At 42.9% G+C, this 121,896-nt stretch overlaps 2 protein-coding genes across 9 annotated transcripts; one reads left to right on the forward strand and one right to left on the reverse strand.

Annotated features, from left to right (window-relative positions):
* Positions 1-13,651: 13,651 nt before the first annotated feature.
* On the forward strand, positions 13,652-22,551 carry LOC124118921 (transcriptional repressor p66-alpha-like). 2 transcript variants are annotated; one of them, XM_046481242.2, is made up of 4 exons: positions 13,652-13,934; positions 15,223-15,269; positions 16,006-16,137; positions 17,940-22,551. In XM_046481242.2, exons 2-4 carry the CDS (start codon positions 15,226-15,228, stop codon positions 19,903-19,905), a joined length of 2,142 nt encoding a protein of 713 aa, XP_046337198.1. In that variant the 5' UTR covers positions 13,652-13,934; positions 15,223-15,225; the 3' UTR covers positions 19,906-22,551. The 2 variants fall into 2 exon arrangements, with proteins under 2 accessions (XP_046337198.1, XP_048258967.1); XM_048403010.1 differs by lacking the exon at positions 13,652-13,934 and adding an exon at positions 14,585-14,604.
* Positions 22,552-28,629: 6,078 nt separating this feature from the next.
* LOC124118918 (E3 ubiquitin-protein ligase NEDD4-like) lies at positions 28,630-121,465 on the reverse strand. 7 transcript variants are annotated; one of them, XM_048403024.1, is made up of 24 exons: positions 120,224-121,465; positions 75,248-75,333; positions 61,701-61,785; positions 47,990-48,028; positions 47,249-47,302; positions 46,607-46,719; positions 46,010-46,115; positions 45,369-45,574; positions 44,416-44,541; positions 43,251-43,401; positions 42,742-42,765; positions 41,853-41,984; positions 40,744-40,854; positions 40,480-40,534; positions 39,367-39,419; positions 39,017-39,082; positions 38,276-38,505; positions 37,628-37,749; positions 36,618-36,688; positions 36,117-36,212; positions 35,600-35,673; positions 34,959-35,187; positions 32,527-32,696; positions 28,630-31,426 (listed from the first exon to the last, which is right to left on the reverse strand). In XM_048403024.1, the coding sequence occupies exons 1-24, from the start codon at positions 120,347-120,349 to the stop codon at positions 31,324-31,326; spliced, it is 2,628 nt and encodes an 875-aa protein (XP_048258981.1). In that variant the 5' UTR covers positions 120,350-121,465; the 3' UTR covers positions 28,630-31,323. The 7 variants fall into 7 exon arrangements, with proteins under 7 accessions (XP_048258981.1, XP_048258976.1, XP_048258983.1 ...); XM_048403019.1 differs by having other exon boundaries at positions 46,004-46,115; XM_048403026.1 differs by having other exon boundaries at positions 44,416-44,520; positions 46,004-46,115; positions 120,224-121,464.
* Between the last annotated feature and the right edge of the window lie 431 nt (positions 121,466-121,896).

The raw sequence follows: 121,896 nt of genomic DNA on the forward strand, positions 1-121,896 counted from the left end.
ATATTGTTTACAAATTAGTTACCGTTTTAAAACCAGTTGGTAGTGACAAATACTAAAATTTATCAAGTCATTGCTCTGAAGTTTAATTAAAAATTGGATTGCAAAACGAGCAAGGCATTTCAATATTTTACTGTATGCCATAGTTAAGCATGGCAACCAGCTGAATGCAGTACACATGCAGAATTTGCCTCAACTATGCAGAAAAAATATTCATAAAATCTTAAAACATCATTTTTAGAAGAAATGTCAAATTGAAAATGTATTTTTATAATTTAACGTAAAAACAAAATTTGGGTGTCGTGATCAATATCGTTCAGATTAGTTAAATTATGTTTTTTCTTAAATTTCTTCAAAAGACTGAAATTACATTTGTTATTGCAGCAAAAAAATGTCCCAATGTCATGAAGTCAGTTTACAAGCTAACTCGTCCAGCAATTTATGCTATTCTTGTATTCTGTTTCAGCAATGAATCCCTTGTCTCAAACAATGAGAATACATTACTATAACACCCTTCATAAAAGGATGTTTGATGTCGCCAAAATACGGTTGGGGTGCACTTTTTACTGAAGTTTCTTGTGCAGATTTGAACAACTATGACCTGTCTACATATTTACCAGATAAATCTACAGTAGTTTCAAAAGCATTGTATCACAGTGATGTCCTGCTTCATCTGACCCCAGTGAGGTGTTGGCCACTAGTTACTGGTCAATGAAACATGACAATTTGAACCAGACAAACTGAATAAGGTTACTGTATAATGTAATGACGTCATATAACAATAGGTGAAGTCAGGTCTCGGCAAGGGAGTTAAGTAAGACTCCTTACAGAATGTATTGTATCTTCAAATTAATGTGTTTAGGCTGAGAATGGGACCACCAACAATTTCTTTTTTCCTATAGAACACCATTTCGTCCAAGTTGTTTAATTATAGGAAGTGTTGCAGAACGTGGACCTGGCAGCTCATGATGTAAATTCCACTATTTGTGGCTTGCAAGACTCACCATTCTGCTACCAACCAAGAGGACATATAATCACAAGTGACTTCTCTATTTGGGGCAATAGCAAACGTCCTCAGTTATTCAAATATAGGCCAAAATATCGCGAGCAGTTTCCTACCTATTGGGATAACAACTTTAAAACCATTATGTATGCTGTCGAAGCATGTGTCAGTAATTGGGCCACAAGAGAAGACTACCCTGTTAAATGTCTTTCAGCGTGGGTTCAGGGCGTGGTGTTGTCATTTGTATAATCCACAAGCTGACAATAGGGAGCCATCAGACCCATTCTGTCCCACCATATTCCTGCAGTTCCTGCCCTTGGTGCCCACATTTCACAACTTTTGGGGTAAATTCGAGCATGCTCTTTCTACCAAGATTTCACAGAGCGTTATACGGCTCTGGCTCCGAGGCTGTTTGATCCAGGTAATAACATTCAAGGCCTCAGTAAGCTTTCAACTGTTTTATAGTAGGCATGTGGGGGACATTTCAAAATATGACGCATCAGTGACAAGAACGAAGGCCGAAGCGATTCCTTATTTTGACTTTACCATATGTTCCCGTGTTTTTCTTTAAGGTGAACAATTGCATTGCCTTTGCATGTGTTTGTGACGGGTGCCGCCGGTGGGGCAGGATACGCTTACGTTTTCGCGAACGCCTGGTATCATCACTATTTGATACCGATTCATAAACACATGCTCATGATATAGTCGGAATTGTACAATCGACTCTGCTTTTGGCAGAGATTTCTTATGAATATGGAAAGGGTTTTGTCTCTTTTCATCAAACACCAATCAAGCAAACAAGGATGTATCTCAGCTAAGCACATATCATCAGTATATAGAAAGGAATGTTGCTTTTACTCAAATATTTTTTTGTGTTCATCACCCACAGATTATTTAAGTTAGACGAAGAAAAAGTTGCATCACAAAAAAAAATTAATATTTCGATGGAAACTGTACGGACGAAGCTACTCGTGTATAAGGATCCGGTGATTCCAGACATTACGACATACCATGCTTGTTGTGTAGAAATCTAATTGCATGGTTAAAACGTGTATCACCGTGGTTTCACGTCATGGATCGTTGCAGATGGCTTCCGTCCCCATGAAACATTGACCGGTCAGATCTGCAGGTTAGATCCGAGTGTCTCAACTAATTTTCTGATGTTTATCTTAAGACAGTGTTCAGATCAATCGGGCTGTGTCTGTGACGGATTAGTCGGTCTGTGAGGGATGAGTCGGTCTGTGTCTGTGTCGGATCAGTCGGTCTGTGTCTGTGATGGATGAGTCGGACGTTGACTGTGACGGATCAATCGGTCTGTGTCTCTGAGGGATGAGTCGGTCTGTGTCTGTGCCGGATCAGTCGGTCTATGTCTTTGTTGGATCAGTCGGTCTGTGTCTGTGACGGATCAGTCGGTCTGTGTCTGTGACGGATCAATCGGTCTGTGTCTCTGAGGGATGAGTCGGTCTGTGTCTGTGCCGGATCAGTCGGTCTATGTCTTTGTTGGATCAATCGGTCTGTGTCTGTGACGGATCAGTCGGTCTGTGTCTGTGACGGATCAGTCGGTCTGTGTCTGTGACGTATCAGTCGGTCTGTGTCTGTGACGGATCAATCGGTCTGTGTCTGTGACGGATCAGTCGGTCTGTGTCTGTGATGGATCAGTCGGTCTGTGTCTTTGACGTATCAGTCGGTCTGTGTCTGTGACGGATCAGTCGGTCTGTGTCTGTGACGGATCAGTCGGTCTGTGTCTGTGACGGATTAGTCGGTCTGTGTCTGTGTCGGATCAATCGGTCTGTGTCTGTGAGGGATGAGTCGGTCTGTGTCTGTGAGGGATGAGTCGGTCTGTGTCTGTGACGGATCAGTCGGTCTGTGTCTGTGCCGGATGAGTCGGTCTGTGTCTGTGAGGGATGAGTCGGTCTGTGTCTGTGACGGATTAGTCGCACTGTGTCTATGACGGATTAGTCGCACAATGTCTGTGGTGGTTGAACGTAGGTCAAACCGTACTGGCCTTTGGCCCTTTGGGTCTCTTTCACACACACACACACACACACACACACACACACACACACACGCACGCACACGCGCCTTCTATCGTACACAATGGTGTAAACGCTTAAGATGGCGTGTTGCAAGCATCTTCGAGCCCCTCTCGAGTCAACAGAACACTCTACAGACATAACGCCCTTGTAACGTGGCGACTAAAACAGGGACAGGTTAAAAGGACTTGACGAAGTGGATCGTGAGAACAGGTTCTGTCATACTCTCGTGCATATTAGTGGGTATATTAATCTCCTCGGTCTGGGGCTGGTCGGCGGCGTGTGACGTCCATAATCTGTGTTACTGTGACTTACTATTTATGGAAGTAGATCATTCAGATAAAAAACATGCAAAAGTTTTAATTCTTAAAGTGTTTTCTTTAACATGTGGTAAGCAGAAAGGAGATCTAAGTGAACTGAATACAATCCTCTGGCGATATATATATATATGTTACAGTCAATGTTTATAATGGCTGAAATTTTCACTGAGGCAAATTACAAAAGTATACATTGACTTTCGTTTTCTTTCAATCCTATCATTTTCAGATCGGTCGATCAAAAAGAATTCGTTATAATAATACAATAAATGGAAAAACAATTCTACATGAATTAAATATTTTGGCGTTTGGTAAATTGCCTAAGTAAAAATCCCAGTCATTTTACACATTGACTGTAACATATATATACACCTGGTGGGACATACGGAGTCCAACTGCTATCAGCAAGTTTGTTTGTTGTTTAACGCCGCACTCGGCATTGTTCCAGCTATATGACCTCGGTCTTTAAATAATCGAGTCTGGACCAGACAAACCAGTGATTGACATCATGAGCAATTGGGATACGACGACATGCTTTAGCCAAGTCAGCGAGCCTGACCACCAGATCCCGTTAGTCGCCTCTTACAACAAGCATATTTTCAAAACAATGTTGTATCCTATACTGTCTGCACCTATATTTCGTTTAAACAGAAAGGCCCCTAGTCTACAAGTCCTAAATGAACGTTCGGGAAATAAAACTGCACTCAATGATTTAGTATTGTGTTCAGTGAGTGATTGAGTTTAGTTTTACGTACATTTTAGCAATATTCTAGTAAGGGGTGGATCATTTCATGGCGGGGGAAGGGGGAGGGGGTGCAGTTGGCACAGCTTATAATTGTGTGTAAATAAAAACTCAGCCTCAATCTGCTTGGGGGAAAAATCTTATCCTCAAAAAGTAAAGTCTCGACCGCAAAATGGCCATCCTCATCAATACATTTTATTTCGTGAGCATAGTCATAATCTTTGATATCGAGACATGGGCATGATAGAAAGTATGCCTGTTGTAACACTTGCATTGTATTTATTAATAATCATTTCAAATCTTCCATTTCAAGATGTCATATCATGCACGTCACTGTGTCGTATCCTTGGACAAGGTTATTGACTCCAATTGTCCCGCTGTGATGTGACTGAAACAGTTGTTGACAGTTGTTGGGGCTGAAAATAAATGTCGCCTAGTTATTGATGCTGATGTTGAAGTGCTTGCGTGAAGATTTCATATAGTGTATGAAGCATAGTTTCCAGGGACAGAGCAATGCCGGGCTACTACAGGGGTACCATCTCTCCCGGTCCTTGTTTAGCGGGAGGGGAACTAAGATCTAATTGTAATGAGATTGGCAGGGGCACCGCTTGTCTTCAACTAAACTGCCAGTCAAAAGAAAGTATACACCCACGCATGTTTGATGGTGGCTACAAACTGGTTACCATGGTGATGTATTTGATACGGCATCGTATGGTGTATCATTGCGATCGCTTTCATTTGAACCTTAAGCTTGCGGTATTTCGGCGACTTTTTTCAGCCTAGTAACGTTTTGATAACGTTTGTGATTTGTTGGTCAAATCTAATTTCCAAGTGTATGTATGCTCTCTTTGCCCTGCAGTTGGATTTACCTCGTACACAATTCACAACTTCATAAAGTGTTCAAAATGCACGACTATATCAGACGATGTCTATTTATGTCAACATTGTAAAATATCTGGTGACAATAGTTACAGCAACAAATATAAGTATTTTGCAATCCGAGCAAGATGTTATGATGTTTATAGATATTTTAACACAATAAAGTTATAAAGAACTTATTTTATGAAGAACTGTTTCAGACATCTGGTGTGTTTTGAACGAATTAGCGCCGGTGGGACATGTCCGGGGCACTGCCTGGTGCGGTCTCCTCTCATTACAATGGTCCCGTGAAGATCCGGGGTAGAATAGGTCTTCAGCAACCCATGCTTGCCGTACAAGGCGACTATGCTTGTCCTAAAAGGCGACTAACGGGATCGGGTGGTCAGGCTCGCTGACTTCGTTGATACATGTCATCGATCCCAAATGCGTGGATCGATGCTCATGATGTCAATCACTGGATTGTCTAGTCCAGATTATTTACCGACCGCCTTCATATAGCTGGAATATTGCTGAGTGCGGCGTAAAACAACAAACCAACCAACCAACCAATCTCATTACAAAGTAGACACAACTTCTGGATAACAGCTTCATTTACTGGAATACCGTTGTCACAAGGCTGAATAATGAACATGGTACAGAATATATGTAGTAGGTGGAGGATTAACAATTACAACAATTGCATACAAGAGGGAGATTAATTAGCATGAGTAGGTTAAATAATGACAACAGACGGATAACACTGTAACAACATGATGGACGAGAACACGTGATGAGGACTGTAACAACATGATGGACAGAGAACACGTGATGAGGACTGTAACAACATGATGGACAGAGAACACGTGATGAGGACTGTAACAACATGATGGACAGAGAACACGTGATGAGGACTGTAACAACATGATGGACAGAGAACACGTGATAAGCTGTGTAACAACATGATGGACAGGGAACACGTGATGAGGACTGTAACAACATGATGGACAGAGAACACGTGATGAGGACTGTAACAACATGATGGACAGAGAACACGTGATGAGGACTGTAACAACATGATGGACAGAGAACACGTGATGAGCTGTGTAACAACATGATGGACAGGGAACACGTGATGAGGACTGTAACAACATGATGGACAGAGAACACGTGATGAGGACTGTAACAACATGATGGACAGAGAACACGTGATGAGGACTGTAACAACATGATGGACAGAGAACACGTGATGAGGTGTGTAACAACATGATGGACAGAGAACACGTGATGAGGACTGTAACAACATGATGGACAGAGAACACGTGATGAGGACTGTAACAACATGATTGACAGAGAACACGTGATGAGGACTGTAACAACATGATGGACAGAGAACACGTGATGGGGACTGTAACAACATGATGGACAGAGAACACGTGATGAGGACTGTAACAACATGATGGACAGAGAACACGTGATGAGGACTGTAACAACATGATGGACAGAGAACACGTGATGAGAACTGTAACAACATGATGGACATGGAACACGTGATGGGGACTGTAACAACATGATGGACAGAGAACACGTGATGAGGACTGTAACAACATGATGGACAGGGAACACGTGATGAGGACTGTAACAACATGATGGACAGAGAACACGTGATGGGGACTGTAACAACATGATGGACAGAGAACACGTGATGAGAACTGTAACAACATGATGGACATGGAACACGTGATGGGGACTGTAACAACATGATGGACAGAGAACACGTGATGAGGACTGTAACAACATGATGGACAGAGAACACATGATGAGGACTGTAACAACATGATGGACAGAGAACACGTGATGAGGACTGTAACAACATGATGGACAGGGAACACGTGATGAGGACTGTAACAACATGATGGACAGGGAATACATGATGAGGACTGTAACAACATGATGGACAGGGAACACGTGATGAGGACTGTAAGAACATGATGGCCAGTGTACACGTGATGAGGACTGTAACAACATGATGGACAGGGAATACATGATGTACCATGTTCATGATTCAGTCTTGCTTGACAACAGTATAAGGATATATACCGAAACGTCGCCTTTCCAGTAAAATGATTAATTAAGGCGACAAAACCCTTTCCATATCCAATAGAAATCTTTACATAAAGCAGAGTCGATTGCACGATTCCAACTATATTTATTAATCACTATCAAATAGGAATGATACCATGTGTTCGCGAGAAGGTGGGCGTGTCCTGACCCACCTGTCGCACCCGTCACAAACACATGCAAAGAAGGTGTCATCAACAAATTGTGTCTTCCGTCAACTTCAAAGAAAGGCCTATCAAACAATTCGACCTCTCATTAGTCAGGTATCCCATCAGAAGGCTTATATCAAACAAACTATATGGCTTAATACAGAGATACCCCCCCCCCCCCCCCCCCCCTCCCCAACTGTCGCCTATATTAATACACCAGCTACAGACTGTTGTGATGAAGGTGTGAACGGAAGTGTCTATTGGAAATGAATAAGGAGTTATTATGTCTGAATTGCAAACGGTAATTTAACATAATGACGGCCAGGTACACATATCAGGATAAATAGCAAAATTAGAATTTACACTATAAATAATTTTGTATAGAAACTGTAAACAACGGAAACACTGTTCATCATAATAATTTTGCTTGAATCGATGAATACAACAAACGTACATAGAGAAATATAACAAGTGGGTTGTCAGTGTGCGAATACATATACTACACGAAGTTTGCCGAGGATCAAGTTTTGATCATCCAACAAATAAAGAGTGAAATAACCCGGAACAATAGTTGGGTAACCCCGACCTCAATTTCACGATGAACGGACAGAGTCATGCAATCATGGACACGAGGTCCTTCAAATCTGTGTTTGGGTGTATCGTGACAGAATAGTTTCACGTCCTTGTCAGAGAGTGTAACAACATTTGCTACTGGGGATTGCAACAACTGAATGCACATATGCCCCCTCAGCGTCAATGACGTCATTTGACGACCGAAGAATTAGGCGGATGCATAGGCATGCTTGAAAGTGGGTCTACTCAACGTCACGTTGTCAGCAGGACAATGGAATCGATGCCAGACGTTGGGATCGGCTACCCAGCGGTATGCAGGTGGTCGACAGCGTTCACGACACAGCGGGAAGACAGGTTTCTCCAGGCTGATAAGGAGAAAGATTCCTGGATTACAACGTAGCTGAACACCACCGGTATGGAGCTGACTCTGAAATGACATCCTGAATGTGTACGTGAGACCGCATACTGGTGCAAACGGGCCGGACTGGTGCCCATTTCCAGTATACAGCTGACTCTCTATTGGAAACTCTTATAAAGCAGGAGGGGCGGTCGGGTAGCCTAGTGGTTAAAGCGTTCGCTCGTCACGCCGAAGACCCGGGTTCGATTCCCGACATGGGTACAATGTGTGAAGCCCATTTCTGGTGTCCCCCGCCGTGATATTGCTGGAATATTGCTAAAAGCGGCGTAAAACCAAACTCACTCACTCACTCACTTATAAAGCAGGCAGATAAAGTATAGACGCGTCGCGTGTTCTTGTGTTCTTGGCATGACCTGATTCCAACTTGCTGTAGGGATGAGCCTGTGACCTCTCTCATTCATAGTTATGCATCTGCTTATAATGAACGCACGACACCTGTAAGCACATGATGAAGTCTAGAGTATGGTATATATACCAATATATATCGTTTGTACAAACAACAAACTGCGCGAGTGAAATGTTATTTAACATTCTTTAACTTCTTCACATAATGTGCACACGGAAAATCAGACTGGACACACTGATGAAGGTCATGTTCTGGTTACTTTAGACACATGAGGCTCAATCGTATACATTACTGTGTTGTGACATGTACCCAGTTGGAAAGGCAGGTAGGGGTAGCTACTTTGAAGGTTTGGGGTAGCGAGGACGTCATTCAAGGTCGCTACAAACGCCCTTCAAAGAGGTGGCACGGGACGAATGGCCATCCCGGCAAATTTGACTCGCTGCAATCGACGCTCACTTATTTGTCTCATTATATATACAATCTGCTGTGTAATGCAGATCGGGCAGATATTTATTATTCTGACAACACATACACACACTGTCCCACTTTCGCACATGCACTTATTTCAACATACAGTCGTAGGCTTGAAATAGACACCACACCGTGCTGTTTATAATCTCTCATTAAATGGATCAAGGCTCAGATTAATTAATAATACTTGCAAATTTGATGCACGGTCCTTCAACACTTCTTTGTTAGCATGCAAGCTCAAATATCATTATGTGTATCAAAATTGCGATTAATGGTCACCTTAACAGGGGCACTGTTTCAGTTTAACACTTGTCACAAATTACAACGTCTAGACTTTAATTGGACAAAGGAGACTCCCTTTAACGTCGTACACGCTATCGTGCTATCTAGTTTGTTCTAGTAACATATGTCATAACTTTTAAACAGATAGCAACATTCCAAAATACTTGCAATGGTTACAGATAAAATATTGCGGGGAGTAAAATTTAGGCTGTATCACACATGATAAGTTGATAAATATATACTGAACCGCAAAAGAAACGTCACCCCAAGTAACATTGCATGAAAAGTTGTCGTTTAAATGCGTGGGTAATATTTGTCAAAGTTTCTAAAATTTAACATTACCTTGTCCGGAAAGTGAAATTTGATGATAAAAAAAACAAAGCAAATAACTGTATGACCGACTGCCCAAAGGCATCACGGCAACGGCCATGGTAACCCGATGCACGTGCGTTCCGTGCAAATTGAAATGCACATGCGTTCCCCCATTCCTTCCCCTATAAAAATCCATCCACATCGGATAACATTCATTCGTTATTGAATTGCTACCAGATGCCAAGATTGACAAGAAATCAGCGACACCAAGCCCTTGGACGATTGCAAGCTGGACAAACCGCCCGGCAAGTAGCTAATGCATTTCAAGTCCATGTTAGGACCATATACAGGCTCCAGCAACGGTACCAGACCACCAACACTACAGATGACCGACCACGTAGTGGAAGACCAAGGGACGCCACCCGACGTCAGGATAGTCAGATTGCGCGACAGCATCTTCAAGATCGCTTTGTTACTGCTGCGGAAACTGCTCGACAGACCATAGGGACACACCAGCGACACATTGACGAGCAGACACCTCCACTGTCACAGGCCACACCGAGGACCCATTCTGACACCACGTCATCGCCTGGACCGTCTCCATTGGGTAACACAGCACCAGCATTTGCACCACCAGCAGTGGAGAAGAATCCTCTTCTCAGACAAGAGCCGTTACTGTATCTCAACAGCAGATGGCAGAGAGAGAGAGTCTGGCGGCGCCGTGGGGAACGTTATTCGAATGGTTGTGTTGTTGAGAGAGACTCGTGGGGTGGTCCGAGCATTGTGGTGGGATGGAATTGGTCTTGCACAGAGGGTCGGCCCTGTGGTCTTCCAGAACATCGGTCCAGGGAAAGTCAATGGTGTCACAGCAGCTCGGTACATTGATCAAGTCTTGAGACCACACGCCATACCTCATTTGGCACGTCGCCGCAACTACGAGTTTCAGCATGATAACGCCCGTGCCCACACTGCGAGAGCAACAAGAGACTTCCTCCAACAGAATGGCATCAGAATCATGCAATGGCCTGCCCTCAGTCCCGATTTAAATCCCATTGAGCACCTGTGGGACGAGATTCAAAGACGGCTGAATGACGTCCGACCAAGTCCGGCAACTGCAGCTGAGCTGTCAGGCGTTCCTCAGAGTGTGGGCGCAAGTGCCTATGGCCTTCATCAACCGCCTCATCCATTCCATGTATCGACGTTGCACGGCAGTCATCAATGCACATGGCGGACACACGAGACACTGACTTGTGATGCCATTTTCTCAGAGACTAGTGTTGTGTTTCACTTTAAGAACATTTGACACTTTAATTTCAACCTTGATGGTAAGTTTTGCCAAGTTTCATCTTTTTAATATGTCGCAAAGTATGTTTACAGTGTTTGGACAAATAAGTTTTCTCATATATCTATCCATGGTGACGTTTCTTTTGCGGTTCAGTATATATGTGAATACTTCGCGAGTTGACATAACCGTGTATACGTTGACTCGATTAGTCAGTCGGTTTCTCTGGGGTACGACATCTGTCTGTCTGCAATGCATCTGTTGGTTGTTACCAGGGGGTAAGAAGGAGGCGTGCATCAGATAGTAGCATGGGAGCACCATCATTGGATGTCCACCACGAAACGATTAAAGACATAACACGATCAACATAAAGGAAAAACATAAAGTTGACAAATAACAAATTTCCCTTTGAGCCTGCCCTATAAATGGCATGTTTCTATTAATCAATACCTTTCAACATAAAACTATACACATTTTGAAATGTCCACATGTATCTCGGCAAATCCCACCATGCCAGTGTAACAGTTAGATGAGCATAAATACGCATGATTCTGTGAACTGCAAACTTTAATTAAATTGTAATACACCATTTGCTAACGTTCAGAGGGGGGGGGGGGGGGGGGGGGGGGGGGGGGGGGTATGACATTTAGCTATACAAAATGTAGTCTTTGGTTACAGGTTAACAATATAGTGATCATGTTCCAGGAGTCTAAATTCCATGAATTATACATGCATGTATGGTGTGATGGTTATAGTATATTCCTTATATACATATACACACTGCATATATATGTGAACAATCTATATATGTCTTTTGCATGTTCACATGTTAAAAGGAAGATGAATATCTGAAACAAATTTCGCAATGTTCTCTTAATTTTGTTCTTAGTTTTAGAGTTAGTGATAGGGCCTTATAGAGCGGCCATGTAAGAGTGTTGGGGAGTGTCAGAGGGTTAGAGGGGCCATGTTAGAGCGTTGGGGAGCGTCAGAGTGTTAGAGGGGCCATGTTAGAGCGTTGGGGAGTGTCAGAGTGTTAGAATGGCCATGTTAGAGCGTTGGGGAGTGTCAGAGTGTTAGAGGGGCCATGTTAGAGCGTTGGGGAGTGTCAGAGTGTTAGAGGGGCCATGTTAGAGCGTTGGGGAGTGTCAGAGAGTTAGAGGGGCCATGTTAGAGCGTTGGGGAGTGTCAGAGTGTTAGAAAGGCCATGTTAAAGCACGTTAGTACAGTGCCGGGTTGAAGCGGGCGTGTTTGGGCGTTATAGTTCGTGTTAGGGTGGGTATAATGCAGCGTTTGAGTGTTATAGTTCGTGTTAGGGTGGGTATAATGCAGCGTTTGAGTGTTATAGTTCGTGTTAGGGTGGGTATAATGCAGCGTTTGAGTGTTATAGTTCGTGTTAGGGTGGGTATAATGCAGCGTTTGAGTGTTATTGTTCGTGTTAGGGTGGGTATAATGCAGCGTTTGAGTGACTGTTGGAGAGTAGTCATGTTAGGGCGTTACAGAGTATTAGAGAGTTAGCTAGAATGTTATACTCTGGCCATATATGTATAACCATGACGAGATTTAAACACACGGACCTGGAGTCGAAAGACAGATTATGAAACGTGCAGTTGCACTTGATACAGTTCTCGATTTCGTTTTGAGATCCTGTTTTCAGAATTATCTCATTTAATCTCTTGTGAACGCCACGCTTTTGAGGATAGAGTGGACTTGTAAACATACAGTGGCTTAAATTGGACTTAAACGGCATTTCTATTGAAGTTTGTACACAGTTGATAAACAGAAAACATCCGACCTAACTATATGCTTTATTTGTTTGTTGTTTAACGCTGCACTCAGCAATATTCCAGTTCACTCACTCACTCCAGTTATATGACGGTGGTCTGTAAATAATCCCGTCTGGACCAGACAATTCAGTGATTGAAATCATGAGCATCGATTCACGCAATTGGGATACGATGACTTGCATCACCCAAGTCAGCGAGCCAGACTACCCGATCCCGTTATATAGTCGCCTCTTACGACAAGCATGGGTTGCTAAAGACCTATTCTACCCCGGATCTTCATGGGTCATATTTATATGCATTCCATTTATTTGGGTTTATACTCTAACCCTGACAGCATGCATACCCCACAGGGCTATTCTTTAGTAAAACATGTGGTGAGATGAAGATTTGTTGGATATCACACGAGGCAAGGATTTGAACTGATGATATCGTGAATGGTACAGAGTGGAATGTTACAATTCCTTAAATGGTGGTCGCATTAAATTGTTAAATCGATCGGTTTATATCAGACAGCTCCTTAGAAAATAAAATTATGTCAGTACATATATCTACACTCAACATGACACGCAATATCATTTCGCCATGCATAAGACCCAAAGTGCTCAAAATCAATACTGTGATACAAGTGCTCAACATTATATAAGAAGATTTGTGTAAAACATGGCAGATAAGTGGCAGTAGACACACGATAAATTATTCAATATGGATTTGCCGGAAATAACGATTTTAGGAGAAAAGGAATCAATGTGCGAATTTTTCACAGATTTCCTTCCCGCGTATGTAATGTTACGCCAATGACTTGAGGTGCCGAGTTGTCAAGATGATGGAAAAATGGGATGCCTATTTTTGGAAACAAGGTCAACAGACGGTGGTCACATAATGCGCGGTAGCTTGTTTCCTTGAGGGTCACGTGACTTTTCAATCCAATCACTATTTATAGATTGTTTATCTGTAAACAATTTGTTTGTTTGCGCCGTGCCGAGCCAGGGGAGAACCCCATACATGAAGATGAACAGAAGGAAGCCATGTTGAAAGGAAAGATGGAGAGAAAAGAACAATGAGGTGAATTTGATTGCGGATTGACGCCGGAGGTACTCATTAACGCTCTCGGAGACATATTTGAGGCGTGCGAAACACGCCGTGCAGTGATTCGCGGGTCGATTGGAGACGGTCGGGCACGAGTGCTCCGTGGAAACTGAAACTTTACCCTGTCTACCCATCGTGAAGTGGATTGTTCTGATCGGTGACGGTGAGTAAGTGGCCCATACCAGTTTGGGGTATATTTGTAATCCACTCGACTTGTAGCTTATTTTCATGGTTGATATGTTTCACTGAAGTCCCAACATGCTTCCTTAACTGCAATATCGCCATTTTAGTTGAGCTATGCCAAGCTTGGCCTACTTTCCGATTTGAAGCAAGTGCCCGAAAGGTGGATTCCGCGCTATGAATAACGTGTGAAATCTAATCTTAGAACGGAGATTCCCCCGTGAAAATCGACGTATTTTTGCTATATTATCGACTTATTTTACTACTTATTAAGTCAGAATTGCACTCGAACAAGTTTAGATTTGAATCGCCCAGGATCGCGTCTTGCTCGAATGTTCCGGTCGTTTATCTGATTCATTGCACAACAAAAGATCAGCGCATGTTTGTGTTGATATGTGAAATATATGTCAATAACTACCGGTAAATATACAACTATTCGTTGTTTTTAGGTGGTAAAGACATCAAGGAATGGGTTGAGAATATGGAATAGGTCAATGATCGCACAGGACACCTCACCCAAATCAGTTAATTTTATTAATCTGTTAATTTTCCGGTGTTAGAAAAGGTCACGGTGTTAGTAGCCTCGTTCTGGATTTCTCTATTTTTAGCAATGACCGGCATATGAAGGGAAACACCACTAAATTCTTAGACCAGTAGGTTCATTTGTAATGGAATAATAATGTTATTTCAACATCAAGTGAAAGTTTTAACTGTAATATTCCCTAACTCGATGTTCATTCTTGTGATTTATGTATCTTATTTGTAGGATGCATTTATATTTTGAATGAAAGATGATAAAACGTTGGGAGGGGTTTTCCCTTTTCCCTACCAATGTATTTCTTTGTTTGATTTTGTTGGTGTTTACTAAATTTCAATATAATCAAGTTTATTTCTATATTTTCATTTTGTACACTGTTGTTTTAACATAGTAGATATTTTCTAATTACATACTGGTTAGTTGTAGGCTGCTGAGTTTATTAAATTTAGGAATAAGTGGGGTTGTCATGACTCAAGATTTTAGATTATCTTGGTGTTCTTGGATTAATATACTTCAAGAAACCTCAACATTCATGGGATGGTATTTAATCTCTAACAGTTGTTAATGCAGTACATGTATACTTTTCAATATCTTATAATCAAAATAGGAAAATACTTAAATTGTTGCAACATTTTAGAATGCATGCAGTTACCTGAGTTAGCCTTAGTGGCTGATATGTCCATTGCATGGTCATGATAATCAGTGTCTTATTGTGTTAATGTTATCCTTGCAGGCCATGGATGCAAGTACACCTGATGAAACTAAGAATGCTGATGAAACGTAAGTGCTATGTTTGGCTGTTATCTTCTTTCATGTATTGATGGAGACATACCAAATACAGAGTATACATCCTCACAGATGGTCTCTGAAATAATTCCACCTGCTGTCTTCTACTGCAGCATGCATGATAAGCTGCCCTGATTGGAATATGGAAAGACTTCCCGTATCCCCTCCAAATGTTATATATATTTACATATAACATGTTTCTTCCAACTATATGTATTTTTGAGGGAGGATACAGACAGAAGTCTTACCCATTTGAATTTGAAAACACTTTAGCTTTTTGTTAATTGTAATTTTGAATTGAATTTGAGATAGAGCAAAGAAATGATGAAGTATGAGATTTGTTGCTGTTATCGTGCCAAGATCACCTATGTCTAACATGCCTCTGAAAAGGGACATCTCTACACAGAAGCGCCTCATCCGAAGCCTGCATCTAGTTAACCTTTTAAGCTGTTATGCTTTGGTTATTCTACCCCATGTATTGACACTAAAATGTGCTGAAAATGATGCTGAAAAACAAACGTATGCTAATAGAATAAAAGTTTTTGGGCCAGATTTTACTCTTCATTTATCTCAATGATAATGTCAATGTTATGTCCATGCAGTGGTAGATGTAGGTCAGTCGTGCAAAGAAGTCTTTGACCATTCTACAAGATGTGACAATCATTGTGCAGTTCAGAGATGGGCACATGTTTGATCTATAGTCACACTGATGACATGTTTTCTGTGACAGTGGGGAGGCTGAGGCCTGCGTCCCTGATGATGATGTGAAAGAGGAGGACGTAGCCGTTGTGGAGACAAGTCGGAAGCGATCATCGCCGGACGATGAGGACGATGAGGATGAGGAAGAGATGCCAGAGAAGAGGTTTGTTCTCTCAGAATCTGTACATACATTTGTTATGTAGGTCCATGTCAGTAATCATGGTAATGATGCTGACACATTCAGTTGCAGTAAACATCAGAACAAGGATTTCACCAATAATGTCTGAACTGTAACAACTAGTGTTGTAGTAATAGAGAAAGTCAAGATATGATGCATGGTCGGCTGTGTTTGAAAGTAAATAGGGAAACTGAAGTCCTTGAGCTTTGATCAGCTGCTTTTGTGTTTTACATCTTGGGGCCCCTAAGCATGCCTAAAAATCCCAGGTAAAGATAAAATGCCCTTGGAACGTTAAAAAATGAGGAAATTGAAAAAATTGTACTAGCCCCAGGCTAGCAGGCTGGTGTTAATTTCTAATCCTGCCTAAACATGCCACATTTTGAACTTTTAACATTGGTGTTATGATGAGGACTCTTTGGTTTTCATGTTTAATTTTAACATCTGCTTATGATATTGTCTTTTCCAAAATGCAGTGCATATTGTAATTAACTAAGTTTCAGTGGTGTTGAATAGCTCAAAGTAAAAGAGATATTTTCTGTCATTCACTTATATATAGAGGGACCTGTATCAGCGGTATTCAAACTATATGACAGCAGTCTGTAAATAATCAAGTTTTGACCGGATAATCCAGTGATTGACATTATGAGCATTGATCTATGCAACTGGGATGGCATGCGTCAACAAAGTCACCAAGCCTGACCACCTGATCCCGATCTTAAGACAAGAATTCCGTGTAACATTCTGAGGAACAAGCATGGGTTGCTGAAGGCCTATTCTGTACCCAGATCTTGACGGGTAGATTGTCAAGTAGCTCATGGAACACACCAAAGGGTGATGGACAAAATTAGATTTTAGCTGCCAAATAAATATTTGTAAATATTGTTGCACATCACAAGACCCCATATATTTCTTCAGGTTTCTACAGTCGGTGAATTGTATCTGTTGTCAGCATCTCCCACCAGTACCACTGGGGAGATTCAGAGGCAGGGTAGCTCTTACGTGCCCACGCTGATTGAGAGAAATATGTAAGGGTGACCTGGCTGAGTCCATGGCATGGTCCCCCAAACATATGGATTGTTGCTCATGCCATCAGAGTCAACCAGACTTGATTTGTTACAGAGTGCAGTGATAGTATCCTACATGGAGGGAATATTGCTTTACTGATTCACCCACTCACTCCCATAACATGAGGCATGTGAGAGTTATGTTTCCAGCTTATGTTCTCTGTGTAGCCGGCTTCACAAAGGTCAGGTTTTCAGTTTCGGCAGCCAATATCAGTTTTCAAAACTTTTAGCGTTTATACAGAAGTCTTCTAAGAAGTTGTGAACACTAGTTTGATGCATACTTTTCTCCACTGCAACTATCTGAAATTAGGTATTTGAATACGTGAGAAATTGAATAAGGTTTTACACTTTACATGCTTGGTGTACCCTATGTGCCCTATACCACATTGTGTCAAGGTCTGTACTTAAGCAGTGACCTGGAAAAGCAGGCTTCTTACACCAATGATGTTATCAGTCTGTACCCAAAAACTTTTAAGGCTACTAGCCTGAACATTGTATATGCTTTCTTTTGAATGGGGTTTCTGTTCAGTTAAATTGTTTGTGGACTAATGCTGAAATCAGCAATACTCCATCTATATGATGTGAATAATCGAGTCTGGACCAAAACCCAAGTCACTGAACTTTACCCCCTGATCCAGTTGGTCTCCCCTTACGACAGGTTTATGTAACTGGGGATGTATATTCTTACCAGGAATTTATGTGGTTGTGTTTCTTGTTTTTCAGGGCCAGATTGGAGGATACAGATTCTACAGAGGCAGTAGGAAGTATTGGCGACCCCAAGAAGGAAGATATATCAGAAAATCCCGATGAAGAAGTGGTAACTCCTGCTGGAGAGACGTCAGTACCGCTTGATGAAGACACGGATGTTGCTACCAACGCAAAAGATGAAGCAGAACCTGCCAATGCTAACAAAGCTGTAAATCCCGATGAAGAATCATCAAAAGACAAAGATATTGTCAAAACTGAAAGTCCTCAATCAGTGTCTGATGATGACATGACTGGGCCAAAGAAAGAAGACGATGTGAAGGATGAAAAGACATCCACACATGACACACAGGAGAAAAGCAGTGCTACGAATGAAGATGATGGTGGGCCATCGAAGGAGGCGCCAAGTAAGGAAGTTGTGGAAGATTTAACAGTTAAAGTGACTAATTCTGTGAAACATTCGGAGGAACAAAGATACACTGATTCTCCAGCACAAAATGGGAATGATGATGCCTCCACGGTGAAATCAGATGATAGTGAGAAAGAAAATATTAGGATACCGGAGAACCCTGTAGATTTGACTGCACCAAAGAAAAGTGGGTCAGATATTATTACATTGTCTGATGATGAAGATGAGGATGCTAAAATGCCAAATGGAATAGTATTTAAAGAACCAACTGAAGAGGAACTAAGACACAGACGCAGGCTTATTAAAAGACTGCAGGGTGAACTTCGCAATGAAGAAGCTAAACTGGTCCTACTGAAGAAATTGAGACAAAGCCAACTGTCCCATCAGCTTCAAGATCATCCACCAGAACGTACAAAGCCTCCTAGCTCTAGCAGACAGAGCAATAGTGGACCACCACCTCTAGTCAGGGGCGGACAGCAGAGTTCTTCCTCCAAGATGGTACCACACAATGGTCATGGGCCACCAATGAGGGGACAACAAATTTCGCAGTCCTCTCGCTCCCAGATGCATGGACCACCACCTTTAGTCATGGCTCCAAGAATGGGCAACAGTCACAGTCACCTGATGACTCACGGCATGAGAGGAGGCATGGTGCCTGGAGGAACTCCTCCAAGTCTGATTTCTGGGTTCCGTAGCATGTCGCAGCAGCAGGCCCATAGACAGAGGGAGCAGCAGCAGCAACAACAACAACAGCAGCAGCAACAGCAACAACAGCAGGAGGAGGTGCAGACACCAGCTCAGAGACAGGCAGCAGCCAAACTGGCTCTACGCAAACAGCTAGAGAAGACATTGCTACAGATACCACCACCCAAACCACCACCACCAGAGATGAACTTCATTCCCAGCCTGTCCTGCCCTGATTTTGTTTTGTTGCTGGGTTTAGAAGAAGTGGTTAATTACATCATTGATTCTCAGCTGATTGCCCGGGGAGAGAAGAACCCTGATGAGAAATTTGTGTGTAACCCCTTCTCGTGTGTGCAGTGTAACTCCGACTTCACTCCAGTCTGGAAAAGAGAGAAGCCAGGTTCTAAAAACGTTATCTGTGAACACTGTGTTACATCAAACCAGAAGAAGGCGTTGAAGCAGGAACACACAAATCGTTTGAAGAGTGCCTTTGTTAAGGCTCTGCAACAGGAACAGGAGATCGAGCGGATGCAGGCTCAGAGTGTGAATGAGCCCCCGACACCGAGGTCAAGCACAACCACCACTGCCTCAACCCCCGTGTCTACAACACCTCTTGGTCTAGTGTCCAGTTCTGCCATGGGTCTCTCCACAAACTCACCAATGAACCTCACACCCTCCTACAAGCCTAGTCAGGAGCAGTTGCGACAACACCAAAATTTCATCCAGGCTCATCAAGCCCAGCTAAGAGCAGGACAACCTCTCGGACTACAACCCTTTGGACACCGCGGACCTTTCCCATACCAGATCCCATTCACCAAACCTTCGGACCTACAACGACAATATTTGCTGGACCTCATACCTCGAGGAGGAGCCATGTCATGGAAATCATGAAGATGATACGTTATTTATTGATAGAAGCTGTTCTCAGAACAAACAACAAGACAAATCAGTAACATCAATCATGAATCAGTGACAATAACTTCGAAGAAGTTTATGACTAAAGGCAGATTGTCTGCAATTTGTAGAAAAATTCCATTCAGATATAATTCTGTTGTGACGTAGCACTAATAATCATGGAAGTGTGTGTGTGTTGAAATTACTTGCTGCTTAAAACAGACATCGTCATTTGTAGTTATTCTCAAGATATATATATATCACTGACAGGGTACCACAGGATGACTGGAAACTCGGCTGATGAATATCATGTACCCTGCACCATCACTCATTGTCCTTTGTCAAATCATGCTTTCATAGTGAACTCACCGTAATAACTGTAGTGGACTTGGCCATACTCTGGGACAGTAACCGTCTGTAAATTCATTAATTTCTGATCACACGATTCCGTTGTTGTGTTCAGTTCACCTTGTGTCCTGGGACCGGAAGCAGGGAACCACCCTCTACAGTGACTCCTGTTGTACAAGCCTGTATATGACACTATCACAGTGAATATGTTATTTATGCTGTGTTTGTGGCCACTGTTCCTGCCGGCATTTGGTGATATGTTTAATAAGCAATGTTGGACTCCCAACTTATCGGGGCTACCGGTCCGGATTTCTTATGATTTGGAGCTGGGGCGATTCACTTGAATAATGGAAGTTTGTGATACATAAAGGATGACTTATATGTATCAGTAAAGGATTTAATTTTGCAAATTCACTCTGGTAATGAAAACTATTGATGGAAATAGATTCACTGATGATAGACTCATCCAGAAATCCTTTTTTTTTTTGGTTTCTTTCATTTTCGAGTTATGTATTTATTTCACTTATAATTCATGTAAGTTGAGACATTTTAGTTAAATGTCACGTTGTAGCAAGGTTTTTCCGGTGATATATGTGAGCTTATTCTGGTACTTCAAGGCATCACATCTTATCTATCGTATTCATACTGCTTATATTATTTTACAAAACAAAGACGTGTTTGTTAAGTTAAGAAAATGGTGATATTTGGTTTATGGTATCTTTGATTGATAGTACCATCTGATCAGTAATCTTGTTTTAGTTGATTACACTAGTGGCTCTTCAGGCACTGGCTTGATTTAGCACATTCAAACTGAGTGGAACCAATTTTGTATTGATGGTATTGCTAGGGTCATTGCTGGGTTTGACCTGGGCTGTGATGTAGCCATATGTGACCCTCACAAGGATTTGCAACATTCTCAGCAGTATATAGCAGAACTGCCTGGCCAGGCGTCATGCAATGTATAGCCCTCGTGACGACGACATTAGCTTTTAATGTATCATTATGCCATAGATTTGGGTGTCATAATCAATAAGTGCTTGCTCTTTAATACAAATATTCAATTTGATAATTTATGAGCTAACAAAGCCTTGAACTATGTACAGACATGTTGATGAGTATGCTGTAGAACTATATTCACAGGCACTTCTGTAAAAACCTCTTCATAAGAGCATTGTGTGACTGGAACGGTTGGACTTTCTGTGGTAACGTGGTGTTATCCTAAAAGAGTCACTGCAGCAATCATTTAAGTTTAGGTTGTCCAGCAATGGCTGCAGATAAGCCAGCCCAACCACATGGCCCATGATGAGAACTTAGAAGTCATGTAAATGGTCACCTTAGTGTTCTGGCAGTATAACAATTTCAACAGAGGACAGTTCCTTTTCTTACCAGTCTAAACCTCCCATCTGCGTCTCGGACTTGTCAGTATATGAATCACAGTCACGTTGTGCAGGAAGAAGCCAGTTTGTGTTGTTACCATGATTGCTGGGGGACAATTTTGCATGGTCCGTTTCCTCAAAACTGTAGGACTTAATTTGTTTGCAGCTTAGTGTTTTGTTATAACATGAGACATTTGCACTACAAGACATAGTTCATGGTGGTCAGGTGTTACCTAATTGCTCGATTTATCAATCATCTTATGACTCGTAACACTTGATCTTTCAATATTTATTAGCAAATCACACAAACTTGTGTGTCACTTAATGATATATTAAAATAAATACTCATCCGATGCATTGACATATATTTCCAACTGCTTCAATCTCAAGGGCACACGTCACTTTGTGTATCTGATGCGTCTACCGATCATGATGCTAGCAGTCATTTGTTGTAAATAGATTGTGAGAATAATGACTAATCCTCCTAGATTCACACCAAAACTGCTAATTTACAAACTCACTTAAGCAGACCTACAAATGAGTTCCATTGAACTGGGTGAACAGTATCGTTGAGCATTGACAAAGTATGCCATCTGTTTGAACCCTGACCTTCTTGACTACAATCAAATTCAAATCTCGATGCTGAATTTTGATAAATCAGTAGGTTAACCAGTGTTATGGTCCGTACTGTTTCATGACTAGAGTTTCATGGTGAATGGGTGAATCGTACCAGCTCTGTTGATTTTGTTCTGATGAGTCTTCCTGCCCCAGCAGTGCAGGGTCATCAGTTGATGAAGATGTGTGTATAAGTGGGCCACAGCGCCGTCACAGCAGGATGTTTGGTGCAGAATATCAGTATGCACTTGCAGTTCTGCACAATGTTCGTAGCTAAGATGGTGAATAAAACCTATTTCTTGCATATTTGTATTGATGTTTTTTGCTATTTGACAAGCTTAGATTGAGGTGTACTTGGTTAGAATAGGTCATTTGGATAAGTCAGACATGCTCTGACTTGGCTTATTATGCGATATAGCCTGATGACCTGGTATCTAACTCATAATAATATCAACCAATGGTTTCTCTGGTCCAGACTCAGTTATTTACAGGCTTGAATGGTGCTTGGTGAGGCATTAAGCAAACAAACAAGTTGACAGTTCTGCATATGTTGTTGACTTTGGGTCCATGTTGCAGCATGTACAACCTTTGTGGAGAAAGGCACGTCATGCAAGTGATATAATCTTGAAATTTGCGTTAAACCCCATAACACCTGGGGAAAAAAAGAGCTTTTTAATATGTGTGGCTGCATTCCATGGTGGCATTCTTGCTGTTTTTGCAACCTGGAATTAACTAAAAACTTCCTTAATGCAGCTCGTATGTATGTCGGGATGATTTTCGTTCAAGGTCATCTTATGTCACATGAACCATGCCGAGAACTTCAAGAATCTTTGTTTACATTTATAGGAAAAATCTATGAACATAAACTATGAACACTGGTTGAACAGGATAAACAGATTATGGATAATTGGCAACAAATTGGTAAATACCCTATCAAGAAAAACATGTTTGGCATAGAATTTTGTTTTAAAATTTAACAAGAGATAGCTGGGCGATGAGTTCTACGGTTGGCATGGAGGCTTGTCAAAATTAATTCTGGACCAGACAAACCAATAACTTGAAACCTTCAGGCAATCAACCAAGTCACAGCCTGGCCATCTCTTTAGACACAATGTATCACATGATGCCCAGTTTAATCAACAAGCATGGTAACACAGTTCAAGTGACATTGCTTCTTTGTTGATAATATGCTATGGCTGAGGTGATATTGGGTTTATTGACCTGTACATAACATTTTCACACAAATGTACGTGTGTGTCTGCTTGTACTTGACCGTTCTTAGGCCAATTTGAGCTAGACCACCATGCCACAGTCTATGGTTACACCACTCAGAGTGCATGAGTATGGTTTTACATTCTTTTAGCAATATTCCAGCAATATCATGGCGGGGGACCCCTGTAATGGGCTCTCACACATTGTACCCATGTGGGGAATCGAACCCGGGTCTTCTAGTTGATGAGCGAACACTTTAACCACTTGGCTACCCCACTGCCCTACCCCACTCGGGCACACAATACAGACTCCAAGCCTACCAGTCCTTGTTCTAATTCCTTAATACCGAGCGATCCCCACAACGAGTGCTAGACAGGGTAAACAAGTGCCATCTGTTGATGTCTTTTGGTAGGAACCACCAATGTTCTGCTCTCTGGGAGATGTTCTATTCACTACACAGGGAGGCAGTCCAATACCATCTGATGTGATGTCATCCATTGTTCATACACGTTTTCTTTATTGTCTTTCATAAAAAAGACAAGTTATATATAGAACAACCAACCTGCAACACACCAAAGGCTCGGGGCTTACACCATTGCATCACTTGGGGCAGATAATCAGTAACTATTCCTACCCAGTGGGCATTCCTGGTCCCCAGCATCCCGTGCTGGTGAGTGAGTGAGTGAGTTGGGTTTAACGCCGCTTTTAACAGTATTCCAGTTATATCACGGCGTGTCAGCTTAATGTGGGAGGAAAGCCCGAAGTGATGCAGGTCTCAGACGTTTACCACTTCGGTGAAACCCACGAGCACGGGTATGGTGCTGACAACCCGAGAAACATAAGCAGGTCGAACAGGGATTCGAACCCACAATCATAGGTTTCTTGAGTGCCCAAGAGACGCAACTCTGCACGGCGAACCACGGCACCTTAGACGACTGGGCCACCCGTGCCACCATGCTGGATGTGAAAAGGTGACCCAATGAATCGGGTGGTCAGGCACTACCTTGGATGATTGCCGTACCGTGATGCCATGCAGGGCTGGATCCAGCATTTTTAAAAGGGAGGGTCCAAAGTAACAAAATCCTCTGTCAATTTCACTGCCTAAAACATGCATTTGGTTTTCAAGAGGGAGGGGACCCCCTGAAACCCCCTTGATCTGCCTATACCATGGATCATTGATCATAATCACAGTATTATCTGGCCCATAATATACCGGCTGTTGTCAAATAGCTGGAACATTGCTGATTACAGTGTTAAACAACAAAGTGCACAGAGTGGTGTTTCAAAGTAGAAGATTTGATTTTGATAAGACTGGGTTTCCAAATGGTTTCTCTAAGGCCATTAACATCATTACATGTGTCTTTCCATGAGCACCGAATTCAAGTAACTTCCAATCTAATATATCTGTAGGACATTCACATTCACAAGTTCTACACACACCCCTGCTACAAAGTTGACTTGACAGCTTGAAATATTCAAAATGGCTGTCCCTATACACAGGTGTAGAGTCCAGACTTCACACAAATGTCTTCTCAGAAACCATGTCTCAATAGTTTAATGGGATGTTCATGCCCTCTCTCTTGGGACTGCCTCCGTGGTCTTGTGGATAGAGCGGAAGGTCCCATTATATAAAAACACTGTAAAAGATGGTACTTGTGACCCTGTCTGGTGCTCAGCATTAAGAGAATAAAACAAGGACAAGGTGGGCAAACCATGTTAAACTGCACCATATCTCAGTGGGCTCTCACACAACACGCACGCACGCACACACACACACACGAACACACACACACACGAACACACACACACACCTGCTAGATAAACCAGTGGTTGATAATATGAGCAATGCCCCATGCTGTCAATCAAGTAAGTCGCCAAGTACTAAAATACCCTGACATCTGGGGGTATTACTGCATTAAAAAGGCGTAGAGAACCCAAATTCTGATGTTTTAATTACTGATTGCTTCAATTAATCAAAACTAATTTTTTTGGTCCTTCATAAAAATGACTTCTTGAGTGCAATCACTTTCCAGTCCCAATTTAATACAAAATCATGAATGATCTAAATTACAAATAACTGGTGTAGGAGCAAAAGAAACCGATTCCTTATGAAGATTACATTGGATATCAACCTAACGGCTCTACTCCCATAGAGAGCTTCAGCAGACTACCAGCAATCCAGCAACTGTTTCTAGCAGTAGTAGATGTATAGTACTCAAAATAAGTCAAAGAACATCCGATCTTATCTTATCACTATAATTAATCTGTCATGGCTGGTGGTTATTGCAACACACAGCCGTCCATTTGTGGATGTTCTTTAATTGTTTCGAGTTGTATATAATGTACATTCTCTCCCCAGGGCTGGAGTCAATACTAGTACTTTGCACAGTTATTGCTATGCTAAAAAATATGTTTGACAGATTGATTTAGTTTCCATAATTTGTCATTGCAATATGGCAGAATCAATGCCAATGCAATGTTAAATTTTAACTGCCTCGCTCGCCTGTATTTCTCCATCCCTGCCCATCAACACATACTACTTAATAGAAGGTAAAACAAGTTACAGAACATCCCATTTTCACATATACTACTACAGTTTGTCATGTCGATGGGGTAGCCTCGTGGCTAAAGCATTTGCTCGTCATGCTGAAGACCCAGGTTCATTTCCCCACATGGGTACAATGTGTGAAGCCCATTCCTGGTGTTCCCCGCTGTGATATTGCTGGAATATTCTTAAAAGCGGCATAAAAGCATACTCACTCACTCACTCATGTCATATGAAAAACTACACACAACCCCCAAAAGTACCAGAATTTGTACTTTATCAAGGAAGAGTTATCCCAAATAAAACATTTGTTACATTTGACAACTTTCTAAAAGACATTGTGTATTCTTAGCTTTCAGCCATGGGAGTCATGCCAATTTACACTTATCAGAGGGTAAAACAAAGTATGTGATCTAGACTACCAGTTGTCAGATTTCCATTCTTGTGGAAGGGGCACAGGTGGCCCAGTCGTCTAAGGTTGAGAGTTGTGTCCCTTGTGCACGCCAGAAACCTTTGATTGTGGGTCGAATCCCTGTTCGCCCCGATTATGTTTCTAGGTTTGTCAGCACCAAACCTGTGCTCATGGGTTTCACCGAAGTGGTAAACGTCCGAGACCTGCATCACTTCGGGCTTTCCTCCCACATTAAGCTGACACGCCGTGATATATCTGGAATACTGTTAAAAGCGGCGTTAAACCCAACTCACTCACACACTCACTCCATTTTTGTGGAAGCCTCGGTGGCTGAGTAGGTTAGATCACTGACTTTGTGTGCTGGCGATTAGGTGCCTTGTTATGGCAGTGTGGTTTCGAATCCCGGATTTGTTGTACTTTACCAAGAAATTGTAATCCGAAATAGAACATTTGTTACATTTGACCATTTTTTAAAAGGCATTGTGTCTTCACATATGAATGTGATGTGTAACTGTGTGGCCAGCCAGGCAGGTGGAACATGTTGTATTAAGAGTGAGTGAGTATGGTTTTACGCCACTTTTAGCAATATTCCATCAATATCACAGCAATGGGCACCAGAAATGTTGTATTCAGAACTTCTCCAAATGGGACAGTACATTTAAGTTAACTTTCAGTAACTTCTATGTGTAGGTTACTTGACTAGTCATTAAGCATAACAGTGCTAGTCAGGACACAGTTAGGGTTATTCCCTATACCATGTGGAGTACTGCAGCAAATATTGAGGAATCTCTCAAACAAATTACACCCAGAAATGACTTAATAGTATCTCAAAGTTTTTCTCAAACTTTTATTCACTCATGGTGATATATTTGATATCAACAAACATGAGGGTTAGATTTTAATTTATCACCCAAAATCATTCTTCCAAATTGTTCAGTTTGTAAACAGTAAGCTCCTGTTGAAGCCATTTTTAATCATAAATAACCCTATTTCGTATGTGAAGATATTAAACTGTAGGGATGCAGGCTAGTTTCATCTCACATAGTCAAACACCTTCTGCTATTCAATGTTTCCCAATACACATACCATACTGGTACATACTCCTCACAACCAAGATGAAGTGAAGTTTCTGACTACAAGTGTGCCTACAAACTTCTCATATGACCATGCACATACATATTAAGAGATGTTACAATCAAATGTTGAGATGTGTTTCTGTGAATTTTTTCCAACACATATTTTGTAGACAGGGATGGGAACTTGTGATAGCATATCATTTTACTGTGTCTAAAACAAAGTGTTCCAATATATAAAATATAAGTGTGTGAGAGTAGTATAAAGAATAACCTTGAAACTTGAATTTAAGGACTATCTGTCTGAATGAAATCCCTGACAAAGTACCAGGCAAGGTACACGGGATGTCAGGATACAGGCATCACACGATACCATGCATATCTCCAGACAGAAGCCACAATACCATATGCATCTTGATACTGCATACAACATTTTGACAATTGATACTGGGTTAATGTGAATCGATGCCAAATTATGTGTATGGGGTATCGTATTGTCCAAAGTTTGCCAGCGGTGAGCCCGTCACTAGGGCTTACACAATTCATCTACAAGGAGCAAATAAAACATAATTCCAATTTTCAAGAATGTCATTCCTTAAATGTTAATTTCTTATGCTGTCTAACAGTGAGTGAGTGAGTGAGTGAGTGAGTGAGTGAGTGAGTGAGTGACGTTTTATGTCGCTTTTAGCAATATTCCATCAATATCACGATGGTAGAGACCAGAAATGGGCTTCACACATTGTGTACCCATGTCAGGAATCGAACCCAGGTCTTTGGCATGATGAGCGAACGCTTTGACCACTAGGCTACCCCGACCCCATGCTGTCTTACAACGTGCGACGACTTGTTCCTTAAAGCAATCGGAACGACAATGCAACTCCCATTCTGTACAACACATTTAGAGTGAGTGAGTGAATATGGTTTTACGCCGCTCTTAGCAATATTCCAGCAATATCACGGCGTGGGACACCAGATATGGGCTTCACACATTGTACCCATGTCAGGAATCAAACCTGGGTCTTCTGCATGACAAGTGAACACTTTAACCACTAGGCTACCCGACCGACCCTGACACATTTAGAGCAGCACTAGCGATACAATCATCTTTTGCAGGTCATAATTCATCAAAACAAAGACAAATTCACTGATCTCAAATTTATTGACAATTTTTAACCCTCCCTCCCAGTAAGAAACAAGTGAAAAAGTGCTCCTCTACTGATGCTATACACATGCATAAATAATGGTACAGGGTTGCATATGACTTGCACAATTAGAATTTATAAAATCCAAGTATGAAATATTTTTACATCAGATGGAGTAGAGCTTTTATGTACACTATAATAATAATCCAACTGTATAATATAGACACCAGTATGTTACACATATAAACACATATACACACAAGCATGGGCGTCAACTGTACACATGTATTGAAAATACAAGAAATGAATAGACGTCAAAAATTGGGGAAGAAATATTCAGTAATATGCAATATCTGATTACACTCAAAGTGACTTAAAGCACAACCTGTGAGCAGACAACGCGTGGAACGAGGATCACCTTACAGTCTGTCCAACCACCCTCCCTGGTCTGGTGCCCATTTTCTTCTGGGACTAAACATTGTCATTAATACCATTTGTGTGAGACTGAAACATTGTCTGTGTGTAACTGCTGTCATTAACAACTGTGCTGTAATAATAATTACAGTACCATAAACACTGAACTAGCAGTGGTGTTTGAGGGACTTGAACCAAATAGGCTGGGGCTGCCATATAAACTGATTCTAGTCTCCTTTTAAATTTGGAAAGCTATCTACTGCCATTCCATCTGTCCCAACCTGGTCTCCCTTCCAGCCCTACAAGGGACAAATATCCGTACATATCTTTTCCAAGGGTCATTTCTGTTAACTACTTGTGGGTTATTTGTTTCAAATTTATAGTTTCAATACCCATCTATGTTACATCTGGAACAGGCTGTATGGAAACAAACTTGCAAGATACAATGTCTAATCTCTATCTTATCTGTCTGTAATCTTACCATAAACTTGTTTTATTGAAATATTATAGTTTCACAGATCAACAGTTATTATGTTTGATTAATTGAAATTCCATTCCTTCTCTGATTCTTATTTAATATAAGAAATTTCATCAACTAATATCATCCAATCACATATGCAGAATGTGCAAGTGAGACTTACCTGGCAAGAACAAAGAAGCACTAGATTAATTTATCTCAAGACTAATTTTCACAAGCGGTGAAATTGGTCGTTATATTGTGTCTTCAAATGCATCTTTTCTAAGCAAAGCAACATAGCATGACGCCATTGTTCCTTCAGTTGGGACATTATGTACAGTAGGGCAAGAACATCATACAGTATATTAGCATGACAGACAAAGAAGGTCAAGCAATCATACTGTGTTTACTGCAGTCCTCATAGCTGTAGATATCTTATATGTCCATCAACATTATCCCTCAATACCACAAAGGAGTCATCATCCTTGTAATATATCATAGATACCTCCCTTGGTACTGTACTAGCATAGTTACTTCCCCTTACTTTGCATTTACCTCCCTTTGGTTATTACTATCTTGTTACTTCCCCTTGTTTTGTAGTATCACAGTTACCTCCCTTTGTTTAGTACTATCACAGTTACCTCCCTTTCAATTATTCCTCCGGACAAATCACAGTCCTCTGATTTCAGCAAACTGTTATCATAACCGTTGGTTTCCTTTGAACACATATTATTATATCAAGATAAGTTTACATCTTATAGTTTTTTTATTGCACAATAATATACGGTTGCCAGGTTTATAATTCTATTGTTGAACACCTAAGTACTTTTTTTTTAACCAACATTTCCATAGGTGATGTTCACATATTCAATGACAGGTACCAGTAATAGAAATATCCCGATACACTTTATTGATGGGAGCTTCAGGACTAACAAAATACAGAAACGCAACACTCCAGCCATTCTGTCTATGAGGACCCTGAAATTCCAAGACCAGTATTTGGTCTCTGTGCATTCAAGTGACACATCATTCCCAGGACCCCTAAAGTTGCTGATGCCAGGGGCATCCAGATTCCCCTGCGTACTTCTATCCCGTGGCTCGGTCCGACTACCTTCTTCTCCATCCGATTACAGTTGGGGAACGATAAAAAGGTGTATGTCTTAGAAACGTAAATCTGTTCATGTTAAACTTTTACAATATATTTCCATTCAATCTGGTTTGAAACACCTTACGGGCCATGATGAAACTGCAATGTTGAACTGACAAGAACTATCCATTTCATAGACATCATGACATTTATTGGACGGGTTTGACTTCCAAATCACACTGACATCCTCCGTGAATAGTCGCACATTGCCTCCTCCTGTTGATGGTGTTCCTGAATCTTCATCACACAACATATGATGTGGATTCAATAAGTACTTCACAGCACAGGTTATTAATATGTATCAATGACATTGCAAAAAAAAAAAGCAAGCAGACTGCCAGTACACCTAGATGTCATATACATTATTGGAATTAACGATGCGGCATACACATCATATGGTTAGATACATCTGTGTACATGGCCAACATACATCCCCAGACCATCGCACTTCCGGGGGATACACTACCATGACACTCTGACACCCATCTGAGGGGCGTTTGAGCTGGTTAGTATCACATTGTGCTTTGAAATATTTCGTCCAAAGACGACAACCCTTCATTTATTGAGACGTTCTCCACGTTAGCAGAATGTCATGGCTGACAAGGGAAGGTAACTCTTCCTGTGAGTGGAGACCCCTTTATGGTATATACAGTGTTGTGGGCGTAGAACCCATGTTAGTCCACACCCTCGAAGCCTTGGGTATTCTCGACCGCCGTGATTAGCTTTGTACGTAGTTCGGTATAAGACTCATAGGGAGGCAAGTCCAGACGGTTGAAACTGAAAAACAAAACAAAAGAAAATTAACGACTGAAAATAAAACTACCTTCATTGAAGTATACACAACAGATGTTTCAATAAGACAAAAAGGGTCATAACCACCAATTATTTCCATGGAAATGTAGAAAAAGAAATGAATTTGAAATTGTTTGAATACCAAATGGCACCACAATTCACTTGATCACTTCTGAATATCAGAAACAAAGCATGACTGTTGAAGCTATACACTGGTACTGCAGCTGTATAAACACCCTATAAATGTTCAAGTCAGGACCAGACAAACCAGAGTTTGTGGCGGCTTGAAACAGTACAAAACAGGTATGATGACCCACACTAAAGCTGACCAACTGACACACAAGGCCACGATCCTGCCTGGAAGCATTGCAGAGCGTGTTGGCATCAGACACACCAACCCCACCGAGGGCTAGCATTGCATATGACTATGACTCAAACGGTTCCAAATAGCATCACAATGGCAGGGCTACAAAAAAATATAAATTCTTTCTCCAACCTTATTAGAGTAGTTCTTTCATTCCTGTTTCTGAACAGGTACCATGTATGGAGACACAGCTGACTTTAATCTTTGAATGCAATGTTTCATTACAGGTGCTTGGACCTTTATCAAGCAAGAGACGTCTCATAACAGGTGCTTGTACCTCTATCAAGCAAGAGACGTTTCACAACAGGTGCTTGGACCTCTATCAAGCAAGACACCTTTCAGCAAAGGTGTTTGTACCTTTATCAAGCAAGTGACGTTTCGCTACAGGTGCTTTTACCTTTATTTAGCCAGTGACATTTCAGTACAGGCGCTTGGACCTTTATCAAGGAAGTGATGTTTCAGTAAAGGTGTTTGTACCTTTATCAAGCAAGTAACTTTTCAGTAAAGGTGCTTCTGCCTTTTTCAAGCAAGCAACTTTTCAGTACAGGTGCTTCTGCCTTTATAAAGCAAGAGACGTTTCAGTACAGGTGCTTGGACCTTTATAAAGCAAGTGACGTTTCACTACAGGTGCCTATATCACCTGGACCAAAAGAACAAACAAGTTGAACACCATTCGTCAGCCCTGAGATACTACAGCTTGTACACTGCCAAACTAATGTACCATGTGTGTGCTCTGGGCAGCTGTCCAGGATGACCCCACTTCTCGATGGTGAACAGCTGGGGCCCATTGCTTCCATACAGCTCGGCAAATCCATTCATTGGAACTCGAGATGTCCCGGTGACAAACTGCAGCAATCTTGATCTCATTTCATTGTTGCAAGAGTAGACAGCCTGAAGAGGAAATGGACACATTCAGAACAGGGAGTGGGGTTACAAGCACATTGATATGGTATAACGAGTGAGGCAAGCAGTAGCAATAATAAGTAGCAAATATGCAAACTTCAAGTTTCTGTTCTAAGTAAAACTGCTTGCATAATTCCATACATGTCGTTTTCACCTCAGTCAGCAATATTCCAGTTACAAGGTGCCTCTTCAATAATCAAGTCTGGCCTGGCAAACCAGTTGTTAATGGTATCAGCAATGAGCCCTTCACTCAGGGCGTGAAGACGCCATGAGCTGTGTCTCACAGTCACACCCGTTACCCAGGTCAGTCTCCCACCTGTTACTCAGGTCAGTCTCACTCTGTCACACCCGTTACCCAGGTCAGTCTCACACCTGTTACCCAGGTCAGTCTCACACCTGTTACCCAGGTCAGTCTCACAATGTCACACCCGTTACCCAGGTCAGTCTCACAGTCACACCCGTTACCCAGGTCAGTCTCACACCCTTTACCAAGGTCAGTCTCACAGTCACACCCGTTACCCAGGTCAGTCTCACACCCGTTACCCAGGTCAGTCTCACACCCGTTACCCAGGTCAGTCTCACACTGTCACACCCGTTACCCAGGTCAGTCTCACACCCATTACCCAGGTCAGTCTCACACCCGTTACCCAGGTCAGTCTCACACCCATTACCCAGGTCAGTCTCACACTGTCACACCCGTTACTCAGGTCAGTCTCACACTGTCACACCCGTTACCCAGGTCAGTCTCACACCCATTACCCAGGTCAGTCTCACACCCATTACTCAGGTTAGTCTCACACCCGTTACCCAGGTCAATCTCACACCCATTACCCAGGTCAGTCTCACACCCATTACCCAGGTCAGTATCACACTGTCACACCCGTTACCCAGGTCAGTCTCACAGTCACACCCGTTACCCAGGTCAGTCTCACACCCGTTACCCAGGTCAGTCTCACAGTCACACCCGTTACCCAGGTCAGTCTCACACCCGTTACCCAGGTCAGTCTCACACCCGTTACCCAGGTCAGTCTCACACCCTTTACTCAGGTCAGTCTCACACCCGTTACCCAGGTCAGTCTCACACCCTTTACTCAGGTCAGTCTCACACTGTCACACCCGTTACCCAGGTCAGTCTCACACCCATTACCCAGGTCAGTCTCACACCCTTTACTCAGGTCAGTCTCACACCCGTTACCCAGGTCAGTCTCACACCCGTTACCCAGGTCAGTCTCACACCCTTTACTCAGGTCAGTCTCACACCCGTTACCCAGGTCAGTCTCACACCCTTTACTCAGGTCAGTCTCACACTGTCACACCCGTTACCCAGGTCAGTCTCACACCCATTACCCAGGTCAGTCTCACACCCATTACTCAGGTTAGTCTCACACCCGTTACCCAGGTCAATCTCACACCCATTACCCAGGTCAGTCTCACACCTGTTACCCAGGTCAGTCTCACACCCGTTACCCAGGTCAGTCTCACACTGTCACACCCGTTACCCAGGTCAGTCTCACAGTCACACCCGTTACCCAGGTCAGTCTCACACCCGTTACCCAGGTCAGTCTCACAGTCACACCCGTTACTCAGGTCAGTCTCACACTGTCACACCCGTTACCCAGGGCAGTCTCACACTGTCACACCCGTTACCAAGGTCAGTCTCACACCTGTTACCCAGGTCAGTTTCACACCCGTTACCCAGGTCAGTCTCAAACCTGTTACTCAGGTCAGTCTCACTGTCACACCTGTTACCCAGGGCAGTCTCACACTGTCACACCTGTTACCCAGGTCAGTCTCACACCCATCACCCAGGTCAGTCTCACTGTCACACCCGTTACTCAGGTCAGTCTCACTGTCACACCCGTTACTCAGGTCAGTCTCACTGTCACACCCGTTACCCAGGTCAGTCTCACACCCTTTACCCAGGTCAGTCTCACACCTGTTACCCAGGTCAGTCTCACACCCATCACCCAGGTCAGTCTCACTGTCACACCCGTTACTCAGGTCAGTCTCACTGTCACACCCGTTACTCAGGTCAGTCTCACTGTCACACCTGTTACCCAGGTCAGTCTCACACTGACACACCTGTTACCCAGGTCAGTCTCACACTGTCACACCTGTTACCCAGCTCAGTCTCACAGTGTCACTGTCTCACAACAAGGATGGTCTATATAGTTTCAGCTCCAGAATCCCACAGTAATGCATAGAGTCTCTCGTTACATCATCACTGATCACAGGGAAGGGGTAACTGACCTTCCAGAAATAGAGGATGGTCGGGTGGTTGGGGTTGTATTCTCCCTTGTAGGCCGTGTGACTCTTCCAGTCGTTGACGTCGACGTCTTGCAGCCCACACATCAGCAGCTCCAGCTCGTTCTCGTCAAATATCTGCAGGTGATCGCGCGAGATGAGGGAGTTAAATCCCTTCATCAGCGACTTCATCTGTGACTCCACACGCTGCACGAATCTCCACTTGATCACAAGGCTGCAACACAACATGGAGGACATAAAACACTGGAGGAGGCACAGGTGGCCCAGTTGTCAGAGGTGCCACAATTCATTGTTTGAATCCCGGGTATCGCGTGATTACGTTTCTAGGGTTGTCAGTCCCATCCTCAGTCATGGGTTCACCAAAGGGGTAAACAGATAACATAGGCATCAATTCAGCCTCGAACACAAAGCTGACATGATTAAAATGAAATACTGTATACAGCAGTGTTGAACCAAACTTGCTCAAACAGGGCTGACTAACGAATAAGATGGTAAATATTTGGATTTCATTTTATTGTCAACAACAGGAAAATGATGTGTCAGGGCATAACACATCAACTACTGAGCTCTGTATAAGGCATGACATGTGACATTTGAAAGAGAGAATGAACACAATTTCTACTCACTCAATATACTCCATCTTGTTGTCATTGGTGACGATTATATCCGTGCCACCTGGCTTCAGTTCTCGCTCTGTGATCTACGGACAACAACGTGTAACAATTCAGCTCCAGTCTCCAGCCTTACCCAGCACACAGACACACAGTTCTAATATCAGTGGTTGACAGAGCTTCATTATGTTCCTAAGAAAGAAGCTCATTACTTGGGATTGCTTGGATCCTAAGTCTGGGATGTCAAGCAGGATATGCATTCAAGGAGAAAGCTGATTGGCTGAGATATGGGAATGTCACTTCCAGGTAATATTTTAGTAAAAAAGCTGACAGAACAAATGTGGAACCTGGGCCACTGTCCAAAAATATTTTGCGATTGCTTCTAGATGACTGATAATCTGGAGAAAGAAAATACTGTTTCTGACTTTTTTCTGACAAACGTTGTTTCCTGGCTGTTGTCAGGGGAGGTAACTCCTACATCACACCATGACCCAACACAGAGGGTGGCTGCATACTGCAGATCTCAACTCACCTCTCCAAACTGATCTTCCTCAACAGAGAAATGAAGCTCCAGATCTTCTGGGTCGTTCTCCTTGATCCACACTAAGGAGTTGTAATACTCCGAGTCCTGGAGAATAAGTGAAACAGGATATGTGAAACTACTGCTCAACGCAATGTTCTGAGCTAATGCATGACAGTTCCTTTACAGATGAGGCTGTCCCTAACTTAACTACAGCGAGGAAATACTCATGTATTTGATTTTGAGGAAACTCAACACCTTCTCTTACGATAAATGGGCATTTTCAAAATATTATCCCAAATCTTTTGCTTTGTATTTTAAAAATATTTGTCAGGCAATTAGCTTAATTTCAACCTTTGTTACGTAATTCCCAAATACTGAGGAGACACTTGCACCAGACAAAGTAAACACACTGTTTTGTGAGTTACCGTCAGACACGAAACATCAACAATCAAGTCTTTGTACTCTGTCAGGAGCACGGAGCTCGTGACACAGATAAGTGAAGGCACTCACCACTGACTCCATGTCCTGTAAAGTGATGGGCTTCCGCAACATCATCCTGTAGAAAGGACGGATGAAGAAGGCTGCAAAGAAAACAGAGAGTTAGATGTCACCATGACCAGGCTTGCTTCATAACCATCATGAGAAACTGTACAAACCCTTTCAGACAAATGTGTACTCGAACTATCGACTGATATGATTTCTCCTCTTGACAAGACTCTGCCTACATGTACAGGTTTCTGGAATGGCGACAGGTGCAGTATAGTCAATTAACCATTGGCCAAACTGATACAGCATTAGGCAGGCATACACATAGAGTGTTCTGGTCAAACACTCATGGCAACACAAGGCAACACAGGTGGAGGTGAATGAGTTGGGTTTAAAGTCGCTTTTAACAGTATTCCAGTTATATCACGGCGTGTCACCTTATGTAGGAGAAAAGCCAGAAGTGATGTAGGTCTCAAACGTTTACCACTTCAGTGAAACCCACAAGCATGGGTATGGTGCTGACAAGCCTAGAAACATAATCGGGGAAAACTGTGATTCGAACCAACAATCATAGGTTTCTGACGTGCCCAAGGGACGCAACTCTGCATAGCGAATCGCGGCACCTTAGACGACTTGGCCACCCATACCCCTTGGGACAACATAAGTTTGTAGGGCAGTGAGGTATGTGGCGATGAAAATCTATTAATTTCAAGCGGCTTAAGAAAATCTTAAAGATAAATTAAATATAAGTTTCCACTAACATTATCATATCTATATGCAATAGAACAAATATGCTTTGGTCTCATGAATCTAAACACTTATTGCAAACAATAGAGTTCATCACACACTACTGGTGACAATGTGCAGTGTAACGACTGATCAATGCAGCACTTTACCTGGGTATATCCATTTTCTAAGTATGTTATTTCCATCTATGTTAGGGGACACCCCAGAAGGCAAGACATTATGCTGTCACAACACTATTGTAATGGTTATATTGTCATATGTGCCTTCCCATTGAAACGTCTACCTACCATCAAGCAGTTTCCCATGGAACACTGCCATCCCAGCAACACGACCAATGAACTCGAAGTAGGACAGGTGATCATCATTAGCCATTCCAGACAGAGGGTTGATCTGGAGGGTGTAGTTGTCCCTGAAACACACACCTCCACAGTCAGATATATGCTCACCATCAAGTGTACTCTCAGTCAGATACACATACCCCATAGTCAGATATATGCTCACCATCAGGTGTACTCTCAGTCAGATACACATGCTGACAGTCAGATATACGCTCTCAGTCAGATATATGCTCACAGTCAGATATATGCTCACAGTCAGATATATGCTCACAGTCAGATATATGCTCACAGTCAGATACACATGCTCACAGTCAGATACACATGCTCACAGTCAGATACACATGCTCAGTCAGATATATGCTCAGTCAGACATGATACACAGATTCATTATAAGGGATACTACAAAGAGGACAAAGTCAATTACATCTTGGGATATTGCACACTCTTACTACTTATATCAGAAGAAAATGACTTGAAACAACAAAATCTAATGAAGTAGTTATGAGCAGAAGAAATAGAGGCATCACAAGCATATCATTGTCAAGACAGTCGCTGAGGATAAGTCCCTGGAAAAAGTGTTAAGGAATCTGTACGTACGTGGCTGAGTACTCAAAGAGGCCATAGTAGGGGTTGAACATTTCTTTGGACAACAGGTAGAACCATTCCCTGGCCACACCACCGTAATCCAGGCCAGTCTCCCCATCAAATTCGATCCATAACCTGGTTTTGAGATTGTCTGTGTTCTTCACACTCATGATTATTCTATAGGAATCTTCGAACACATTTCTCCGCGTTACCTTTATGTCGATCTTATTTGGTACATTATTCTGAAAAAGAAAATGAATGATCGTTCATGAGCGTTTTAATAATTATACAGAAAAGATCCTCCAACTAATATAAAACTATCATTCATGAAGAAATCATTTAAATGGATATTAATCAAGATAAACAATTTTGTGATAACTAAAAGAAACCTGGTTGACTGTGATCAAATTCTACCCCAAATCACTGAACAAACCTTTTTTCTTTCTTTTTCTTTTGTTTGTTTATTGTTTCAACACTGCACTCAGTAATATTCCAGCTGTATGACGGCAGTCTTTACATAATCAAGTCTGGACCAGATAACTGAGTGATTGATATCATATGCAGCTATGCAACTGGGATATAATGACAGGCCTGACCAACCGATCCGGTTAGCTGCCTCTTATGGCAAGCATAAGATGCCGAAGACCAATTCTAACCTGGATCCTCATGGGTTGTGGTAACCTTGAATATGATAGAAACTACAAACACTCAACCTTTTGTAAAAATCGTGTAACTAAAAACAATTATCCTTACTGGCTTTCTTAACTTGGACCTGAAGTAGTCATATTTCCTCTTATAGTCTCTGGAATAGGGTACAGCCTGAAAATAACAATGTGAAAATCATTGTCATGGGATGAATTCTAACAAATACTAATATAAGGGAGATAACTTTTGTAGTGTAATTTTCAATTATCTCCCCCTTGACCATTTCACACACCATCAAAATTAATATACATGAAGTCACAGCTACATTTATCCACAAGACATCAATATATATTTAGAAACAACTGATTGGGGAAACTGTAATACACTATGTAAGCAGTTTTTATAAAATGCAAATAAATTGTAAGCAAGTTTTATAAAACTGTAACAGCTGTACTTACGGGACCTCCCAGCTTCTGTAACCTTGGGTCCTCCCACTGCGTACCTCGGGTATCTGAACACAATGAAGCCAAGGTTAGAGGGGTTGGGTGTTACAGAGCGAATGATTACAGCTTAATGCAACAGCAATCTTGCAGCTATCCACACCTTGTGACACAGAGCACTCAGTGCCCCTGCAACACATTGATGCTGTCCACACCTTGTGACACAGAGCACTCAGTGCACCTGAAACACATTGATGCTGTCCACACCTTGTGACACAGAGCACTCAGTGCACCTGCAACACATTGATGCTGTCCACACCTTGTGACACAGAGCACTCAGTGCATCTGCAACACATTGATGCTGTCCACACCTTGTGACACAGAGCACTCAGTGCACCTGCAACACATTGATGCTATCCACACCTTGTTACACAGAGCACTCAGTGCACCTGCAACACATTGATGCTGTCCACACCTTGTGACACAGAGCACTCAGTGCACCTGCAACACATTGATGCTGTCCACACCTTGTGACACAGAGCACTCAGTGCACCAGCAACAAATTGATGCTGTCCACACCTTGTGACACAGAGCACTCAGTGCACCTGCAACACATTGATGCTGTCCACACCTTCTGACACAGAGCACTCAGTGCACCTGCAACACATTGATGCTGTCCACACCTTCTGACACAGAGCACTCAGTGCACCTGCAACACATTGATGCTGTCCACACCTTGTGACACAGAGCACTCAGTTCACCTGCAACACATTGATGCTGTCCACACCTTGTGACACAGAGCACTCAGTGCATCTGCAACACATTGATGCTGTCCACACCTTGTGACACAGAGCACTCAGTGCACCTGCAACACATCACTGTGGCCTGAGAACCAGTCAGATCACAGGTGAGTCTTTTCAGTAGGTTAACCAAAGATGTACATTCTAAATTTGAAATACTGCATCTTATTAGCACTGGGGACATTTTCTGTTCCAGCATCGCATCAAGGATCAAGATTAAACATCTATTTATAATCCTTGCTACACTTATTCATCTGTTTACTCCTGAGGTCAGGGAAGTGTATGGCCGACAATGTTACATGGTTCACAGTCCTGGTGAAGCCAGACTTACTGTGGTCAATGTAGAACACTCTCCCGTCTGTGTGCGTCCGCTCCTCCCAGCCAGCCTAGAACAAACAGGCAGAAACTGAAACATCCCCTTCAGGTTAGACTACGGTAACCATGGACACAAAACACCATCATTAGTACAACTTAGATTAGCAAAGAAGAAACTTGAATGGAACAATCTGCCAGGAAACTATGGCAACTACCTGGGCCCACATTCACAAAGGTATCAAAGTATGGAAGCTCCCAAGTTACAACAGTCGTAGCTTACCGGCAAAGGCCCAAGATTTCTGAGAAGATCTTCATTGGAGGACGGCCTCCAGATGCCGCTGGGCGTGTCCAGGTTGGGCATGGAGCTTGGTCTTGAGCGGCGCGGGTCATCCTGGAGGGAATAATAACATTACTAACATACTAGTTCATCCTGGAGGGAATAATAACATTACTAACATACTAGTTCTCCCAGGAGGGAAAAATAACATTACTAACATACTAGTTCATCCTGTAGGGAATAATAACATTACTAACATACTAGTTCTCCCTGGAGGGAATAATAACATTACTAACATACTAGTTCATCCTGGAGGGAATAATAACATTACTAACATACTAGTTCATCCTATAGGAAATAATAACATTACTAACATACTAGTTCATCCTGGAGGGAATAATAACATTACTAACATACTAGTTCTCCCTGGAGGGAATAATAACATTACTAACATACTAGTTCATCCTGGAGGGAATAATAACATTACTAACATACTAGTTCATCCTATAGGAAATAATAACATTACTAACATACTAGTTCATCCTGGAGGGAATAATAACATTACTAACATACTAGTTCATCCTGGAGGGAATAATAACATTACTAACATACTAGTTCATCCTGGAGGGAATAATAACATTACTAACATACTAGTTCATCCTAAAGGAAATAATAACATTACTAACATACTAGTTCATCCTGGAGGGAATAATAACATTACTAACATACTAGTTCATCCTGTAGGGAATAATAACGTTACTAACATACTAGTTCATCCTGGAGGGAATAATAACATTACTAACATACTAGTTCATCCTATAGGAAATAATAACATTACTAACATACTAGTTCATCCTGGAGGGAATAATAACATTACTAACACACCAGTTCATCCAAGAAGTAAAAACGATGTTACTAACACACCAGTTCACCATGGAGAGAATAATGTTATTAGCACACCAGTTCTAATCATATTGTTCATTTGCAGATGTTTCACTGTCATGAATCTAGTCAATTGTCCAGAAGAGAAGGGCATATATGCGACAAATTAAAAACTCGGTAAATGTAAATGACACAGACATTGAGATTACAGAAAGCTTCGGAGAGCATACCCATGTTGTTATTTGTGTGTTGTGATCTATGAAGAACTTGCGGCCATTGGGTGCCATGCCCATGGCCCAGCCAGCTGGAAGTGGCTCCTCATCCCCGTCTAGTGGCCGGTGAACCAGTGCCCGGTGCTGACTCTGTCAACACAGCAATAGTCAGTGTCAGGCACAGAAATGCATTATCTTCATTATCTTACATCTTGCTACCATTTTCAGGAATCATTTTTGTTTATCAATCCAAATCTTAACAGAGGTTAATGTTAAGAGATTATGAGGCTTGCACTTCAACAGGTCAGCAGAGGCTAAAACCAATCTACATCAACTACCTACAATATGACAAGTAAGCACCAAGATAATTTGACTTCCATTTACGATCACTATGTGCCTTCTTACTGAGAACAAATGTTCATGGCCACAAACACCTCAAGAAACACCCGCATGCAAACACCACGTGACTACCAACGTGATCAACATCACGTGACTACCAACGTGATCAACATCTCGTGACAACCAATGTGATCAATATCACGTGACATGATCACCATCTCGTGAAACCAACGTGATCAACATCACGTGACTACCAACATGATCAACATCTCGTGACAACCAACGTGATCAACATCACGTGACATGATCAACATCTCGTGAAACCAACGTGATCAACATCACGTGACTACCAACATGATCATCATCTCGTGACAACCAACGTGATCAACATCTCGTGACGACCAATGTGATCAACATCCTGTGACTACCAACGTGATCAACATCACGTGACTACCAACGTGATCAACATCTCATGACAACCAACGTGATCAACATCTTGTGACAACCAACGTGATCAACATGACAAGTTCAGGTTAGTTCCAAGTCCCTCATGTGAAACTATACTTACTGATGAAGGAGAAAATGGTGGAGTCTGAAACAAAGAAAACATAGATGTACAACACCAATTGGCATCAGGGTCACAAATACAACCAGACCCATGTTTTTACGTGTTGTACACACCCAGTTGTCACCCATGACAAGCGTATGTCAAGAGAGCTGTAAAATATGCCTACCTCTTACAGGAATACTGAAATTTTAGTCCTATTTTTGAGTGTGTACAAGGATGTATATGCAGAGTGTATTCTCTTATTATTCTGCATTGACAACATCACCAATGTTCGGAGGAATAATTGTAACCAGTTCAGTCTTTCCTTACACATCCTCGTTACCATTTAGTTATTATTTCATCCCAGAGGCTTTATCTTTATAGGACAATTTTAAAACAGCAATTTAGAACAAGTGCCAATATCATTACTTGTCATTAGCGAGGTCATCCCATGTACCTCAATACCTCCCAAACACACTTGCGTCACCTTCAAGGGCCCTAACATCCTCCGACTGTATTGTGTAACTTACCCTCTCTGTGTTCGTGGTTTCTGTCTCGTCACTGTTGGAGTGGACGCTGATGGTGTCGTCCTGACTGATGTGGCGTCGCTGCAGGTAGAGCTGAGCTGCCTCCATGCTGCGCTGACGATTCATCTCCTGCTCTGAAACCTCCGTGAGGTTGCTGAAACACAAGGTGGCGGCCATTACAGGCTTGGCATACAGAGAAAGCAGACTACATGCAATAAACTGGTAGTCTGACATAATCGCATGCATCACAGATCCCCTCAAGGTCAGAGTGTGCCACATGGATTAGCTCATCCTTATATCATATCTCCCTTCCATTACAATAAATACCCAAGAATAAAATTTCTCTTGCTCATAAACTAGAAATCATCAAGCACTCCAAATTATTCTCTAAATGTAAGTTTGGTATTAGTGTCTGAAACTCAGCAGAGTAAACTGAGAGCCCTGAGGGCCAGTACATTTCAAAAACTGTAGGCCCAGTTGAAAAACTGTAGGCCCAGTTGAAAAACTGTAGGCCCAGTTGAAAACTGTAGTCCAAGTTGAAAAACTGTAGGCCCAGTTGAAAAACTGTAGTCCCAGTGGAAGCAGGGAGACATACTCTTGCAACATAAATTACAAAACACAGTCAACCAGAAGCTCTTACTGCTATCACACCGAGTCCCCGAGACTTGGTGATAGATGTTGACAACATTTATCAGGAAATTTTCAGCTTGTAAAACATCTTTGCAACTACATGTCATACACGATTTCAAAGGTCTAATCCTACTGCTTTTAAATATGAAAGTTATGTTTATCACATTACTTAAATACTGAGGAATACATAATCACTTAAATCAATTTCATAAGGGCCTGCTGAAATTTTAAAACTTTCAGCCCAAGAAGAAATCTGTTGGCCGCGGGCCTACGGGCAGATGTCTATTTTGACCACTGTTTGGTATAGATCTTCATGGGTATGTCATACGCTTCATGTCACAGATGAACAATATAACTGTAACTGACTAGCTGACAGAATAATTCCAATTTCCAAAGCATATATCTCAAGAATGTGTACTAATCAATTTTATCAGAGTATAAACATAAGTACTTTAGGCTGTGACCCTATGTCCTGTATATTCTCTACATAGCCAACTGTTACTGTAGCTGGATGGGTTTGGAATGTCCAGTAACTCACTTTGTTGGGCGCTGCCACTGTGATGAACGTGAGGTGTGGTTCACGTAGTAGGTTCGGCCATTGGCATCCATCCTCTCCGCCCATCCCGTCGGCAGGCTCGAACTGCTGAAATTCCCGTTATCAGAACTGTAGTAGAAACAATAAGTACGATAGCAGAGTGTGACGCTCCGCTGCTTATCACGAACTTGACAGGAAATATCTATATTCAAGTAGCTATTTGAAGAGCGAATGAGTGAGTGAGTATGGTTTTACACCGCTTTTAGCAATATTCCAGCAATATCACAGCGGGGGACGACTGAAAATGGGGTTCACTCATTGTTCCCATGTGGGGAATCAAACCAGGTCTTCGGGATGAAGCCAATGCTTTAATCACTAGGCTACCCCACCGCCCAGCATGGTAAGAGGGAAACATGGTATGTGTGCTCAGAAACTTAATCCCACCTTGTCAGCTTAATATGGGAGAAAAGCCTGTGTGATGCAGACTGTAGAGGTTTACCATTGGTGAAACCAACAACTATGGGAACAGTGCTAACAAACCAAGGATTATAAACCCCACGGTGAATCTGGGACTCAAACCCTTGACCAGCAGATCCTGGTACGAGCAGGGACACAACTCTGCACCATTTGTGATGCCTTAGGCCAATGGGTCGCCCAGTACACACCAACACTTAAAGATGTGTCATATTTATCGCATTTAGGCAAATGTTTTCTTGAGCATCAAAAGGGGTCACATTTGCTTCTAAACTCATTAGACGTAACACTGGGGTGGTAGGGTCGCCTAGTGGTTAACGTGTTGGCTTGTCACACCGTTGACCCAGGTTTTATTTCCCACTTTGGTAAAATGTTTAAACCCCATTTCTGTGTCCTACTCCAAACAGGAAATAAAACCCAACTACCTCACACAGTTCAGTGGACACAAAACCACCAATGTTTCTATATGTTTATTGTTTTACCTTGGTGAGGGTCTTTCCCAGTGCGTGGTCCTGTCATTGTGATTGATGTAGTACTTCCTGCCCTGGGGGTCCCGCCTCTCCTCCCAGCCTGGGGGCAGGGGTTCCAGGTTCTCCCCGTGGGCCGAGGCTGTGGCCCCCACGGTGGTGGGGCCTGACGCCCCCGCTTCATTGATGGCTGTCTCGATGTCCACCATCTCCCAGCCGGGCTGTGCAAGAAACACGAAACATATAGCAACCGAGCCACGTTTGTTGGTTTTTCCAAAATGGTGGAAGGTGTCAGGTAAAATGCATTCTTGCCTATTCAAGTACTAGCCTAGGTGAGAAATGAGCAGGAACTCCAAATACTTGGCAAATAGTTCATCATGGTGTTTGTGGATAATATAATGTTCAGGGTGGCGTTGTCATAACAACCTTAGCACTACGATTGTCGTCAATAAGATATGGGAGTAACGATCACCTTAGCGCTAAGATCGCTTTGTACAATGGCACCCAAGTTTAAACAATAAGAGCCAACACAATAGTATTGTTAGCTACCAAAAATACCATGAACATTTTTCTTTCAAATCTGGAAAATATATTGGCTGACAGCCATTTGAGTTGATATTTGTTGTGAAACACAAAATGTAATAACTTACACTAACCTCGTTGGTCGTCTGTCCTGACGCCTCATCATCAGCATTGCTGTCCCCTTCTGTAGCCACATATGCCAAGTACAGCATCAGGTGCCCTCGAACTCGGGAGCGGATGCTGCAAGCGGAGAGGGTACAGCTTCATCAAGGTCACATATGATGCTACTAGACTCACCAATACTCCTTAGTCATGAAGTAAAGCTACTCGTCCCCCAATGTTCTTTTCTTACAACAAAATGCTACTTGTCTGACCACTACTCATAAAGTAGTGCTACTAGTTTCACCAGTTCTTTTCTGATAAATAACATATTGCTTCTGTTCTGACCACTGCTCTTTACTCATATAGTTGTGCTACTTCTTAAACCACTCTACTTTTCTCATAGATAACAAAAGGCTACTAGCCCCTTACTAAATTCAATTAAACAAGAATTGGAGAATATGGATTGATTTTCGATTGTCATCATTACATCAAAATTCAAATGTTACATGTATAAAAATAATGGCAGCAAATAATGCTATATTCCTAAGACCAATATCATAATATCTACTTATTGCCAGTATCACAAACATTGGTGTAACTAAACCATTAACTGACAGTGTGTGGCTTACCTTCTTGGCCTAAGCATGAAGCTCTTGACGCCGACATCTCGACCCGACCTTTCTGTGGCCACGCCCGTGTGGTTGAGTGGGATCTCCACCAGACCAAGAAAGTCATCCCTCGTCTGGAACAACATCTCTCACCATTAGACAAACTTTACCAGGGAATAACAGCTCATAGTTCCTTGTTCATGGGTTGTATATCCACATAAATAACCTTACACAAATAAACGTCAATTTGGTTGAAACGCCACTTTGAACAGTATTTCAGTTATATCATGGCATGTCTGAGAAAAGCCGAGGTGATGCAGGGCTTAGACAATAAAACCTTTGGTGGAACCCAAGAGTGTAGGTATGGTGCTGACAAACCTAGAACAGAATCAGGTTGAATCTGGGATTCAAACCCAACACAGGTTTCTGGCACAGCAAAGGGTCCCAACTCTGCAAGGGTCATGTGGTGCCTTAGACAACCGGGCACCTGGGCCACTGACGACATACAATAACCAATGATATAGCATTGTCATATGTTGCCTATTTTCTATCTGCCGAGTAATTAAAGCCCCCTGTCTATTGGAGGTACTACTGAGATCTCTGACATACGTCCTGCTGTACAACATCACCCAGCTGCTGGTGCCCTTGGTCCAGACTACTCACCACTCGGTTAGAATCGAACACCTCCAGCAGCACCACATTGTCTCGGGGGTTCACCTGAAGAAGACAAGCAAATGAATATCACAAACAAACAGGACAAATAATTACATTTGTAGGAGTAAGTGAGAATGAATTGGGTTTAATGCCAGTTTGAACAGCTGAAAATGACACAAATTGTTGACATGTACATTTACAAGCATGTGTACGGTACTGACAGACAAAGGATCGTAATCCGGGATTCAAACCCACAAACAACATTTCCTTTCACAGCAAAATGAACAGCATCCTCTACTTGGCTACCAAACATTGAAAAGGTGAATATTAGATCAAAGTAAGGCATGTTTCAATTCTCTATTTGTATATGTCTTTCAAATTCATGTTGCAAAGGGTTGCGTTTGCAAGCAAAGTTTCCACCAAATTTGATTTGGCCTTACATCCTGAGGGAAAGCATTAGTTTGTTTATTTGTTTCTTGTTTACACCACACTCGGCAGTATTCCAGACATATGACGGCGGTCTGTAAACAATTGAGTATGGACCAGACAATCCAGTGATTGAAATTATGTGCATCGATCCACTTAATTGGGATACAATGAAATGCGAGCCTGACCACCTGATCCCGTTAGTTGCCTTTTACGGCAAGCAAGTATTGAGTTTGCTGAAGACCTATTCTAACCCAGATCTTTACAGGTCCTGAGGGAAAAGAAAAACAAAATGAGTTTGAAAGGGATATATAGTAGACTTACCCGGAACACAAACTCTTCATGCCATTTTGGATTCAGTGTCTGCAAATAAGAACAATATCACTAGAAAAAAACAACTAAATACTCCAGTAACGAGGAGATCCTTTGTTCTCCAGAGACACAGCTACTGTTAATAGCCCTGGTTTTGGGTTACACTATTCAGGCTGTCCTGGCTGCTGATTGATATGTTTCTACCCTTCTGTTGGCTGAGCACATACGACACCGGCTAATAGTATCTACGTAATCAATACATTCTGCAGCATCACAATACCTCATTTATTCAGTTATTCTGTGATTGCTATGATCAGTTTTTAATTCACAAATACACATCCACTGACAGAACGCAAAATCAGTTCATTATAACTGTAATTTGTAATTCGCATTTCAACTGAATTTCCTGTGTAGTCGTCGCGATTTAAAGGCAGAATTTATCCACTTAAGAGGCTATAGTCTAATCACTGTTTTACTATTGTTAATTGTGGGTGTTAATTGTGGTCAAGATGTCAGTACTCAATCCATTTAATCACTTGCCTTGAATGGTTTATTGCTGTTTTGAACAGCTGCGTGTGGCCGCGGATGTTTTGATAGGCTGATTGGTGACAGGTGAACAGCTCAGAGATTTACAGTTCGTTATAAACTAAAGCATTGTCGTTGACAGACTACATGTGGGATCACAAAGTAAATTCGGCCTACCTTTAGAATACAGTACCACAAACTTGACAATACCCTATGACATAATTTGTACTATTTTGTTGCCAGTCACTCCAGCAAAACAATGACCATTGACGTCGTGGGTCATCGAGTGTGCATAAGCTCCTCCCAGAGATCTATTATTATTATCTTTACATGCAATGTCATTGAATACGCCCAGTGGTGTTGAGAGTTTTGAATATTTGTTTACTAAATACAGCCTGCAGTGGCGCATTTTATAGCAAGCGCTTATTTACGAAAGCATTTTATTTTTTACATAGTTTTTATTTCATTTTTCTCGTAATTCAAGTGGCTAAAATGGTTATAAATGGGAACTAATATAGATACTTTTTTTTTCCCGGTTCAATAATTTTCATTATTATGCACAAGAATGCAGTTTATTAGGGATATTATATTGGCGCTGAACACATCCAAATATCGCCAGTGTTAGGGTAGGTTACCCCGAACTCTATCCTTAGCCCTTGGATCCCCTTTATGATCAATCATCCCTTTACGATCATTAGGGTTAGGTACCCGTTTAGGGGCTATTATAGATTCTATAGCGGCTCCTAATATTCTTCACACAAAAACGTCTAGTAAAAAGGATGAAATGGTTTTGTGTTGAATATTTTGGTTACTGGAAACTGTCCTGGAACATTCACACAAGCCACTTTTACTGGCCACATTTTTTCAGTACCGATCCAAAAGCGAACTCACCGTTGTGTCGTCACTAGCCATGTTCATGCCTCTCTCGTTCCTTACTATTCCTTACATCATCCCTACCACACTTTTCTGCCACAAAAATTACCCGACAAACTATAAAATACCGTGTCATTCATGAGTACATGCGAGTTCGGCGTCTGACGTCTGACGCCTGGAGACGTTTTCAGTTTGCGCCATATTGGCTCATTCGTCACCAATTGGTATCTTGTAGATAACGGAATGGGATGAGTGTGCCAAATGGCACCGGGATCATTCGTAAGTGTCCGTAGACTAAAGTCATTAAATACCATGCCTACCTGCAACCTTCGTAAGTGTCTGTTACCTATTCAAACCTTACGTTCAGTTCCGTAAAGTCAAAGGCATGACTAGGTAAATTTGCACTTAGTTTCACAGTGTGGATGTAGCTCAGTCGGTTAGCTGTTTGGCTAACAATCCGAAGGTCCCGAGTTCATGTCCGACAGATTCTCACAAAAACTGGTTGCTTGTCTTTGAGACATGTGACCTACGGCTGAGATTGTCCTCACGAGAAGTTGTGGTACTGTATTCTAAAGGTGCTCCGTAAATTCGCTATATCCTTTAATTCTATATGATAAAATATGCAGAAGTTCATGTGCTCTCTTTACCTCTGTAGGGGATGCTTCTTAGGGATCCTACTTTCCTGAGGAGTACTAATCTAAGTTTAAGTCCTTATGACAATTATTGAAGGTAACATTCCATCACTTTTCTTTTCAACCTTATAAAAATTCAATGACTTAGAAAACAGATTGGTCGATCAGAGGTTTCAAATCAAAATAACCATATCTTCACTGAAAACTCATCATCTCTTAATGAATAAATGCATAAAAAATGAAACAAATTCAGTTCTGTACTGGAACCAGTGTCTTACGCTTTCCTGTAACTGATTACAAACTATGTCACGCAAATGACAACGCTCTTGAAACTGTAGAGACGTGTGGAATTCAGTCGATAAAAGTCATCATTTTAACGTTCATGAAAGTAGAATATCTGTTCTGTATTCACACTGATATGATACTGTGTTGAAGTGTTACACCTTAAAATTATAAAAAGAACGAAAATACATAAATCATGAGAATTAAAGTAAACCAGTCATTCACAACATCACAATCAACAACTGTGATACAGACTCATTATTATGTAACCAATTCTAAAAATAACATCAGACCTTTAAAATATGCCTTATCTCTGAACACATAATCAATGAGTCATAGATGATTGACAACATAGATGATCTGTACACAGAGCTAGTGTTCCCCCTTCCCACCTCCCCAAGATCCACTGTGAATCTTCCATCTTCCCCTAGCTCTTCTGTAACAGGGTGTCCTAAACAAACTGGCTTACGTTAACTCTCCTCTCTCACAGTGTACACACTCGGTCTGCTCACATTATTGAATGTAGGTCACAGTGATAAAGTACACAAGGTTTATGAAAGAGTCCCGCCACCTGTGTGACACTTGTATGTCAGTTTAATGTAGCAAGCAGGTTGTGTTGCCTCATGCACAAAGGCACTTGCACCTTTGAGGTATAAAGAGAGACAAGCCACACCCTCTCACATGTAGAGTATGACTGATTGAAAACAGTAGTGTAACTAAGGAAGAGAATATATGGATGTCAACTTCATTTTTATGAGGGTCATTTTTTTATTATCGTGGAAGTTGACATCCATTTATTCTCTTCCTTATGTGAATCACTTATAAATGCCTTTCAAAGACCAGTAGTGTAACTGTTTGAAAGATGTGTGATACAATACATATCACCCCCAAGTTGAGATAAATACTGTATAACACATTACTATTACGACAGTGAGTTCAGTGTTATGCAACTTTCAACAGTATTTCAGTTACACCGTTGAGATAAATACTGTATAACACATTACTATTACGACTGAGTGAGTTCAGTGTTATGCAACTTTCAACAGTATTTCAGTTACTCCGAAACCTGTCCGCTTCAGCAGATCAGCATGGGTTTCAAACCCACCATCATGCTTTTAGCAGATCTAAGGGAAGCAAAAACTGTGAAGTGAACTGCAGAGCCTAAGGCAACTGGGCCACCCAAAATTACAACAAATAATTCTGATTCAGTAAATGGATTCTGTTTGGGTTTTTAATACAAAGTGTAAGCAATAAAACTGTGTGCATGACAGACAAGTCCATGTTTACAATGTATCACATTGGCAACTCAATATTGTTGATAATTCCCCAGTTGTTTTTCTAGGTCAAAATGTCCCAAGTACAATGTATGACCTGGCTATCATCTATATGTCATGGGTATGTATTCTGGTTCATGATGCCAAGCACTAGTCTGCCTTGTCGTGATAAAAAGCCGTGATTTAGCTGGAATATTGATGACTGTGTCGGAACACAACTTTCCCTCACAAGGGTAATACACATAAAATGTACTCCTCAAAAGAAACACCCAAAAGAACATCCGATTTTTTCACATGCACATGACTGATTAACTATAGTCATATGAAAAAGTCTGATGTTCTTTAACTTCTTTTGAGTAGTATATATCTCACAAGTATGTTATTCAAACCGAGAAGTATTTTTGTGTCGCTGCCTGGCTAACGCACAATCTCCTCGCCTCATCCTTCTCATTGTTCACTCATGCCAGAGTATCAGTATGGTCACCGAGGAGTACAGGAAGATAATGTTCACAACTGCAAGGCAATCTGGGGCTTAAAACATTATCTCAGAGGAGGCACGTAATTAACAGAAGCAAAGTGCCTCGCTGGCATGAAGAGCTGAATACTGTTCTGGAAAGATGTCATTATTTCACATTTTGCATTTACAGCATTAGAAACTACACAAATGACGCTTCCAAGTTGTGCCAAACAATGACAGTCTTTGGGAGAAATCTCAAGTCCTTCTTCGGAGCTGGACCACCTCCCCAGCTACCTAGGGCCTATGAGGCAAGTACATGGAGCAGTGGTCTGACTCAGTGACTTGGTTGAGTGCAAGTCAAAGTGTGGGATGTTGTTCATGATATTCATCACTGGTTTGTCTGGTCCAGACTTCATTCATTCATACACCTGGACTACGCCAGCGTTAAACAGCCAATGAATGATAACCAGCACTCTACAGTTTGACCCCACTGGAACCAAGATTGAAATGTCCTCCCAGACAGAGAGACTTGGCATCAACTCACTGATCAGCAGGATACAGTTTGACCCCACTGGATCCAAGATTGAAATGTCCTCCCAGACAGAGAGACTTGGCACCAACTCACTGATCGGCAGGATACAGTTTGACCCCACTGGTTCCAAGATTGAAATGTCCTCCCAGACAGAGAGACTTGGCACCAACTCACTGATCAGCAGGATACAGTTTGACCCCACTGGTTCCAAGATTGAAATGTCCTCCCAGACAGAGAGACTTGGCACCAACTCACTGATCAGCAGGATACAGTTTGATCCCACTGGTTCCAAGATTGAAATGTCCTCCCAGACAGAGAGACTTGGCACCAACTCACTGATCAGCAGGATACAGTTTGACCCCACTGGTTCCAAGATTGAAATGTCCTCCCAGACAGAGAGACTTGGCACAAACTCACTGATCGGCAGGATATAATTTAATCCCACTGGTTCCAAGATTAAAATGTCCTCCCAGACAGAGAGACTTGGCACCAACTCACTGATCAGCAGGATACAGTTTGACCCCACTGGTTCCAAGATTGAAATGTCCTCCCAGACAGAGAGACTTGGCACCAACTCACTGATCAGCAGGATACAGTTTGACCCCACTGGTTCCAAGATTGAAATGTCCTCCCAGACAGAGAGACTTGGCACCAACTCACTGATCAGCAGGATACAGTTTGACCCCACTGGTTCCAAGATTGAAATGTCCTCCCAGACAGAGAGACTTGGCACCAACTCACTGATCAGCAGGATACAGTTTGACCCCACTGGTTCCAAGATTGAAATGTCCTCCCAGACAGAGAGACTTGGCACCAACTCACTGATCGGCAGGATATAATTTAATCCCACTGGTTCCAAGATTAAAATGTCCTCCCAGACAGAGAGACTTGGCACCAACTCACTGATCAGCAGGATACAGTTTGATCCCACTGGTTCCAAGATTGAAATGTCCTCCCAGACAGAGAGACTTGGCACCAACTCACTGATCAGCAGGATACAGTTTGATCCCACTGGTTCCAAGATTGAAATGTCCTCCCAGACAGAGAGACTTGGCACCAACTCACTGATCAGCAGGATATAATTTAATCCCACTGGTTCCAAGATTGAAATGTCCTCCCAGACAGAGAGACTTGGCACCAACTCACTGATCGGCAGGATATAATTTAATCCCACTGGTTCCAAGATTAAAATGTCCTCCCAGACAGAGAGACTTGGCACCAACTCACTGATCAGCAGGATACAGTTTGATCCCACTGGTTCCAAGATTGAAATGTCCTCCCAGACAGAGAGACTTGGCACCAACTCCCTGATCAGCAGGATACAGTTTGATCCCACTGGTTCCAAGATTGAAATGTCCTCCCAGACAGAGAGACTTGGCACCAACTCACTGATCGGCAGGATATAATTTAATCCTACTGGTTCCAAGATTGAAATGTCCTCCCAGACAGAGAGACTTGGCACCAACTCACTGATCAGCAGGATATAATTTAATCCCACTGGTTCCAAGATTGAAATGTCCTCCCAGACAGAGAGACTTGGCACAAACTCACTGATCGGCAGGATATAATTTAATCCCACTGGTTCCAAGATTAAAATGTCCTCCCAGACAGAGAGACTTGGCACAAACTCACTGATCAGCAGGATACAGTTTGACCCCACTGGTTCCAAGATTGAAATGTCCTCCCAGACAGAGAGACTTGGCACCAACTCACTGATCAGCAGGATACAGTTTGACCCCACTGGTTCCAAGATTGAAATGTCCTCCCAGACAGAGAGACTTGGCACCAACTATCTCATCAGCAGGATACAGTTTGACCCCACTGGTTCCAAGATTGAAATGTCCTCCCAGACAGAGAGACTTGGCACAAACTCACTGATCGGCAGGATATAATTTAATCCCACTGGTTCCAAGATTAAAATGTCCTCCCAGACAGAGAGACTTGGCACCAACTCACTGATCAGCAGGATACAGTTTGACCCCACTGGTTCCAAGATTGAAATGTCCTCCCAGACAGAGAGACTTGGCACCAACTATCTGATCAGCAGGATACAGTTTGACCCCACTGGTTCCAAGATTGAAATGTCCTCCCAGACAGAGAGACTTGGCACCAACTCACTGATCGGCAGGATATAATTTAATCCCACTGGTTCCAAGATTGAAATGTCCTCCCAGACAGAGAGACTTGGCACCAACTCACTGATCGGCAGGATATAATTTAATCCCACTGGTTCCAAGATTGAAATGTCCTCCCAGACAGATAGACTTGGCACCAACTCACTGATCAGCAGGATACAGTTTGATCCCACTGGTTCCAAGATTGAAATGTCCTCCCAGACAGAGAGACTTGGCACAAACTCACTGATCAGCAGGATACAGTTTGATCCCACTGGTTCCAAGATTGAAATTTCCTCCCAGACAGAGAGACATGGCACCAACTCACTGATCAGCAGGATACAGTTTGATCCCAATGGTTCCAAGATTGAAATGTCCTCCCAGACAGAGAGACTTGGCACCAACTCACTGATCGGCAGGATACAGTTTGACCCCACTGGTTCCAAGATTGAAATGTCCTCCCAGACGGAGAGACTTGGCACCAACTCACTGATCAGCAGGATATAATTTAATCCCACTGGTTCCAAGATTGAAATGTCCTCCCAGACAGAGAGACTTGGCACCAACTCACTGATCAGCAGGATATAATTTAATCCCACTGGTTCCAAGATTGAAATGTCCTCCCAGACAGAGAGACTTGGCACCAACTATCTGATCAGCAGGATACAGTTTGACCCCACTGGTTCCAAGATTGAAATGTCCTCCCAGACAGAGAGACTTGGCACCAACTCACTGATCGGCAGGATACAGTTTGACCCCACTGGTTCCAAGATTGAAATGTCCTCCCAGACGGAGAGACTTGGCACCAACTCACTGATCAGCAGGATATAATTTAATCCCACTGGTTCCAAGATTGAAATGTCCTCCCAGACAGAGAGACTTGGCACCAACTCACTGATCAGCAGGATATAATTTAATCCCACTGGTTCCAAGATTGAAATGTCCTCCCAGACAGAGAGACTTGGCACCAACTCACTGATCGGCAGGATATAATTTAATCCCACTGGTTCCAAGATTGAAATGTCCTCCCAGACAGAGAGACTTGGCACCAACTCACTGATCGGCAGGATACAGTTTGACCCCACTGGTTCCAAGATTGAAATGTCCTCCCAGACAGAGAGACTTGGCACAAACTCACTGATCGGCAGGATATAATTTAATCCCACTGGTTCCAAGATTGAAATGTCCTCCCAGACAGAGAGACTTGGCACCAACTCACTGATCGGCAGGATATAATTTAATCACACTGGTTCCAAGATTAAAATGTCCTCCCAGACAGAGAGACTTGGCACCAACTCACTGATCAGCAGGATACAGTTTGACCCCACTGGTTCCAAGATTGAAATGTCCTCCCAGACAGAGAGACTTGGCACCAACTCACTGATCAGCAGGATACAGTTTGACCCCACTGGTTCCAAGATTGAAATGTCCTCCCAGACAGAGAGACTTGGCACCAACTCACTGATCGGCAGGATATGTAGTCCGTGTGTTGACAGTTTATATGGCTCACAAGAAAGTAAGCACATATTGACCTAGTTCACATACATCTTAATCACTGATTCAGTGAAATAACTGATAATCAATATGGCATTAGGTTGCTCTTAGTCACCTGATGAGGGAGTAGGCATATACTCCGGAACAGTGTGATCCTCATAATAAAGATTGACATCCATAAATTTTCTTCCTTATGTGTATCACTTCTAAATGCCTTTCAAAGAGTAATTGTTTGCCAAAGTTATTCCCAGCTTGCCAGTGTCCATATTAACAGTCATCAATGGTGATGTGAGTATTGTTCTAGCCTGTGTTTAGCCACTATTCATGCAACATAACGCTGGGGGAGACTAAGCCTCGGCTTCATACTAATATCTAGTCTCTGAAATAAACATATTTTACATATACTATTTTAACAGTTGTTAAACTATAGTTATAAAATATAATAAAAAGGAGCCTGCAGTAATCTAGACTTGCCAAACATTATAGACTTGCATGGGCTGTATTGGCTATATTTGTTTCAGGGTCTGTATGAGAGAGTAATGGTACTCTGACCTGGGCTGACTAGAACACAACTCAGCCACAAGGTTTCCCCATCCTCATGCAGATTGTTTTTGGGGGAGTCTTGTTGCTGACGAGTAAAACTTACAAATTATTCTCATTTTACTCAAGTGATCTAGCAAGTCGGTCTCAGCAATTCCGGAACAGTTTTAAAGCTTAAGTCGCCTTCAGGAAAGTAACAAAACGAAATCACCACCTTTTCTTGGTCTGCTACTTCACCCACACAATTCAATAGATGCCTGATCAGGAATGTCCCAGAGCTTGTCAATTCTTCAAGTCAAATGAGTTCTGTTTTTTCAGGCTACTTTCCACACATAATTCGCCTATTCATATGTTCCTCAGTGTCCAGATTAAAGCAGGATCAAGCATGCAAGGCGATTTGTAAACCTCCCATATTTCGGTACTTATTGATTGATGAAGCCGTTGGGATGTTTCTGTAGTCAGCGGCAGAGGCGGCCAAATCAGTACATATCAGCTTGCAGTAAAGATGGTTTATTGTCCATAATCTGGCCAACTGGCCAACACAGCTAGATAAGGCAGGCAGTCCATTTCTTGTTGCTTACAAGTGTGGCTTTTGTGAGTGAGTGAGTGAGTGAGTGAGTGAGTGAGTGAGTGAGTGAGCGAGCGAGCGAGCGAGGTTGGGTTTAATAGCATTCTTCAACAGTATTCCAGTTATATCACGGCATGTCAGCTTTATATGGGAGGCTGTCAGCATAACATAATTTATGGACTGACTTTTTGTACAATCATGCAGAGAGTCATAAGGCAATGAGGCAATGAGGTTTTGTTTCAAAATAATAATGACACTGACAGGGATAATAATATTAGTGCATTTATATAAAAGTGAAATACACATAACATATGCAATTTTTACCTCCGAAAACAATAAGCTTTCTCAGCTCCATGGGGGGTATACAACCCTCCCTGACAGGAATCCAGGTTTTATTATACAATATTCCTGACCCCATTATATAAGGCCACACTATTTTAAGTTTATGTTTCATGGATTTATTCCAGCTTTTCCACACACAGTCTGTTGAAATAAAAACAAAAACATATAGCTATGTCAATTATTTATTTATTTATTTATTTATTTATTTATTTATTTATTTATTCATTCATATGAAAGTCATTCTGTCGTGGAGTTAAAACAGCAGCTGGCTTCTTGAATCACTGATAGTGATGCAAACATAGAATTAATGTATTAGAGGGTCTTTATGCTTGTGGGAGAGGTTTATGTTTGATTTATTTCTTCAAACGGCTGCTTTGCAGCAGAGGCAGCGGGCCTGTGAAACGAAAAATAGAAAATGTGTGGCCTAATGCCCTTCAACATGTACAGCCTGCCCTCATCACCTACAAGATCAGGACAATGACTGACAAGATGTCCTATTAGGAGTCCCGCTCAGGTCTTCACAACTTCGGGTCGTTCTAAAAGAAGCTCTTCACCTTTTGCCTGTGATCACAAATGTCACGACCTCAGATATACAAAGACGTGAATTCCTAGGCTCCAGCGACACAGTTGAAAGGGATTAGAAGAATGTCCCACTCATCACCAAAGACCTAACAGTCACTCCAATACACACAGTGGGGTGTTAGGTAGACACCTTCGATACAGAGGAGCCTGTCATGTACTGGATCAGACACCAGGGGCAAGGGCGGCCCAGTCACTTAAGTGCCACACTTTGCTGTGTAGAGTTGCGTCCCTTGGGCATGTAAGGCATACTAAAAGCCTATGATCATGGGTTCGAAGGCCAAAGACCAGCATCACTTTTTGCTCATATCAAGCTGAAACACTGTGATAAATCTGAAAATACTTTTCAAATCAGAGTAAAACTCCACTGATAAAACCAGTGAGGGGAGGATATACAGAAACTAAACACTTTGGCCTAACAGCAAGCCAGCCCATATACCTTCACTGCATGTTAAACCAAGCGACCTGATATAAAGCAAGGGAGAGCTGGCATCTCATGGTGACCTAGATAGTTATCTAATCAGAAGGGCCTTGGTTCAGGCTTAGCAAACAGCACTCCTCCAGGTGCTACAAGCATACACACCTGAAGGAAGGAGAGGGCAGTGGTGAGGGCTAGGGGACGGGCTAGGGGACAGGTGAGGGGGACAGGGAGAAGGGGAGGGGGCTAAGGAACAGAGGGACGGGGAGGGACAGGGATGGGTCTAGGGGACAAGGGTTGGGAGCTAGGGGAATGGGGTGGAGCTAGGGGACAGGGGTGGGGCTAGGGGACAAGAGTGGAGATAGGGGACGGGTGGGGCTAGGGGACAGGGGTGGGGCTAGGAGACAGGGTGGGGCTAGGGGACATGGGTGGAGCTAGGGGACAGGGGTGGAGATAGGGGACAGGGGTGGAGCTAGGGGACATGGGTGGAGCTAGGGTACATGGGTGGAGCTAGGGTACATGGGTGGAGCTAGGGGACATGGGTGGAGCTAGGGGACATGGGTGGAGCTAGGGGACAGGGGTGGGGCTAGGGGACAAGGGTGGAGATAGGGGATGGGTGGGGCTAGGGGACATGGGTGGAGTTAGGGGACAGGGGTAGGGCTAGGGAATGGGTGGAGATAGGGGACTGGGGTGGGGCTAGGGAATGTTGGAGATAGGGGACTGGGGTGGGGCTAGGGAATGGGTGGAGATACGGGACAGTAGTGGGGCTAGGGAATGGTGGAGATAGGGGACTGGGGTGGGGCTAGGGAATGGTGGAGATAGGGGACTGGGGTGGGGCTAGGGAATGGGTGGAGATACGGGACAGGGGTGGGGCTAGGGAATGGTGGAGATAGGGGACTGGGGTGGGGCCAGGGAATGGGTGGAGATAGGGGACAGGGGTGGGGCTAGGGAATGGGTGGAGATAGGGGACAGGGGTGGGGCTAGGGAATGGGTGGAGATAGGGGACTGGGGTGGGGCTAGGGAATGGGTGGAGATAGGGGACAGGGAATGGGTGGAGATAGGGGACAGGGAATGGTTGGAGATAGGGGACTGGGGTGGGGCCAGGGAATGGGTGGAGATAGGGGCTAGGGAATGGTTGGAGATAGGGGACTGGGGTGGGGCCAGGGAATGGGTGGAGATAGGGGCTAGGGAATGGGTGGAGATAGGGGACTGGGATGGGGCTAGGGAATGGGTGGAGATACGGGACACTAGGCTTGGAATAATGCATAGTTACAGAAACACTTCTGCTAACTCTAATGTAATGACATGAATCAATCTAGTGGTTGATGATCATCCTAATTACACCGACACCATGTTTCAGTTTCACACATGGCACTAATTACATGGTCTTTGAGTGGCCGAAAATGGCCCAAGATTCTGGGGATTGACATTAAGGTCCAAGGACAGTACTTAACAGTGTGACTTGATGAGCTTCCTTTGGCAAATTGTAATATTGTTCCCAACAAAATAATTGTAACTTGTAACACTGGCACATGTAACCATGGTAACAATGTAACTTGTAACACTGGCATTTGAAATAATACAACAGAACATAAACAAAAACACTTCTCTTCTACCACATTCTCCCTACAGATGTGTTGAACTGCCGATATAACAAGGCGAGGCCTCAGCAGGCACCAGGCTGGCACCAGGTACTGGGTTCGCCTGATAGGGTCAATTCAGTGACAAACAGCTAATACACACCAATGTACTATACTTTCCATCAACACTCCGGTTACTGGAATAATCATTTGTAACCATGGCAACAATACAGGATCTACGTCTTCACTACTATCTTAGTGGTTTCTTTTCAGGAAATCATGTTTTCCACATCCAAAGTCTTCAGACCAGATACGATTATTATTTGCAAAGTTTACATGGCTCAAGTTAAGATAATGAACTAAATAGGATAAAAATAATTTTCTTTTTCATTTGTATCCCACTTCCATTAACTTCACATCCTGAAGAGCAAACTGGTAAATCAGAATACAGTTACAGCTTGTATTACATATTCTAAGTCAGAAAATAGTATTACATGTTCTAAATCAGAATACAGTTACAGCTTGTATTACATATTCTAAGTCAGAAAATAGTATTACATGTTCTAAATCAGAATACAGTTACAGCTTATATTACATGTTCTAAGTCAGAAAATAGTATTACATGTTCTAAATCAGAATACAGTTACAGCTTGTATTACATGTTCTAAGTCAGAAAATAGTATTACATGTTCTAAATCAGAATACAGTTACAGCTTGTATTACATGTTCTAAGTCAGAAAATAGTATTACATGTTCTAAATCAGAATACAGTTACAGCTTGTATTACATGTTGTAAATACAGTAAGACACAGATGTAGAGTCAGTTTGTCTGTCTGTCTGTCTGTCTGTCTGTCTGTCTCTGTCTCTAGAGACTGACCTAGAGCACTGTGTAGCGTCAGGTAAGGACAAACTTCCAGTTATATGAAGGATGGTTGGTTGGTTTGTTGTTTAACGCCTCACTCAGCAATATTCCAGCTATATGACGGCAGTCTGTAAATAATTGAGTCTGGACCAGACAATCCAGTGATTGATATCATGAGCATCCATCCACGCAATTGGGATTGATGACATGTATCAACCAAGTCAGCGAGCCTGACCACCCGATCCCGTTAGTTGACTTCTACGACAAGCATAGTCACCTTTTACGGCAAGCATGGGTTGCTGAAGACCTATTCTACCCCGGAATCTTCACGGGTCTCCAGTTATATGAAGGCGGTCTGTATAATATTCGAGCCTGGACCAGACAATCCACGCAATTGGGATCAATGACATGTATCAACCAAGTCAGTGAGCCTGACCACCCAATCCCGTTATTCGCCTCTTATGACAAGCATAGTTGCCTTTAAGATAAGTATGGGTTGCTGAGGACCTATTCTACCCTGGAATCTTCACAGGTCTGCTTTCAAGCATAAACCCCAAATATACTGCAACAGCTGATAATATCATAAATGATTTTAACAACAAGAGAGTATATCAGTGAGTTGAAGGTGTGAAATACAATCATGAGACTTACCTTCTTAATAACCTTTGTCTGTTTTGTATCAATAAGACCATCCTCTCTATCCCCTCTGAACAGAGACAAGCGAACATAGGGATCACTGCAACAAAACAACATACGTCAGTGACAAGACCATTACCGTGGTTACGTCTATCCCTCTGAACAGAGACAAGCGCACATAGGGATCACTTTAAGTTTGTACCACATTACATTGTGTATCAGCTGTCATCCATATCTATATACATGTATTCATGTCACCCTTTACTATTTTGTTTACCGTATTTCCTTGAGTATAGTGCGCCCCATGCGCAACCCCCTCGAGCGAATTCAGTATTTTGGAGAAAAAAGATATTTGAATACCAAGTGCAGAAAAAAATTACACCGTACCCCTTCAGCGAAGTCCGGCAAACGACTGGGTGATGAGAAACTTGGTCAGTACAAATTCGAAATTTGAGATAGAAAAATCACCAGACATGTTGATTTACCGTTTAAATTGTATTTTTTGTTTTATAGGCATTGTTTTATATCCAGTGATTAAGATTACCTTGTAAACTAAGCCGGACACAGCAATCAGCTGTACACACGTTTTCTTGGAATCTACCGGTGATTCGGTCAAGACACACCAAATGATATAACTTTACAGGATTTTAATGCAAGGATCGGCAAAAATTGTATCTGAAACTATTTTTTTATCAGGAATAATATATTCCAATATCTTGTTAATTTAGATGCAGCTTTTACTAAACATATTTAAAATAATAATAACCCTAAGCGAAGCAGCTGATCGCTATTGCCGGGTAATATTTTTTACATGGAACCAGTCTGACCAGTCAAGGCTCCTGCGTGTGTGATCGCGAGAATTACGTGTTGACATAGAATCGTCCAACACAAACAAATATGCCTTTAAACGAGTCAAAGTATGGCATTTATGATATATGTATCCATTCTCTGTCAACTAAAGATCGTTTCAAGGCATCAATAGGGGTAATCTGACCGTGGTTGCTGTTAATAACGGTGAGTTCAGCGATCTTCCGATCGCTTCACACACGATTTTGTCGAAATTAATTAAAACAATATTAAAAGATATTTTGAAAAAATTAATGAAATAAGTTACAAACATAAGTCCAGATATGCAAAGAACACTTTTTATAGCCAGACAGTGTAATTACATGATTATTTTGCGTACTTCAGTATGGATTTGTTAACATGGTATTTCCGGTGTTACGTGCTCACTGTAATGTCTTTCCATGGGGGAAAAAAACTTCAAAACTCATTATTTCGTATATAATGTGCACCCCCTTCTACACAGCTGTGTTTTTGGGGAAAAAAGTATGCACTATACTCAAGAAAATACGGTATCCTTATTGACTGACACATGCTTTAGTACAATACTTGTTACATACATACATTTCTTTTCTAATTGACACATGCCCTATCAGAATGTACCACAATGTAGTTGATCTTCAGAGCACTAGCTCCACATAAACACTGCAGCAGCCATATGCCTCAACTCCTGACATGGATAATGAAACACAGCAGCTGTCCGAGACCAATAACTTCCAAATCATACATGAATAACTGAGTTAGTATGGGTGTTTGCAACTTTCAGCAATATCTAGCCAGCTCACACCACAAATGGGCTTCACATGTTCTACCCACGTGGGACTCAAACCCAGGACTACAGAGTGATGAGCCAACTCTGTTTAGGTTCAGCACCAATCAAGTCAACACTCCGCAACATGTTCAACAGAAAGTAATCAGCATGGTGTATCAATACCACGAACAAAGTAGAGGATAACCTACAAGCAACGAGGAATTACAGATTATCTGTTCAAAGTAAATTAATTTGTAAGTCCCAAGGCATGGCTTCACCTTTCACCCGTATTTCACAAGGGACACAAAATCCATACTTCTATATTGGTGTTGGTTATTCATTGTTTTTACTCAGCGCTGTTTACAAGAACATGCATAGGTTGGGTGTTCTGGTTGTAGGACACCTCGGTCAGTCCACGGTTGCAATGATGAATGATGTCACAAGGCTCCTTATAAGTCTTAAGTCACAGAGTACTTACTCAAGTTCTTATCTGCATTGAATATTGACAGTTTTGGGGGGGTATTCAATATTTTTTTACTTCTCTGGGTCCAGTGTGTTAGGTATTTTAAATCAGTGACTAGACATTTTCCCCCTATAATTCTGCGCTACTGCTGACTGAGGTGACATATGCACCTGTTGGTGTGTGCCCCAAGTGTCACACTGACTTACAACAAAGATATGCACGTCTATTTAACAATAAGAGCATATCACAGCCATCGCCTTGTACATGTTGTACATGTTGTGCATGCATTATTCACTGCAGTAGAGTTCATGAATGTGTGATACATATATCAGTAAATATATATCTGTAAAGAATTACTCATGTTATAGGAAGGCAAGTTGAAAACGATCATTGGGTAATTATGCAAATTGTTGTAAAACTAGTGTTTTTTGTAAGTTTCATGTTTATTTATACACAAGTAACTCTAAACTAATTGGGTAGTCGAGGTATATTTTGCGTATATTTGACACAAGCTGCTTATAGGCAGCTCTGCCGACATACAATTGTCTGTGACAGCATGAACAATGGATTATGTCATCTTCAATTGTGTGTGATGATGGGTTGTTACGAGTATTATGTCACATTGTGGATTGCTCCACAAAGAAAGAAAACAATGGATCAATTGGCAGGGACTAGCCAATCAGCAGGAAATAACAGGTAATAACATATGCTCATTGAGAATGACAGAAACTATTTTCACGGTCATTCATGGCTAATTGGGTAATGCCAGAAATATAATGTCCAGAGAAATAGAGGTTATCACGCGAGTATGTTTGGGGATGGCAAATATCCTGCATTAGGAATAAACATTGTATTTAGCGAGCCTTGGCGAGTTCCAATTTAGTTCCAACTGAAATCTGTTTCCTATACAGTGGCGAAGCAGCATAAACACAAAACAACAATCCTTGTTTTTAATTGCCTTTCGCGGCAATCCATCGGTCTGTCCGCTAGTGTAACTGCCCTTTGTCAAAGGGAAGCTACTCTAACCCTAGTCTATGAGACGTCACAGCCACGGTCAGACGTTGTTGACAGTCGATCTGTCCTGTCATAACGTTAAGAAGTGTAGTCAGATGTACACAGAGCGACAAAACGAAACAAGGTAACAATTCAAACAAATTTCGGCCAAATCCAACTATTTTAATTTGTGGAGAAGGTTTCAAGCCGAGGTCTACAAGCACGGATATGGCTACTGATCCCGCTTGGCTAGGCCTCGTGCCCTCGCAAAATTGTTTCAAAATTTGGACAAAATTTATATCTCCAAAGTTGCCAAAACTTAGCTACGTCACAGTTAGACACTGATTTTCAGTATATTGATAATGATAGCAATTATCCCTGTAGTTTATCCAGATTCCCGATGGTTAATTCTGACTCGATCGCCGAATGACGAGGGCGACGCCATGTTTGTTTATAAACATTGAAAGTAGTCCCTACTTGACCTTTGAAATTTGCATCTCTCTCCGCATATGACCCCAACGGATATGGCTTTATCCTGCCGAGAAACCTACCCATTATATGATAATACTTATTATTTGCTTGTTTGTTTGTTTGTTTGTTTGTTGTTTAATGCCGCACACAGCAATATTCCAGCTATCACTGTGGTCTGTATAAACGAGACATTCCAGTGACTGACATCATGACATGCATCGTCGGGATGAACAAAAGCTAAGGTCAACAGTGATGAATAACATTCCAGCCAATCAGGTACAGCTATTCCAAGTTTTTCAACGTGCCAGCCCCTGAGCATGCTGAGTGCAACATAATTATACACACTTTATAGCTGCAGAAATTGACAGAAACACACCAACCTCAAAATCATTTTGTATAGGTGAATCACAAAAGGGGTCCAGTCTCCCCTCCCACCCACCCTTCTTCAGATGCTGCTCAATGCATAACGTACTTGCTCCCCTGTCACCCATGTTCTACTTCTTCCAATGCTAGGCAAGTGCAACCCATCAGTATGCTAACTTCTACAGAACTCCTTCCACTCCACTCTTACCAACACAGATCCTGAGAGGGTGCAGATGGTGAATGACATACTTGTATGTTGTTTATTGCTCCACTCAGCAATATTCCAGCTATATGACGGCGGTCTGTAAATAATCGAGTCTGGACCAGCCGATCCAGTTACTGATATCATGAGCATCGATCCACGCAATTGGGATCGATGACATGCTTCAACAAAGTCAGTGAGCCTGACCACCCGATCCTGTTAGTTGGTCTCCTCTTATGACAAGCATTGTCTCCTTTTAAGGCAAGCATGGGTTTCTGAAGACCTATTCTAACCCAGATTTTCGCGAGTCAAATGATCATAGGTAATACTACTTTATAAGAAATTTATAGGAAATGGCAAACATGTAATGACCAAACATATTCATGCTGACATAATTTACACTATGACTTACAATTTGTTGTGCCCTAAAAACACAGGAAAAATGAAGGTGGGATTCTGAAATATGAAATATCTTCCCCCCTTAATAGTATATCACGATACAAGTTGAGGACAAATTATCACTTCACTAAGGTATCCTGAATGTTATACTGACATAGCTAATAAGGTGTGCCCTATCTGTCATTTCACACACATGCACTATTAGCTTTGCACGTTACGATCTGAAGAGCATCACGCAGCAAGTCAAGTGGTCTCCTTCTTCTCAGCACCGACCACTACACACAAAGTCATATACTCCTCGGCCCTCACCCTCACCACTACACACAAAGTCATATACTCCTTGGCCCTATCCCTCACCACTACACACAAAGTCATATACTCCTCGGCCCTCACCCTCACCACTACACTCAAAGTCATATACTCCTCGGCCCTCACCCTCACCACTGTTTACTGACTGTAACACAGAATAATCACAACTTCATAATAAATATGACCTTGATGTGAAACGGGGTTTTACATCGTATTCAATATTAAATAAAACATAAAGCCACGTGCATGCATGTGTGTGTGTGGCTGCTTGTATACTTGTCTGGATGAATACTGGTTTTATTGTGCTAGCTCACTGAGCTACCAGGCCACAGTTTAAACATGGACAGCACTTTATACTGACTTTACTTATTCCCTTATTGCCGAGCAGTACCATCTTTTCATATAGTTTGGTATGATGTGGTTAAAGCATTTGTAAAGGATCGAACCACCGACTTTCTGCACAACAGGACGATGCTCTATCCACTAAGCCATGAGGCGCCCCATTAAATGAAGGCAGACACATTTGCTATGTTTGTTTGTTGACGTACTGACGTAATGACGTACTTAGCAATAACGGGCATTTCTGATTAAATGCAATGTTTTTATACTTACCTGACACTACACAGTGCTATAGGTGTTGCGTCAGGTAAGGTCAAACATGAGCATTTCTGATTAGATGCAATACTTTTATACTTACCTGACACAACACCTACAGCACTGTGTAGCGTCAGGTAAGGTCAAACTTCCAGTTATATGACGGGGGTCTGTAAATAATCCTGTCTGGACCAGACAATCCAGTGACTGACATCATGAGTATCAATCTAAGGAACAGTTAGCCTGACCACCCGATCCCGTTAGTCGCCTCTTACGACAAGCATGGGTTGCTGAAGACCTATTCTACCCTGGATCTTCACAAGTGAGACACATTTACTGATTTGCTATATACATGTGCATTATATCATAAAACAATGAAAGCTGATTAAAAACCTTCTCATCAGCTGGAGCTATTTTACAGACTTGTTATTGTGGTAAGGAACCCTAATGCAGTAAGAGGTAGGGATACATAAAACTGTATTATTCTGAAAGTTAAAAACATATTATTCTATGACTAGACTGAGTGGATTAATTATTCAACTGATACTGACAGCTGTAAAATTAATGAGTGAAAACTTGATAAGTGAGTGAGTGAGTGAGTGAGTGAGTGAGTGAGTGAGTGAGTGAGTGAGTGAGTGAGTGAGTGAGTGAGTGAGTGTATGTTGTTTTTAGCAATATTCTGGCAATAACATGGTGGGCAACAGCAGAAAACCTGGGTTTTCAGTGTGATCATGCTGTGATCACTTGGCGCTGCCCACTTGTGACATGACATGGCACTGCTGCCGGACAATGTCAGTTGTTGGAAGATTCCCATTTTCAATACAGATTGTTCTGTGGGCAAGCCCAATATCCATTTCTAGTCTTTCAAGCATTGTCTAGGTAATTGTAAATGAAGGCAGTTCCGACAGTCCGAGACGGTCAATTTTGTTGACGGACGGTCAGTTTTTAAAAGTTGCATGCCCTATTGTCGGGCTATTATTATATTCCCAAAATTAGCTAGGTTATAATTCAATGTAAGATGTAAATTAACTGTCATTTTCTGAGAACTAACATTAAACTACTATTCTTACCACCTTTCGTTTATATTGAAAATTCTCAACTGGCAACATTTTATCTGTTCTGGAAACTTTGCAAAGTTGCCAGTCCGGTTGTCTGACTGAAATTTTAGGGAACTATATTCACTGATGGAGGACAAACTCTTTGGAGAACCTTTAGAATACAGTACCACACACCTCGTGAGGACGATCATGACAAGCAAGCAGTTTTTGTGTGAGTATCCGTCAGACACGAACTCACGACCTTCAGATTGTTAACCCGACAGCTAACTGACCGAATTTACCTAGTCATGCCCACAACATTAAAGAACTGAACAAAAAGGGTCAAATAGGTGACGGACATTATGAGGGCTACAGGCACGCATGAATGACATGGGATTTACTAATTTTTTACAGAAATGTGTGGTAGTGATCATAGCAAGGTTGGTTGGTTGGTTTGTTGTTTTATGCCGCACTCAGCAATATTCCAGCAATATGACGGCGGTCTATAAATCATCGAGTCTGGACCAGACAATCCAGTGATTGATATCATGAGCATCGATCCACGCAATTGGGATCGATGAAATGCTTCAACCAAGTCAGCAAGTTTGACCACCTGATCCTGTTAGTCGCCTCTTACGACAAGCATAGTCGCCTTTTACGTCAAGAATGGGTTGCTGAAGAGCTATTCTACCCCGGATCTTCACGGGTCTCATAGTAAGGAACGAGGGAGGAATAAGTAAGGGTAGTAAAGCCACAAGGGTGAGTCCACTTTTGAATCATTACTGAATAAATGTAGCGGGTAAAAGTGGCTTGTATGAATGTTCCAGGACTGTTTCCAGTAGCCAAAATATTCAACACTAAACCATTTTATCCTGCTTTTCTCGAGGTTTTTGTGTGAAGAATAATAGGAGCCACTATAGAATCAATAATACCCACTGGTGTGACTGGCAACAAAATACTACAAGTTACGTCATAGGGTATTGTGAAGTGTTTGAAAAGTTTGTGCTACTGTATTTTAAAAGTATGCCAACTCTTTAAGACATAGGTATCTTGACTAATATGGCTTAGAAATACCAGACCATCACTGCCAACATGTCAAAGACCTGAACTCGTACAGCTGAAGCCATTTTGATGTAGTGGTCTTGATTTTGAGTCTTCACATCACGCCTTGCCTCTACACACAGGTCCCCTCTGTCATTGTCGATCAGTAAACATATATCTCTATGAACATCATTGCAAATCCTGAACAGCATTCATCCATCATTGATGAAAACAGAATGGTGATGTCCCTTAATCGTGTCAATCAATAACAATCAACATGGCCATGCTCTTCAATCACTGAGCTGATCCATCAAGTGTTTACCTAAGTTTGGTCTCTTTGGGGCCATCAGTGTTTTAAGTCAACATCAAATCTGTATGATAAAACACACAAAGACATTTACACTCTTTAATCAGTATCTGAAACCATGTTTTCTTATGTCCACTTGTGTGTACAGGTCAATTTTCAATACGGAAATACACACCTAAATAAACAATTCCATTCTGTATAGGATCTACTGGATAATCCGAGGTTCAAATCACAATAACCATGACAACATGCTCTGATTTAAATAGCAGCATAAAACATTTATAATGAATAACTTATCTCTCAGTCTTGTCTGTAACAGAACACAGACTCACTAGCTCCCTGAGGGTTCAGTAAAGCACTCACAATAAGCATACCACAAACTGAAACAGTCCTGCCTTCCTAAAGCATGTCATCAATCATTCCCTGTCTGAACATGCTGCTCATTGGATTAATGAGAATAATATCACATACACCCAATACACAATGAAACACAAAAAGATACAATGTACAGCTGTCAATACAGAGATAAAACAACCAATGTTTGACACAATACCAGCTACACTGTTACAACAATGTTCATAAAGTGACTGTTAATGAATTACAATGTTTAAACATGTTCAACGTCCAACCTGTTGAATAATGCAATACCTCAATACTATGGCCCCGTTTGTAAAAATAACAGCCCTTCAGTAACATCAGTGCTTCCATTAATAACACAATTCTCATTTAACATTTGTCTGTAAAGTAACCACAAGTAAATGTGCAATTCTGTATGTAATGAGTCAAGAGTTGAATGTTCTTGAAGAAGCATATATTGTTCACCCACAAAAGATCCACCATGGTCGCATCCATATGAAATGGAAAGTAAAACAAGTGTGTTTCTGTGGTGTTTTTTTTATGCAAACAAATGACAAATTACAAGAAACAATAACTAAACAAGCGTATAGTCAACAAAGTCATCTATATCCCCCGCCCATGTTAACACGTTATGGTCCCAAACCAGGTAACTGACCCAACATTTCTCTTAGCCCATGTCAAAATAGCTGCAATGGAAATTCTAAAATAAACATATCTAAAACTCCTGAATATGAAATGGCACCAATTCAGTATGTGCTTTATATATAGATATGCAATGCTTGGCAAGGAAATATTTAACAGTTTATTTGTTATACTCCATAAGTGAACCCACCCTATATTAAAACTTAAATCCAACTTGTTGCCATGGAAACATAAAAAATAAAAATTCTAAAATTCTGTAATAGCAAAAGGCACCAGTTCAGTATGTGCCTGGTAGTCATGCAAAGTTTTGTAAGAGAGTATTTAACAGTTTTTGAGTTACGCTCCGGAAACGAACACCACCCTTATAGAACCTAAGTCCAACTTGTTGCCATGGAAACGTAAAAAAATAAAAATTTCTAAAATTCCTAAATAGCAAAAGGCACAACTTCACCACTAAATGCAAAGTTTGATGAAAAAATGTTTAACAGTTTCGGAGTTCTGCTCTGGAAACAACCATCACTCACTAAGTTAGCTTATGTCCAGCATGCTTTCATGAAAATTGTAAGAAAAAAAAAATTGGAAAAATTCCAAAATAGGAAAAGGCACAACTTACTTCACCACTTAAGTGATATAAATGCAAAGTGTGATGAAGGATTATTTAACAAATTTTGAGTTCTGCTCCGGAAACGATTCAGACAGACGGACAGACATGCCCATAGCTACATCCCCCCACATTACATGCCGGGGGGGATAATAAAATAACACTTGTAATACACTTGAGAAAATCTGTCCTCTTCCTTCCCAGAGAGTTTGATAATACTCTTTGAACATGCTTACATTTCTGAATCCCAGTTTTATTTTGTGAATTTACCATGCTGTAATCATTTGTCTATGGTCTTCATTTTCAAAGTGTTTGTCCAGATCACATTTGTGAAAAACAAATTCCATGTGCGATCTCTTGGCACCAGGAACAGATTTTTTCTGTGCAATTAAGCATTCTCATACTAGGAGTGACGAACTCTGACATTTGTACTTATATAACAGTCATATATTGTAAGGAGAATGATCATATGTAACATGCATAAACTATCTGAATAAATATACCCCACTCAAAGTTTACATGAGATAAGCAAATAGAACCTAGACAAGTCTACTAAGCAGGGTATAACATGGCCAGTAGAGATAAGCAATAAACAGGTTCCACTGAAATCATGGAAACATGCAGGACACAATGGCAAGCACTCTATATTCACATCAGCCTCCTCATGGCCTCCCTGAATATAGATGGCCTCACTGAACACACTCCCCGCATCATGCTAATGATACGAATACATCACGGTTTGGGATTCTCTGTCTTGTCAACTGCATCCATGTGTAGAATCAAACCATGACAAGTGAACACATGCACTGTTGGGCTACATCATCATCGACACAAGAGTCATATGCATTAGGAGGTGACCATCTAATATTCTAGGGGATGGGTATTTTTTCAGACAGAAATTTTTATTGTCTCTGCTTTCAAGACTTACAAATATTTCACTGAAAGAAGGAACCATCTACAAATATTTCACTGAAAGAAGGAACCATCTATCATATTTTGCTTCACAACATATTCTTTCGACATCCTGAGCAATTACAGCGAATATTATATTTGGGGGCAAAACTTGAGGAAACCTTACTATTACAAAATTTTCTATTAAAAGAAATGTGAAAAATTTCATGTTTAAATTATCCCTTTTCATTGGAAAACATGTCAAAATTCATTTTCAAACAGATTTTTTCAAGTCATCATACAATGTCAGATCTCATCAGCACAGCATAAACCTGCCTATCATTCTACCAACATTGCATCAAGTGGTGGGGTAGTCTGTGGTTAAAGTGTTGGCTCGTCACGCCAATGACCTGGGTTCAACACCCAACATGAGTACAATGTGTGAAGCCAATAACAGGGGTCTCTGCCATGATTATTGCTGGAATAATGCTAAACCCTCCCTCACTCACTCACGGTAACAATGCAGTTGACTGGGTGCAGCTTACTATTGCGCTAACTGGCTGTGGCTGCTGACAGTGGTTCCTTAGGTTCCCACCACTTGCCACTCAAAACACTCAAACACCCCTTTACAATCATAAGAGTTGGGTACCATTTGCCAGTCAAACACCCCTTTACGATCATAAGGGTTGGGTACCATTTGCCACTCAAACACCCCTTTACGATCATAAGAGTTGGGTACCATTTGCCACTCAAACACCCCTTTACGATCATAAGAGTTGGGTACCATTTGCCACTCAAACACCCCTTTACGATCATAAGAGTTGGGTACCATTTGCCAATCAAACACCCCTTTACGATCATAAGAGTTGGGTACCATTTGCCACTCAAACACCCCTTTACGATCATAAGAGTTGGGTACCATTTGCCAATCAAACACCCCTTTACGATCATAAGAGTTGGGCACCATTTGCCAATCAAACACCCTTTTACGATCATAAGAGTTGGGCACCATTTGCCAATCAAACACCCTTTTACGATCATAAGGGTTGGGCACCATTTGCCAATCAAACACCCCTTTACAATCATAAGGGTTGGGCACCATTTGCCAGTCAAACACCCCTTTACGATCATAAGAGTTGGGCACCATTTGCCAATCAAACACCCCTTTACGATCATAAGAGTTGGGCACCATTTGCCACTCAAACACCCCTTTACGATCATAAGAGTTGGGCACCACTTGCCAATCAAACACCCCTTTACGATCATAAGGGTTGGGCACCAATTGCCAATCAAACACCCCTTTACGATCATAAGGGTTGGGCACCATTTGCCAGTCAAACACCCCTTTACGATCATAAGGGTTGGGCACCACTTGCCAATCAAACACCCCTTTACGATCATAAGGGTTGGGCACCATTTGCCACTCAAACACCCCTTTAGGATCATAAGAGTTGGGCACCATTTGCCAGTCAAACACCCCTTTACGATCATAAGAGTTGGGCACCACTTGCCAATCAAACACCCCTTTACGATCATAAGGGTTGGGCACCATTTGCCAGTCAAACACCCGTTTAAGATCATAAGGGTTGGGCACCACTTGCCAATCAAACACCCCTTTACGATCATAAGGGTTGGGCACCATTTGCCAATCAAACACCCCTTTAGGATCATAAGAGTTGGGCACCACTTGCAAATCAAACACCCCTTTACGATCCCCAAGGTTAGTTGTGAGGTGGGGTTTGATTTGCAGGGCTCAATTTAGCCATATGAAATATGCACCAGTGCAACCTAATATTTATGTCCACATGCACCAAGTGCACATAAAACTTTGTGTCTGATTAACCCTTACATGTCCACACAACATCAATATTTGGACAAACTCATCATCTCAAATTTTTATTTACCATACTTCATGACACATGACACAGTCATCAGAGATCTGTGATTTTACTTATTAAGATAAGTTTATACATCTGTTTCAGTTTTGATAAATTTATGTGACCAGGGTGCAACCTGGTTTAGTCAACATCAACCCTGTGCAGGTTAAATCAAGTTCCTTTAATCAAGCCCTGGTCAGCCATCTCTTTTTTATGAATTAGTCCATTGTAATTTGAGGAAACTCTGTACAATTAATATCAAGTTTTAAGTTTGGAGGAGAATATTGGCCATTGTGCATAGACATAACCCTTATATAAAGGTAAACAATCTGCTGCTGACTTGGTACAGCAGCACTCACTAGCTGTGCCCGTGGTCACCTGGAAGGGTGCTGCCTAATTAGAGGAACTCATTAGCCTAGCTTAGCTTCCAGCTGGCAGCATGAGTTCAGTCCTCCACACAGCACTAATTGAAACCTGAAACAGTGCACCCGGTGAAATGGAATACTCCCTCACTCACATCCAAACAAGTCTAAATCAGTAACTAGTGGTATTAATTTTCACAGTGCAATTTCATTTGGGAGGTGTTGTTTCATAAGCTTCCTTATGGCTTCTAAATTGTAATTTCACCATTTCTGATGAGAATTATGGAAATAATGCTGTGAACATCATTTCTTATTCCAATTGTTTACAATGTGGACTATTATCACTACTTCATTATTTTCAGAAAACATTTCCAATTTTTCACGCTAATATCACATTTACTTAAATTGACACTGTTTGGTACATTGAACTTATTGTCATAGGTCTTCAAGATCCTTCACTTTCAGTCATGTAATACTTTTCGCACATGGTACTATGGTAAGTGAGAATTGTATTTAATGCTGCTTTGAACAGTATTTGAGATAAATTATGTAATGTCAGCTTTAACATGTTTCTGTGGCAGAAAGCCTCAAGTGATGCAGTTCTTAAATCACATTAGTGAAATCCACAAAAACAGGTATGGTGTTGAGAAATTTTGGCACCTTTGATGAGTTTCCCGCCCCCACTCACCCCTCTGCTCAGCAAATATGGTATGTTATGACAGTGGTGAGTGATATATTTGTATCAATCAGGTAAGTATAATCATCCTATGCCAAAGGATATAAATGTAATGTACGTTTGTCTCACCATCACCATAACACAAGTCATTCAGTGTGACACGAGGAATAAGTCGGTAAGCGCGGTAGACGTTCCTGGATCAACGGACAGCGCCGAATTGTCTCCGGGATAATGATAATATCAACTTGTAAACATGAACAAGTCACGTGAATGTAGGTTACATGTACTGCTGTCCTGTCGCTTATTGAGGATACACGCGTCGGGGCGTCTGACGCCGCCGCGCCCGCCCCCCAGCTGCTCCCCACGTGAAATGTCACTCTTACCTTGCTCCAAAGATATCCTTCTTCGCTAGGTTAACACCCTGCTCCACTTTAATCCGGAGAAGTCGGGTGGTTCCTGGGGGCTCATTCTGAAAAACAAATCGGACTAATTAGCCATGGTTCAAATACAACGCCCGATGTTTATCGATCAAGTGTACAAATCGTCCGCTACTTACTGGAATCTCTGGCAATCCAAATACCTCAGTTATACTCGCCATAAACTGTTTGCTATACTAAAAGTCGGTTAACTTGTATACTAGATCTGTGCTGAATGTTGATGATGAAATGCGCAAGTCCGGGGAACGTACCCGGATGTAGTTGCACAATGACCTTACTAACGTCACGACCTGACTCATTTGAATGCCGCCAGGTTGAAAATAGCTCATGTAAACAATGGGGGATTGGGTCAATACAAATACTTGTCCTTTATGTACAGAAAAGAGGAGTAGTGTTGCGCAATATGTCACGTCATGTAGCATCATAAAGGTGTCAGTACATGGACTTGTTTACTTGTTTTGAATAGCAAATCTTTCATCAACCCAAAGAGGGCCCCTCTATTCACATGACAGTGACGACGCTCTTTAAAATACTACTAAGAAAACGTGTCTAAATTCAGGTCAAGTTGGAAGGCAAGCAATAATTTAATATCAGCTGTGTATGTGAACGCGCATGACAATATATTCGTTGTAATGCTTTAATTTATATTCAAAAGATTGTACGATGTAAGGTTAAACGTGAATTTAACGATTAAAACTAAAAACAAACTCGAGACCAAGCAAGTGAATATATTAACAGTTGAAAAGATTAAGTTGATTATTTCGGCTGAAAGGAGACTATAGTTGATTAACTTTCATTATTCCAACATGTGTAGGGCGGTTGATGTTAATGTCAAAAGTCATGGAAGTGACTCCAAAACAGGAAGCTCGTGCACCTGCCCATCAATGTTTTACACCTAAGATATGTTATGAAACACATGTGATAACCAATTCTTTAAAGCAGTCATGTGCCATTAGTCCCTTTCTTCATTCATACTTAGGTATTCGTTGTAGTTACATTTTAACAAATGTCTGCCTAAGATATGTACATCATATTCAAACGAAAGCATTACATGTTGGATTGTTTTAGGGACAATACCCAGTCTTCATAGCAGACGCATATATCAGCTTATATGATAGTAGCGTCAATATACACATGGGCCATGCATGGGCTTTTGGGCGGATATCCACTGTCACTCTACTGAGGAAGAACAGGAACATGTCTGTTGGACTACCGGAAGCAGTTATTGTGTATGTGCGTGAATAAAGCTGAACAGGAGATAATGTTCAGCTATCGATTGTCATAACTTCTCACGTCGTACAGTTTCAATACCATTGAAATACCAGTATCGGTGACGCCTCGTGTCGGTGTCTGGAAGAAAGCTTCCACTGACGATAAGGGATGAGGACAGCGTTGGCATCTTGCCAAGGTTTCGAAATCAGGCTGGGAATTTCCTTTCTTGATATGTAATAGTCCACGCTGCAGTGGGGCATGAAGACCAACATTAAGTCATGAAATCTAATATTACACAATATCCTTCTTGGCTCTAAAAATAAAAAAATTTAGAGGTTCCCTATGCTGTGAAATAGAGCCAGCTAGAGCTGGCTGGACTTGTACGCGTTTCTAGATTGGTTTTTTTTTCATAAAACAAATATATTCCACGGTAAGGTGGAGGAATATGGGGCATGCGGAACGGTTAACAGCAGACAATGAAACTATTGAGGACTGATGCAATCGTCTAGCAGGTGACGCAGTTCATCTCAGTATTTACATTTCTTAAGGACTTTAATACAAGCTCTAATTTCATAATCTACACGTTTACTATTGTGACGTTTACTATTGACGTAAGTCTGCCATCTGACACTGGATCGTAGTGTACGGTGTGTGTGTGTGTGTGTGTGTGGGGGGGGGGGGGGGGGGGGGGGGGGGTAGTATGTTGTAGGCAGTAAAATTGACAGAGTAAGAATATTGATATTTTGGATCCCTCCCTTTAAAACTGCTGGATTCCGCGCTTGATTTTTCCAAACACTTACTTTAATTGGGACAACCTGCAGCCGATTGGTTTCATATAACCTCGATGTTCCAGTGTCGTATCTCCATTTCTTTACCCCATGTTTGTCATAGTAGAATGGATAATTAATACACTTGATAATTGGGGGTGGGTTTAACGCCGCATACGTTCACGATATTGTTCAGTTATCATATCTATACTGTTATGAATTGTTTGATAGGAATTTCTTAGAAATTGACGAGTGACAAGTAAACACAATTTAAACACTTCTTAAGTTTACTATAATAAGGATGAACTGTACATTGCTTGACAGCGGTATACGGATCTATACCGACACGTCACTATTACAGTAAAATAAACAGATTGTTGTCCATAAATTATGTCTACTTTGCTAATCAGTTATGTGGGAGGAAATCCCGCTATTATTTAGGTCGTAGACTTTTACCACTTTAGTGCAACCTATGAGCACTGGCATATATGGTCTTGACAAACTCAAGAGCTGGGGTGTTCTGGGATTCACACCAATAGGCTACGACAGCGAATCATTGCACGGCCAAGGGGCGCAACTCTGGAGATGCGGTGCCTTAGATCCCAGATCTATCCGCGACCCCCTCCTGTACATGAGTACAAAACATCGAACAAAAAGCCATATCAATATGGCCTATAGAGCTATATGCTGCGTACGCATCTCTCGCCAAGGCTTACTCCCGCATGGCGACAGATGTAAACCCTATAGAGTAACCTCCCTTTTCGAAGCAGACGACAAGTCGACGCTCTTTACAAACGAGTGCTGTAGGGCCATTTGAACCCTTAACGGTGCGATTGATTGAAGTCATTCAACATTGCCTTGTCTGCTACCTCCAGTTTAACTACCTACTTCAATCAAAGAAAATATTAAAGTGACAACTCTTGCTAAAACACACAAGAAAGTCACAGAACATGCCATGGAACAAGCCCTGAAGGTGAGTGGTTGCTGCAATATCATTAAGATCAGGTCTAAGTTCTCGCTCCCACTTTGTTTGTTTAGCAGCAGCGAGAAGTATGGTCTGATCTTAATGAATTTGGTGGTTATATTTGTTTTACACAATGTATATTATAGTGGAGATATAATACCTCCGTGTCAAATAGAATCTGGACCAGAGGGTCAATGAGTAGCCTGGCTCCAAGGCTGTACTGAAAGAAAAATCCATGGATGTATAGTAATTTTATCCTTATAATAGGCAAGTCTAGATATGCGGACAGTACTCCAGTCTCCTACAGGAACAACTCGTTATTATTTACATAATCTAGAAGTTATGATTTATACTAATAATGATTGCCTTAGAGACTTGTGCAAGTCTAGCCAGTGAGCAGCAATACCAGGTTGGAAACCCTCAAGCGAAACTCAAGCGCGGAAACATCTTTTTGAAAAGGAGATTGCACAGATGTTTGGAAAGGTGCGTGTTGTACGGGATAATAGTGTAAATATTAAATAAGTCGGGAAATGCGGCAACATCATTAGTATGCTTAAAGAATAAAGCTGTGCATCCGGCACACCCCAATGCATCCGCGCATCGAATTACTTTAGATTGTAGACTGGGATGCAACAAAACTATATGTTGTTCACATGCTTTGATATTCACACAAAACCTTCATACACATTTGCCTATATATCAACAGCGGTTGAAAATAGCGTCGTGCAAATATTTTCCGGGTATAAATTCCGCTGTAGTGGCAATCTACCGAGGCTCTGGTGGCATGGAATAATCTCTGACAAACTAATACAAAGAAGATTGTAATGGGCCGCTGGGACTTGTAATATGCACGGCATCTATCTTTTCTAAGCGTTAAGAATTATTTGCCATTCAGTCGAACCTTCTAGAATGCACGTAAAAAGACTAGAAGCGGAGAGTAGTGTGTTCATTGTGAAAACTGATATGGTAACATATATGGATCTATGTAATCCCATTGTCACTGTTGTTTGTTTAAATCCATACCAGTAGCCGTAACTCTGTACATTATTCGTTAATCCGGACGACATGACTGCGCGGCGTGGTACCGCCCGGTTTATGCTAATAATCTGCAATGAATATTGCTTTGAGACATTACTTAATCATCTTTCTCACAAAAAGGGTAACACGAGGTAAAAAACAATCTCATTAAAGATCGTTTCCCACGCGGCCAATCTGCGTCGAGGCTCTAAATTCTCGCATTCAGACCGGCATACCTGTATCTGATTCTCGAGAACGAACACAAACGGGCGGTTACGAAATTAAATGATAACGCAGTGCTATAATGTAGTTGTGGACCTTTGTCGTTTTTGAGCGCTATGGCATTTACACCCGACAGGGAGTTTTTCAGACCTTCACACAGAGGTATCGCATCAGGGGAAAATATCTGATTTTTTTTAGACAGAAGACAAAACAACAACAATAGCAACCAAATGTTTAGATTGGTTCTTATTCGACAAAATAGAATAACCTCCCTCCCCATGTCGATCTAGTTTTCATTACCTAAACCTGTGAACGGAATCCGTGTGAGGGGGGATCTGATTATATTTCACGTTTTAATTTTGATTCGGCAGATTCGTATACAAACATATATCTACTGCAGCTGGTATGGAATAAAATTGGTTATTGAAGCCATCTCTTTGTAACCGGGGTTACTGTGATCAAATATACAAATCACTGGAAAAACAACCTTTTTCATGTGTCCGATTGACATGAAAGCCACGCCAAACACAAAAATAAAATAAAATGTTCCTAATATGATTGAAGGGGAAAGAAAAATATCGGCGCAAACGGATGACCAATAAGAGTGGGTTTAAGATCGGATACAGTGGGGGAAAAATGGTTCTTTTCCTATACATTAATATCAAAGTTTGAGATCTTCAAAGTAAACAGCTAAATATATCACAAGAATTTAAGTGATAAATCGATCTTAGGTTATGCTCCCCATAACATATAACTATATTTCCTGTATATAATAAACCCAGTGATACTTATTAATGTGTATCACCATTATTAAGAAAGGAAACTGCAGGAAGGCCACGGATTGCAAATAACGAGAGGCCCTATCAAGGTTATATTAATCATAACCTTATCACATGAACGTGATGTACCCTTTCGAACAGTTTCGAAGCACCACTGTTAATTTGATACACAAAAAAAGACAATACAGACCCACACGAACAATGTGAATCTACAAATCTGTTGTCCCGGATTAATTAATATAAAGGTACACAGTACGAGGTAGCATTATAACGGCGAATCATAACGTATGGCCGACCGCCGAAACATCCGCTATATATATTTATCATCGGCATTGGCTCTATGGGCCATAAACATCTACATTCAAAGCTACAGTTTTGCCTTTCCGAGATGGAGCTGTATCACCTGACCCGCAGTATTGCGCCAGACGTGCGGAAGTCTGAAGTTAAAGGGGGTCTGGACTCGGGCAAATTTGCAGTCCCATTACATGAGATTGGTACCACTTGTGTGCTAAGTTTTATAATGCGGATCAATCTAGCAATTCATGGCCTATGCAGAGACAATGTCACAATCCACTTACACAACACGAATTACAGCATCTGACCGAGATCAAATACACTCCCGACGAAGGAACCCTGTTTTAGTCAGAAGAACGTTCGCTGATTTAACGATTATACGTGTGTACCAACATGTGACTGAGCAGTATTTACAGTTGAAACGATAATATATATTATCATGTCCGTACACACATATTGAAGGATTTAAACTGGCGACATCTCGCGTCTCGCGATATTCAGGAAATGAAGTTTCAGCACACTGTGACCCGTGACGAGGTTGATGAGAATAAGAATATATTAACTGAATGCTTACGTTCGCCGTTGGCTGTTCGTTTACAGATGGTTGTTCGTTTACATACGGCTGTTCGGTTGCCGGCGTTTGTATTGAGCTATCCGTCATTGTCGTATGGCCACCACTAAATCGCCCGAGTGGATCCACACCTACATCAGTATGCGTTTCTATCACAGATAAGGTTTACTGACTGGGATACACGGGGACGGCACGCAATGGACGTGTTGCAATAGTCCGTCACTTGACCGCAACGTCGCTTAGTCATACAACCAGTTAACCTGTCAACACAGCGAGGGGCCGTCTTAAACCGGTCGTGTAAACAACGTACACAAAATACTGGGCGTTTTATTCAAAGATGGTACAATTCACGTATGGTGTGTGTGAGGTAGTATGTCATAGGGATATTTTTCCCGCCGCGTCACACATACATGTGCCATATACCGTATAACAGGACAAGGTCAGATTGTATTGTGTGCATTAAATCGGATCAATGCAAAAAGAGACGCATATAGACATGAATACTTTATTTTTCTGACACCAATGTCCTCCCACGTCTTCACGTACGTGTTTTGAGTTTCAAACGAGTATAAATGTTAAAAATATACCTGTGGACTATCGATATATAACTGATGTTAATTTAAACTTCAACAACAAACATACTATTTAGGATTTCTGCTGAATTAATTGGTAGTCATAGGTACGCTGAAAATTGACACTGCCCGTGTGACGTCACTGGGGATTGAATGGAATAACACACTTGGCTACGGCGAGTCTTGAATAGTTGACATACTTTGGCACATGAGTGTACAAAATAATAACGACAACTTGTCGCCTCATTCCTCTGTCCGTCATGGAGAACTATCCCTTGATGTCTGTTGACGAGACATATACTAAACCCGCAGGCGTAAAGTACATTATACACTAATTTCGATAAATGAAGTCATGTGAATAGCGGGCCCACGGACTAGTAATGGAAGGGAGGTAACTCTAGCAAACTTAATGTGCAAGCTCTTGATTTTGCGTTCACGCTTAATACTCATCTGGTCCAATGTGCGAGTGTGGCAAATGTCTAGAGCAGTGACTATAAGATTGAAGTATTTCTTTTAATTTTGATGTCGTCATATTTTGAAAATAAACTATTCCTGAATTATTTTTTTTAACTTGCATGTATTAAATTACACAACGATACAATGTTATTTGCTGTCTCCTGTTGTAATTGTCGTGACGAGTTCTACACATTTAAAACAAATAATGTTTTAAGTACAATAGTGGCATGCTGCACACACAAGACTCATATGATTATTAAACCAGAGGTGACTCGGATACCATTCTACATGATGATCGTGCGTTATGGAGAACTGGAAGGATCCCTTGCCACCTCTCCGACCACGGAGAGTCGTTATTACTGTTATACAGCCTGAATTACGCCCTCGACGACCATCAGTATAAACTTTGGTAACATTTTATTACTGTTATACACCTTGAATTACGCCCTCGACGACCATCAGTATAAACTTTGGTAACATTTTATTTCTGTTATACGCCTTGAATTACGCTCTCGCCGACCATCAGTAGAAACTTTGATAACATTTTATTCGTTATACAGCCTGAATTACGCCCTCGACGACCATCAGTATAAACTTTGGTAACATTTTATTTCTGTTATACACCTTGAATTACGCTCTCGCAAACCATCAGCATAAACTTTTGTAATATTTTATTACTGTTAAAAAACTGATCAATATGCTACTGTTTTTACGTTGTGTATATTTCACCCAGCAACCATACTATTATAATTTATATTTGTTTTATTGATGTTTAATACCGACCCTATGGTATTCATCATAAAAAACTCCGTTAACCATGCAAGTAATAAGAAAGATGCCTAATACACATGTACTCAGATAGTCATAACGAAAAGCTAAATGTAATACATCGGATTAGTAATTTCAAATTGTTCCGCTCATAAGTGAGTTTGGTCATATCAAGTTGTGCACGACAGAATTTATTTTTCCTAATACTTGATATTTCCCATCCAAAAACGCATAACCTCTGTATCATACAATATCATTCTTACATTCGGTCGTCGAAAACTTCTCACAAACGGCACCTGAACAGTTTTCCTGGAATGTGCGCATTAGTATTACGTCCAAAGGCGAGTGATTGGTCAGTCGGACAGTGACAACAGTCAACTTAGTCTCAGCTGAAACTTGGTGTTTTAAACAGGTGTGGCGTAACTACCATATAGGGAAACGACAGATGCCTACATATCACTTTTCAACTTTGTCGCCAACGCTCCCTAAAAACAATGTTCATTCCTAATACATTTACCATCCCTAAACACAGTCGCGCGACAACCTCTATGTTCCAACATGACATGTCGCTGTTATATATTATGCAAAACACGTGACTTAGATCCGGGGTAATTTATACTTTGAAAGTCAATCAATGCTTAGTTGGGTAACCTAATCGCAACTATTGTATACCAGACTGGTGTGTATTTATTATTGGTATATGAAGAGTGTTCAATGGTTGCTCGCCTTTATCATTCGTAACACTTAGCTGCATGTACATGTACAGTCTTAAATGTTGTCGTCCGTGTTGCTACTAACTACAGTACTCCTTGCGAGAGGGAGCTGATAATTACATTAATCAGGCTTCAAACAATTTTTAAATTGCTGAGCAGCGATATTGTTGTCGACTCTAACACATGATTTGGTTGTTAATCTGGATCACTTCTATGTTGGTGCATACCATGTAGAATAGGAAGGGGAATTTCCTGAGAAAAACAGAATATTGATCCACACACACACACACACACACACACACACACACACACACACACAAAAACAAGAAAAAAAACCTCACACCCTTTAAAATCACACCACAAAAAACAAACACAACAACAATAACCCATCAGGCTAAATTTAAATTTAAAGAGATACGACATGTCTTTTGTTACATTGTATGTGTATAGACTTAAATAAATAAACATTCGCGATGCCTGTGGACCTTCTTCAAGTCTCATATACTAAACTAACCAAATTAATAGGCATTTACTTCGGAACTGATTTTGACATTTATATTTTCATAAACACTACCCTACACCCCACATAAAGATTATGTACTGCATGCGTGATGAGTATTCTTTAATGTACATGTATGACCGGAATACAATTCTAAACAGTCAGCAAATAACAGGTTCGTGAAATGCTCTTGATTTCCATCGCCAGCTTGTGTAAGTTCGTTTTCTATTTATCTTGACGTAGAGTGCAAGCTGCCACCGTGTTGACAGAAGTCAACGACGGCGTCGCGAGTAGAGACTTGTTGTTTGGGCGACACACCTGGCTGACTTCATGTCCCATTTCTTATCATTTTCGTTGTTACCTTGCTGAAATGCTGCTGATGCGACTTTAAAAGTTAACTCACAATGGACTGATTCACCACGCATGCGAGGCTCTGCGAAAACCGTGTATACATCTGTGCAATGTTGGTAATCACCATATTAACTGTATCGGAACAGATAATAATGGTTTAATAGTCCATATATTGACCTTCCTCAGTGGTATATTAATATATGTATATGCTGTAACGGTCATATATACTGTATTCAATGTACCAACAATGTATGAAATTCAATAGACGTATTCCTTCTCCAAGGGCAGTATCTGTAGATTGTATCGTGAAATTGTACACCAATATGGTAATTGCGCATTTGTTGTGGGTTTTTTTACCTCCGTGTGAATCGATAAGCAGACACATTTACGAGGGGTTTGAACTTGACGTGGACTAACTTTTAGTGCATGGAATAAAGATGAGTGGAAGGTTCAATACAATCCATTCTACAAGGGAACCCACGAGTTACTTACTTACTTACTTTGGAGATTTAACGTGCGCTTTCCGACTGAGGCGTATTTCGCACACGGGCCCGGCCAGGCCATTTAATGTGTTTCCGAAAGGGGCGAAAGTGCTCTGTGCAACCCAAGAGGGGGCTTATATACCCACGAGTATTAAACGAGCTCTGAAGTACCTCCTTTTCACAGTTGAGAAAGGGATGAGTATAGGCTGCTAGAGCTGAGAAAGGGATGAGTATAGGCTGCTGGAGCTGAGAAGGGGATGAGTATAGGCTGCTGGAGCTGAGAAGGGGATGAGTATAGGCTGTACTCAGAATAAGATGAGTATAGGCTGCTAGAGCCGAGAAGGGGATGAGTATAGGCTGTACTCAGAATAAGATGAGTATAGGCTGCTGGAGCTGAGAAGGGGATGAGTATAGGCTGCTAGAGCTGGGAAGGGGATGAGTATAGGCTGTACTCAGAATAAGATGAGTATAGGCTGCTAGAGCTGAGAAGGGGATGAGTATAGGCTGTACTCAGAATAAGATGAGTATAGGCTGCTGGAGCTGAGAAGGGGATGAGTTTAGGCTGCTAGAGCCGAGAAGGGGATGAGTATAGGCTGCTAGAGCTGAGAAGGGTGAGATGAGTATAGGCTGCTAGAGCTGAGAAGGGAATGAGTTTAGGCTGCTAGAGCCGCAAAGGGGGTGAGTGTAGGCTGCTAGAGCTGAGAAGGGAATGAGTTTAGGCTGCTAGAGCTGAGAAGGGGATGAGTTTAGGCTGCTAGAGCTGAGAAGGGAATGAGTTTAGGCTGCTAGAGCTGAGAAGGGGATGAGTTTAGGCTGCTAGAGCCGAGAAGGGGATGAGTATAGGCTGCACTGAGAATAAGATGAGTATAGGCTGCTAGAGCTGAGAAGGGGATGAGTATAGGCTGTACTCAGAATAAGATGAGTATAGGCTGCTAGAGCCGAGAAGGGGATGAGTATAGGCTGCACTGAGAATAAGATGAGTATAGGCTGCTAGAGCCGAGAAGGGGATGAGTATAGGCTGCACTGAGAATAAGATGAGTATAGGCTGCTAGAGCAGAGAAAGGGATGAGTATAGGCTGCTAGTGCTGAGAGAGGGATGAGTTTAGCTGCTAGAGCCGAGAAGGGGGATGCGTATAGGCTGCTAGAGCTGAGAAAGGGATGAGTATAGGCTGCTAGTGCTGAGAGAGGGATGAGTTTTAGCTGCTAGAGCCGAGAAGGGGATGAGTATAGGCTGCTAGAGCTGAGTATAGGCTGCTAGAGCTGATAAGGGGATGAGTATAGGCTGCTGGTGCTGAGAAGGGGATGAGTATAGGCTGCTAGAGCTGAGGAGGAGATGTGTATAGGCTGTTAGAGCTGATAAGGGGATGAGTATAGGCTGCTAGAGCTGAGGAGGGGATGAGTATAGGCTGCTAGAGCTGAGGAGGAGATGTGTATAGGCTGTTAGAGCTGATAAGGGGATGAGTATAGGCTGCTAGAGCTGAGAAGGGGATGAGTATAGGCTGCTAGTGCTGAGAAGGGGATTTGTATAGGCTGCTAGAGCTGATAAGTGGATGAGTATAGGCTGCTAGAGCTGAGAAGGGGATGAGTATAGGCTGCTAGTGCTGATAAGGGGATAATATAATGGGGATGAATGTTTTATTAATACATGCTGCAAGGGCTGTAAGAGAGACTTAATCCGATGTCTTTACACGTTGTGTAGAATCCACCACTCTAACAGTATCCCAGTGTCATTATTTCCACAATTTGTTCATTGTATAAATTATTATCTGAGGAAGATGAAGAATGTGAAATAAAATCCGACGAACAGGTCACAGACTACAATACTTTCCGGCAGCAAGAGATTCCAGAGAATCAACACCCTTTACCGAGATTTCTTCGACAGGTACGGAGCTAGCTTCCCCCTCAACACCAGAGGAACCCTTCAGCCTACAGTTTTGCTTGAATTAATCAGGGCAGAGCATTCGCAGCAAAAACTGTATATTTCAACCAAGGTGTAAGCTGGTTGTAGGTCAAGTATTGACTCAAAATTATATTCAAGTTGTTGACTCGCTTGTAGTCTTAGCATAAGAGTGAGTGAGTGAGTATGGTTTTACGCCGTATTTAGCAATAGTCCAGCAATACCACGGCGGGGGACACCAGAAATGGGCTTCACACAATGTGCCCATGTCGGAAATCGAGCCCGGGTCTTATGCGTGACGAGCGAACGCTTTAACCACTAGGAGGAAAGCTCGAAGTGATGCAGGTCTCAGGACGTTTCGGTGAAACCCACGAGCACGGGTATGGTGCCGACAAACCTAGAAACATAATCGGGTCGAACCGGGATTCGAACCCACAATCATAGGTTTCTGTCGTGCCCAAGGGACGCAACTCCGCACAGCAAATCGTGGCGCCTTAGACGACTGTGCCATCCGTGCCCCCTGTCGTTGCAAGAGCTTTTTATCTACGCTAGAACTAAATAAGAATGAATGTTAAAAATATATCCACGGTCAAATTGTCCATATAACTGGGGAAAGCAGTTCGACACCTACGTATATTTTACTGTCACGTAGAACATCTCTGCTTACAATCTTCTGTCCATGCACAGATGATGATGGCGGAGATTTAACGAGCGCTTCCAGTGGACCCGATTTCGCACTCGGCCGCGGCCTCATCATCATCAGCCTTATATTGACACACTGCTTGTATCGACCTACGTATAACTTGGTGGCCCCGTGTTTCACTGTTTATACACTGTGTTTACTTAATAATAGTTTCATAAAGTTTGAGTGGATAGTGACGGATAGAGTCATGACGGAACTCGACACTTCCACATCCATCCATGCATTTCTTACAGTCTGTACGCAAGGATAACGCCCCTACGGACGAAGAAGCTTCACGCATTTTCTGCAACCAACCATGAACTCGTAGTTCTACCTGTACAGTTTGTCACCTTAATAATTGACAGTCTCAGCCAGCTGTACGACAATATACCTGGCCACGAGCCAAATCGTGAATAAAAGATTGCCGCTTTTCCCAATGTCATTGTTGACCCGAGGCGAGCATAGTGTTTACAGTCACGAGGGGACACACATACATATTACATGACCTATATATATACATGTACCTAGGTACATTCATTGACATTCATGTACAAGATATTCATGTGATAGGCCAACAGGCAGGCTATATCCCAGTGAATACACATGGTACCTTTAGAGGTGTATTCCTTGTGTATACAACCTCACAATTTGGGATATATCTATATATTTCTACATCCTTTATTGGTTAAATATTGGCATATAGGTATAAACAGTTGTAAAACTGGGTACATACTATTTTATAATAATCGGAGGATATATATATATATATATATATATATATATATATATATATATATATATATATATATACAGAACTGTACTATATCATACACAGTAAACTAAGGTTATAACGAACTCAAGACTCTTTTAATTCATTATAACCGTAGTTCGTTATATAACCATATATACAGCACATAGACGGGACTAAAAAACAGTACGTTATATCTGGCAGTTCGTTATAAGGGTGTTCGTTATAAACGTAGTTTACTGTAGCTCTATTTCATATTTCACTTTGAATCGGAAGACACAATGATATTTAACATTATGTCTATGACCTGTGTGTCGTTCGTATATCATATATACACATATCACACTGAATAATGTAAATATGAATTCTTTCCTTATCTATTTGGATGCTTATAAAACTACTTTTTGCCTCACATCTCTTCACAGGGAAAACGAGGGGTGATATTCCAAAAAACAACAACGGGACTTGTGTAACTGACCATGAGCCTTCATTGTATGCATTTAAGATGCGGTTTTTTTTATAAATCTTTCTAGACAGTTAATTCAGGGCATTAAGATTGTGATTTTTTCATCCCAAACGGCATAGTGTTATACACCTGGTCGATTATGTTTCTAAGTATAGCGCGAATCTTTGATGTCGACTTGATCTGTTCTACCACAACCTCGGTGTCGATGATGGTACAGCTCCTGCTGCATGTTTGCATCGCAGGCCCCTGTGAGTGACAGAAGTGTCCACGTCCTCCATTGACCGACATGGAAAGACCAAGATAGGATCTAAAAGCACACCAGCATGAACTAGCGGCGGCGTCCACTGAGCTCTGCAGCAATGCGCTCCAACCAGGAAGTAAACTGGCGTTAACCATACCAGAGACTCAGGACTGGCATAGGGTGTCTTGATCATATCGATGTTGTATTCATTATAAGCGAACGCACCAGGAAGTATTCCGACACATAAAATCGTGTTAAATTCATACAATATCAATTTGTTACATGTCTCTCATAATATTGTAAAAAACAACTTTGCCTATCAGCAAAATTATTGAGTGTGAAGTAATTTCATACCACGCCGTCATGTTTCATGACGTGTCAAAATGTGGCGTTTCTAATGTGATTAAAAAGACAACCGAACACTCATTAGCCCAACGGCTGAAGATCAAGAATTCTAGGATGCCTATGTACCAGTGCATCCGTCTTTCATGACAAGTAGGGACGGGGTGGGGTGGGGTGTGGGGTGTGTGTAGCCGAATACGCGTTCAAATTAACTAGCATAAAAGAAACTCGTCGATTACTAGTCGTTATATTAGTGATGTGCTTTTACTTCGTGTTTTTTAAATTCACACAATATCAATTTGTTACATGTCTCTCATAATATTGTGTGTGTGTGTGTGTGTGTATAGATAGATATTGATATATGTAGATATTTGTTGTTAGATATAGCCTACCCACCAGTACATAATAAACTGTGGATCGCATTTCACGCTATTTGTACCCCCTCTAGTATACATGTAGTTTCACACCTTCCCTGAAACAAATTGTTCACTCAATGGTTTTTGAGCGTTATGTGACTATCTGAATGGCGGCTGACAGTGATAACGATAAATCACCTGTCTCCCAGCAACGCCAGAACCGAACCCGGATCAAGGTTCATATCGAAATTGGCTCTTTTCACTGTGCTATAGCAACATCTTTTCTCTTCACCAGCGAGAGTTTGTGAGTAAGTGTGGTTTTACGTGATGTGTAGTAATAGTCCATTCATGTGGTGGTGGACACATATAACCCCTGCTTCACACACACACACCGTGCTGGGTATCGAGTGAGTGAGTGAGTGTGGTTTTACGTCATGTGTAGTAATATCCCAGTCATGTCACGGTGGTGGACACATATAACCCCTGCTTCACACACACAAACCGTGCTAGGTATCGAGTGGGTGAGTGAGTGAGTGAGTATGGTTTTACGCCGCTTTTAGCAATATTCCAGCAATATCACGGCGGGGGACACCAGAAATGGGCTTCACACATTGTACCCATGACGGGAATCGAACTCGGGTCTTCGGCGTGACGAGCCAACGCTTTAACCACTAGGCTACCCGACCGCCCCTGCTGGGTATCGAACCTGGGCAAACACTTTAACCACTATCCCACCGCCCATCACACAAAACCCCATCAAATCTTCATGTTGTTCTTTTGCAGCTACTCTATCACCGACAACAAAATACTTATCCAAATTAGATACAGATGCATTCACAATATTCTATGCTCCCGACATTGATGTTAAGTTTTTGAAAGGTTTATGAACAAAGATAAGAGGGACAAGCCAGTTGCCAATTACTGCTGGAGATTGTTAATCGACGTCTACCACCTTCCGCCGGGACACTGGGGCTATTTCCCGGCGTAACAACGTCGCCTTGACGTGATGCCGTTGATGCCGGGGATGGTGACAGAACAACATGACGCTACCCTAATGGCCATATGTGCAAATCGCGTCGTCCGAATGTCGTCCATTAGTGCAACGTAACACGTACAGCACTTTGAAGAGTATTTCCTTCCGTTCAAACAACGTGGCCGTTTTTATCTGTCTGACGTGACTGGCATCATGGCTATGTCGGGCCTGGATAACGCGGCTTGAAACAAGCAGTCTGTGGGCACACGACACACACCTACCATTGTTACCACTTTCTTACCCTGTTATATGCTAGCAGACCCCAAGTAATGCCAGGGTTTTAGGCTGCAAAGTGCAGGTTGATAAGCGCCAACGGGTACCTGTTAAGTCAGTGCAGATCGTCCCTATGCACTAAGGAGACCCGTGACCGTAGCCAGTCTGAACTAACAGAAAGGATTTGCGTGTCATAAATCGTCCTCCAAGCTTAATAGTGATCCCTTAATTTCAGGGGATCCTATGTTCGGCCCCGCGGACATGACGGGGGTAAACAAGACAGGGCAGGGCAGATTTATCAACGCTAGCATACTTTCAATTTGATCATATTAGCAGCTTAGAGTTGCCGCACACCTTGGCAGCCCTTACTACCTGCTATTAGCCTACATTGAAGTAACACACCGAATTGTTACCCTCTTTATTAAATAATAAATAATGCGACTTAATAATCTTTAAAACTGACGATTTCTACTGATGTACTATAAATATAATCTAGTAAAATGTCAGTAGCTTAGTGTTCAATACCATGGTTACCTAGGTAGAAAAACTCAAATTTTAGGAGATGATATTCAAAATAAACATCCCTTAAACAAGTAACAAGAAAGATGCTCAGATACGCATAACGAAAAACAAAATATTGATTTATCGGAGACAACATACAAACTCAAATTATTGGAGATATTGTGCATACAAACTCAAATTATTGGAGATACAAATTCAAATTTCAAACCGGAAAATAGGTTCAATAATTGTTAAAATTCAACACATGTCATCTGTACCCGGAAAATGTCGAAGATAGTGTTTGCATGGTAAGGTTTTGGTGAATATGTCATTGACCGATTACTTCCTTGTATAAATGTACAGGGTACATACCGTTCAATAGTAACAATGAGCATATCCAGCGAACAGTTATGTTTCATGAAACTCTGAGGTAAAATCAGATTTTTTCCAGTATTTTCCTTCAGATTCCTTAGAATTCCGCATGAAGCAAACGAAAGTGGATACCGTGCAAAAATAACACAATGCCATAGCAGTACTTTGTGTAGCTTATGACTGTTATAGAACACAATGATATAGCAGTACTGGGTGTAGTATATGACTGTTATAGAACACAATGATATAGCAGTACCGGGTGTAGTATGTGACTGTTATAGAACACAATGATATCGCAGTACCGGGTGTAGTATATGACTGTTATAGAACACAACAGTATGGCAGTACCGGGTGTAACATATGACTGTTATAGAACACAATCAAATAGCAGTACGGTGTGTAGCTTATGACTGTTATAGAACACAATGATATAGCAGTACTGGGTGTAGTATATGACTGTTATAGAACACAATGATATAGCAGTACCGGGTGTAGTATATGACTGTTATAGAACACAATGATATCGCAGTACCGGGTGTAGTATATGACTGTTATAGAACACAACAGTATGGCAGTACCGGGTGTAACATATGACTGTTATAGAACACAATCAAATAGCAGTACGATGTGTAGCTTATGACTGTTATAGAACACAATGATATAGCAGTACTGGGTGTAGTATATGACTGTTATAGAACACAATGATATAGCAGTACCGGGTGTAGTATATGACTGTTATAGAACACAATGATATCGCAGTACCGGGTGTAGTATATGACTGTTATAGAACACAACAGTATGGCAGTACCGGGTGTAACATATGACTGTTATAGAACACAATCAAATAGCAGTACGATGTGTAGCTTATGACTGTTATAGAACACAATGATATAGCAGTACTGGGTGTAGTATATGCCTGTTATAGAACACAATTATATAGCAGTACCGGGTGTAGCATATGACTGTTATTCAACAGTGATGCCCACAACAGTGGTAGAACAGTGATGTCTCTGTCACAATGACATACTGGGTGTAGCCCATACCACAGTTGTAGAAGCCACAATTTAATGGTCCGACAGTGTGCGTGGCTGTTATTCCTAGGAATATTCTGCTAACGTTAAATACTGGTATGTTTGTCGGTGTTGATGTAATCAATCAAAACCCCGTCGGCCCATTATCTCAATTTAGATACAAGGAAACTAATCATTGATCAGTTCCGGAAATAGCAACTGATTGTAAATATAGATTTGCCAGGTAAATACGCTCCTAATGACAATTTCAAATTCCGACAACAATGGATATGATACACTGACACATGTCAGTGTATAAATAGAGTTTGCTGTAATGATGAAGCGATTTAGTCCTGAACGTTAAAACAAATCATGGCGATTATTACGCATAGTCGCCTGTTAATGTCCTCTGAAAGAAAGTGGGTTCGAATCAATCCTATATCCTATTTTTATAGGTTTACTTTGGAAATCAACCAAATACACTCATTAGTTGCAACTCACCAGCACTCTTGACGTGTGTACACAGATTTCTCTTGTTACAGACCCCACGTGTGGCTGGTTTGTTTGTTTATTTGTTGTTTAACGCCGCATTCAGCAATATTCAAGCTATATGACGGCGGTCTGTTAATAATCATCGAGTCTTGACCAGACAATCCAGTGATTGACACCATGAGCATCGATCTACGCAAGTGGGATACGATAACATGCATCATCTAAGTCATCTCCCAATGTACGGCAGCGTTATATGCGACGGAACACAAATATGTATGAAAATAATACTTAATGTGGGGCTGCCCGCCGAGTGTTGAGTGTTACGTATGTCCACGTGCAGCTGCCACGCATGGGGACATGACGAGTGTTGTGTGCTGCGTATGTCCACGTGTAACAGCCACGCATTGGGACATGACGAGTGTTGAGTGCTGCGTATGTCCACGTGTAGCTGCAACGCAAGGGGACATGACGAGTGTTGAGTGCTGCGTATGCCCCCGTGTAGCTGCCACGCATGGGGACATGACGAGTGTTGAGTGCTGCGTACGCCCACGTGTAGCTGCCACGCATGGGGACATGACGAGTGTTGAGTGCTGCGTACGCTCACGTGTAACAGCCACGCATGGGGACATGACGAGTGTTGAGTGCTGCGTACGCCCACGTGTAACTGCCACGCATGGGGACATGACGAGTGTTGAGTGCTGCGTATGTCCACGTGTAGCTGCAACGCAAGGGGACATGACGAGTGTTGAGTGCTGCGTATGCCCACGTGTAGCTGCCACGCATGGGGACATGACGAGTGTTGAGTGCTGCGTACGCCCACGTGTAGCTGCCACGCATGGGGACATGACGAGTGTTGAGTGCTGCGTACGCTCACGTGTAACTGCCACGCATGGGGACATGACGAGTGTTGAGTGCTGCGTATGTCCACGTGCAGCTGCCAAGTTTGGGGGCGTTGACGAGAGTTGAGTGCTGCGTATGTTCACGTGTAATTGCCACGCATAGGGACATGACGAGTGTTGACTGCTGCGTACGCCCACGTGTAGCTGCCACGCATGGGGACATGACGAGTGTTGAGTGCTGCGAACGCCCACGTGTAGCTGCCACGCATGGGGACATGACGAGTGTTGAGTGCTGCGTACGCCCACGTGTAACTGCCACGCATGGGGACATGACGAGTGTTGAGTGCTGCGTACGCCCACGTGTAACTGCCACGCATGGGGACATGACGAGTGTTGAGTGCTGCGTATGTCCACGTGCAGCTGCCAAGTTTGGGGGCGTTGACGAGAGTTGAGTGCTGCGTATGTTCACGTGTAATTGCCACGCATTGGGACATGACGAGTGTTGAGTGCTGCGTATGCCCACGTGTAGCTGACACGCATAGGGACATGACGAGTGTTGAGTGTTGCGTATGTCCACGTGTAGCTGCAACGCATGGGGACATGACGAGTGTTGAGTGCTGCGTATGCCCACGTGTAGCTGCCACGCATAGGGACATGACGAGTGTTAAGTGTTGCATATGTCCACGTGTAGCTGCAACGCAAGGGGACATGACGAGTGTTGAGGGCTGCGTATGCCCACGTGTAGCTGCCACGCATGGGGACATGACGAGTGTTGAGTGCTGCGTATGCCCACGTGTAGCTGCCACGCATGGGGACATGACGAGTGTTGAGTGCTGCGTACGCTCACGTGTAACTGCCACGCATGGGGACATGACGAGTGTTGAGTGCTGCGTACGCCCACGTGTAACTGCCACGCATCGGGACATGACGAGTGTTGAGTGTTGCGTATGCCCACGTGTAGCTGCAACGCAAGGGGACATGACGAGTGTTGAGTGCTGCGTATGCCCACGTGTAGCTGCCACGCATGGGGACATGACGAGTGTTGAGTGCTGCGTACGCCCACGTGTAGCTGCCACGCATGGGGACATGACGAGTGTTGAGTGCTGCGTACGCCCACGTGTAACTGCCACGCATGGGGACATGACGAGTGTTGAGTGCTGCGTACGCCCACGTGTAACTGCCATGCATGGGGACATGACGAGTGTTGAGTGCTGCGTATGTCCACGTGCAGCTGCCAAGTTTGGGGGCGTTGACGAGAGTTGAGTGCTGCGTATGTTCACGTGTAATTGCCACGCATAGGGACATGACGAGTGTTGAGTGTTGCGTATGTCCACGTGTAGCTGCAACGCATGGGGACATGACGAGTGTTGAGTGCTGCGTATGCCCACGTGTAGCTGCCACGCATAGGGACATGACGAGTGTTGAGTGTTGCGTACGCCCACGTGTAGCTGCCACGCATGGGGTCATGACGAGTGTTGAGTGCTGTGTACGCCCACGTGTAACTGCCACGCATGGGGACATGACGAGTGTTGAGTGCTGCGTATGCCCACGTGTAACTGCCACGCATCGGGACATGACGAGTGTTGAGTGCTGCGTATGCCCACGTGTAACTGCCACGCATGGGGACATGACGAGAGTTGAGTGCTGCGTATGCCCACGTGTAACTGCCACGCATGGGGACATGACGAGAGTTGTGTGCTGCGTATGTCCACGTGCAGCTGCCAAGTTTGGGGGCGTTGACGAGAGTTGAGTGCTGCGTATGTTCACGTGCAGCTGCCAAGTTTGGGGCGTTGACGGGAGTTGAGTGCTGCGTACGCCCACGTGTATCTGCCACGCAAGGGGACATGACGAGTGTTGAGTGCTGCGTACGCCCACGTGTAACTGCCACGCATAGGGACATGACGAGTGTTGAGTGCTGCGAACGCCCACGTGTAGCTGCCACGCATGGGGACATGACGAGTGTTGAGTGCTGCGTACGCCCACGTGTAACTGCCACGCATGGGGACATGACGAGTGTTGAGTGCTGCGTACGCCCACGTGTAACTGCCATGCATGGGGACATGACGAGTGTTGAGTGCTGCGTATGTCCACGTGCAGCTGCCAAGTTTGGGGGCGTTGACGGGAGTTGAGTGCTGCGTACGTCCAAGTGTAGCCGCCAAGTTTGGGAACATGACGAGAGTTGAGTGCTGCGTATGTTCACCTGTAGCTGCCACGCGTGGGGACATGACGAGTGTTGAGAGCTACGTGTGTCCACGTGTAGCTGCCAAGCTTGGTGGACACACCGAGAGTCGAGTGCTGCGTATGTCCACATGTTGGTGCCACGCATAGGGACATAATGAAACTTATTCGTCACTTCCGAACGAAAACGCGAGCGAAACCCCTGCGGGTTTAGAGCACAAAAACAGTCTGGAAACGACCTTACAATGTGGAAATATGCCAAGATAGAATCGGACAACACAATGCTTTCTCTAAATTAGAAAAAACTCAGGAAATATGAATCTAACGGATCATGCCTGTCTCGTCTCTTCTGTCCATTATCGAATACACATCGTCTACGCGAATAACGATAGACGATAACAGTTCCGTGGGAGTATCGAACAGCAGTTATTTATATATTTAGTTGGATGGTTTTACATAATCGAAACCAGAGTCTCTTCTTTGAATAAGAGTGTGGGAAACGAACACATGGCCACGATTATTTTGTTTGCTGTCCCATTAGGGAATAGCAAACGCAAGTCCAAATTCAGCCCTGACCTTCCACAAAGCGAACGTAGCGCTAATGCTACCATCACACCAAAGTAGTTCTATCCCGTTCTACCCCGTTCTAAACAAAATACTGGAACGGGCTGTGATCACGGTAGAACGCGTAGTTTGGCATAAAATACGATTCTAGTTCGTTCATAAGCAGTGCTCAATATGTCTCTCTCGTTCTTAGCCAGTCTGCAGTCCGTTTGCATCCAGTTCAGATCGTGTAAAAGTGCCCGTTCACCTCATCCCGACAACGTTTCGAAGCAGTTCGAGCACGTCCGTAGCCGTTCTGAACCCGTTCTTAACCAGTTCAACCTCGTTCTACCTCGTTCGCAGTACGTCCTCATCTCGTCCCAAGCGCGTGTGTATTCGTGTCCTGATCCGACTCCTATGGATACTGAGCGCGTTGCAGCCAGTCTTCATTCAAGTTAAGGGCTCCGAGCTTACACATCATACCTCCAAAGAGAAGTCGACCCGGTCGGTGTGCAACGTACCGAAAGTTATGTCCGACTGCACCACGTCGTAACACGTCCCTAGTAAGTTCGAAGTACGGCAATTCCGTTCGTAATACGTCTTTCTCGTTTTAAGTACGTTGTTAATCCGACTAATTGCAGAACGTGATGGACGGGATAAAATTTTGAGCAGATTCAAAGTTCTAGAGCAACCTCCCCGTCCGAGCCCGTCCATGAAGTTCGTAAAAAGACTGTCAATAGTTGCTACTACGTCAACTACGTTCGTACACAGTTGGAGCCCGTTCGACAACATTTTCACGAACGTATTGAGAACTAGTTTGGTGTGATAGGGTATAAGGTGACCGTAACTCCTATACTTTAACATAGACTTACGACAGTCGTAGCGCTACGATCCCTTTGTGGAACGGGGCCCTGTAAATCAACTACAGGCGATGACGTATGTCTCACCCCGGTGTAAAGGGTATTCGCCCATATTGAGTATGTTCCAGAGCACCAGAGTCAGGTGGCAGACACTCGTTAGTCAAGATCTCCGGACTTGCCACCTCCCGGCGTCGCGGCCTGGCAACACACCACTCACTCCGTGGGGGCCCGGAATCCTGGACTACACACCTGGACCAGTCTACATTCCAACTGGATGTTTCTCACTGCACTGATGGTTACAACACTGTAAGACGCTGTCTGAGAGTGGGTGAGGGTGGCCGTACTTTAAGCCACTGCCTGAGAGTGGGTGGGGGTGACCGCACTTAAGCCACTGCCGGATGACCGAACTTTAAGCCACTGTCTGAGAGTGGGTGGGGGTGACCGCACTTAAGCCACTGCCGTATGACCGTACTTTAAGCCACTGTCTGAGAGTGGGTGAGGGTGGCCGCACTTTAAGCCACTTTCGGATGACCGCACTTTCGGATGACCGCACTTCAAGCCACTTTCGGATCACCGCACTTTATAATTAAGCCGCTGTCTGCGAGAGTGACCGCGCTTTCAGGCGACCGTCCATTACGCCGCTGTCTGATAGTGAGCGAGGGTGACCGCAACTTTAAGCCACTGTCTGAGAGTGAGTGAGGTTTATATCACTTTGAGCCACGGTCTGGCTATATATACCATATCTTGTTTCGCATAACTATTTAAGCGTTTTGTCAAACAATGTGATACCTCATGACATACTTTTTTCATAACAAAGTCTTTTTGGAACAAATTGGGTGTAAATGTCCACTTGTTAAGTAATAAGTCCTCCATTTAATTACATCGAGGGTAATACTGGAGTACTTTTAAGGAGTGATCGAGAGTAAAAAGTAAGACTGCGCTAAAGTCTCTTTGATCAATTGAAACTGTTATACCGGTATATCGATCGGTCGTGAATGTATTGATTATTTGGATATGGAAATATGCAGGCTACCAATACTGTAGACGCTGGGTGATCTCGGTTAGACAATTTGCTGAGTGAGTGAACTGGGTTCAACACCATTTGAACAATATTTTAATTATATTACAGCGTGACAGTTTAATGTAGGAGAGAAACCCCAAAGTGACGCAAGTCCGGCCGCGATCCACGAGCACGACTCTTGTACTGATAAACCAAGGATCAAGTTAAGGGGTTCGACACCACATGGGATTCATCGCAACCTCAACATTTAATGAACATTTCTTTAAGTATCTACACTATGGGCATCACAAATAACACTTACACTTCACATACAACCCCACCCCTACCCCTGATCCGGGTTAGAATATATTCCAGCAACCCGTACTTGTCCTACGAGGCGACTTAATGGATCGGGTTGTCAGATTTAGCGACTTGGTTGCCGTTATACAATACAACCTTAGCGCTACCACTGTCGTAAGTCTATGTTAAGGTATGGGTCCAGACTCGATTATTTACAGACGGCGTCATATAGCTGGAATATTGCTGGGTGTGGCGTAAAACAACCAACCACCAACGGCACGTCGACTGATTGCGATTCATCGTACCCCGACGGGTGGATCGTTGCTCACAACACCAAACACTGGTTTGTTGGGTCCAGCCTCGATTATTCACAGGCCTCCGCCCTGCAGTGTGGAATAATGATGATAGCCGCGTTAAACAATAAACAAACAAACCAACATTGTCGTTACACACCAGCCATCGCGACCATCCAACATTCGCCGGCCCATCTCACACAATATCCCCTCTCTTAGTTCAAGGAAAAGGCCAGAGGCGAAGAAACCGAGTTTAACTGACGTGAACCACGTCCACGGGCGATAGAGCGCGAACCCGTTTACGTCATTCGTCGATGCTGCAAGTCCTCCCAGCACTTGTCAGAATATATGGAATATATCTTTATTCATCCCGAGTCAAAGATCGATGTAAGCCCCCCTTTAATTACCCGTTACAGGCCTGAAGTGTTTAAATTGCCGTCACCAATTGATTCGTTAATATTATATTCATATAATCATAATATACAGAACGTCTATACCATTGTTGAGTCGGGCCGTGTGTTACTTCAATGCAATATATATGTACTATAAGTACAGTGTGTGCTATTAATTCAGCGAAAATATTTTATACTACTGACATAGAAATAGAATATTTAAATTACATTCACGAAATTCAGATCAGCCATCGTTAACTGGTTGTTGGAAACGCTCTGACATAAAACTGATGCAGCTAGTATCTAAAATAACAGAGGTTGAATAATTAATGCAAAGTGCAGATCAAAACATAGTTCTGTATGCGGGCAATGGTTGTTTGTGTATATTGAAAGCACGTAATAAAAGTTGAATTCCAATCAGGCGATAATTACACTGCCGCTAGGTGTGGGTCGTGTGGGGTAGTGAGCGAGTCGTGTTTAGTGAGTGGGTGAGTATGGTTTTACGCCGTTTTTAGCAATATTCCAGCAATATCACGGCGGGGACACCAGAAATGGGCTTCACACATTGTACCCATGTCGGGAATCGAACCCGGGTCTTTGGCGTGACGAGCGAACGCTTTAACCACTAGGCTAACCGACCACCCGAGTCGTGTTTAGAAAGTGTTAATAATAACAAGAAGACATACGTGTGTGAATGCACGGTTTATTTGTCTTGTATTATATAGTATTATATATTTGGTCACCAATAATGAGATCTGTAAGTCTAACTATCGAGATTATGACATTGTTGTATTGGTATACATATATTCATACCCATGTACAGTGAAATGGTGGGAATGACGGTTTATTTGTTTTATAATATGTTGTAAATTAGTCACCAATAATGAGATCTGTAAGTCTTAACTATCCATATAACGACCAATGTTGTATTATTATAAATATTCCTACACATGTACAGTGAAATGGTGTGAATGACGGTTTAATTGTTTTTATAATATGTTGTAAATTAGTCACCAATAATGAGATCTGTAAGTCTTAACTATCCATATAACGACCACTGTTGTATTAGTATAAATATTCCTACACGTACACAGTGGAGTGGTGTGAATGCATAGTTTATTTGTTTTTATAATATGTTGTAAATTGGTAACTAATAACGAGATCTGTAAGTCTTAACTATCCATATGTTGATCACTGTTGTGTCAGTATACAAATATTCCTACACATGCACAGTGGAATGGTGTCAGCTATCCACAGAACATACGCGGAAAGGGCACGCTATCCGCCACCGATCTGCATGACCTGGAATCGATAAGGTATTAATTATGTCCAGATCAATCGCCATGATATTATGACGGGATCCGCGCTATATGCTGGAGTATTTCACACACTGCCACAACCCAGCATGTGTGAACAGTATCAACCACACGCTGAAGGACATATATAGCAGCACGGGTGTTGCAGGTGACCCTGTAGGGCCTCTGTCACAGCCGACTACAGTTCACCGGCCCTTGTAATCATATAATGACCTTTGCTTGATTCAAGAGCACTTTGCGATGTATAAGATGGTACATACAACCTCTCTTCCCTCCCTATAGTACGTCCGTCACAGGAGGGACTTGGGGGCAATGGTATATTGCACGGCGTCACAATATGCATGCTTATCAAAGTAGAGCTGAGTTGGGTGGTGAGTTAAAAATCAGGCGAATCAGGGAGTAGGTTGGAGATGAGTTTGGATCCAAATATACCATTCTAATCCGACAATATTGGGTGGTGAGTGAAGAATTGGCTAAATCAGGTTTGGTTTGTTTGTTTGTTTGTTGTTTATCAGCAGCACACAGCAATAGTCCAGCTATATGACGGCGGTCTCTAAATAATGAAGACTGTCCCAAACAATCCAGTGACTGACATCATGAGCATCGACCTACACAATTGGGATACGATGAGATGCATTAACCAAGTCAGCGAGCCTGATGACCCGATCCCGTTAGCCGTCTCCTACGACAAGCATGAGTTACTGAAGACCAATTCTAACCCGGATCTCCACGAGTGGTGAATCAGGTGGTAGGGTGTGTGGGTGGTGAGTTGGATGGTGAAGTCAATGGTGTGATATGTGGCGAGTGGGGGTGCTACTAAAGTGGTGCACGGGATAAATGTATGTGATGCTCATCTAATCGGACATGCGTTGGATGCTGGGTGGTGAGTGGTGAATTAGGTGGTAGGTTTGACCTGCATATCGTGTCGAGTTGGATGGTGAAATACGTGGAAGATGGGAGGTGAATATCGTGCACGGGACCAACATATACCGTGCTCATCGGACAAGGTTCGTGCTGGAGTGAGTGAGTGAGTATAGTTTTACGCCGCTTTTAGCAATAGTCCAGCAATATCACGTCGGGGGACACCAGAAATGGGCTTCACACATTGTACCCATGTCGGGAATCGAACCTGGGTCTTCGGCGTGACGAGCGAACGCTTTAACCACTAGGCTACCCGACCGCCCGGTTCGTGCTGGATAGTGAGGAATGAATGTGATTGCAAAACTCCTTTACCCACACAAGATCTTTCGCCGCTCAACGGCACTTCAGGTGTGATGAAAACTTTAACTTACATTGCACAAGTAGTATGTGTGGCGTCACAATGCCTATGATGTAACAGTGACAATAGAGTGAGAAGTAAAACGTACTCCTAGGCGGCAGCCAACGTTATGCTTCTGATGGGTGTCATGTATTGGGTGGTGACGTGGACGACCTAACCGAGTCGTGTCCTACACGACGTGATTCCATTCACACTCTTGAGGCCATCGCTCACGCCGAACCCGAATAAACGCATTGGGCCGCCGTGTTCGTGAACATTTCTCGCAACGGCATATATACATCTGTCACTCACCAGTGCGTCGCATCACATCATTTAAATACCTTCCTGATGTACCCATGCACATCCTGGCCACAGACTACCTCGCCGCTCAGTCGACGGGCCTGTGTTGTAAACAGCTGTCATGTTACGGGGTTAGACGCATGCAGGACACATACAACTTGGACGACCTAGCCCAAGACGCTGCAGAGGGGCACAGCCTTTGACTTCACTAAGACCCTTCCCTCCCCCTATTGACGATGTAACAGCGACGATAAACGTGGACTTAGCTTGTCGAAATTTGTACGAACAGAAACTGGCGAGGCAAACGTGTACTTTCGTCTGTTTAGTTTTTAAAACTTTATTTTCAGTATGTGTTTATAGCATGAAACGAACGTATAACTGCAGCTTTTAACCTTAACAAAACAAGAACATTGTATGTGTATTAGGCAGCTAGATGTTGAAATGTTTTAGATAAAAAGCCAAGTTTGTTTACGAGACAGCGCTTGAACTATTTCCTGGTAGCTGCTTCGCTTTACATGTTAAACCCCGCTATGCCTCATCCAGTATGGTCTCGCGTCACGACAGGACAAGTATCTCAGAGGCCGCGGTGCAGGGGACGACATCAGACAACCATTCATCTCTAATCCTCATGTGATACACTCACGTAGCCAAACGTGAGCATGTTGATTTTATAATATTAATTCTCTCTTACTATTGGGTTTAACGTCGCGGTCAAAATTATTGCACTTACATAATAACTCCCCCCACCCCCACCCCCACCCCACTCCCCTCTCTCTCCCCCCAGAATTAAATGATTACATTTATATGACATAAACGGTATTTGCTCATGTTATCACGCCCAGTTCAATGCTTCTCTGTTACACATCAAAAGGTTCCTGTATGTGATAATCTTGTAGCTAAGCGTGTCTATATCAGCCCCATGGTGCCTCTGCGGCATACAATGCAATACTCGACGGCCTTAAACGGGCACAATTTCTCAGTTCAAAAGTGGAGAAAATTGATTTTTGTCAAGACTAATTTGTAAGATGAAAACATCTAAGGCTGTTCATTGCCAAAGAGTTAAGGTCAATAAGTAATCAACGCTAGTTTGCCGTGCACGACAAAGGTGTGATTTTGCTGGCAAGTTATTGGGCTTACCTACATTGGAGGTTTACGTTCGTAATTACTTGAACGAAAGTGATTATTCTTCTGTCCAAGGAGGTAGATGAAGATGGCATTAAGTATTTACTGACACGTAATCATTTGCTTTGCGGTTTATTAGTTTTACTTTGGGTACTCTTAATCACTAAACTGAAAAATAGTGCGCGTGTGTTGTTCCCCGGCTTACAATGAGCGAGAGACTGTTCTTGCAATAAGCGATAGGCAGCTCTGTTCTTGCAATAAGCGATAGGCAGCTCTGTTCTTGCAATAAGCGATAGGCAGCTCTGTTCTTGCAATAAGCGATAGGCAGCTCTGTTCTTGCAATAAGCGATAGGCAGCTCTGTTCTTGCAATAAGCGATAGGCAGCTCTGTTCTTGCAATAAGCGATAGGCAGCTCTGTTCTTGCAATAAGCGATGGGCAGCTCTGTTCTTGCAATAAGCGATAGGCAGCTCTGTTCTTGCAATAAGCGATAGGCAGCTCTGTTCTTGCAATAAGCGATAGGCAGGCTTGTTCTTGCAATAAGCGATAGGCAGCCTTGTTCTTGCAATAAGCGATAGGCAGCCTTGTTCTTGCAATAAGCGATAGGCAGCCTTGTTCTTGCAATAAGCGATAGGCAGCTCTGTTCTTGCAATAAGCGATAGGCAGCTCTGTCCTTGCAATAAGAGATAGGCAGCTCTGTTCTTGCAATAAGCGATAGGCAGCCTTGTTCTTGCAATAAGCGATAGGCAGCTCTGTTCTTGCAATGAGCGATAGGCAGCTCTGTTCTTGCAATAAGCGATAGGCAGCCTTGTTCTTGCAATAAGCGATAGGCAGCCTTGTTCTTGCAATAAGCGATAGGCAGCTCTGTTCTTGCAATAAGCGACTGGCAGCTCTGTTCTTGCAATAAGCGATAGGCAGCTCTGTTCTTGCAATAAGCGATAGGCAGCTGTGTTCTTGCAATAAGCGATAGGCAGCTGTGTTCTTGCAATAAGCGATAGGCAGCTCTGTTCTTGCAATAAGCGATAGGCAGCTCTGTTCTTGCAATAAGCGATAGGCAGCTCTGTTCTTGCAATAAGCGATAGGCAGCTCTGTTCTTGCAATAAGCGATAGGCAGCCTTGTTCTTGCAATAAGCCATAGGCAGCTCTGTTCTTGCAATAAGCCATAGGCAGCTCTGTTCTTGCAATAAGCGATAGGCAGCCTTGTTCTTGCAATAAGCAATAGGCAGCTCTGTTCTTGCAATAAGCGATATGCAGTCTTGTTCTTGCAATAAGCGATAGGCATCTCCGTTTTTGCAATAAGCGATAGGCAGCCTTGTTCTTGCAATAAGCGATAGGCAGCCTTGTTCTTGCAATAAGCGATAGGCAGCTCTGTTCTTGCAATAAGCGATAGGCAGCTCTGTTCTTGCAAGAAGCGATAGGCAGCCTTGTTCTTGCAATAAGCGATAGGCAGCTCTGTTCTTGCAATAAGCGATAGGCAGCTCTGTTCTTGCAATAAGCGATAGGCAGCTCTGTTCTTGCAATAAGCGATAGGCAGCTCTGTTCTTGCAATAAGCGATAGGCAGCTCTGTTCTTGCAATAAGCGATAGGCAGCTCTGTTCTTGCAATAAGCGATAGGCAGCTCTGTTTTTGCAATAAGCGATATGCAGTCTTGTTCTTGCAATAAGCGATATGCAGCTCTGTTCTTGCAATAAGCGATATGCAGCCTTGTTCTTGCAATAAGCGATAGGCACCCTTGTTCTTGCAATAAGCGATATGCAGCCTTCTTGCATTAAGCGATAGGCAGCCTTGTTCTTGCAATAAGCGACTGGCTGCTCTGTTCTTGCAATAAGCGATAGGCAGCCTTGTTCTTGCAATAAGCGATATGCAGCCTTGTTCTTGCAATCAGCGATATGCAGCCTTCTTGCAATAAGCGATAGGCAGCTCTGTTCTTGCAAAAAGCGTAAGACAGTCATGTTGTGCACCGTTCACTGCAGGCGATTTCGTGTATTTGTTGCCTACATTCGTTTAAAAAGTATGGATCAGTAGTGAAATATCGATATGCAAGCTGTTAAAACTACGCTTGGGTTTTTAATTGTGGCTTGTGGCTGTTTATTGTTACTTATGTTACTAAAATATCTTCACATATTTGTTTTTAGGGGGCCGGCGTATATGTAATGCAACGGGGATAACGGGTTCTCAGGTCAAGTTGTTGAGTTTCTCTTGTCCAGGACAAAGTCTTTCACAATCATAATCAAACACCCCTTAAAACAGACTCTGCTACCCAACAGCACACCCTGCTACCAGACAGCGAACCTTGCTACCAGACAGTACACCCGGCTACCAGACAGCACACCCTGCTACCAGACAGCACACCTGGCTCCCCGATGACACACCCTGCTACCAGACAGCGAACCTTGCTACCAGACAGTACACCCGGCTACCAGACAGCACACCCTGCTACCAGACAGCACACCTGGCTCCCCGATGACACACCCTGCTACCAGACAGCACACCCCGCTACCAGACAACACACCCTGCTACCAGACAGCACACCCTGCTACCAGACAGCACACCCTGCTACCAGACAGCACACCCTGCTACCAGACAGCACACCCTGCTACCAGACAGCACACCCTGCTACCAGACAGCACACCCTGCCACCAGACAGCACACCCTGCTACCAGACAGTACACCCTGCTACCAGACAGCACACCCTGCTACCAGACAGCACACCCTGCTACCAGACAGCACACCCCGCTACCAGACAGCACACCCTGCTACAACAAATCTATGTCACAGACGCTGTATCAGAGTGACCGTGACCCGTACCAGCATGTGTGCGTGGCTACCCGGAACATCACCGCGTTGAGTGCATCGTGCCGGGAGATGTTGCGGCTACAACAGACGACGTAAAACATGGGATAACGATTTTAATGGACTCAACGGGCTCTGGGAGTGTAAATAAACTGACTCATATAAAACTGACTGGCCCCACGGCAAACCGGGTCTTAGGTTAACCACCCACCCTCTTTGCCTTCTGTTTGAAATGCTCGCCTGTTCTGACGATGCACCTGAACTGTAAGACGTAACACACACTGCGACAGACTTGCAATTAATCGATCTTTCAGGAAGGGAACCACGGGAAAAATCGATGTCACAGTGGCTGCTCAAGCCCTTCCAGTTACTAGGTCATAGGAATCATCCTGTACGCGAGGTGAAATGGGTTTCACGTTGGGCTTAAGATTATTGTACTTATATAGCGACGTACGTGCGTGCGTGCGTGCGTGCGTGCGTGCGTGCGTGCGTGTGTGTTAGTCACGACTATTTATGGTTCTATCCCACTAAGATACCATGCCGCAGTTTAACATGGATACCCCACTCAGACACTCCGTATTTAAGAGAACCCCAATTTCTTGTTTTATCCCCATAATGCTCAGCGTCAGGCATGGTAACAGCAAGTACCATCTTTTATCGTGTTTTCGTATGACGCAGCCGGGGATCGAACCCCGACCCTTTCGCTCTCCGGGCAGACGCTCTATCCACTAGACCAAGGCGGCTCTCGAATAATCTTGTAACTTATCCTGCCCAGTTAGCTGATGTTAGTCGATAAACCCGTTGGATAGTTATGTGTACATAATGTCAAAACAATTGGTCTTAAAGATTATGAACTTTGACCTTAAGAAATAGGTCATGCGTTATAGCATTAACAGTCCACGCTGTGCCAGAGGTCACATTGTATAGGCAGAAGCTGACACTAACCGTACATCATAGATGCCTTCACAAGCGTGCTGGATCATGATGTCTTGTATGTTCACATATTGCGTTTGTGTGATAGAAATGCACGTTATGACACAGTATATCCAAGAAGGCAGATCTTTAGCCAATAATGTTGTTTTTACTCGTTCTTTTTTTGTATCCAGAGAAACACAGCAAATTCTTCAATGTATTGTAAACATCTTACTCGTATCAGCAGTAAACGTTTCTACCCTAGCATAGTTCTGTCATGACTAACATGCATGTGCAGTTGCCAGGGGGAGAAGGGTTATCTCGCTGAGCAAACATGCACACCAATGCACCGGCATGTCAGTGTGTCTATGTTACACGTGCACGTTAATGCACCAGCATGTCTGTGTGTCTGTGTTTGTTTGTTCTTTAACAACACATTCAGCAATAGTCTTGCTATATGACGGCGGTTTGTAAATAATCGAGTCTGGACCAGACAATCCAAGATTGACAATCATGGCATCGATCCACGCAATTGGGATACGATGACATTCATTAACCAAGTCAGCGAGCCTGACCACCCGATCCCGTTAGTCGCGCTTATGACAAACGTAATCCCCTTTTACAGCAAGCATGGGTTGCTGAAGACCTGTTCTCGCCCAGATCTTCACGGGTGATGTGTCTGTGTTACGTGCACGTCAATGCGCCAGCATGTCTAGGTGTCTGATTCACGTGCACGTCAATGCACCAGCATGTCTGTTAGTCTGTGTTACACGTGCACGTCAATGCACCAGCATGTTTGTGTGTTTGTGTTACACGTGCACGTCAATTCGCCAGCATGTCTGTTAGTCTGTGTTACACGTGCACGTCAATGCGCCAGCATGTCTGTTAGTCTATGTTACCCGTGCACGTCAATGCGCCAGCATGTCTGTGTTTCTATGTTACACGTGCACGTCAATGCACCAGCATGTCTGTTAGTCTGTGTTACACGTGTACGTCAATGTGCCAGCATGTCTGTGTGTCTATGTTACACGTGCACGTCAATGCGCCAGCATGTCTATTCGTCTGTGTTACACGTGCACGTCATTGTGCCAGCATCTCTGTGTGTCTATGTTACACGTGCACGTCAATGCGCCAGCATGTCTGTGTGTCTATGTTACACGTGCACGTCAATGCACCAGCATGTCTGTTAGTCTGTGTTACACATGCACATTAATGCGCCAGCATGTCTGTGTGTCTGTGCTTTCACGTGCACGTCAATGCACCAAGAATTCAGCAAAGGATGGCTACTGACTCAAATCTATGAAAAGTCGGTAAACACTTTCCGTATTCAACACACATGAAACATTGCGGCAGTGAGGATGACTTTGTCTCCTCAACAGATACAACGCACCTGTGTTGAATATATTGAACAAAATGTGAAAATACGGAATCATATCCTCAATACAAAGTGCGTGCGGTGAATATAGCATATATAATTGTACACGCTCTGATTATGAAATACAAAAAGGCAGGGCTTTCCATGCGTCTAGAACTGGAGAATAGACGCAAATAGTTTGCATCGAGTGCCCCACTGATGTTTGAGACATTAATTCAGTTGTAGCATGCACATTAAATTTAAACGATTTTTCATAGTCAGTCAAGTTCAGACTGTCCACAGATCCATGTCCGATTTTCGTATTAAACAAAGACATTTTCATCCCAAATTAGCGTAAAAAAGACGTGGCTACAGACTGTATGAAAGGCTACGCCTACTGATTATTAGAAATAACTGAATACCAGTCACGTGACCCCACGGACCCCGAACTCAAAATGTATCACAATCCCAAGGAATAACAGAGACCATAGTCGGTTCCTACAGTGTGTTCCATTTCATCCTTTGGTATACCATAGAAACACCACGTATATTACTTTCAGATACTTCCGTGATCCACAAGAGCTTTGGACCTTCAGTTAATAACGTCCAACATAAAGACGTCCTGACAATGTGCACATGACAATGATGACCAACACATGACATTGATGACCAACACATGACAATGATGACCAATACATGACAATGATGAACAACTTTGGACAATGATGACCAACACATGACAATGATGACCAACACATGACAATGATGACCAACACATGACATTGATGACCAACACATGACACTGATGACCAACACATGACAATGATGACCAATACATGACAATGATGACCAACACATGACAATGATGAGCAACACATGACAATGATGACCAACACATGACAATGATGACCAATACATGACAATGATGACCTACTTATGACAATGATGACCAACACATGACAATGATGACCAACACATGACAATGATGACCAATACATGACGACGATGACCAACTTATGGCAATGATGACCAACACATGACAATGATGACCAACACATGACAATGATGAACAACTTTGGACAATGATGACTAACACATGACAACGATGACCAACACATGATAACGATGACCAACACATGACACTGATTACCAATACGTGACAATGATGACCAACACATGACATTGATGACCAACACATGACAATGATGAACAACTTAGGACAATGATGACTAACACATGACAACGATGACCAACACATGATAACGATGACCAACACATGACACTGATGACCAACACGTGACAATGATGACCAATACATGACAATGATGACCAACTTATGACAATGATGACCAACACATGACAATGATGACCAACATATGACAATGATGAGCAACACATGACAATGATGATCAACACATGACAATGATGACCAACATATGACAATGATGAGCAACACATGACAATGATGATCAACACATGACAATGATGACCAACATATGACAATGATGACCAACACACGACAATGCTGACCAACACATGACAATGATGACCAACACATGACAATGATGACCAACACATGACAATGATGACCAACACATGACAATGATGACCAACAAATGACAATGATGACCAACTCGTGACAATGATGACCAACACATGACAATGATGACCAACACATGACAATGAGAAGGATGTACGGAGGCAGACATGCGGCATGACAGATTAACTATAGTCACATGAAAAATCCCGGGTGTTGTTTCACTTCTTTTGAGTAGTATATATAACTCAGATAAAAACTTACCTTTTTAATGCTTCAACTTTTCAATCGTTCAAAACATGACTTCCGTTGAGCTGAATAGCGATGGATGCCTTACTAGCATAAAATCAGCTGAATTTAAACATGCTCTTGAAATGTGATAAGAAGCCTCATCTTAAATTAGAATACAACTTTAATAGAGAAGGAAAAAATAATGATTCTCCAAATAAGATTTTATTATAATTCTACAACAAGATATACTGGCATAATGTCCTATAGCTCTGTAAATGCGCGTCATGGAATGGAAACATTATGTCCCGCGCCTTCGCGTGGGGGACAATCAGCTATTATTATCAAGCGTGAAACTAGGCATCAGGAAAATTAGATTACAAAATTTGTATTGGATCAATATCAATATCGCATGACAACCCACTTCCTCTTCAGTCACAATCTATGTATGCACCACCTCTCCTTATCCGCGTTGTTTGTAACATTTTAATAAATATTCAGCCACACCAAACTTATATTGTCCTGGAAAAACTTGGGACACGGTTGTATAAACAGGCATAATGCACAATGTTGTACTTGGTAACCATATGTGCTGACTGACTGAGGGCCCGTACAGTGTACATGTGCACACTGTACAGATTGGCAGAGCCTGTACACACTGTACAGTACCTAGTGCACAGTGTGTGTACGAGCTCTCCGTCAATCAGCAGCCTGTTACTAGATACCGTACAGTGTGTACGAGCCCTATGTCTATCAGCATAGACGCTAAGAGTTGTCTGCACAGATGTGCAGCCACCCCAGTAGCACTGACTCCATGGCAGCCACCTGATACCCGGTTTAGTTATCTCCTACCATGAGTAATGCTTTACGTCACTTTTAGCTATATTCCAGCAATGTCACAGAGGGGGACACCAGAAATGGTCTTCACACATAGTACGATCGACTGGAAGCTATTCTGCCTCAGAATCCCCACGGTAGGCCGTATTACCGAATGTCACATCGGAAGTGTAACAATAGTCGCTACACATCCGGCAAACATATGCTGCCCACAAGGAGACAGTCATGCCTTAGCATACGATCGGTAGAAAAACGAAAACAAAGATTTCCTCTATAAGAGGTGAGCTAAACATGTTCCATCACACACAGGGACCTCGCCTTGTACTATCCGATACGACCATCGCGACTCCTGTTAAGAATATAGGTCTCTAGCAACCTATGTGACCAGGCTCAAAGGTTTCAATCACTGAATTGTCTGGCCCAGATTAAATTATGACAGATCGTCGTCATATAGCTGGAATATCGCTGTGCTCGGCGTTAAACAAACAAACAAACAATCAAACTGATATGTGAATGCATGAGTTGTTCCTATCAACAAATGTTTCAGTTTCTCTTCCAGGTCAGTCACATATAATAGAACAGTCATGTTTCAACACTAGCCGAAGGATGGAATTATGAAGGCACAATAATTGTATCAGATTTGATAAAAGCTTTTGTTTGAATGTCACGCTGCGCGTATCTGCTACTGTGTTGTGTGCTCACACGACAGACAAGATGGATGAAGGAGAGAGGGGAGTGGCCTGCAGACAACGCGTCAGTCAGGTGCGAGTTCAACAGGATGCTACAAGTGACATGAACTCATTTAGCGGGATCGTTCGTGGAAATATCTGTTGCAAACATTTAAAAGAAACGTAAATTATATTCATAATACCGACAATATATACGCACGTACTGCAGTTATCTAGACTGGACATATTAGATGACAGTCAGCGCCTTCAATAACCGAGAACGAAGACAAATATTTATTGAATAAATATTTAAAATACTCAATATTCAAAACGATTTCCCCCAAGTAAAATAAACCTCGGATTCTGTTTTAACAGACTGATTCAAATTTAAATCGGAGAAGTTATGTAGGTAGCAAAGAGAGTAGGAGTCAAAGCACGATGGACGTACTGACACATGATGCTGGTGAATCATGCTGATTGAGCACTTATCATTGTAATAGTCGTGATATTCGTGTGGTGACAGTTCCATTGTGTGCTGCTGTGATGTTGAAGACACGCCCAGTGCCTACCTCCCTGTATTGTACTGCTTGGGCACTGGTCCCATCGGAGCATCAAACCCTTTTAATCACTGTGTGGAGCAGCAAGTTCATTCCACAGCATGTGTCAGTCGAAAGTTTTTAACTTAAGTACATACTTTGACTGTATAATTTTATTTGTAAGTAATTATTTACCAGATATCTGTCTATGTGAGATGGAGGTTGACATGACCAGTAAGGCTGGTTCAGTACACAGGGCACAGAGGGAGATTTGCTCTCACATTACAGGAAAAGCGGGGACAACATGAGGGGGACACGCTGTGGTAGTGAGGGGAACACGCTGTGGTAGTGAGGGGGCACGCTGTGGTAGTGAGGGGGCACGCTGTGGTAGTGAGGGGGCACGCTGTGGTAGTGAGGGGAACACGCTGTGGTAGTGAGGGGAACACACTGTGGTAGTGAGGGGGACACTCTGTGGTAGTGAGGGGGACACGCTGTGGTAGTGAGGGGGACACACTGTGGTAGTGAGGGGACACGCTGTGGTAGTAAGGGGGACACGCTGTGGTAGTGAGGAACACGCTGTGGTAGTGAGTGGGACACGCTGTGGTAGTGAGGGGACACGCTGTGGTAGTGAGGGGGACACTCTGTGGTAGTGAGGGGACACGCTGTGGTAGTAAGGGGGACACGCTGTGGTAGTGAGGAACACGCTGTGGTAGTGAGGGGGACACTGTGGTAGTGAGGGGGACACGCTGTGGTAGTGAGGGGGACACACTGTGGTAGTGAGGGGGACACGCTGTGGTAGTAGGGGGGACACGCTGTGGTAGTGAGGAACACGCTGTGGTAGTGAGGGGGCACGCTGTGGTAGTAAGGGGGACACGCTGTGGTAGTGAGGAACACGCTGTGGTATTGAGGGGGCACGCTGTGGTAGTAAGGGGGACACGCTGTGGTAGTGAGGGGAACACGCTGTGGTAGTAAGGGGGACACGCCGTGGTAGTGACGGGAACACGCTGTGGTAGTAAGGGGGACACACCGTGGTAGTGACGGGAACACACTGTGGTAGTAAGGGGGACACGCTGTGGTAGTGAGGGGGCACGCTGTGGTAGTAAGGGGGACACGCTGTGGTAGTGAGGATCACGCTGTGGTAGCGAGGGGAACACACTGTGGTAGTAAGGGGAACACACTGTGGTAGTAAGGGGAACACGCCGTGGTAGTAAGGGGAACACACTGTGGTAGTGAGGGAAACACGCCGTGGTAGTAAGGGAAACACGCCGTGGTAGTGAGGGGAACACGCCGTGGTAGTGAGGGGAACACGCCGTGGTAGCGAGGGAAACACACTGTGGTAGTGAGGGGGACACGCCGTGGTAGTGACGGGAACACACTGTGGTAGTAAGGGGGACACGCTGTGGTAGTGAGGAACACGCTGTGGTAGCGAGGGGAACACGCTGTGGTAGTAAGGGGAACACACTGTGGTAGTAAGGGGAACACGCCGTGGTAGTAAGGGGAACACACTGTGGTAGTGAGGGAAACACGCCGTGGTAGTAAGGGAAACACGCCGTGGTAGTGAGGGGAACACGCCGTGGTAGTGAGGGGAACACGCCGTGGTAGCGAGGGAAACACACTGTGGTAGTGAGGGGAACACGCCGTGGTAGTGAGGGAAGCACGCCGTGGTAGTAAGGGAAACACGCCGTGGTAGTGAGGGGAACACGCCGTGGTAGTGAGGGGAACACGCTGTGGTAGCGAGGGAAACACACTGTGGTAGTGAGGGGAACACGCTGTGGTAGTGAGGGAAACACACTGTGGTAGTGAGGGGGACACGCCGTGGTAGTGAGGGAAACACACTGTGGTAGTGAGGGAAACACACTGTGGTAGTGAGGGGGACACGCCGTGGTAGTGAGGGAGACACGCTGTGGTAGTGAGGGGAACACACTGTGGTAGTGAGGGGGACACGCCGTGGTAGTGAGGGAGACACACTGTGGTAGTGAGGGAAACACACTCTGGTAGTGAGGGGGACACGCCATGGTAGTGAGGGAGACACGCTGTGGTAGTGAGGGGAACACACTGTGGTAGTAAGGGGGACACGCCGTGGTAGCGAGGGAAACACACTGTGGTAGTGAGGGGAACACGCTGTGGTAGTAAGGGGGACACGCCGTGGTAGCGAGGGAAACACGCTGTGGTAGTGAGGGGAACACACTGTGGTAGTAAGGGGGACACGCCGTGGTAGTGAGGGGAACACACTGTGGTAGTAAGGGGGACACGCTGTGGTAGTAAGGGGGACACGCCGTGGTAGTGAGGGGAACACACTGTGGTAGTAAGGGGGACACGCTGTGGTAGTGAGGGAAACACACTGTGGTAGTGAGGAACACGCTGTGGTAGCGAGGGGAACACGCTGTGGTAGTGAGGGAAACACACTGTGGTAGTGAGGGAAACGCGCTGTGGTAGTGAGGGAAACACACTGTGGTAGTGAGGGGAACACGCTGTGGTAGTAAGGGAAACACGCCGTGGTAGTGAGGGAAACACACTGTGGTAGTGAGGGGGACACGCCGTGGTAGTGAGGGGAACACGCTGTGGTAGTGAGGGAAACACACTGTGGTAGTGAGGGGAACACGCTGTGGTAGTAAGGGGAACACGCTGAGGTAGTGAGGGAAACACGCTGTGGTAGTAAGGGGAACACGCTGTGGTAGTGAGGGGAACACACTGTGGTAGTGAGGGGAACACACTGTGGTAGTGAGGGGGACACGCTGTGGTAGTAAGGGGAACACGCTGTGGTAGTAAGGGGAACACGCCGTGGTAGTGAGGGGAACACGCTGTGGTAGTGAGGGAAACACACTGTGGTAGTGAGGGGAACACGCTGTGGTAGTGAGGGGAACACACTGTGGTAGTGAGGGGAACACGCTGTGGTAGTAAGGGGAACACGCTGTGGTAGTGAGGGAAACACACTGTGGTAGTAAGGGGAACACGCTGTGGTAGTGAGGGGAACACACTGTGGTAGTGAGGGGAACACGCTGTGGTAGTAAGGGGAACACGCTGTGGTAGTGAGGGAAACACACTGTGGTAGTAAGGGGAACACGCTGTGGTAGTGAGGGGAACACACTGTGGTAGTGAGGGGAACACACTGTGGTAGTGAGGGGGACATACAGTGGTAGTGAGGGGGACACGCTGTGGTAGTAAGGGGAACACGCTGTGGTAGTAAGGGGAACACGCCGTGGTAGTGAGGGGAACACGCTGTGGTAGTGAGGGGAACACACTGTGGTAGTGAGGGGGACATACAGTGGTAGTGAGGGGGACACACTGTGGTAGCGAGGGGGACACGCCGTGGTAGTGAGGGGGACACGCTGTGGTAGTAAGGGGCACACACTGTGGTAGCGAGGGGACACACTGGTTGCGAGGACACACACGGAACCATGGAGATGACAGAACACACACACACACACACACACACACACACACACACACACACACACACTGTTTTATACAATGTTTCAGTACCGCCACGTGATAACCACGACGGGCCCAACGTGAACTAAGTGTGATGAGCACGTTGCTTTACTCTGCGCGTTGTATAATAAGACAATTCCTTTCTATGTGCCTGGTGAACGTATGGCAAGCCGTTTTCACATTTATTACGGAATTACAGATATCTTCAATTGTTTTAAAGATATCCTGAATTGAATTGAAGAAATGCACCAAGAAAACATTTGATGGAAGTACGTGGTCTCTGAGATGGGAGTTGGTACTATATTGGAAATTAATACCAGAACTTTAACTTGAATGGCAAGAATAAAATGAAGGCCTAACTACACCAGCTACATAGGTCTGGGGTTACATTCAAGAAAGACGTGTTGGCCAGCGGGAGACGTTGAACAACTTTTGTGCAGCTGCAACTAATCTTGTTGACGTCATTGATATGACAAGGCCGTCTTCTCTGTGTGTGGGCAGTGTCAGGGTATAGCGGAGACTCCTACTTCATGGTGAAGCATCAGACTCCTTTACAGTTTCCCGAGACAACCCACTCGACACTGCGGAGAATCGAACCCACCGTCGGTCAACTGGTGAATGGTTAAGTGAACTAAAACTGCGTGATTGAACTGAATGGTTTAGTGATACATACATGCGTGATTGAACTGGAGTATGGTTTAACGAAATACATGTGTCTGATTGAACTTGTGAATGGTTTAGTGAAATCTATGTGATTGAACTTGTGAATGGTTAAGTGAAATACACCTGCGTTATTGAACTGATGAATGGTTTAGTGAACTAAAACTGCGTGATTGAACTGAATGGTTTAGTGATACATACATGCGTGATTGAACTGGAGTATGGTTTAACGAAATACACGTGTCTGATTGAACTGATGAATGGTTTAATAAAATAGGCCTACGTGATTGCACCTTTGAATGTTTTAACTAAATAAACCTGTGTGATTGAACTTGTGAATGGTTTAGTGAAATAAACCTGTGTGATTGAACTTGTGAATGGTTTAGTGAAATCTATGTGATTGAACTTGTGAATGGTTAAGTGAAATACACCTGCGTTATTGAACTGATGAATGGTTTAGTGAACTAAACCTGAGTGATTGAACTGATGAATGGTTCAGTGAACTAAACCTGAATGATTGAACTGATGAATGGTTTAACGAAACAAACCTGTCTTTTTTAAGTTGTGGAAGGTTTAATGAAACACACCTGTCTGAATGGACTGATGAACGGTTTAACGAAATAAACCGGGCTTATTGACCTAGTGAAATGTTTTACGACTAAGTGCGTGAGAGACCCACCAACATAACATGTGCGATCCTGTCAACATGATGCATGCTCTGCCAAAGACGTGCAAAACGAGCAGAAAGTGTGCATCATGTCCTGTCGCCGAAATGTTGCGACTCAGAGTCGGTGCACAGGACGCCTCACCCACTGAGAGAACGGCTGGCTGTTGGCACCTTCTTTACATTGGTGCCATACGAGACATCGTTGTACGTTCCATCTTCATGTCAGCATTAATGGGAGGTCATGCTGGACGCCTCCGGCCTTTGAACAGTATTTTAGGAATATCATGTTGGATGAAAGCCCGAAATGATGCAGGTCTTACAGGTTTACCACTTTGGTGAAACCCACGAGCTCGGGTATGGTGCTGACAACCTAGAAACGTGATCAGAGCAAATCTGGGGTTCGAACTCACGATCGTTGGTTTCGGGTACACCTAAGGAACGTAACTCTGCAGCAAATAATAAACTACTCGACATTCATAGGCGTACTCTTATATTCATACCGCAACAGCCCTAAAAAAACATCTGCTTTAAAAAAATGTGCTTTCTAAGCCGTCTAGGTCTGCCAATACAACTGAATGACAATGGCGAGAACTGTCCGTATGGCAACATGTCCAAGCCATCAGTTCCCTCGACCCCTGCCGGACACACAGAATACCCATAGGCCACGTACAGTAGAGTATAGGGACAAACACAGTAGCAGGATCACCGTGTTTGACAGGCACTGAGTTTATTTATCTGACTTATAAGAGACATATATACCATAACCCTATCAATCATGTCCAAAGGATAAATAAACAAAATGTATGTCGTCTGAATAAAAACTCTCTTGTCTCTACAGCTCCGCAAATGACTCTATTACTGCACTCGGCTACTTCCCAAGTCTGTATTGATGCTTCTATTGGTTTCACTCATGGGGAAAAGATTTCCAGTGTTCGCCATGGTGCTCCGCTTGGTAAACTATTGACCATACACAAGCGGCGGAGATCGATAGCATGACTCACACAGATGTAGATGTGGGCTGTGCGGCTGCCTCAGACACCGCGTTCCAAACCGGCAGTAGAAGCAAGAGCAGCTTCACACGTTGAGAAGAACTCGCATACAATAGATCAGGTCTTGTAACATCTAGAAGAATTGGTTTTCCTTTTTTCAGAACAAATTCTCGTTTTACATGTTACTCCCCAACTATCCCCGTAGGGACTACAGTGTGGGCGCAGCCAGCAGAAACGTCTGCTTGTGGTGAGACAGGGCGAAAATGGATCGGGTGGTCGGGTTCGGTTGATTGCATGACATCGTATCCCGACGGAACGCTGCTCATGCTATCAATCAGTGGTTTGTTTGGCCCAGGGTAATTTTTATAGGTCATCGCGTTATAGCTGAACTATTGCTTACTGCGGCGTGACCCAACATTCCCTCACTCACCCATATAACCCATGTGTACCCATGTAGAACTTTAGAAAGGGATCTAGCACAAACACCTAGCTTGTGTTACGGGGCTTGGTTTCTTGCCAACAGTTACTGTTTGCTTTCTGAAAGGGGTGTTTTAAAAAACTATGAAAGGTGATATCTGCACATAACGAGACAGGTGAAAAATATGACCAACCAGGTAGGCACCCATAGACCACCATAATCCTGTAGTCATGCAACGTAGAAAATACTATTCTTAATTATGCTGTACCATGTTTGCCTGAACTGAAGTGTGCAAATGTGTAATTGAAGTAGGCCTCTTTCGTGTGAGTAGATCACGATCGCTAGTCACACTACTTACACACCCTGTACATGGCCAGGCAGAGAACGTCACCAGGTCAAGGAAATACACATGTGAGCAATGTAAGGCAATATTCAATGTTAAGCATTGTGTACCTTGTCGATATCACTGTGGGCTAATGTTCCAGAAGGTACATTAAAATGGCGTAGGTTTCATGAAGGTACAGTAAAATGGCGAAGGTTTCATAAGGTACAGTAAAATGGCGTAGGTTTCATGAAGGTACAGTAAAATGGCGTAGGTTTCATGTGTACAAACAAGCGTGTAATGCTTTATTGAATGTTCAGCTGGGTGGTCAGCAACAATCGTAAAAAATAAAATAGTGATGCTTGTGAATTGAAATGCCGGGTATTAGGTACATCACGTGTCTACCTATATACAGCTTCGTCGAGTGTCTACCAAAAAACAGCTGTATAAAGATGTACCACGTGTTTACATATATACAAATGTACCACGTGTCTACAAATATACAGCAGTAAAGTGTGTACATATATACAGATGTACCACGTGTCTACATATATACAGCTGTACCATGCGTATACTTATATACAGATGTATCACGTGTCTACATATATACAGGTGTACCACGTGTCTACATATATACAGCTGTACCACGTGCCTTCATATATACCACGTGTCTACATATATACAGATGTACCACGTGTCTACATGTATAAAGCTTTATGACACGTTTATCTACATTCCGATGTACCACGTGTCTACCTATATATACAGCTTCAACACGTGTCTACCTATATATACAGCTTCAACACGTGTCTACCTATATATACAGCTTCAACACGTGTCTACCAATATATACAGCTTCAACACATGTCTACCTAAACAGATGTTTCACATACTTCTACGTATATAGTTGAACCTCGTCTCTCACATGTCTACATGATAGTATTCATAGATGCAGCAAGTGCCTTCATACATACTCATTTATTGTGTGCATTCTGTGTGTACCTGTAAACACAAACATGTAGTTGTATAACTATATAGTGTCATACCTATATAGTGTCATACCTATATAGTGTATATGCATGTATAAGAAGATCGACAATGGTGTGACATGGTGTGACATGGTGTGCCACGACGGGGTTAAAGCACCTACCGACTGCCGGCCCGATCCCATGTGCCGGGGGACATCGAAGGAGCGGTTGTGTCGGATCACTGGTCGTTCACGACGTCGTCTCTGGTTGGGCACAGACTGTGTTCTATGATGCGGTCCTCGGTTCATCTTGGAGTAACGGTATGAACTGTACAAGCAGGATCCAACTGATAACGAACTGATCACCTCAACCAGGTTGATTCATGGACACCCGCGAATCCTCAGTTAATCCACAGTAAATGATGCACGAAATATACAGAATCAGAATGAGGAAAACTGTGCCCTCGATAAGATTTTCTAGGTTTTGACACCAGCCTCATACAAATAGGGCCTTGGCCTAGAATTAGCGGGTCATTCAGTTGCCACCAGTTTTTAACTCGGTAGAAAATAGATCCAGATGTTCTCGAGCAGACGACAATTCCACAACGAGGATCACGTAATGCACGAACAATGAACGCCACAATCAAATAAGAAAACACAACCAGACACTGTACAAACTTCTACACACTCACTGTAAACGCCAACAACGTACATAGATGGACAGTGAACTCTTCAACACGAAATGAAATATGTTCCTGTAATTCCTCAATCGACTCTCCAATTGAACAACCATGAAACTTTGAAATATCCGCGCCTGGTCTTCTTACCGCGTCAGTATCGATTAATCGTCAGGGCCCTTCCTCCAAATAATATAAAGCCTGTCCTCACAATATCTCCGTGTAGACAGTAGTGACTCTTTATCTGCCACTTCTCGTTCGGTTAAGCTGTTTTTCGTTCACAACACTGCAGCCTGGGCTAGACATGCTGTAATGTCGCCACTGACGTCCTTGTGAGTGTAGGTGTAAACACCACTGCGGGACTCCTGTGTGGCGAATAACAACATGCCCTCCTGTAAACGTTACACTGTCATCAAGGAAGTACGTTTTTGTTAAGTCATTTGGCGCGTATCCCAAATCGAGCTTTTACACTGTCAGCCCAATTGTAATACAGGTCGACCGTCGCGTGAGGATTGAAATCAGACACTGCGGTATAGACTGAGAAGCAGTTGGAATGACTGTGCAGTGGCATTGAACACTGCGTAACACGAGAGAGGAGTCCGCTCGCCTCTGCAGTTGAAATCGTATGTGCATATACTTACGAGCGGGCAAGCCAGATTTTCCAAACGTCAGTCGTTCGTTATCCAAACTGAAACCCTTTGACGATTGTTGCCGTGCTATGATACGCGTCCATGTTAAGATAACGAATGGGTTGAACGATTCATGCGTGTAGAATTTGTCAATACGACGGCTGGATGCGGCAGTTGAGTGGGGCCCATATAGGGAGAGATATTGTCTGCTCGGAACATGCCGCAATTCTCAACATCGTCAGCGAATGTTGGCGCAGTTGGAGTGTGCTTGATGGGAATGCTGAGGTACACAACGAATGGTGCAACGAACTAAGAAAGGCACAGTTACCCCAAGATTACAGCGGATTAGATTATGTCAGGGCATACAACAGGTGGGCTGAGCAATTTATAGAAGCGTTTCTTTTCCTTGACTGCAGATAAAAGATCCTCCCAGTAAATAAATTTACATAAATATATTACCTTTTAAGGTAGACATGCTAACATTTGGGATATATGCTAGGTGCCCTTTTTATTAGATGGACTAAATAATCATATGTTGGGTAAATACGGA

The sequence above is a fragment of the Haliotis rufescens genome, unplaced genomic scaffold, assembly GCF_023055435.1.
Source record: "Haliotis rufescens isolate VD_foot unplaced genomic scaffold, xgHalRufe1.0.p SCAF_1, whole genome shotgun sequence".
Classification (NCBI taxonomy): Eukaryota; Metazoa; Mollusca; class Gastropoda; order Lepetellida; family Haliotidae; genus Haliotis; species Haliotis rufescens.

Excerpts from the sequence above, each read along its gene's own strand:
- LOC124118921 (XM_046481242.2), top strand. The coding sequence starts at position 15,226 with ATGGATGCAAGTACACCTGATGAAACTAAGAATGCTGATGAAAC. Across the intron at positions 15,270-16,005 it reads ACTAAGAATGCTGATGAAAC|TGGGGAGGCTGAGGCCTGCG; the intron begins GTAAGTGCTATG and ends TTTCTGTGACAG. Across the intron at positions 16,138-17,939 it reads GAAGAGATGCCAGAGAAGAG|GGCCAGATTGGAGGATACAG; the intron begins GTTTGTTCTCTC and ends CTTGTTTTTCAG.
- LOC124118918 (XM_048403019.1), bottom strand. The coding sequence starts at position 120,349 with ATGAACCGAGGACCGCATCATAGAACACAGTCTGTGCCCAACCAGAGA. Across the intron at positions 39,420-40,479 it reads AGTGTTCTACATTGACCACA|ATACCCGAGGTACGCAGTGG; the intron begins GTAAGTCTGGCT and ends CATTGTGTTCAG. Across the intron at positions 35,188-35,599 it reads AACAAGATGGAGTATATTGA|CCTTGTGATCAAGTGGAGAT; the intron begins GTGAGTAGAAAT and ends GTTGTGTTGCAG.